General features: G+C 43.6%; 4 protein-coding genes across 28 annotated transcripts; 2 read left to right on the forward strand and 2 right to left on the reverse strand.

Annotated features, from left to right (window-relative positions):
- Positions 1–6,035: 6,035 nt before the first annotated feature.
- SNAP47 (synaptosome associated protein 47) lies at positions 6,036–32,688 on the reverse strand. 15 transcript variants are annotated; one of them, XM_072033927.1, is made up of 7 exons: positions 32,546–32,652; positions 29,677–29,745; positions 28,928–29,121; positions 25,568–26,123; positions 21,015–21,499; positions 17,897–18,027; positions 6,036–8,634 (listed from the first exon to the last, which is right to left on the reverse strand). In XM_072033927.1, exons 3-7 carry the CDS (start codon positions 28,992–28,994, stop codon positions 8,488–8,490), a joined length of 1,386 nt encoding a protein of 461 aa, XP_071890028.1. In that variant the 5' UTR covers positions 28,995–29,121; positions 29,677–29,745; positions 32,546–32,652; the 3' UTR covers positions 6,036–8,487. The 15 variants fall into 15 exon arrangements, with proteins under 15 accessions (XP_071890028.1, XP_071890026.1, XP_071890027.1 ...); XM_072033925.1 differs by lacking the exon at positions 32,546–32,652 and adding an exon at positions 31,121–31,652 and having other exon boundaries at positions 29,677–31,040; XM_072033926.1 differs by lacking the exon at positions 32,546–32,652 and adding an exon at positions 31,109–31,652.
- On the forward strand, positions 32,130–41,996 carry JMJD4 (jumonji domain containing 4). Of its 2 annotated transcripts, none has more exons than XM_021275246.4 (7): positions 32,130–32,266; positions 32,847–33,400; positions 34,045–34,210; positions 35,319–35,444; positions 36,145–36,412; positions 36,606–36,752; positions 37,583–41,996. In XM_021275246.4, the coding sequence occupies exons 2-7, from the start codon at positions 33,136–33,138 to the stop codon at positions 37,892–37,894; spliced, it is 1,284 nt and encodes a 427-aa protein (XP_021130921.2). In that variant the 5' UTR covers positions 32,130–32,266; positions 32,847–33,135; the 3' UTR covers positions 37,895–41,996. The 2 variants fall into 2 exon arrangements, with proteins under 2 accessions (XP_021130921.2, XP_038029611.2); XM_038173683.2 differs by lacking the exon at positions 32,130–32,266 and adding an exon at positions 32,384–32,514.
- On the reverse strand, positions 39,885–99,426 carry ALS2CL (ALS2 C-terminal like). 8 transcript variants are annotated; one of them, XM_072033918.1, is made up of 26 exons: positions 99,164–99,426; positions 65,285–65,393; positions 64,318–64,510; positions 62,456–62,521; positions 61,575–61,740; positions 61,013–61,141; positions 60,558–60,677; positions 58,695–58,771; positions 58,207–58,273; positions 57,474–57,670; positions 55,024–55,089; positions 54,276–54,374; positions 53,208–53,366; positions 52,801–52,912; positions 51,218–51,295; positions 49,618–49,745; positions 48,748–48,921; positions 48,043–48,136; positions 47,323–47,480; positions 45,869–45,937; positions 45,198–45,371; positions 44,333–44,375; positions 43,887–43,948; positions 42,681–42,830; positions 41,514–41,610; positions 39,885–41,219 (listed from the first exon to the last, which is right to left on the reverse strand). In XM_072033918.1, the coding sequence occupies exons 2-26, from the start codon at positions 65,388–65,390 to the stop codon at positions 41,148–41,150; spliced, it is 2,856 nt and encodes a 951-aa protein (XP_071890019.1). In that variant the 5' UTR covers positions 65,391–65,393; positions 99,164–99,426; the 3' UTR covers positions 39,885–41,147. The 8 variants fall into 8 exon arrangements, with proteins under 8 accessions (XP_071890019.1, XP_071890016.1, XP_071890022.1 ...); XM_072033915.1 differs by lacking the exon at positions 99,164–99,426 and adding an exon at positions 82,772–82,998; XM_072033921.1 differs by lacking the exon at positions 99,164–99,426 and adding an exon at positions 76,087–76,199.
- On the forward strand, positions 87,040–118,184 carry TMIE (transmembrane inner ear). 3 transcript variants are annotated; one of them, XM_072033938.1, is made up of 4 exons: positions 87,040–87,294; positions 96,186–96,303; positions 111,996–112,145; positions 116,743–118,184. In XM_072033938.1, exons 1-4 carry the CDS (start codon positions 87,196–87,198, stop codon positions 117,081–117,083), a joined length of 708 nt encoding a protein of 235 aa, XP_071890039.1. In that variant the 5' UTR covers positions 87,040–87,195; the 3' UTR covers positions 117,084–118,184. The 3 variants fall into 3 exon arrangements, with proteins under 3 accessions (XP_071890039.1, XP_071890041.1, XP_071890040.1); XM_072033940.1 differs by lacking the exon at positions 116,743–118,184 and adding an exon at positions 112,607–113,421; XM_072033939.1 differs by having other exon boundaries at positions 87,244–87,294; positions 96,186–96,266.
- Positions 118,185–142,642: the final 24,458 nt, after the last annotated feature.

Consider the following 142,642-nt stretch of genomic DNA (forward strand, 5'->3'; position numbering starts at 1 on the left):
CAGAAGTGTTTCAGTGCAAATTCACCTTTACACCAAAAAAGCAAGAACCACTTGGATAGCTGAAGAAATTAAAGAAAATGGGGAATTTTTACACAGAAAATTGACCTGCTTTTATAAACGTGTGTGTCCCTCCAAAGATCCTTGCTGATGTCTGAGGGTGTTGCCAGCGGTGCTCCGCAGGGCTCAGTGCTGGGCCTGGTTTATTTAATATTTCTGTCAGTGACCTGCATGAAGCGATTGAGTGCATCCTCAGAAAGTTTGCAGGTGACACCAAGCTGGGTGGGATCTGGTAGGATCCAGGGGATGAAGGCCCTGCAGAGGGCTCTGGGCAGGGGCCCATTGTATGGCACTCAGCAAGGCCAAGGGCCGGGCCTTGCTCTTGGGACACAACAACCCCATGCAGTACAGGCTTGGGGAAGGCCCTGGGGTGCTGTCTGTGAGCCAGCAGTGTGCCCAGGTGGCCAAAAAGGCCAGTGGCGTCCTGGCCTGCATCAGGAATAATGTGGCCAGCAGGACCAGGGAGGTGATCGTCCCCCTGTACGTGGCACTGGTGAGGCTGCACCCCACATTGTGCGTTCAGTTTTGGGCCCTTCACTACCAGGAGGGTACTGAGTTACTCGAGCATGTGCAGGGAAGGGCAACAAAGCTGGCAAAGGGGCTGGAAAATGAGAGTTGTGAGGAGCAGCTGAGGGAACTGGGGTCATTTAGTCTGGAGAAAAGGAGCCTGAGGGGAGACCTCATCACTCCTTACAACCACCAGCTGGGAGAGCATTGGTCTCTTTTCTCAGGTGACAGTTGATAGGATATGAAGAAATAGACTCAAGTTTCACCCAGAGAGGTTTAGATAGGATATTAGGAAGAATTTTTTCATGGAGGGCATGATCAAGCATTGGAATGGCCTGCCCAGGGAAATGGTGGTGCCCCCATCCCTGGAGGCATTTAAGAGATGTGTGGATGTGACACGGAGGGACGTGGTTTGGTGATGGGACTTGGTAGGTCAGGTTGACGATCCGACTTCATGACCTTGAAGGTCTTTTCCAACCTAAATGATTCTGTGACTCTTTTATTTTCCCATTCTGTTTGGAGAAGGCTGAATGGAAATCAGAGAGATGAGAACAAGGAAGGCAAGGAGACTGTTGAGCATCACTGCTCCCCACCCTGAGGTGGGATGGGAATGGGAGTGGGATACCACACAGGATTTTTAGGGGGCATATGTGGAAGTGGTGGGCAGCAGTCCTGGCAGGCATCTGAGTGAGCCAGGGCAGCCTTTTAGTGCCAGTCTCCATGACACTTTCCCCAGCAATTACAGCGAGGACACACGATGACCATCCACACACCTTGGTTACATTGCTAAGACCAAACAGGAGAAATCCTGGCTACCTACCAGCCTTGAAGGACAGATGAGCTGTACCATAAAGTGATCCTTTCCTGCCGGAATCCCAGTGCAATGGGAACATCTAGTGTCCAAGGGGAAATTCTGCCTCTATGAAATACTTCTTGAGAGTCCAGTGAAATAAAATCTCAGCTTTTCCATAGCTGCATCTGCACAAAACCCAACAGGATCACTGGACCTCTGAACAGTCAAAGCTAGCTCACACAGGAGCAGTGAGTAGTTTGAATATCACTATTCCTTGGTCACATAAGTATTGTGTTGTTCTTCAATACTCATTTCACAAGACATCTTTTAATATAAGATCTTTTCTTCAATACCAAATACTACATGGAGCAGAGCAATGCCCAGAAAAATTGCTGCATCATGAGTTGGGGAGTCCTAAGCAAAGAGAATGGGCAATTTTTAAGGACTTCATTTCGATTTTCCCCGCCTTATTCAAGGAAATACTTCACATGTACGTAGAGCTTAAAAAAAAAAAAAAAGTCACAATGAAAAATAATGCCTCCTGATTTTTGGTGCAAGACGGTCAAGGATAAAAGGAGGAACTTGTGGACAAGGTGTTGCACTGAGACTTGGGCAACTACTTCCACCAACAACTTCTTAATAGCTCACCTGAGATTAATGCTGTTCATAGGACAGTGACAACCAAAGACCTGCTGTGCTGGGTGTTTACAAATGAGCAGGTGATTTTATGTCCCAAAGGTTTACCATTAAGTAACTTACAGACAGGCAAAGGATGAACTGTAACACCCAGTTGACTGCATGAGAACCAAGGCACAGAACATTTCAATACACATGAAAGATCACACAACGAGTTCCTGATCGTACTGTGACTGAATATAAATTTCTGTTAATTATCAAATTTGCACACAGAAGTTCCTCCCTCTCATGGGAGCAAACAGTTTTCCTCTTCATCACACTGTTTATGAAGATTAGCTCAACAAAGTAAAAGTACTGGATGGGAGATGCTCTCTATAAAATGCCCATTGCATGAAGCCACTGCCTGAATGATAAGGGAGAGGAAAGAAGATTAAAATAATAAGAACAGTTAAGACTGTATTTGCTGTAAACTGTCTATAGGTATGAAAAAGACCAGCTACTTCTCAACAAAATCAGGTGTGGGATAGTGCAATATGCCACTGTCTGGGAAACGGAGCTTGAATATTAAACAAAAGAGGGAAAAAAATCCAGATCCACAATGACTCCTGTACTCCAGAAAAGATTTGAATAAAATTGTGCCCCTGTCATGTTTAAACTGGTAAGGACATAGATGGCACTGGAGGTTTGAGTGTACAAACATGTAGCATGTGACTATGGCAGGATCATGAACTACCCTACCCTACCCTACCCTACCCTATCCTACCCTACCCTACCCTACCCTACCCTACCCTACCCTACCCTACCCTACCCTACCCTAAACTTCCATAGAAAACAAGCCAGGGCAGGTCTGCAGCTCCAAGGTAGTTGCCTGTAATTGTTCATCCCATCAAAAGCAAAAGTCAAGAACCATAAATGTCTTCATTTATCACAGGATAACAATAGTAATAATAAAATAAGACAATAGGAGCATCTGACCTGTTGAAAGGTCATGGGGTAACACCAAGGGGATAGGTCCTTGGCTTGCTTTACCACCAGGAGGAAAGGGAAGCTGAGGACAGCAAAATGTGGCATCAAACCTGGGGTCTTATTGTCATTTATTTCCACCCCCAGTGCAGCAGTTCACCGGAAAAGATTGGAATTTATAAAATAGCTAAAAGCTGAACTGGATTCAGTTGTCGAGCTGAATATTTGATCTGTATGGAGAAGAAGGAAAAAAAAAAAAAAAAAAAAAGCCTTCTCATCACAATGCCACTTCTAGCAGCCATGAAAGTTTTGAGGTACAAGGACTATAAATACAAACTCTTTGTTTTGCATTCTGACAGAGCACTCATTGCCAAGTAGCCAGAGATCAATTCCACTTCATGTCAGTCTAGCACAACCAAGGAACAGAATGAAACCAGCCCTCTTTGTGGTCTACTGGATGGGATATTACTTAAGATGAAGATGAAGCTTCCTGGTGGCATCTGGTTGGCATTGATTTGCTGTAGTCCTGTGAAGATGACAGCTGAAAATATTGGTTTGGCCATGAGTGTCCAGACCGTGGCAGTTTCACATGAACCCTGGCTGCAAAGTCTCTGAAACCACAGTCAGGAGCTGCCTGGTGTTTAACAGAACCTCCTCTGCTCCAGGTTGTGCCCACTGCTTCTTGCCCTGGCACAGGCATGACTGAAAAGAGCCTGGTTATGTGCTGAAGCTCACAGAAAAAAAACATGCTCATTGTCTGAACTAGAAGCAAAATGTTAAGCAGTAAGTGTTTTACAAGCCTATGATAAACATTACATGATGAGAAGCTTCAAGAGCCTCACCATGTATTACAAGATGGTTTTAATCCTCCCTGTGCTTCAGTCTTCAGTAAAATTTGTGTCTTAGTCTTCCTTGCAGGCTGATCCTTAACAAACCTGTTGATGGCTTAAGATTCTTAGCTTTTTTAGGATGGTAAAGAGATGAGAAACCGTGATATTGGCATGTTATAGGTAAGCAACTCGAACACCAAGGGGAAGGACCCTCTTTTTTCAGCTGATACAAAGGGTGCGTGCCCAAAGCAGCGAGCATGAACTCTGAAAGAGAAGATCTGAATTAAGACTACTGCCAGCCAACTGCACTGCCAGAAACAAAACCTCGTCAGACAGAGGGCAGATCTCCCACCTCAGTTTTCCTCCTTCCCAAAGCAGCCTCATCCCACCCAGCACAGATTTCCTTCTCCAGAAATCTCAAGTGCCATTTCCCTTCTCCAGGCTGACATAACCCAGTCCTCCGACGCTCAGCCTTCGCTGCCAGCTCCTGATGAATTCTCAGCCACTGAGAGCAAAGTCTACACCCAAACCTACACCGTCCTTCCCAGAGGCAAGAGCCCAACTGCCCTCCCTGCTCCTTACTGTCTCACCCCCACGAGCATCCTTGTGGTTCGATGCTCAGACTGTCACCAGAAAAGTCAGGGCAGCTCTTGCTCTGTGGGATTTTCTTGAGAAGCTAGCATGCTGCCTGCTGTAAGGCGATAGTTTACGATACCATCATCCAGTTGGCTGTTTTCAGCCCTTTTTCCCCTCAGCCTGAATGATCCAGGATGTAATTAAAGTCTTAGGAAGCGATCAAAAAAAATCACAATCACGCCTGAACTCCGGCTTCTTAATTTTGGTGTTGAATACTTTAACCCCTCTGCTGCCAAAACATAAAAGGGTTAAAATCCGCGGGTTTAACATTAAACCACTTGACAGAAGCCAGGCTGAACTTTTAAACCATTAAGCAAACACGGTTCCACTTCAAACAGGAGGCAGCTTGAAGCCAGGGCGCTTGTTTTGCCATCGGTGCACGCTGGCTCCCACGCAGCTGGCCCCAGGCGCTGGATTTACCTTGACGAGGCAAAATGCTCACCCGGCGACTGCTCGGGCTCACTGGGCTGGGATGAGCGAGAGGATGCCGTGCTGCTGCCACAGGCAGGTGGGCAAAGCAGAGATACCACTGCCCACCACCCTAATAGCTAAATGCAGCCCCTTTCTCTCCCAAACGCTGCCTTCAAGCCCTTTTGCTCCATTTCCTTGTATGAGGGGCAAACCAGTTGTTTCAAAGCACAGGCTTTGGAAACACAGACAGCTACTACAAGGCTTTAGTTCAATTAGCTGCCTGAAAAAGCTGCTTACAGCACCCGTCTGAGGACTGCAGGGCACCATGCAGAGCTCCCATGCAGAAATACATTTAAGCTCTGGTTATTTCAGGCCCAATCATCACTGACACAAACAGACACCAGATTAAAACCTGACCCTATGGTACAGCCTGATCTAGTTCTGTTCTGTGTGAGCTGAAAAGCCTTCACAAGTAAAAACTTTAAGATTAGAATCTCCCCTTATATTGGTCTTATATTATGTCCCTTAATGACAGAGCCCCCACTTTTCACTTTATAGTAAAAGACATGCAAAGACCTTATAAATTGTTAAATTTATATAAAATTGTTAAATATAAAAGGCATAAATTATCTGAAAAGTATGTTTTTAAGCCTCATGTAGGTAACAGTTGCCTCAAAGAGGAATCGAGGACAACAATCTTGTTTCGCATGCTACCTGCTGCATCTTCCCCACATAGTGCTGGTCCAGATCTGTGATGCTTTTTGGAAAACATCACTTGGGTTTGGAACTCAGGATTTTCTAAGCACTTTTGGCTATAACAGAAACAAAATCCCTGTAGTAAGAGAAGTTTTGACTGGAGTAAATCCTCTATTCGGGAATCCTCACATTGGGATGTATCCAGGCAGTTCCCAGCCCACTAAGACACTAAGAGCTGGAGCAGCTCCTAGGCACCAGTCCCCATGACAGAGCACCAACCACCACGTGCACTGTGCTCACGTCCACCCAATTCATTGTCCAGCTGCTGATGGCTGATAAGTACAGTGATAATATTTTGCTTTTTATTTTTTTAATAAAAAGAAAGCATCCTGTCCTAAAATACAATCCTGTGCGAAGTTTTACAGAGTTCTGTTTCACGGTATGACAAAGGAAAGGACAGAGCATTTGTCATCACTTCCCAGCCAAATGAATTCAAGAGAGGAGACCACTATTACAAGGTATTTAATAAGAAACTACAGAATGGAAGTCCTCCAGGCATGTGAAATTCGGCTAGGCAGTACAGCTCTAAAACGGGGCGCTTCTTACAAACCACATTACAACTTTGTTTTAGCACGGACACAGACTAACACAGAGTACTGAATCAGATGCAGGAGTTAGAGATAGAAACAACAACAATAAAAATATGGCACAAAGAATGCTACACTCAACGATGTGTAATTAGCATTTACTTTTGGCAGTCCTGATCCGGACTAATTCAGTGTAGAGACCCACTCCCAGTCAGCACCAGGTTCAGTTAACACATTTTGTGAAAAGTACGTTTGTAACTTCATGATATAGTTGTGTAAACATACGATCCTTTCACAGTAAAACAACAGTGATTTGGGTATCAGAAACAAACAAGAATGAGAACAGTGTTTTATTTCACAGTACATAGTGTGTATGTATATATTCACCATATTCAGCAAATAAGTAAAGTGCATGCCAGTAACAACTTGGACTGAAAATGAAGGACTTGCAGTGCAGAAGTACAATTTCCTCGAGTTCTAACAAACTAATCTGAAGTAATACAAAGCAAGGTAGAGTAAGGTCTTGAAAACAACACTGTAATCTACCATGTATTTCTTTAAAAGGCTGTGTTACTCTTAAACAGCAAAATTTCACATCAGCTATCAGTGAATAGACAGTTCAAAGCTTTACGAGTTAAAAATATTGCACCAACAGGGTTATGGGTTGTATTTGAAAGCAATACAAGATATTTTTTTTTTAATACAAAACCATAAAAAAAATAAATTACAACAGCTACTTTGAACAAAGCAGCTGGTCAACAGTAAGACTTGATGAAATGTGCAGTGAACAGCAAGTCTGTCTTTTGGTCTAGATGATCCTAGAGGTTTTTTCCAATCTAAATGATTCTATGATTCTATGGTCTGGATTACCTAGAATCCCTCCTACCTTGTATATGCCAAGATAGGAAGGGAAAAGGTCTCCACTGTCCTGTAGTCTCAATGGAGCTAACTGTAAACAAAACCTGTTAGAGAACAATTGGCAATATTCCCTTTTTATTTTAAATTGACAGGGCTACGAGAAGTCTTGAAATGTTTCATTACCAGTTAGTGCAAAGAAATAATAACCACAAGACAGGCAGATGTCCTACACCTGCAGATGTCACAGATGTCTACGGCTCCAGCCATAGGTCCCTCAACCTATGAACCTGGAGTAGATGCACAAAAAACAGATGACGCTCCCCACAACACATGAAGTTCCCATTTGGAGAGTCAAACATCTGGGAGATCCCTGGAAAATGAATGTACAGAGAAGCAGGGGTGCAAGAGACCTTCCACCACCCTCCATCAGAGATGTGGCAGCCCAGCTCCCACCAGGTAGTTTGGCACCACGCTAAACAAACACCGTGTTCATGACGCTCTGAGGACAATGCTATTGCCAAAAATATAAAACCACTGTGTGCAAGTGAGAGGTGCACACAGTGCACTCCAAGAGATGTACTGAATAAATTCATCCATGAAGAAAATCGCTTCCTTCACTCCAGAATCAATTCTTTCCCTAATTGTGTGAGGAAGGGAACAGGGGAAGAATAAAAACAAATAAAAAGGTGCAGATGATCATCAAAGATCAGGAATCCCTTTCTGGGGACACTTATTTTTTATAAGTGACTTAAATTAGGAAAACATTTCTCCAACGGGGGGGAAAAATGAGAACTGTTCCTTAAGTTGGTGTCTTTACCAATACATGGACATTACCTAAACTTTGCTGACTTCCCAGGACATGGCACAACAGACAGCTGTGGCCACTAAGCCTTCACTATTCTTATAAAATTTCTGGGTACACTAAAAACGTGATCGAAACCTATTAAAACTACTTGCTCAGTGAACACAAGGTTTTATCACCATCATTTACTCACCTCAGCATTAGCTTGCAAAAAAAAAAAAGCCTCAGTGACTTGCAGTTGGACATCTGGCCCTTAGTTCAGCTATTAACTATTTTCAAGAAAGACCTTGAGAGAGAATTAATAGGCTGTAATCACCTAAAGTAGTCTCACATGCAGCTCATTTCACTTCTTTGTTACAATAAAAAAAAAACTTTCAAAAGCAACAACATAAAAAAAAAAAACGCGTAAAAGTTCATTTTGATGAAATCGCGTCCCCTCGTATTTACAGATATTCTGTAGTAAAGAAGCCACTATCATTGTTTCACCACAATTAAGAGGCTTGACCTTTTTAATCCTAAAGCAGCCGTCAAAACATCATCCGGGTCTGGAAACATTTTCAGAACTGTCTGAAACTCGACATCACCAGGACTGTATTCCAGACCGTATTGCAAACAGCTCCCACACAAAGTCTGTAAAGAAACAGTCTTTAAAAACACAATTCCCTGCTCCTCTCTTCCTCGTGGTACCGTCCCCACCAGCTCCTGGGGGTGCTACGTTAGTTTCTTCATCCTGCGGTTCTGCTTGTCGATGTTCAGCGTCGCTCGGTCCACGGAGGTAGTGATGGAATCGAGAGCTTCGTCCTGCCTCTCCAGCTCTGCTTCTGTCTCCAAGGCGAGGCTCTTCAGCTTCTGCAGTATCTGTTGGGAGAAAAGGCCGAGAGCTTTGAGCGAACGACCAGCCAGTTATTTAAGAAGTGTAATAGACAAAAGGCAACTGGTTATTTCTTTGCTCTGAAGGACTAAATAATTTGAAGTCATGCCCTGAAGCATGCTGGAGGCATCCCGGATTAAAAGATAGAGTTTTTGCTCTGCTAAGCTGAAGTGAGATGTGTAACAATGCACTGAAGACCAGAAGAACCAAACCTGAAAAGTTAGGGTTTTATGGGAAAATCAGAAACAAAAATCAGTGTAAAGATCAGCTTCCTGGCTGTTCTTTTATTATCTCCTTGGCAGGTCTGCTTCTAAAGCAGGAGCTTGTCCTAAGATGCTGCACACCCCGCGAGCATGATGTGGACACAGAGCACAGCTGTTACAATGCCAGAAATGAATCACACGGCGAAAGATGTAGCAAGATTAGGCAGAAATCAGGTAAAAGAACATAAAAATTTGTTTAACTACAGGGACCTTTGAAGTCCAACCTCCCACCCAGGCTGCCCCAGCCCCATCCAGCCTGGCCTTGGGCACTGCCAGGGATGGGGCAGCCACAGCTCCTGGGGACAGCCAGGGCCTCACCACCCTTATAATAACCACCCCCAGCCTCCCAGCTGCACTTCTTTTGGTGCAGCCCAGGATACAGTTGGCTTTCTGGGCTATGAACATGCCCTGACAGCTCATACCCAATCTTCCATCCACCAATCTTTTCATCCACCAGCACTTCCAAGTCCTCCTCCACAGAGCTGCTCCCAATCCATCCATCCCCCTATGTACTGATGTTTGGGATCGCCCTGACCCAGGTGTGTCCATCCAGCCAAATCCTTATCCACTGAATGGTCAAACAAAGACCATGGTCAAGATAAAGATGTTTTGGACCGTGTCAAAGGTCTAACACAAGCCCAGGAAGATGGTATCTGTTGCTTTTCCCTTGTCTGCTGATGCAGTCGCTCCACCACAGAATTGGTCAGGCAGGATTTGCCCTTGGTAAAGCTTTGCAGGCTGTCTAAAGTCACCTCCTTGTCTTCCATATGCTTTAACATTGCTTCCAGGAGGAGCTGTTCCATGATCTTCCCAGGCACAGAGGCGAGGCTCACTGGTCTGTGGTTCCCCAGGTCCTCCTTTCTACGTCTTTTAAAACTGGGAATGATGTTTCCCTTTTCCCAGTCACCAGGGACTTTCCCTGACTACCAGGACTTTTCAAATAGGATGGAGAAAGGGTGTTCTTTTTTTTTGTATTGCAGCAATCTAAGGCACGAGTTATATCGCTGCCTTTTCTTCCCTCTTGTGGCTACTCCCTTAACAATCCTGGTAGCAGGAACTGAGAGCACCTGCTAAGCAGGCAAGTCTCCGCTGCCTTCCTTCAAATGCATCAGGGGGAGATCTGGAAAGCAGAGCTACATCACGTTATAACAGCTGGAAACACAGCCTCGCAGTTCCTTCAGATCATAAAGGGGCTGTCTCTGCTGGCCTACACGATCTGCTTCCTTTAGCATCCACACAGGGGTCCATGAGGATATCTTCACACTGCCTGGTCAACGTGAGCAGTTCATCCCATCAACTGCAGTGATAATCTCAATTATCACTCAAGGATCAACAAATTCTCCCAGCACTAGCAGTCTACACCATCAGCTGCTGTGATGCATAAGGATCTATGTAACGACACTGAAGATACCAGAACTAGAGTCTGTGGAGTTCACAGAAATACGTGTTTTTTGCTAAAATAGGGAAAAGAAATTGTAAATTGTAAATTGTAAATTGTAAAAAGAAATTTTACTTTTTTTTTGCATAACAGGCAAACGGTTTTCTTGGTTTTCATAGAATCACAGAACAGTTTTTCTTCTACAATACACATCACAGCAACAGTTTATTCTCCTACAATACGTATCAGTCCACAGAAAGCTGCTATGAAACATCACCAGCCCCATTTCCACGTGTGGGGCTGAACTCCACTGCAATCCCACCGTTTGCAGCTGGGTCAGAGAAAAGCAGCGAGGAGCACCGTATCTAACGGGAACGGCAGGGGAATTTTATGCAGACAGACTTCTTTGACTGGAGCTGGACGTCAGCCACCGTAGTGAGATTTATCTTGTAAAATATCTCTCGGCTCCTTCCATAAATCACAAGTGGCCAGAAATACGGCTGTGTGAATAACTGCTTTTGCAATTTGGCTGCCAAAGCAGAAATACAAAGCAAACCATGGATCAAGCCTAATCTACCTATTTCTGTTCTTACCAAAACTACAAGTGAAGAAAACACTGTTTCTGTCCCAAATGAAACACTTCGGGTTCTTTTCGCTGTAACGGGTGAAACTTGTTGCTGAAGTGTTACTTGTCACTGAATTCCCCCAACTGGAGGTAACAGATGCGTGTGGGATACGCACCAGAAAGAAAAATGATGTGATCAGATCCATCCTGTGCGTGAGCCAGGAAACAGGGCTGAGATAAGGTCCTGTCTCTCCTGAGGAAGTACGTTTACTGCTTGGAATTGGGAAGAGCTCTAAGTCCTCCCTTCAAGCTGCTTCTGCAAGCATATGTATAAATACATAAAAGAAAGTGCTACAAGGAATGAATCCTACCAAGCAACACGGACAGCAGCCTTGCTTTCACAGTGTCACAGCATAACAAAGACTGGAAGAGAGCTCTGGGGTCCTCCTGGTCCACTTCCCTGCCTCAGAGCAGAGCCAGCTCCGATGCTCAGCTGACAGAAAGAATTACAGGTTGCAATCTCCACTCGAAAAAATACTTTAAATCTCTGTGCTGCTTTAAGAAAGGAGAGATTTTGCTCCTCCAGCATACCCTGCACCATTTGCAGAGTGGCAGGTTCTGCTGTCCAAAGCAACGTCCTCACGCACACCACCTTATTTTGTGAAATCTGTTGAGTGCAGAAGATAAGTGCAGAAGATAAGTGCACGTAGCTTCCTCCAAGACACCTACACAGCAAGGGGGGGCTGCCACAACAGGGTGCAGGAAGGGATGCTGCCCCTTCCCACCTCTCCAAGAGGCACTCCATTCATTTCCGAGTCAATGTTGTGCCACAAATGGCTCAGGTTTGCCATGAAAAAGTTTATTTTTAGTTGCAAACCAGATGGCTTTTGATAAACTTTGCATTCGTTCGAGCTGACTTCACGTTGAAAATACAGAAAAAGACACAATTGTTGAGAAGAGAAAAGGAAACAGGTAAGGTGCTTTTTCCAGCAGAGCCCACAGAGCTTGCTGGGAAGAGTTAATAGAATCTGAAACATGGCCAAAGCTGGTCACTGTTTTTGCAAGGCTAAATGTTGGTGAGATGTCCAGTTATCACTGCTCCAGTCCTGCCAGCTGCTCAGAGCTGCAGCACCTTCCACGCCAGCCCACACTTTGGACCATGAACCAAGACACAAAATCGCCAAGTGAAACCCTTTATCTGTTACACAGAGCCAAAGAGCAGGTACAGTCCCATCAAAGATGCATTTTAAAGGCACATTTTGCCAGGCACTAGCCAACCTCACCTTGAGACAGCCTGGGATTTATGCCACCAGATTATAATTTGGAAAGTCTGATTTAGTGCCCTGGCTCTGCCCAAGATTTTCTGAGCAACTTCAGGCAAGTTCCTGAATATTCCCCAGGTTTTCCCCCTTTAAAGCTCTGCACTTGTGTTCCTTGTCTCTTCAGGATGTTAGCAAATAAGGCTGTAAAACAGAAACGTGTCCAATGTTCGACCACAGCAGATTTAGGCCTTGCTGGGCCTAAAACTGAGATGGGCCATTACAACTGAGATTGTGACTCCTCTGCTGTGTTTCATTAATCTATCTGCTTAAGGAGAGGTTAGGGTAATGCCCAGTTCTCCCTCCTTTGGCTGAAGTAGGATCTGAGATGCCCAGCTCAGCTGGAAACAAGTGCAGTGCAGACACAGCTGGAACGACAGCAGAGGACCCCAAGCCCCATGAACCTCTTCAGTACTTAACCCTATTATTTACCCCTTTGCCAGATCACCTGAAGACCTAGACCCAAGGCACCAAGCACAGTAAAGCAGAAATTGTACCCTAGAGGTCTTACAATGGAGACCTGACTTTGGTTTGGGTCCTGAGATGCCATTGTTAATAATGCAATTTTTAATCTAAAGCTTGTGAAATATCGCCTAGCACCTCCATATACCGAGTATCCAGTGGTAAAAATAAAATAAGGAAAGTGTGAAAATGCAGAAAATATTGCCAATTGCAGTTTGAACTCCCTGAAATCCTCCATTAAATTGCTTCAGTTGGCCTGTGCAAAGGAGATGAGGTTTGAATGCTAGAGCAGAGCACATGTAACCAGAAAAGGCTCGTGGATGCAGCCTCCCAGGCCAAATTCACCTGTTATTAGGAAACAACGAACTGTCCTTTGCAGTATTCTGAACTGTGGTGCAAACAGGCTCTGAGATGGATGATTTAAGGCGTTGTTCCATCTGGGTGCTGAACATATTTCAGGAGAGTGAGAAAGGGGATAGTACCAAGGAAATCCCGACTCATTGTCCCCTGATAAGCTCAAACTCACATTAGGGACTGAGTGATCAGCACTGAAACGATAAAAGGGTCGTCCACCTGTAGACAGGCTGTGGGCCAGCAGGGAGCAGCACCACCTTACACCACCACAGCATAAGCCTCTGGAGGAGATTTGGTGAAGTTAATGCCACAAGTGTAACTTACCCTAATAAAAATGTAAGGATTTGCACTGCTTTAGCACTCCTCCTCTTTGGGTAGCTTCTGTTTGCTGCCATCAGTGCTTGTTTACACATTTTTTTCTGCCTGGTTCAGAGTTGCATTTGTGTGAATAACCAAGCTCTACACCAGCCACAGCAAAAGTGCTTCTGGCTGCTCTAGGGAAAGGGGGTCTCTTGTAGCACAAAACTAGGAGCTGCAAATGCTGGAATGGGTAAGTCTGCCAGCACAAGGGGGTCTCCTCTGAAAGGCACAATGGTACAGAGATTTTATAGCATCAGCTCCTAGGGAAGCATAGAATGGTCACTACTTCCTCGTTTATTGTTACCTGCTTTTCCTGTTATTTCTTCTTGGGCTGACACCTATTTTTAAACAAAATGGTTTTCTTCCAAATCTGAATTTTATCTACTTTCTCTACTAGCACCAAGGACTGATGGGGCACTAGCGCACCACCAGACTTGCCTGGAAAAAAAAATGCTCAAGCAGCTGTGACAAAAACAGTTTCCCAGGCTTTATTACCACCATTTATTTTGCTATCACAAAATATTTAAGTTACACACAAGCAAATACAGAGCGTGAGCTGTGAGGACCTCAGTTCTCTCCCCAGATTGCGCCTTCAAAAAAACAAAATCCAGGGCACGATCATTACACATGTCTGTTAAGATCAGCCGCCCGGTGCTTGCTATTGGCCGTGGAACAAGGCCATGCTATGAGCAAATTTGGTATTTAGCACTTGGAGCGAACGGTTCCTCAACAAAACGCTTTTTCTCTAACCTAACGGTTGTGATTTCCTGAGATGATGGCACGATAAAAGGGTAAATAAACACTGAATGTAGCAAGAGATGGAAATGGAACCTTCTAGACCTGAGGAGACATCGGGGAAGCACCGGGATGTGTTTTTTTTCCCCCCCCAGATGTTGTGGAATTAACGACTTTAACGCTATCTCTGTCTTCATGGCATGTGTGATGTGCAGACACAGTAAATATCAGGGCAACGGCTCCTTGGCAGGAACCCGTGAGGAAATTAGAAAGCACTGGTTTGGCAAAACAATTTCAAATCCAGCGAGCAGAACTACTCCCCCTCCTCGACCACAGCCCTTAAGCTAATATTATCCCACCCCCTCCCACACCCAGTGCCATTATGTCAGCCACAGCGAGGCGGTAGGCAGAGGCTCAGCCAGAGACCACAGGAACTCCATAGGCTTCTTCCTCCACCTCTTATAGCACAGTTAGGGATGGAGTTTGTGGCAGCGCGAGCTCTGCTTTTAACAGAAACAGCCCTTCACCGTGTCCCGGAGACGTCTTTTATTCAGGCACGAAGTCACAACTGCAGGCTGTTCAGGGCATCCAGCTTTAACAGAAGGAATTTGGTGTAATTCAACAATTCCTGTTGCAAAACAGCTATTATCATCACAGCAAGTGCTTTTCTTTTAAAGGAGAAGAGAGAGAAGTCAACACTCAATCTGCTCATCACAAACTCCTCACTTCCAACTTACAGTTCTACTCATCTTATAAGAAGTAATGAGGGGAACAGAGCCAAGCTTTGGGGGTTTTGTGCTTTTGTTTTGGTTGTTGGGTGGGTTTTGTTTTTCTCTTTTTTAAACAAATGTTCACGCTACTGACAATCGGAGAATAAAAGGTCATAAACAGTCCTCGAGAGATGAAACTGCTCAGAAAAACACTGTTTGCAGTCAAACACAAGGACTTCCAACAGCCTTAGTTCATTCACAAGGAGTGATGCCACAAGTGGCATGGTTTTCAGTGCACGTTAATGCTTTGCATTTATAATATTTCCCCCCTTTGATCTCTAAACGATTTCCATAAGTAATTAATCATCATCCTGCTCATACTCAGCACAGGAACTGAGCTGGAAGCAACTGCAGAAAAGACAAGCCCCTGCTGCAGGCTGAGATGATGATACATCTTATTTATTGATAAGCCACGTTTTTGGGGAGAAAAAAAAGGGTTTAAGCAGCAGGCTACACCTCAGCAAGGAGCACCCTATAACCTAAATCACAACTGACTTTGTAAGGCCACACAGTTGGAAACCAAAGCTCCCATTTCTGTGCCCTGCTTTACTGATGGACTTCACCTGCTTCCAGCTACAGCTAGACTTGGCGTGGCAAATTTAACTTAAGATAAAGCCTTGATATGGACTTAGATAACCATTAAATGTCTTGCTCAGATGTAGTTTCAAGACCTCTGCTTCTCTGAGTGCAGGTGGTACAACACCTGAAGGCCTTTGTGGTATTTATTTATCACGATGCTGCCTCTGAACCTCACTAGGACACATCCCCAGGATCCACGTTTACCAGCAGGCACCCACCCCTTTGATCCCACATCCTTCCACTTTCTTCTCCTCTAAACCTCCCCACAGAGTTACTTGAGCTCCAGAGCATCGAGAAAAAGCAGTGTTTGGAGAACTCCTGGGAACAGCTGGAGAAAAACACCAGCCTGTACGGGATGAGAGGCTTCGCTCCCCGTTCACATCACTTGTTGGAGGATGCTGAGCTCCCCTCTGTCCTACGTTTCCTCTGATTCTCTTGTCGCAGCCAACTGCTTTGATATTATCAAGAACTGACCATGGCTGTTTGCTGTTCAACTGTTCCCAACTGGCTCCGGGGAAGCAATTCCTAGAAAGCCTTTTTTTTGTTGTTGTTGTTATTATAAGATATAACAAACTGTGGCTCTTCAAAAGTATTACGCGACCAATAACCCTTAATGCAGCATTCAGCTTTTTTGGGTCTGGCTGCAAATCAAGATTTATAGCGGTGAAAAGCTGACATTTAAGAGAGGAACAACTAGCCCTTCTGAATACTTAATAGCTGTACACGGCAACGTATGCATGAATGACAGATTGATGATATTTGTACAACTACAATTAAAAAAATACCCTTCCCTAAGATACTCCAAAAGGTCAACGCTGCTTCAGAAAGTGCTGATTTTTTTTTGATAAAATGACAGATCGTGGTGATAAGCTCTTTAACTGCTCTCCCTTCTCGTCTTTTAAAGTGTTAAAAGCCCATTCTGATTTTGAAAAGGTGCAAATTAGATGTTTCACTCAAAAGACCTTGCTTTCTTAACCAAAATACAACCAAGTATCGGTCTAAAAGGGTACATTTACATGGTTATTTCTAGTAAGGAAAAGAAACAGCAGTTTAATACATATTAGTGCATGTACTCTAAAATTATTAATGACTGCAATGACGATTAAAAAGGTCTGATTCTCAGGGAACAGGTGCTCAGTAATTACTGGAAAAAAATCAGGCCAACTCATAGGCTGTTAATTTGGCATTCAGAATCTCTCCCCACCCTTCCCAACCCACAAGTTTACCCCAAATCATTAACTGGTTTAAAAAATTCTTGGCTTGGTGAGGTATAAATAAATACCAGAATTGTCTCTTGGGCTCTAGTCAATCCTGAAGTGTTTTGTTTTAAGTAACACTGGCCATCTAACACTGCTTCTAGTCCACCATCCAGCACGGAATTTCTGCAGAAATCCCATTTTTCTGACGTTAAACCCTCACTTACCCAAATATATTTTTGGTTACTGTTCATAAATATACTTTTCGTGCAAGGAGTTTTATTTTCGAGTCACTTAATTCACTGCTATGTGCTTGTGACTCTCAAATGCACTCAGCTGACAACGTGCTGTGGTCTAATTCCCAACTACAACATAAAAGAAGGGGTCTGGAAAGCTGCAGGCTTGGCTAAGAGGCAACAGACTTCACAGAGACTTCACGTGATGCTATGATCAAACTACAGATGGAATATCAACGAGAATTAGATGTTAAGGAAAAAAATAATTAAGAATAAAGTTTAACCTTCAACCACTTGTGATGTGTCTGTGATCACAAGTAAACCTGCTGTAACCAAAAACCTAACACCACGTTCCTTTGCTTTTTCAGTTAGTTCATGTTTCAGATCAAGCACATCCTACAAAGAGGAATTCCACACAGAACAGGCTCTGAACATCAGTTACAAAAGAAATTCCTTAAAGAGACATTTAGAGGCATAATATCACATTAGATTACTTTAAAGCAGATTCTAGCAGAAGCTCCAACTTATTTCCCCTTCTCTGCTGGACTGCACACTTTTTTTTTTTTTTTTTTTTTTTTTAACTACAGGTTCTCTCCAGGCATTTATAAAACACTGCTCAGGCTTGTGGGTGAAATAGAAACAGAACCACTGCTTCTTACTAAAAGGAGGATAATAGAATAGGGGAAACACAGAAAAATACATTTAAAAAAAATGATCTAATTATTAAGCTTCTTACTCTCCAGGTAAAGCAGGTGAAATGTTAGGATATCCCCGGATTATAGCCCTATTATTTAATATATGGTGCTAATAATCCCCAATTTGTCCAAAATAGTTAAAAACAAATGGAAAGTTATCAGTGTATTTTAAGCAAAGGCTTGACGGGCTTTTTTCTTTTAAGTTTAGCCAGAGGTGTTTGGTTTTGTTTGTGTGTTTTTAAGGACAGTGACTACATTTCTGATGAAGTAAGAACACGCATGTCAGCGAGGACAAGGAGGGAGAGAAACAACTCTTGTGGAAATTCTCAGCTTATACCTGTTTAAGCTCTTTCGCCTCTTCCTGGGAAACCTTCTCGTGTTTCTGCAGCTGAACCTGGTCGTTGTCCGTCCCTTCTCTGCCTCCCGCCGGCGAGCTGGGCTGCACCACTCCTCCCAGGAGTCCCGTGGCTGCAAGAGAAATTCCCATGGTCAAAGACTGCCATCTCCTGTAGCAGCAAGGAGGAGCGCTGGGATCGAAGAGGTTGACCTGCACTTTGCTATACAGCAGTTTGTAAGAGAAAAAGAGCGCTCGGAAAAGCCAGGTTGAGCCTTGAAATTCTGCTAGAAAGGGTTTGAGCCGTTTTGTGCAGTGCCAAACTGGAGGTGACCACACTGCTGAGAAAATTTTAAAGGCAGCACCTGGGGAATGGGCTCACGTGGGGTGTGAAAGCACATCAGAGGCCAGAATTCATTGCCACATTGAAGGGCTGGTGCCCAGCTGGCTGGCAGCAAACTCCCATCTGCTTGGGGCAGCGTTGCCTCTCCGTAAAAACGGAGACAAAGCTGAACCCAGAGCAGCAAACCTGAAATCCCTCTTAAGTAGTTACTGCAAACTGGTAATCCCTGGAATTATTCGGTTATCAGGCTGAGAGTCGCTGGATTCAGACACCATTGGGGTTTAAGACAAGCAAGGCATTCACTGCACTAGTGGTACAGCGAAGGGCTGAGATCCAGGCACTGCAAAACACCGCTTATGGTGAATTCCTGCTGTGGTACCCCTCAAATGGGAAAATGGGGAGTGGGAGCCATGAAGGCAAACAGCCAGACAAGATTCTTCATGTTTCTTATCAGCCAAGTGTCACTGTACACTAATTATTTAATTAAAGCCACAGAATCTGTCCGTTTCATCCCCATTCATGTCCCTGAGGATGAGAACAGGAGGGGGACACAACAAAAGTACACGGAAAGAACTGGACAGGGGCAGGGGATCTGGCATTTCTCAGCAATTTTCTAGGAAAAAAGAATTAAATGAGAGGCAGAAACATTTAAAGTGCAATTCTGTTTAGCTTTGTTATGCCCAGTTGGACTGCAGGACCTCCACGGGAGGATGAGAAGCTACAAAACCTCTGAACAAAGTGCAGGGCAAAACCTGCAGCCTTGGAAGGGATAAAAAGCTGCAAATACCAATCTCCAGCTATAGGATTAAGACAGCACTGCTCGAGGTTGTTATGCTGCTAACACACTGTAGGATTTCTTGCACCTTTTAATCTCGGGGAGCTGTTATCAGCCGTTATTGGCTAGGAAAGCGCTGGACTTAATCCAGCACAGAAGAGCCTCTGTTAAAAAACAAACCTTGCTGCCCTGTCTTCGGCATTTAAACACTCCACGCAGCTTGGTCCAAAAATAAAGAAAGTCAGAAAACACATGCAAAGCAGCTAAAAATAGTTTGAGATAATCTCGTGTGTATAAAACGCCTTGCAAATTCCCCTTCTATGTGAAATCAAGCCTGAACTCTTGGGAACAAGAATTTTGTTGCACTTTTTATATAAATGTGCAATACACACAACTTGAAGGCAGGACTCGTATAAACAGCCAGGATTCAGATGAGACTGTGACAGTCGTGGAAATGTCCACGTCTCTGTGCTGCCCAGAGCAGAGAAGGCTTTGAGCCAGTTTGGTGAGCCAGAGGTAGCTCTGCTGTGAGGACACATCTCCTGCAAGGCTCTGAATCAACAGGAGCTATCTGAAAACACGTATTTTATGTGTGCACAGAGGCAGGCATGCATAAGACAGAGCCTTTTCTCCCCCTAAGCTTCTAGCAAAAAGAAAAGTTAAAAAAAAAAAAAAACAACAGTATTTTCACCCTGTAAGCAGCCACAGAAAAAAAGAAAAAAAAAGCAGAGGGTAAAAGCCAGTCCTTGACTGCCATCTTGCGACAGCACACAGGCAGCAGCAGTCTCCAGGGGAGGAACAAACAAGGGTTTTGGTGGAGCTGCAGAAGTCAGGATTTCCATAGCCTCCAGTTTTCTTTCCTGACGTTTCCAAATTAAACAGTCCACATGCAGGTGGGGGTAGGAGAGCAATATCCTTGAGTCACTGACTCAGATGCAAACAGAGCAGAGCAGCGGGGAAATTAAGCACAGTAAGGGCTGTATAACCAATTATTTTATGTAACCAGCCTTAAAGACCATCAGGAACTGAACACCAATTTGCTGGAATAACTCCGTGCTGAAGAAACCAGCAGGTTGTTTTTCCTCTAAAGTTGTTGTGCTGACATTTTAGTGCCAGATGCCCAGAGACTGACTTCCTTCAAAATTAACAAGCTTTTCCAAGCTATGGCCCTTGAAACTTGACGAGAAGAAAACATTATCCTCCCTCCTGAAATCCAGTTTCAGCTTTGTGCATAGAATGAGCTTCATCTATTGTTTTACTGTATCATTTTTCTACTCTTTAACATACTGGGAATAAATCCATCCACTGATTTCCTCTTTGGTCACTGACAATTAGGGAAAAAAAAAAAAAAAGGATTCAGGCATGTTAATAGAAATAAATTCCTAATAGACAGCTCTCCAAGTGAATCCAGGTTTGGATTACAAAAATGAACAAAAACCACAGCCCTGCCCAGAATTTTAGGAGCATTAGTAGCTGTAAGGACTTTCATTCCTATTGTTGTGAAGGGCTTTCAGTCCCTGTGGTGTTTTTCAAAACCACTAAACTATGCGTTCGCCTCATCTGAAATCTAAAAATCTCCTAAATCCAAGCACCTGAAAGTCTCGAATAAAAACTCGATTTTTCATGAAGTGAAAATTAACCTGATGGTTACCTCAATGAGTTATTTAAAAGCTTGCTGAACTGCAGGTCTGTTTTAAGCTTTCTACGCTTAACTGAACACTGGGTTTTACATGAGATGCTTCCAGCTAAAAGCTGCCAAAGGAAAAAGAGCAGTGAGGGAGGACTGGGAAGCGTGCAGTCAGATGAGAGTGAATCCCTGATGGCCCTTCCCACAGAGTGGTACAGTTCTGTACTGGTGACCACTGGAAAAAAGGGCACAGGCTAAAACACAGGAGAAAACTCTCCTTACAAACACCGTATCCTATTGTGAAGTCAAAACCCACTTGGAAACTTTGGGGAAAGACATTCCTGCTTCTGGATAGCTCGTTTTCAGTGTCACATACCTGCTTGCCAAATGGAGGTGCCCAAATCTACCTGAGGAGACTTCCTGGCACCGACAAATCCTAGGGCATCCTCCAAAAACTGTATCTTCTTGCTGAACTGCATCTCCAAGACGGGGATCGCTTCTGGCATCTTGGCTGAGAGGAGCCTGTACGAGGTGTCAGGCTTCCCAATAAACCTCTGACGGACGCTGATTTCGTACGGCGTGTGAACTTTGATATCGTCCACGTCCTTTGACTCAAACCGGTGAATGACCTGAGCGTTGCAGTCACTGATTTCCAGGCCAGAAGTGAAGAGCGTGAGTTTTCCTGGCTTGACATTCGAGTCTGTTCTGTGGGTGATAATAACTGGAATTCTAATTATGATTCCTTCCTGGTTCTTCGAATCGGAAACTGTGGCAGTTTCCTTTGGCTTGGCTTCCAACGGTGCTTTCCAGAGCTTGCTGCTAAATGGCCACCAAGAAGGAGACTCGAGCTCCGTCAACAACCTAGTGGAGAGAAGAGAGAGTTAGAAGGCAGAGAACCCATCAGAAGGTCGTGCTGCCCCACCAGCTCAAAGCAAGTTACAGCAGATTAAAGATTGTTTGTGTACAGCTAGAAGCAAGAGTCAAGGAGATGTTGGATACGATCCTCCTGTTGGATTTTCAGAGCCTCTCGCCTTTTTTGGGGTCCTCTCCCCAGGACCAACATCACAGATCTCACCGGGTGTAAGCCTCACACGTAGTCTTTCCACTGAAAATGATTGGGAATGAGCGGAAAGGTGGTGAATTCGCTTTGATTTCCCACGTGCTGTGCTGCCTACTTGTCAGCATCCCTCTCCACATCTCAGCAAAGGTTAGAGCCAGCATCTACAACACTCAGCTCCTGCCCCTCACCTTCTAATGAGGCCAACTGTGTGTAATAAGGCACTGAATGAAACCCTCTCACCTTACTGATGTTAGAGAAGACTATTTACAAAGCCTAAAAAAAACAGCCTTATCAAACCTAAATACAAAGTATTTTTGCTTCCCTATTATTCTGGAGAGCCAGCTGTATTTAATTTGCTCCAAGTTCCCTCTAGAAAGGTACTGCCTGATAAAATATGCGTCGCAGCAGGGCTGCTCTCAAGATACTTTTTGTAATGATTTATTTTCCAGGAGAGACTCAGAGCCGTTCTGCAGAAGACCTTGCGATTTTAAAATCCTGTTTAATTTGGCTGTAAACACAGTCTAATCTGAAAAAGGAAGCTCTAACCGAACACTTTGTTTACGAGCCATCAAAGCCACGCACCGGCTTCAGAACAGACCTTCTTAAAGAAAGCCAGCTGCTGGGAAAAGCAGAAAAAAGTCACCCTGGGAGTAAACCACCGAATTCACAGACAACGGAGGCAGGATGAATTGTTCCAAGAGCACACTCCCCAGCTACAGCCGGACCTCAGATATTCAGGAGATAGCAAGCGAGATGAGTAATGAGTCTGGGAGCCTCTGCTGCCCTCTGACACCGCTGTGACACTCCTTTAAAAAAAGGAAAGAAGACAAACCAAACGAGACATAACCAAGCTCTACAATAACAGATTCTGAATGGACAACGGTATCACAGATTTAGGGCTGAATCCTGAAATTTTAAGGTTCAACTGAAGTTCACATAGAGACTAAGGGAAAAAAATGTAAGCTCTGCTAGCACATAGCATCTTCTAATTAAGAGCCATGCTTCAACTCACCTGCTGTACCAAAAGAGCAACAATTGACCTGGTATCACTCCCACAAAGTGGGTTTTCTGCCCTCTTGGAGTACAAAAGAGTTACAACAACGTACTTCAGGGCAACGACAGCTTATGCCTGTGTCTTAACGTGTGAAAAGTCATTAAATCCCTAACACAGTACGTGCTCACTTCATCATGAAAAGCACGTGCCTTCACTTACTGAAAAGCAGCTGCGATGTGACAAACCTAAAGCTCTGTTTACACTGTGGTAGCTTATTCCTGACAGGTTTCTAGCCCTAATTTTTAAACACTTTTCTCCCTTCACCCTCCCCTCTTTCCCAAGGGGCTGACATCCTGGCTGTGCAACGTCTGATTTACAGTCAAGATTTTTCGGTTGTGCAGCCCTAACAAAAGCTCCAGCCAAGTTCTCTGCCCTTCCACGGAGGAGTCACCCCTCTGGATCAACAAACTATACCATCAGTCCTCATACACAAATGCAAGTTTGCAACCAGAGCACCTTGTCCTCTGATAGCAATATATTTAAAAGGAGCCAGTAAATCTGATTTTTTGTTTATTTTGGGGTTTTGAACATCTGCTAGCATGTCAGACTCAGCCCTGCTTATCTGCACATGGTTCCACTGAAAGCAGCTGTATATACCCAGGCATATACAAGAACAGAATCCATAATCTAAAAAAGCCCACATGTACAGGCAAGATAAAGTTAATCAAAAACCTTTAAACACATGAAAATAGATAGAGGAGCCTGGTTCTTTTTAGAAGAGACACCACCACCACGCTGCTGTCGCTCGCAACCCTGAATTAACACACCAAAGTTTGGTCCCTCTGCTCACCAGTCTGCCTGTCCAAGATCTGCTGCACATGCCAAACGGTCCTGAATTACATTATCCATGTAATTATTTCTCAGCAAGTTTCTAAAGTAAGCAAGAATTGGAGACAAGAGACATCAGCCTATTTAACTATGTTAATAGGCTGGATTAACCAACATGCAACAATTAAATGGGCTTTGTCAGTGCTCCTCTCCATCTTCTACATCATTAGGAAAAAAAACTCTGTGCACAAACTGTGTTAGAAACAGGAGCTAGAATCCCCTGAAAAGCAGACAGCAAGCAAAACAGCTTGCCTAGCGGCTCCTGGGACGTGTTTCAGTCTGTGAGCAGACTGGCTAAGCTCTGCATACTACAAATAAAATAAAATCTCAGCTAACATTTGGTCAAAGTCTATATTTTTCATTTTAAAATCAAAGCATCTGGCTCTTCAGATCCACCAGGACAAATAATACCTCCCAGTGCATCCTAACCCCAAATAAAACCCTCTTCCAAGAACAATGAGCAGGTATTTATTTTCCTGCTCATTGTTTATTGCTGCAGAACTTTAAAAGCTACTGCTGAAGCTTTCTGTTATCTTGGCTTTTCATTAAAGGGCATGTAGAACATCACCACAATCACTGTGAAATCCACGCTCTTTTTTAGACATGATAGCCTTCTAAAAACAGATGCTTCTTCCAACAACAACTGGTTTGAGGTTTATTGTGTTTGTTTCTTTCTGCAGGTGTCAGGAGCTTCCACAAAGACACTTGTGGCTACCTATCTTCAAACGTAACACTGCTGCTCTTAACCTGGCTCTTTTGGACTGCTATTGACTCCAATTTGCAACATAAAAAATAAAAAAGGAGAGCAATTCACTGTGAATAGGAATCATTAAAGTCAAAATAACACCTTGATTGTGATGACAACCACTTACCATCCACAATGAGTTCTGAGACAGCTAAAGATACACATCTCAAATGCTTTCCAGATCAACTTCTGCTGCCTAAATGAATCATTTAAGCCAGTGCTCTCAAAAATCAGCCCCTATGTGTCTAATTGAGATGGCCACAAACAGCCTACTGTTGTCCTACCCATCCTGACTCTCCAGGTCTCTCACCAGCACACTCTGCAATTTATTCGGTGTTACAAAGCACAGTCCCTTTGGCCCCTCAAAAACCTATTTTTGACCACATAGACCTAAAGAAATAAAGTATTCTCTGCAATGTTAAAAGCAGTACACTTTTACAATGCACAGAAGAAGGCACTGCTTCTCCAGCTGTTTCCCTGGATATATCTGCAGCACAGACCCAATCCTCACTGCTGGGCAGCAAATTCTTGTGAAAGGGGCAAATAACAAAGCCCTGAACCACACACAGTTTTGCATGTTAAAAGCAGCCTCAGAAGCTGACTTGTATGAATAGAAGTAGTTGTAAAAAAGCTACCTAAAATAAAGAATATTTTGGGGTTGTCTCCTGATAACTCTAAGAAACTGTTTCTGAGTCAGCAGCTCACCTGCTGCATTCAGTATTTCCTTTGAAAAGAGACAGAAAAGCAGAGCTGTGGCTGTGTTTGCTGTGAAGCAGCGAAGCAGGCTGGCAAAATGAACCAAACTTTGAATATTTTTCATTTATGCACATTTTAGGGCATTAATAAAAATGTGAATTCCATAACACGTCTTTTAGCAGGGCATTCATTTGCACCCTTCCCCTAACTAGTTGTTTATTTTCTCAAAACTTCCAGGTTGTTCATCTTCTGGGCATCTCTACCATTTCTGCCAATTGTGGGTGAAATTCAGAAGGGCTTGAAAAGTTATCTAAGGACAGAGGACAGGTACATATACAAAAAAAAAAAATCCCCAGTGAGAAAAAAATGTTTCTGTATCCATCTCTCCTGTACAACAATAACTAGATTCATGGAGACCATCATGGCCTTGAACTTCCACTGCAATTTAACAGTAAAGTTTCCTGAAGACTTTTCTGTGGATCTCTCCTGAGTTCTAGGCACACAATCCCACAACTACTGCTTAGCTCAGATGTCACAGCACCGTACCTGTCTGCCACATCCATATCCCCTTCGATCTTGTTGAGCCCCCTCATGATGTTATCGAACTGCTCGCCCTGGTAATGCAGCACTTTGGCGGTGTCCTCCAGCCGTTTCTGCGACCCCGTCAATAACCCCGTCAGCTCCTTCCCCTTCGTTGTCTGCAAAGCTGCTGCTTCTGCCCCCGCAGCACCTTGGCTGGACAGCAACTGCTCCCTCCAGAAGTGCTCGAGGATGTTGAACACCACATTCCTGCTGGGCTGCAGGGAACTGAACCAGTGCTTGGTGTTCTTCTCCAGGATGGTCAGAGAGCTGAAGATTAAATTTGAAGACTCCTTCTTGATCTCGCTGATGCTGGAAAGGTGGAAGTTGACCAAGAGCTCCCCGGTCTTGTCAGCTGTAAATTTGATCGCGACAGGAGTCAGCGAGAGCCTGCCAGAGACCCATTGTTTGTTGGTGTCCAAGTAGTAGGAACAAGGCCAGCTGTGGATATTTATGTCTTCGTTCATCAGCTCGCCGTTCAGAGCCTCCTCCACGAGAGCAACGCTTTCAAAGCCAGGAGAAACTAGAGTGAGAGAGAAAAAAAGTAAATATAAGCAAGAATCCTTAACAACAGGCAGAATTTTCACTGTATCCTTCTAGATACGCACACAAGAAGGATTTGAAAAGACCTGCAGGTACTTTACAAGATTTGGTTACCATTTGAGTGTTTCCCTCAGAAAAACTCATCCTGCCTGAACGGGGCTGTCCCCTCCACCACAGTGCTGCCTCCAAACCATACACATCCATGAAACCACTGCTCCTTCCCCTTCAAGATAGCAACATCCAGGTATGTGAAAAAACACTAATGTCCATCCTGCAGATTCAACAGCACAAATGAAACCACAAATCACCACTGATCAGAAGTCACGATCATTAAGGAGCAGAAATACCCAGTGATGCTGCTGGGAAAGCCCTGACAGACCCACAGGGAAGCTGGGATGAAAAAGATGCCACACAGGTATTGGAATATAAGGTATACAAGCACACAGTTTGCTCACCAGCATCTGGGATTCCAGCAGAAACACACGGAGCCATCACATGCCCAAGGCCTGACTTGCTTATCCCAGAACAATCTCAAGTTTGGGAAGGCAAATCCAACAAGCAAGGCAAATCCAAAAGGTAAATCCCACTCCCAAAGCCATTTCTTACACCCAAAGGGCCAGCCTGTGTCCCACAGTACCTCCTCTGTAGTGTGAGCGTTCAGCAGGAGCATTACAGACCAATTCCCTTCCATAACTTAACTCCCTGTGAGCAGCCGCTACGTAATTAGTGATTTAATTACTCGTTTACTCATCATCTCCAAGACCTCTGATGTAATACAGCATAACTTACAGATGAGTGCCGGAGCATTATCAGGTGCTCAGCTACCTGTATGGCATAATGAATGAAATTTAGATCTCTACCACAAAAGCCCCAGCCAGATTGATGCTGAGACTCATTACACCTTCTGATTTTATTACGATCTATTCCCCTTAAAAAGGGGGAAGGAATCCTAATGCAACCAAAAACTAACAGACTTTTTTCCTCAGGTAGTACTGCTATGAGCTCCCACAGCACACACTTGAAATCTGCTCACATTTTCAGATTGTTGCCTCCTTAATAACCCTTAAATAGAGCTTCCTCACTCCAAGCCCAGTTCCAGTTTAAGATTTTGCTATTACTGAGGTAGGGTTTACTCACTGCACACCATAATCCACAAAATCTTTCCTTTTCAAACCTTATTTCCATTGCAATGAGTTTCACCAAGGCATATGGAAAGAAAAAAAAAAAACACAAAACTATGCAGAATTCAGACAAACTTAAAATGAAAAAGCTCAATCTGTTCAGGACGGCTTTATTAGCTACAATCCTAGCAAGTGACAAGACTTCTCGGTGTGATGTGAGCCAAACAGTGAGGTAAAGTCCACAGAAAATTGATTTAGAAAAGTAGCTACAGCCAGAAAGCAGTGACAAGTTTCAGGAAATTCAGTTTTATATCGATCATTTACTGAATAACGCTGTAATTTGGAGGAAAAACTAAAAGCTCTGCCCTTAAATCCTTCCATCTAGGAAAGGAAAGTAACTCCTCTAATGCAGCGAGGTTTGATCGAACAGATCTCGTGAAGAGCTTTTCTTTCCCTCCAAGACTGGGTTTTGTGAGCAGCCAACGATCATCATTTTTATTTAAAGATCATTCTTTCTGCAACATAGAACGACAACATTAAAGTCATTCACAAAGAAACAGAACAGAAAAATACCTGAATGATCAGCCAAACGTGACTACAAAGAACCACGCATCAGGAGCAGGGCTCCAGAACAGCCATAAACTGAACTGGAAAAAACTTAAGCTACGTTAGTATTGAAATCAGCACCAGGTAAAACTAAATCATGGAGTTAGAGCTTTGTTAATTAGGAACTACAAATCCAGAGATTTAGGAACTACAAACCTAGAGCGTTTAACTGCTTGAAGCTGCCTAGGTTTCGACACTGATGTTTTCCTTCTATAAAAACACTTTCAGAGGTATTATCATTTCCCTTCCTCACATTAAACACTCAAAGGTTTTAGATTGCCATCCATTTAGCATGTTTTAAGATGTGAATACAGAGTATTTGAGATGCATATACAGTCACACAGATTATCGGAGTGCTCTCTCTCAGAACTTCCAGGAACAGCGACACGATAGCAAACAAAAAATAAATCAAAACAAACATCTCGTATTACAGCTCCTCATACCCTACGCATACTGCGAAGGTACTGGAGGAGCTCCTATCAGACCCAGGGGAAAACAAACAAAAAATCAGCAGCAATCAAGAGTGCATCATGTTCAGGATCAACCCTGACACCACCCCTACCTACCCCAGCAGCATGCAACTGTTTGCTACTTACACCTTTTTTCAGGAAAATCTCCTAAATAGCAGCATGCTGCTCCCAAGCTGTTTCCCCAAAGTGATATTTTATAAATAATGCTGAAACGGTGACACTGAAAGATTACAAATCCTGCAGAGGATCACAAGGGAAACCTGGAAGCGAAGGCAGGTTGCTCAATGCTTACTGCTGGGACAAGCACGGAGGAACAAAATGTCATCTGAAAAACAACTCTCAGACCTTGCTACCAGTACCAGCCACCTAAAATAAGGCACAAACATACTATAGAGGCAAGGAGAAGTGGTAAACAAGCAAGCAACCCTTAAACTTCTGTAAAATCTCAGCCTAGAGCCAATTTTCACAGGCTAAGGGTTCACAAACCGCCCTGTACATGCAGCATTTTCTCTCGAGCCTGGTCATTACCAGAAATAGACGTAGAAATATCAAGTCCCACAACTGTGCCATACTAACAGGCTCCTTACCTCTATCTGTAGACACAGAACTCTCGGGCAGCGTCACGGGAGCTGCTATCTGTACAGAACCGTCCATCTCTACATAGATTTTTTTTCCCCTGTGTATTTCTCTTCAACGTCCAGGAGAGCAGGTGAAAATAAAAACGGAGCTGAAGCAAAAATCCCGCTATGCCCGTTACCAGATAACACCAAAAACCAGCAACCTATAATCAACAGAGGAGGTATGATTATTCCTGGATCTGAGAGTAAAAAAGCTGTCTCAGCCCAGGGGAAGAAACGAAGCAGTCACTTGACCCGTGGAGTTATACGTGTGCATGCCCTGGGTCATATGGCTTTCGACTCACCTGAGAGCTCACAGGCTTGGCCTGACAGTCAGCTTCTTTCTGTGCCTGAGGGCAAAATGCCCAAGCAAGAACCCATTTGGTAATCAAGCCCCTTCACTGTTCCAGCATGTTTTTCCTCGTTATAATGGTTTAACTAGCACTGGATCTGCACAACCTCCCCCCGAGACAAAAACATTTAAACATGCACTTCACTTACGCACTGTAAGAATGATTTTATTCAGTAACAAGAACACAGACATCAATGGTACAGAACGCAGCTACTGTTTAAGAGCTTTCAACAGCGCACTATAATTTAACACAAAGCTTCAAGGAGCCTGCTCTTAACACCAGTAAAATTCCTCAAGTGTTGAACACAAGGAAATGGTCACGGGCACCTGAATTTAGCTGGAAAAAGGCATCAAATCTGTGCTTTACCTGTGACATCCACACTGTGTCTTCTGTCTGTCTGATGGGTAGTAGCCTGTGATCATGTTTTCTGAATGACTAAAAGAAAATATATTGTTATCCTATTGTTTTTGTAACTCCACTCTCTTGAACCTCTATTAGGGAAATTTGTCTTTAGCCTCTACTAGCAACATCCTCCCTTTTATGAAGAACACTTGGCCTCTGCTTCCCTCTGATTAGCTTGTACAGCACCTACACGGAGGACACCTCATTATACTTGAGCTGTGCACTGAAAAGCACTGTTAAATACACCAGCTTCATCTCCAATGTGAACTGTGAATTCACTGCTGAATGCTAAATAGCTGTCCTTCAAAATCAAGATTTTTTTTTCCCCCCGTTTTCTAAATGTGAAATTCAGCATTACGCTGCTCCCCATTTCTATTCCTTCTAAAATAGGTCTAGAAACTCCTTAGCGACAAGACGTGGCATTCATGGTTCTGGAAACACACTGAAAAAAAGCCTCAGGTGGAATAAAATACACGTTCCAGTGTTCCCACCCAGAAAAGTAACAATGAACAGAGGTAAGCAAGTCACTTATATTACCATGAAAATGACTCAGATGGCAGAAAACAAACAAATGGCTTTAAATTACTCATAAATACATTCAGGAACAGGTTCATGAGGGTTACGGTGCTTGAACTGCTTGCTGTGCGTGCAGTGGAATAGGAGGAGCCACCTAAAGTGATTTCTCAATGAATTCCTTCATTTTGCCCACATTTTTGTCCACACCACAGGTAACACAGGCAGTCTCGCCCAGCCTGGGCTCCTCAACATCACACGATTCACCTTCTGCTCTACTCTGCCAACCAGCTTTTTTGGGAGGAGAAGAGACAACACAACATTTGTCTCCCTCACACAGCAGCACAACAGCCAGCGAGAACCAGGCTTAGCAGCAAAGAAACGTGGATTATATTTCTGACAGTGTCACCACAACATCATGCACATTCTTTAGCCAACACGTCTCAGTGGCTGGTTCCATAAAAAGAAGGTGACTCACCCTCTCTTGTGAGGTACTTTGAGAACACCTAACGAAACGTAAGCATTACTAATTACCCCAGCATTACTAATTGCCCAGCTGCGAGGGGATGCTATATATGTTGTGAGAAGGCACTGCCAGCTCACCCCTCCACAAGGTGCCTGCTTCAGAGCCTCCAAAACTCAAGGATTCCCCTCACCTGCACTTGCAGATTACCTGCAGGACATTACTGCACTTGTTTCTAACACACATCACTTCTTCTCTGTCTTCCTTCCTGGAGGAGGCTTCCATAGGGTCGGTATCTTTGATGGTTTATTCCCACACGGCACCATCCGGCAAACCATGAGTTCTAACAGCCCTGTGAGCCCAACAACCCTCATAAGAAAAACATTTATAAGATGCATCCAGCAGCAGCTCCTGACCCACCAGGCTCCTAACTGATTCTCCAAGTGATGCCACAAGACGCAGTACTTCCAAGTGACCCTCCGAGAAATGCGACAGGCAAAGATTGGTGGCAGCTCTGTGCTATCCGAGATTCACCTCCTCCTGCCTCAAGAGACCAACAGACCCCTACTGAGAAGGGGAATCCGCACCAAGGGGCTCCTCCACATCAATGCTTCCATCCAGAAAGACATTCTGATTGCACACCAAAGGGGATCTCTGAAGAAGCCTCAAACCCCCCCAAACCCTCCCACACCTATTTAACTCCAGGACGGCCTCAGTTCACTCCCTTTAACGCACACCAGCCCCTGCACCCCCCAGATTAACACCCACCAGCTTTCCCTTCAATCCCAACCCTGTCTTGCCCTCTCCAACCCAAAACACAACCGCACCTCCACTTCCCAAGCCTGGCACCCCCAGGGGTCCCTGCCCCACATGTGGCAAACCCTCCTCTGCCCCCCATCCCCCACCCCAAATTCATCCCTTCTCCTTCCCCATTGCCACCCCAAAGGCTCGCCCCATGCAGGCATCCCCCCCTTTCCAAATAACCCCCAGCATAAATCCCCCTTTCCCCCTCCTCACCCCAAACCCAATACCATGACCTCCTATCCCTATCCCCTCCCAAGCACCCCCTGCTGTCCCTAACCCCCCTGCAGCCCACCCCCGACCCCACAGCACCCCATCTCCTCCCAGGCCGTTACCTCAGCCATGCTCAGCCCCCCCCCCATAGCGCCAGGACCACCTCTGCCCCCCCCAAGCACCCCAAAACACCTCCCAAGAACAGCTCCCATCCCTCACCACCAACCCCCCGCAACCTTTACCCTCTCCCCAGCCTGCATCTCCCTTCCCAGCCGCCTCCTTCCCCAAATTTCCGCGAAATATCCCCAAATCTCCCCCAACCGCCCGGGAGACCCCCCGCAGTACCCCCTCCCCTCCCCGCACCCACCTCCCTCCCTCCCGGCCCCGCAGCGCCGCTCCGCGCCTGCGCCCTCCGCCCGCTCCCATTGGCTGAGCGCAGCGCCCCCTCCTCACGCTCCCCCCCCGGCCCCGCTGCCCGAACGCGGGCGTTCCGGGAGGCGGCGCGGGGAGGTTCCGCCTCCCGCCGCCGTGAAGCCCCTCCGTGAAGCCCCGAGGGAGGCGGCGGTGAGTAGCGGCGGCCTCCCGGTGTCCCGTCGGCTCCATCGGGACCCATCCGCCTCACGGACGGGCCGCGAACCTTACAGGGGGGCGATGTGTGCGTCGCCCTATGGCGTCCGGGTGCTCCCCGTGGAGTTGAGGGGGGGGGCGCAAAATGGCGGCCCCAAGATGGCGGCTGCGCCTCTCCCTCATCCCTCAGCTCTCCCCCGGCTCCCTGCTCCCCTTTAGCGCCCTGCTGTCCCTCAATCCCCTCGGTAACCTCTCTCCTGAAGCTTTTTTCCGTACCGTGCCGGTTCTCCCCGCCCTGAGCGCGGCCACCCCGCTTTTATTCCCCGCTCCCCGCCGTCTCTTCGCTTCCTTTCGCCTCTGGGAGCTCCCCGGCCCGCTGAGGAGGGGCTGAGGAGGGTGGGGAAGGGGTGTGGGGGGGGTTGCCGCATTTCGGATCCTCCCTTTTCACAAAGGAGCCCCCCCTCCAACAGTCTGCAGCTGTCTGCTGTGGTCCCGAGTGTTTGGGGGTGGTTTGCTGCCCCCCACGCAACAAATTGTGTACAAGGGACCCCCGCTGAAATTAATTCTGCTCTTTTAGGACGGAGCCAGCCCTCGCCGACTGCCCCCTGACAGCGGGGTTGCCCAGGCAAGAACGTGACAGGAAAACAGCATCTTTGCCACATAACATCAGGAACCCCTCACCGTTACACGTTACAAAGCATGGAAGATCCTAATTAGCCTGGTGTGCCCTTGCACAACACCCTGATTTACCTCTCAGCGTTCATATTTTCCTGTGAGTTTTCACAGACTTCGAGGATCAAGGCATGTAACGGGGGAGCATCTGGTCCGTGCTGCCTTGGCCAAGCCAGGAAGAGCCTCCAGCCTGCATGGACAGGGCGACATTTGCCTGCTCCACCGCCTTTTTCCGTGACTACAGCAGCTCGTCTCAGAGCTCATTCTGCCTCCCCGCGGGACACGTTGACTTTATTGATAAAGTAGAATCCTTCACGTACTCAGACTTCTTCCGCGATTACCTGATTCCCAACCATCCCTGTGTTTTCTCAGCAAAATTCACCGATGGCTGGGGCAGCAGGAGAAACTGGGTTACGTGGGATGGAAAGCCTGATTTTGATTACCTGCTGCAGAAGTTTGGTAAGTCATGGTGTTTTTAATACCTAATTGAAACTTCTGCTAAATGGCAACATACTTTATTTGTCTAGAAGTTGAACCACTAGCCAAACTGAAGCAATTCTCCAGACTTTTTACTAAGTTAATGCATCTGTTTTCTATACGTATTCATACTTTTTGTTGCAGTCAGATTTCCAATCTTGAATTTGTGTCCTTAATGAAGCAAAATAAAAAGTGATATATAATTTAACCGTACCATTTTATATACCTCCTTGACTATAACCACAAGAGCAGCCTGACACTTAATGAGTAGGGATAGGCAAGGAGAAAATATTTGCAGTGAAAAATCTCAGAGCTAAACTTTAGACTGTAAATTAATAGTGTATTTAATAAGTATCAATTCCCAATGTAGCTTGTTAAAAAGGAACTGCAGGCCATATTAAGTAAATAATTTCTGGTCTGAAGCATGTTTGCCTAGAACAGCGGTGTCGGGACTGAGAGCTGGGCAAGTGATTGTTGCTTTATGGATTGGATTTGATGGGTTTGGACTGTTCTTAGCATGGTAGTGCCCAGACATAAGAGGGGGCCGCAGTGGATAAGGTTAAAGGAGTTCAATTTCCGCACCAGTTACTCTGTTCCCACGTGAGCTCAAAGAGTTTATATTTCAGGAGACGCTATAGTACCTGTTGCCAACTGTGATGTCAAGGAGTACAATTCGAACCCAAAGGAGCAGCTTCCCTTCAAGGAGTACATAAATTACTGGAAAGAGTACATTAAAAATGACTACCGCTCATCCCGAGGGTGCCTTTACCTGAAGGACTGGCACCTGAGCAGGTAAGAGAGCACCGTACAACCCCATGCATGCCACGCGCAGCAGGGAGCTGCTGTGAAGCCTTAATGCTTGTCCTTTTCATGCTTGAGACTTTAAATGTTGCCAGTGCTGTTTGTTAGCACCTGCCCACTGAAATATCAGTCCTGTTCATGGTGTACAACATGCAGTGAGATTCTTAAACAGCTCACTGAAGAGGCTTCCAGTCTCGAGCACTTGCTTTTTCATCTGTGTTTTACATGACTATGGGAACCAGGTGACTGTAACGTTTGGCTTTCATTTGACTGTTATTTCTAAAAAGAAGGGAGACATTTCTAAGGGTGCTTAATTCAGTGAGCATTCTCTCATTCTCTTTTTCATATGAACTATGATACTTTAGTATCCATTTTCTTTACTAACTTTCCCAGTTATTAAAGTAGACTTCAACCTGTGCAGGGTTTCTTTCTTAAGCCTGCTACTTGGGAGGTGCTTGAATTCTCTATTCAACCACATCTGTCTGGGACTTTTATGTCTTTTCACCCAAAACTCTTCTTCCTTAAATGTATCCAGCTTCTAACCCAGCTTTCTTGTTTTCAGTTCTTGTTTTCACTTTTGAATGTGCCAGTGACTTATAACAGAGGAAATTAGTCAGTCTCTACCTCCGCCTTTGTTTGCTTTCACAGACAGCAGTCCTGTGATTTGCTGCAGAAAGTCTACACGTGTGGCCTCGATAGGAAAGGGGCAGTATATACTGTGGGAAGAGGCCACACATTTGTCAAATCCCACAGCCTGGCTTCCTTCCTAACCCTTACACCTCCAATCTGTCATTCAATTGGATAACTGGCTTTGATGGCATCTCAGCTAAAATGAAAGTGTTTATTAGGAACTGTCTTTGCCATGATGAGGAGGAGTCTCCAAAATAATAGTCAAGCTTCACAGCTTTCCTGTAAGACAGAAAAACACAGTTGCACGCATTTTGAATGCAACTTGGAGTTGTAAATGGTACAAAGGAGATGGAAGCAAGGTATTAATGGCCTGCTAGATTGGTCTTTGCTTCTAGGCTTGGGGAACTGAGGTAGAAGGAATAACACTGTATTTTTCTGAGACCCATGTCCCACGCTTTATCTTTTTAAGAGCTTTCCCAGAGCAAGATGTTTATACAACACCCGTGTATTTCTCATCCGACTGGCTGAATGAGTACTGGGATGCTATAGCTGTGGATGACTACCGGTTTGTCTACATGGGACCTAAAGGTTCATGGTAAGACAGCTTGGCTTCTGTCATTTTTACATATTTTTTTTAAGATTGATGGGGGATTTTTAAGACTTACAGGGTTTATCACATCGTATTTCAGGATATCGTGCACTTTCAGGCAGTGCAGCAGTGAATCCAGCAATCTTGTTTCTCAAGCAGCAGATTTTTTTCTGGATGTGAGGTGCCCTTATGCAGTCAGCTGAGGTCCTTTTGCCCTGTAAAAAGTCCTGAGTAGTTTACGCAGAATCGGTAAGGAGTGTCAGCAGGTTTATGAAAGGTTTTAGAGAAGAAAAGACATAGGGGACCATCAACCTCTTGTGATTTGCAGAGCCAACAGAAGCCTCAGAGGGGCGCTGATGGGTTGGTCAGATATTTTGCAGGTGGCAAATTAGGCTGAGCCTTGGTGATAAATTTGCATTTAGAGTATTCTCAGCAGTTCACGTCACACAATCTCCTGCTGTTGAAGAACTTATAGGACAGATTAACAATTAACTGATAAAGAAACACAGAGGATATAAAATGCTGCAATACTGTGCAGCTACAATGGTCTCTGAATACTAAAACAGAAGTAAATGAAGAGGCTGACAGGTTGGGATCAGGTTTGCACAGTAAAGGTTACCTTCTGTGTGCTTAATTTGTGCAGACATGAATTCATTGTACATATTTTAGGTACTGTCTTTACTCAAGGCTCTGATTTGCCCCACAGGACTCCGTTCCACGCTGATGTCTTCCGTTCCTATAGCTGGTCAGCCAATATATGCGGGAGGAAGAAATGGCTGCTCTACCCACCAGGTCAGGAGGACTACCTGAAAGATCGCCATGGCAACTTGCCCTTTGATGTCACTGCGCCTGGTCTTCAGGACAAGAGTGTTTACCCTCGCTACAACCAAAGCCAACCCCCTGTAGAAATCGTGCAGGAAGCAGGGGAGATAGTCTTCATCCCCAGTGGATGGCACCATCAAGTTTACAACCTGGTAAGATAACTGATGCCAACCTTTTAATGACACAGAGAGATAAACAGTAGGCTTGAATTGGATCAAACTTTTATTGCCACAGCATTTTGTGGATGCTAAAAGTCTAACTGGACTACAAAAAAGTTTAGAGAGTGAAACTTTTTTTAGAAAAAGTTTAGGTAGGGATTAATAGCTATTTAACTTCTTCCTTCAGGAGGATACCATCTCCATTAACCACAACTGGGTGAACGGCTGCAACGTAGCTATAATGTGGTGCTTCCTGCAGGATGAATTAGCAGCTGTCCAGCGGGAAATCAATGAGTGGAAGGACCCTATGGATGATTGGCACTTACAATGTCAGGTATAACAACACATTTCTGGCTGGCTGACTCAAGGGTCATGTATTTGGGGGTTTTATTGTGCTACCTTATTAGAGCTCTAAGACACACAGGTCCTTAAGCTCCTACCTGGAATTCCTGCATGATTCCTAAGGAAGTAGGAACTTGTGATGACTTCATTTTTCAGGAAGTTAAGTATTACTTTAGGAAGATAAGGAAAGGCTTGTGTCAGTGCATACTTGCTGTGTTAAGGAGGTTAGGATGTTGTCTGAAAAACTAATGCTTCAACTGTTCTTCAGCTACGGGGTTAGCATTGGGATCAATCCTTTATGTAGTATTTACTTTCTCTTTTGTAACATGTAAGTGCTTTTTCATTTAAACAGCAGAACTTAGAGAGTGTCACACAGGAAAACTGGTTTGAATATCATTCGTGATCGAACAGTGAATCCAAAACAAGTAAAATTAAGGTGAAGGTGGCAAGAGGCTTGTGTGTTTGCAAATATGATGCTTTCAGAAGGCAAAATTAATGAACAGTGTTGTTTCCTGTATGTTCCCAAAATCTTAAGTGTGAAGCAGGTGTAAAGTTTATTTCTGGAGGTTGATAATACTGCTCGATTGATACCCTCCAATAATAGTTTCAAAAATCACAGCCATTTAGTAGCTAGAACAAACTGTGTGTTGTTTTTTGGGGGGGGTAATGAAGTTTCAAATCAGTTAAGAAATTTTAGTGCCATCAGGAAACCACAAAAAAAAAGTTACTCATGATTCTGGGTAGATAAGCCTTTAATTCTTACTGTAAACGAAAGAGTTCCTTCCATTTAAGTGCTGGTTTTTGTTTTGTTTTTCCCCGTAGCTGATCATGAAATCTTGTACGGGTATAGACTACAAGGAGTTCTACAACTTCCTCAAAGTTATTGCAGAGAACAGGATTTCTATCTTGGAAAATGGCCTGGATGATGAAGCTTCAGCAAAAAACACTCCAAAAGCTGCCATTTCCACCTTGGGCATGCTCCATGCAGTGTTTGATTTAAAGAGGACTGTGAAGGTGTTAACATCATTGAGTGCTAATGAAGATTTCAAGAAACTAGACCTGACATCACTTTCTCCACCTCCGGAGGCACTGCTCCACCACTTGAAAGCAGCAATAGATACAGCGCTACTCTAACTTCCTATTTATTCAGTTCTTTGTAAAATGAACCTTTTGCGAAATGGGTGTTTGTAGAAGAATGACTCCTCCCTGTGTAACAGCTGTTGCAGTTTTAGTACAAAGAGCCTTAATATAGAGTGGGGAGAGAGTACATTCATGAGCTGACTGAGTACTTTTTAAGCTGACAGCAGTTAAGTATCTAGAATAACTAGGAAAAAAAAAAGATAATGGGAAAAAAATGATGTTATTAGTGTAGAGTCTGATAAATTGAGCCCTGCTGGTAGAGGAACGGAAATTGTGGAGCAAGCTTCAGTCTGGCAGGGCTAAACACTGGAGCTGCAGCGGTCTGCACCATATTCCCTCTGCTTCTGAAAGCACAGCATACTGAGAACTAACCTGTGCTGCAGACTCCAGCAGTTAAGCTCTGCTTTGAATGGTCACAGTGAAATTGTTTTAAGACCTGTCCTGCCTCCAGGTGTGACTTGGGCTTTTTAATGTTAGAGGATCCTAGTTAGCTCCCCTTGAAGCCAGAGCTGGCTTCCCTGCTGCAGCCTGGCTGTGGAAGAGTTGACTGTACTAGTTTCTTATACAGAGGTGTCTCTCTGAAGCTGAAAGCCTCAGGTAGAACAAGCCTTCGTTCTGCTGCAGGGCCTGCAGGACTGATTTTAACATACCGGGAAGATGTCCTGCTAGCAAATCTACCACTAATAATTTAACCATGTGATCTACCCAAGCTCAAAAGAAGCTTGAATGTACTCTCTCATTTCTACACACTATTTCAAGGCACAGTATTTCATCAAGTAGAGACTTGATTAATCAGGGAAGCTAGCAAGTAGCCTCGTATTATCTCCTTTAAAAAAAAAAAAAAAAAAGCCATGCTTTTAACACTCAGATAGCACTACTGCATGGTTACAGAGCACAATTTGCAACCTGAATGCTACCCTCAGGCTAAAGTACATTTCCAGTGAAGCATCCCTCTTGCTTTTACTGGTTGGCAAGAAAGCCTAGAAGCACAAATGGCTGCACACTGTTACCTTAGCTGCCTCTTTAGGGCTCACTTGAATTCCTGGTCAAGAACTTCCTGAATTTTTAAACAGAGTTGACCAGTAAGAGCAACTAATACGCTTATGTTTAGACAGTGCAATAGTAGGAGTCATCAATAGGCTGAAAAATCTCAACGTTTTCTAGATAATCCTGTGAAGTTTGTACATGCATGCATTCTGCATGTGCTATTTTGTAGTAGAAGTCAAGCATTTGGAGTAGGAAATGGTACCTGAGAAGAAAATCAATACCTAGAGCATGGAAGAACACAGTATGGAGAAAATACTTTTTTGTTGTTTTTAAACAGCTGTGACTACATCTCTGTGATTCATCCTTCTGGCAGGGTATTTCTTTGGACTGAAAAAGTGCCAGTTCTAAGCAAGTCTGAAATTAAAAGTTCACAGCTGCCACTTATGCTTGTTTACATTCTCAAATGTAGGCAGCTGGAGGTTTTCTTTCTTACAAGAATAAGGTGAGGTTTCAGAGAGACAAGAAACAATGCTTTCAAGGTGATAATCAGGGTGCTGGTAGGAAAGCACGTTTGGTTTTGTATTCCCCAGTCTCACTGCATGCTGTGTAACTGGTATTGGCACCAATCACTTTATAAAATTGCAGTGAATTCCATGGGTGCTTAAAGGGCTTGCTTAGGTGAACAATACTCTTCATTTCATGTCAATGCAAGTCTAGCTTTTACACTGAGAACCCAATATATCAGCCTACCCAGGATCAGTTTGGGCACTGCTGTCCCGCAGACTTCATCCACATTTCTGCAGGGAAAAGTAGTACAAAAGTTGGCTTTATTGGTTCAGTCTCTTACAATTATATTAGAAATTTTGTATTTCAAATTATTCCATTCCCATAGAAGTCAGCAAGCAAGCCACGTCTTTTCTAAAGTTAAAGGAAAGGAAATTCTCACAAGAGTCTGAAAACAGCAACAGGGTTGAAATAAGTATACAAACCTAGAATCTCTCTTAAAAATTAAACAGCTTTATTTATTTAAATACAGTTACTGTAAAACATACATTAGGATACTCTCATACCAATATATTAACTATTGTAACCAGTGTACTATTTATTAAAGCATAATACTTATGACAAACAGGAAGAAACAGTCTGCTGAGTTTTGTTTTCCTGAAGTCACAGACTTGAACAATTTAAAAGTCAAACTATAAAAAAACAAAACAGCAGGTTAAAATCTAGTTCAAAAGAGCTTTTGCTCTAATATACACACATTAGTATTTTCATCTGATAGCAACAGCATACCAAATATCCATTTGCCTTTTTTAAAGGCAGAATAAAAACCAGCCCCATTTTAATCTGATTTGTACCCCTCACTGGTGTCAGTGGGTGGTCCGTCAGCACAAGGCTGTGCACCTCGGAAAAAAATCAGTGTTTTTGCAGCTCTGTCAGCGCAGAAGGCCGTGTGTTTTTGTGTATTTTCGCCCCAGAATTTGAGACCTGTCACCTTTTTATTGGGCACACACAAACCCCTGCAGAATTACAAAGCGGCACCAGCATGTTCAAGGTGCAAGTGTCACATCCCTGAGATTTGATAGGAGTCTGCAGAGTATAAATACAAATTATACAAGTATCTTAAGGAAGTTAGTCAATAGCAGCTTTACAGTGCAACGAAGAGGTACTCAGTTTGGCATAGGGAGGAAGAGGAACAGAAATATCTTAGGGATACAGGGAAAGCCACCTCACTCCAGGTACAAGTTGTTTAGGAGTGCAGAGACGTCTCTCTTGCCTGTGCCACATTTCTACCCCCCAGAAATAGTCCCACCAAAATGTCTCTCCAGGCTTCATTTGACCACTTTCTACAAAACGACCTCTTCTCCCTTATGGCAGTTCACCAGTGCAAAACAAACACAGCAACTGAGAGAACAGTTAAAAAAAAAAAAGGGTTTTGAGGGAAAGAGGCAGATTGCCATTTTTAGGAAAGCGAAATAAATCTATAGGGCAAAAAGAAACCTTGACCGCTTTCCACAGAGATTCCCCAACGCAAAGCTGAGGTTGTGTATCGAAGGCTTCCAGCCCACAGCCATCTGCGTGTCTGTGCTTTGCTGTCATAGCTACTCTAAGAGAAAAGCCAACAAGAAAGCCTCTGAAAAATAACCATCCTTCCCTTCCTGCAGGCAGCTGGAGCAGCAGTGACTCGATGGCTTCTTTGTCCAACAGTGCTTGGTCAACAAAACGTGGCAGGGAGGAGGCTCCCTTCTGGTCCTGGGGCTCAGGAGCTGTGGCTCAGGTGGCAGTTCTCTCTCTGGTGGAGTCTCATCCTCTGTATGTGCTCGTAGCAAGACTGGGCAAAGAACAAAGCAACCCATTAGGGAAAAGTTTAGGAGCTTTGGAGCCACATTTTGGTCTCCAGCACACAGAGTGAGGCTGGATTACCACCCTAAACTAGATAAAAGATTAAATCTGCATGTTGTAAGTTAATGATAAAAGTATTTTGACTAGAAGGAAGAGAACCTGTGCTAGGCATATGAGCAGCCCTCTAAAATTGTACAAAGGTTGCAAGCATCAGTGTCTCCACAGAAGAAAAAGGATTTCCTATAGCTTCTTGAAACAGTCACTGGTAATAAAATTTCCTCACCTCCAGTGCTGTTAGCAGGAAGTCATACAGTCCTCCTTGATTAGTGGGGTCCATCAAGTCTCTGATGAGATGGATCTCAGCTCCCAGGTGCTGGATTCTAGGAAAAAAGGAAAGCTACAATTGGAACAAATCCCTGGGTACCAGCATTTCTGGGCACATGTTTGAAATCAGATTATGTAGAGAGGGAGGCACAGGTCTGGAAATCCATTGGTGATTCCCTGTGCATCACCCTAATCTTCAGGAGGCTGAGTCCTTGAAGCATCCTGCGTGACAGGATGTCAGTGAGGATGCCCAGCCTCTCTGATTACACTCCTCTATCACCTACAGACAAGAAAGATGCCTGGCAATACAAATCTGTATCACACAACGGTAGCAAATAAATAACAGTAACAGTAAAAAAAAAAATAAAAAAAATCTTCTGGATTTCAAGACTCAGCCCCAAGTTTAAACATTTCACTTTTTTTTTTTTTTTTTTTTTTTTTTTTTACATTTATAATCATTCCTTTACAGGAGAAGTCCAATTACCAGGTGGTCAGTATTCAAGACCTTCCTAGTCTCCAAACTGAACCACAGTGCCTCATCAAGAATTGAAGAGATTTCTCAACAGGTTATGAGGGCAGAGTAAGCGAGACACCAACTAGAAGTCAACCCTAAGCTTTTCACCCTCAAAACAGAGCACAAAGCAGCTCTTGCAAACCTCTTGAAAAAGATCCAGATAGGACTAGTGTCTGCTGGAAGGGCAGCAAGGTGAACACAACACCTTTCTTGCACATCTGCACTGCACTGGAGTTGATTTAAAGCCTGTTGTCTTCTGATTTTTCTTTCCCATCGCTCTCAATCCATGAACGCATCAACAATTGGCCTTCAAAGACCACATATTCCTGTTTTCTATGATAATCTGGGATGCCAGTCAGACTGCATTTCTCATGACAACCCTGAACCACCCTCTTGGATAAGAGACAGCCAGTCCCCAACCACGTTAGGTCATGGCCAACACCATCAGGCCACAGCTGGCAGACCATAGCGTGCAAGAACCCAAATACAGCTTAGGAAAAACACACATTAATACACAACTCGTTTTTCTAATTAAAACTATTGGACCTGGAAACATGCCTGACTGAGGTAGCACAAGACCATGGGACTGGGAAGTGAAAAGGTGCCACTTACTTAGCTCGCGACACAACGTACATCAGCAGGGGCAAGAGGTCGTCCATGGGGAGCTTGTAGTCTGTCTCCACCACCCGGGACACGGTGCTCTCGATCTCCTCGTACGTCTTCTGGAGGATCAGAAGCTTTTCACGGGGATCCACTGTGGTGCTGTCAGTGTGAAAACAGCTGGGTCAAAGATGCTACCTCTACACGGGTCAAGGGATAAAGCAGTGGCACTTAAAAAAATAAAAGACTCAGAGCAGACCTTCACACTACAAAAAAAGTCTGTCAATTGTCTTAAATGGCAACACCAAAAGGGAGTCAACAAGGCAGTGCCAGGAGGTATCACCACAGTGTAATGAGCTTCAAGTGGACCTTGAGCCTCCCAAGGTCCTGAGCACCATAATGCCAACCTCTCATTTTAGGTAGGACTAACCTGAGTCACAGTCCCTCAAATAAAATTTAAGCACCATGGAACAAATCACTTTGGGCAGCTCTACCAAGGAAGTGTTCTCGTAGGGGAATAATACAGTTGTCACATCTATAAAGTTGGTTTTCCTGCCCATCGCATCCTACAAAGGCACTCACCTGCACTGCCTTCCCCAGACAGGGGTCACAGTGGCTTCCCAAGGGGTCTCTCACCAGGACTAGCACACACAAGTACCCAAGGACTCCGCCTGATACAGCTCTCAACACTTCTCTGCACTGTTTTATCTCCCTTCCCACATCCTCTAAGCCAAAAAAATCAAGCAGAGCTTCTAAAATTGAACTTTACTTTGCTAACATTAACATCTTGGGACACCACACTGCCTGGATATCCCTCATCTAGCTCCATCTGTGCTGCCAGAGCAATGGGTTATATCATGACCTGGCAGTCACAGACAGGCCCAATTTGTGAGGCATATTCACATGAGCAAACTCAATTTCAAAGCCAGATTTTATAGAGGATTTTTTTCTCAGCAAAATTATATGGAGATATTTTCCAGGTGAGGATTGCTTTTAAACACTTTAGATATTGTCTTGACACTTCTGGAGGGAAAGAAAATTTCTACAAAAGATACATTATAGATTCAGCTGAACAAATGCCAAATAGTTTTTCTTTAAACAACCTTGCAGGCTGAACCACATATGCTTTTGTAAGCAGGTGTGTTGTTATGGCACCTCCCAGAATAAGGAAAATCTCCATCAGCTCTGACTGTCAGTAGGTTAAGGCTGGTGACTTACATCAGCTTCTGCAAGCACTCCGTGGCAGACAGAAAACACTTGTCTTTGATGAGGGACCGCCTCTGAAAAGGAGACAAAGAGTTGTGCCTCTGGAAGAGCATCTCCCCAAGAGCCACCCCATGGCTCCTCAGTGCTGGGCACAAAACTAGTGTATTTGCTGCCCACTGAGGGCAAAATAAAGCTCTTGTAGACAGTGCTGCACTATTGAGATTGGAACTGTAGACATCCAAGTGCGTTCAAACGTAGATGTCTTTGAAAAAACTGAGCAGAGCAAATATTCCCACACAGAGATACTGATATGCAGTAGTTACAGGCCATAACTAATCATCACATGTCATTTAGGATTTCTGAGTGCAGTGCAGGGTCTCTGGGCTCACTCAGGTGAAGCTCAATCGTTGGCCAACACGTTGGAACCCCAATGATATGACAGAGGTGCTAACTCTTACCTGGTTGGTGGTCAAGGTGAGATCTTTCAGAGGCCAAAGGTGTCTGAAAGGAGATGACAGAAAAAAAGGTTTAGAAGGCAGATGTCCATGTCTTAACTCCACCCTAAGTCAGTCTTGACTGTTCATATCTCTTCGCTCAAGGTGATGCCGAAGTCACGGTGGTATGCGAGGCTGAGTTCTCTACCCTTATTACATGGCTACAGGAGAAAAAATAGGTCGGTCATTGACCTGAAATTAGGGTTTGTTTCACCAACAGATGCTCCTGTAATAATCCATGGAGAGCTTTGGCACTTTCAGGTGAAAATCTTCTCCCTGGGTCTAGACTGAATCACATTGGGACTCTGGGTGTCTTGCTATGCCACTTAAACCATTGAGCAGCAGATGACACAGTTTTAGAAAACCTCACATGTCTCTTGAGTCTGAGTCACTGAGTCATTAGTCTTCACATAACACTTCCAAAGATGGATTTCACTGAAGGAATGGGTGAAGATATGTCTGTCTCCAAAGCCTTTCCCCTGTCTCGAGACTGTGTGCCCATGCGGCAGGGACCATTTGGTGGTCTACACTCCTTTCTGAGACACATCTATAAATTATATACTATTGTTTCCAAGTTGGAGGAAACCATTTATTTGGTGAGTTAGAAATGAAGAGTTTTGCTAAAGTAAAATTAGCACAGCTAATAGCAGCTTTCCACTAGTCAACGTTGTCCTTCCAGACAGCAGTGCAGGCACTCCATGACGGGACTTCCTCCAGCAGCCTAGGGAAGACTTCAATTCCTTCCCCCCCAATGCCATCAAACCTTCCCTGGCTGCCAGCTTCCCAGCTGATATCAGAGTGTATCCTGAGATGAAAAAAAGCCACTTACTTCTGTACATCCAGAAACTCCAGCAGCTTGATGTCAGGAAACAGGCTTAGGTCCACAATCCCTTGACAGTAGAGGTCATCTTCTCTTTCATGGTAGAGCATGTAGAGCATGAAAAGCTCAGGGTAGAAGCAGGGCAAGATCAATGGAAGGACCACACTGCAAGCCTTCTGGTCACTACAGCAGAGACAAGCACAGCTGAGTCCTGTTGGGACTTAGGTCCCCCCAAAATATTCCTAACATCCTATTCTAGGAACATTATGTCTTCTGCCTTCTCTGCCATGTTTCCTGCAGCACACTCCCTGTTTCCAAGCCTGCCTTTTTCCCCAGTGATGGTATGGAAGGCTCCTGCAGCTAATGTGAAGCATGTGGTGGTGCTGGGACTGCTGTCCTGCACACAACCAGCCCAACAGCTGGTGTGGGTTATCTCACAGGGCTGCATCCCACCTGCCTCCAACTCCCCACACCTTTATTCTGCTACAGAACATGATTAGAAGCTGCTGCTGCTCTGCTACAAGCAAAAATACCGAAAACTCTGAACTCTTAAAAAAAAACGTGTGAGATGTAAACCTGTGTCAAATGGACAAATGCAATCACTTTAGCATTTAATGCATTTTAGAAAACACCTCTAGGCTTAAGCAGCCTGAAGTTAAACAGCCAGCAGTGACACCTACCTTGTCTCTCCATCCACACACTTAGCAGGCATTTGGCCTTTCTGTTCCAGTGCCAGATGGAGCAAACCCCTGGAAGAGAAGCAGAGCTAAGTTTTATTTCTCTGAAGGCATGTTTTGTAGTGTAGGCATCCTGGTTTGTTCTACATTGAAATCCCTGATTAATAGAGCTTCATAGAATGATCTCTGGCTCCAGGAGCTATTCTCTATCAACAAACCAAGCCTCACAGTTTGAGGGCATTCTCCATTACTAGCAGCAGATGCCAGAAATGAGCGAGTGCTTCACAATATCTGTATGCCTTCTGAAAATTAGGGCAATCAATCCAAAGATTCTAACTGTGGTCTTCATTGAGCTCCTTGTATTCTCAGTTAAGAAACATGAGGTTTCAGGATCTGTCACACCAGCCAATTCTTTAATCTATCTATGAACGTTCAAGGATGCTCTACTCTGAAAAAGTAGCTTGGGTTTGTCTTGATATTTCCAAACCAGACTGCTTAATACTGAAAAGGGCTAAGGAGAGGTTGCTTGTTTTTGGCATAGAAGCATCAGTCTAGGAGACATAGCCAGAGGGACCCTGGCTAAGCTCCCCACACTACACCAGAAAGGTCTTGAGATACAAAGCAAGCTTTCCAAGCACCAAGCTCAGAAGCTCATGTGAAGGTTCACATGAACCAATGCTTAGGTTGGCAGCCCTGTTGTGCTGCTCACAAACACAGCCCAAATCCCTCCACTTCGCCCTCTTTCACAACACAGACACACAGCAGATGAAGTGAATCAAGTCTGACTCATTCCCATCAGCTGTGCTGGTGTTTTCAGACTGCCCCAGGAGGGAGAACTCTTCGTGGCAGGGCTGGCAGCCTTCCTCAAGTGCACAAGGCTGATAACAACAAAGCTTTTATCCAGCCTCCTCATTTTAAGGCAATATCTTCCCCAAGTGCAGTTAGAGGCAGAGCTCCCCACCTTTGCCTACTGTGGCATTTCTTATATCTCCTGCTAAACAGATATTCAAGCAGCAACAGAACCTCAATCATGCCTTTGATCCCATCCTTATGTACCCATGGGCACAACCACCTGGCTGAACAACCTCAGTTTGGAGTTTTTACCCACTACAGCCCAGCCTCAGCAATGCACTCAGGCTGCACATTGCCTCCAGTTGAGTTGAGGCATGCTAAGCTTAAATTCTTTTTCATTCAGTTATCGATATTGATCACCATTGTTGCATGCTTTAATATACTTTCCTGAACAATGGATATGACATACTTCCTAGGTCCATAAGAGCTTAGTTACTACAAATACCTCTATCCAACACAGTTTTGAATCAAGTCTCCCCCCCCCAGAAAAAACAAACAAACAAACAAAAAAAACAGTGTGAAATAAAGCAACAATGACATGAAAGAGTTATCCCAACAGTCTTCTTAACATACCCATTGGAAAGGCCTCAGATTTCTTTACTTACTGGTAAAACTCCCATATTTTTTTCGCATAGTGCTTGACTTCCTCTTGTGCCATAGTCAGCAAGTGTCTGTTGGCCCCAATCCCAGAATATGTTGCCTGAAAAGCTATTGTCAAGGCCTTCAGCAGCTTTCCCAGTGGATGCAGAGAAGACTTCAACGCCTGCATGATAAAGGAAAATTAAGTTTTACAAGTCCGCCTTTGCCATGAGCAGAGGAGAACACTTAAAGGCAATCCAACCTTCTCTTGTCAGCAGAGGAGAACAAGCCTAGAGGTAATCACCTATAATTTTGGTCTATTTGAACTGCCAAGAGCCCATTCTCCTCCCATTGTCAGAAAGAAATGTGCTTAGTAGAACTTGCTGCTCTGATGATCTTTGCTGTGATAAGCAAGAGAGAGCAAAGGATGCTCCAGGGTAAGGCTGAGTGCAAAACAACTTTGAGTGCATGGAAGTTGATTAATCATTTCCAGCAGCTGGTTATTCCCTGACACAGCTTGAGAACCGAGAGTAAAGCATTATCAGCACTTTCCTGGCCTGTATAGCTGTACACAATATATCCAAAAGGCATGCAAGAAAGCCCTCCTCTTCACAAAGGTATTCACACATTTTAGACAAGACCCTGAAGTCATTGGCTGTATTGTACATGCTAACAGAAAGCAAGTTTCTCTGACCTTTGTTCACATCTGATGGACAGACATAGCTCACTGGGATTTTAAACCTTACCTTCTCTAAATAACGCTGTAGTGACTCCAGTTCCTTGAGGTGGACAAGCTCTTCAAGAATATCTTCTATTTTCCAGGAGACATCCTCAGTCCCCCTGGAAAATTAAGAGGTGAGAATGAAAAGCTGTGTAGGAAAGATTTAGGATAAATCCCAGCTGGTCTTGCAGGTGGATACCAAGGGGGCAGCAAGACTATTAGAACAAAAGAATTCTGCTCTACCCTTTTATATGGAAATGCACCACCTTATAGCAGCTGCAGTCACCTAAAACTCATCACCCTCAGGTCCCCTCACAGCCAGCCTGAGTTGCATCCTGCACACGCTCATCTGATCTTTTTGAGACATTTTCTTCAGGGAAAATGAGTTCAGCCTGAATCTGCTGACAATGTCAGGTAGGTCTGCTTTAACTAGCAGAGGAGCCAGCGATGACTGGCCCACATGCAGATATCTACATTTAATCACATGAATCCCACCCACATTTTCATACAGGGGAATCAGCCTCAAGAGCACAATAATATATACAGACTTAAAAGTCATCCTCCTCCAAGATATAGTGTCATGGACAGGAAAAATGGGATAATTCTTGGGTTTATAGCTTCAATGCAAGGCAGACTCAATGTAAGTTGAACGGTTTACTCAAACATAAACCACTCTCCTCTCTACACAGATGGGCTCCTCAGTTGCCACAAGGGCACATAATATTCCTACCTGTGGCAGAAGAGGTACTCCTGAGACTTCCTTAGTTCTTTGCTTGTTTGTATGTGGAACCCTGTAAAAGACTCTTCTGTTTCTTCTTTGCAGCCGGAATGGATGAACTCCAGGAACTGGTCGTAGATTCCCTTCCACCTCTTCTCTACTGGGAATTCCTTGAGGCCCAGCTGACTGCAGAACAAGAATGGCATTAGGCTTCTATACACCCCTCCGTATATATATTTCAGACTTCACTTTCAAACACGGAAGGTTCTCCATAATCAGATATCAACATAAGAACTATGGAAGCGGAGAAGTCAGTAGTGCCTAGCTGGTGAGTCAGAAAAAGCAACTCAAGTCTATTTGCATGGCAATGAGATACTTTGGGTCAAGAAAAGAGCATCCCTCTGTGGGGCTCAGACCCAAGTATAAGAGTCTGTACTGAAGGATGTGGCCCAACAGCTTCAACTCAATTGCTCCTGTCCTGCACTGGCACCACTGCCTGCATGCTCTGATCCTGGCTCCACACCTTCCTCCCCATAGAGCACAACCCAACCCGAGCCCTTCAGAGCTTCACGTGCACACACACATGAACAAATTACTCAAAACATTCAGCTTCCAAAACTCTCTCCAGCTTGAGGATGGGAGCACCTCTGGGTGGCCAGTGGCAGCACAGGAGAAGAACACCTGGTTTCTGCTTCCCTTTAATTAAGATTAAAGGACAAGCTGGGCTCTCCTTTCTTCCTTCTCCCCTTGTATAAACACTAGTTTTCAGACCAGCTTTTTTAGGCAAGGATTGCCTTCATCCCTGAAGGGACTGGTCCAGTACTCTTCCACGTATTGTCGAAACACAAATCACAACCCAAGAAGTAGGCTGGTTTTGCTCACGTTTTGGTTATCCTCTCATCCGGCTGTTCGTTCGATGTATTCAGGATGCCTTGTGTCTGCAGGCCTTGCCCTGATTTGTTTGTAAAGGTTCCCTCCAGGATGAAACCATTGGCAAATGACAGCTTTCCCTGCAACAGAGAAATACAGGGTTATTCTGCCAAGATCTCATTAGCGAGAGGAAACAAGCTGGACGGAGATCTCGAATTCTCTTTTCAGCAGAGCCAGCTCCTGAAATGGTGACTAAGAACAACTTTCAGCACTGAAGTGCACATTTGCAGCATCCAAAACAATAGCATCATTAAGGTAGTTATCATTGGAGACAATACATCTCTGCTGTCGAGTGACATGTAGAATTTTGGAGGGTGAAGACATCACTGAGTAAGACTCTTGCATTATATTTTACAACAAGTAGCCAATATCTTTTTTTACATTACAAAATTAAAACACATGAACCTGTAATTTCTCCTCTATTTTTCCTCTACTTGTTAAAACCACAAACAAGTTTGGCCTCATGGGTAGAGGGAAACATATGATATTCACCACAAAAGCTTTCAAAACGTTCTCTGCTACCAAGAAAAACCTTAAATTCTCTGGGGCAAATACGGGAGAAGACAGGCAGTAGCTTTATTCAAACTTAAAAGGTTTTAATTAAACCAAATCCAAAGTTAAACAATATCGTAATTAATCTGGCTTCCAATGCAAGACTGAAATCCTTACTGCTCATAGCAGGAAGCATTCTGTCTTGAGATAATGAGCACATTTTTCTAAACTAACCACCAAACTAAACATTAATTTTGGAGGGAGCTGCGTCTAAAAACTAGGAGCTGCTTCTGCAAATTCACCCCAACACCTCTGGCTGAAGAAGATTATGACACAAGCACTTCCTCCCATGACAAGTCAGTAAATGACGGGGCTAATTTGCAATTGCTACCCTCACCGAGTATCTATTTTGACATCAACTCAGTCTGATTTGACCACACACATCCCGTCAAACTTGCCACGTGTTTCTGTAACAAGCCAGAGGACTAGTTTTCCCTGCAACAGGGCACTTGATGAGCACTTTAACCAGATATTTCAGTTAAAGATTAACTGAAAAATGCCGAACATGTCAGTGCACCAGCCAGATTGTAAAATTAAGCTCCCAAGATCCTTCAGCTATGTTAACATGTGGGTTATGCTAGCAGAGCACTGGTACTGCAGCTCTGTTTTCTTCATGCATCATTTCCTGTGCTCCCAAGCCACTACAAAGGCAAAAACATTTGTTCTAAGAATACAGGAACATCCTAGCTGCAGCTGTGAAGTGCAGCCAAATATCTCCCACAAACAACAGCAACAACAACAAAAAAATAAAAATAAAAAAACACAACAAAGCCTTGCGCAAAAAGAAAAAACAAAACAACTAAAGCCTTCATCCTCCTGCCTCTTGAAATCTCTTAGCTGCAGCCTTCCTTCTGTGAATGAAAAAGATAACAAGAGGAGGCAGGGAATAACAGGAAAATGTTATTTTTTGGAGGGATGGGGTATGGGACTTTGAAAAATCTATTGGCCTTTTAGAAAGCAAGCAACCATATGGATAGGGAGAGATGAAGTACATGCTCACCTTTCCAACAAAGGTTAGGTCTTCTGTGAAGTTTCCTTCGTAGACCGAGTCATCTTCCAAGAGCAGAATCCCAGAACCCTTCATTTGAAAAGCACAAGCAATGAATTCATGACACTAACTCCCCTCCCTACTCCAGTTCATCTAGAAACAGCCACTGGCTCAGACTATTTATGGGCTGCAGGTTCTGAATACCTTTATGAAAGCCCAACGTATCATCTGAAATACTCAAGAGGAAAGCAAGGAGGTGTTTTAGAGACAGCCCATTAGGCATCCCAGCGTGGAAGAGATGTACACAGTAGTCAGGTGGTTTTAACCAATATTACATTTATTTCCTTAGAACAAGGCAGAAATAGCAGTTTCTTACTCTGAGTGGTCACCTAGAGCTGTGATATGGATCAAATTCATGACCCTCCTGATCCTATGACCTCCTGGTGACTGTAGACAATTGTGTCATTCTTTGTAAGAGAAAAGAGGAAGACAGCTGCCGTGGAGAATTAGATTTGTCCCTTGCTTTGCAGTCAACGGGGCTTTAATGAGCTGTTCCTAAGCACTTATGAAATGATTCTTTCCACTACTTCCCAACTCCCAAGGCTGCTTACAGTAGCACACATTTCAGAGGAAGAGCACCAAAATGCAGAACAGACACAGAATAATTTCTGCCAGTGGGGTAAGATTCTTCTCACTGGGGCTTGGCCCAAGGTTTGAGCCCAAAGGTTTATACATACCCACACCAGCCAGAAAATGTGGTCACTTTTAGAGTTGTAACACATTTTCCACTGGAACGGTTTTCTTGATGGAAAGTGCCCTTTTTTGGCAAAAATAAAAGGTTTCCACGGGAAGCTTCTTGGCCATACCAATTTTCCACTAGGAAAACTGAAGCGATTGCTCCCACCCGGAAGCCTTCTGAAGTTAAAGGAGCCTTTGGCAGCTGGCAGACCAAAAGACAGCTTTATTTTGGTTCCCTGCAGATGGAACTGTTATGGAAAGCCCTTCCAACAGAGTTTCCATGCTAAACATTTTGTCCTAATTCAGTGTGAGGGGAGGGGATTGTTTGTTTTTTTTTTTTAAGTGCGTATTTTTCATGAGAAGAAATGTTTTTATTTCCAAGCCAGCTCTCCTATGCCAGTCCCTTTTGCTTTCTACAGCAACATCTAAATTTTCAATGAACTGGAAAGACAGCTGAGCATAGGTAAGCTCACATTGGCAAGGTAAAGACTTGATGATATCCAAGACAGGCATAGCATTGCATATACTAGCACAGCACTTCACATGAGTTTTGTTCTATACTCATGACCTGATGGTCAATTGAACAGCAAAGCTTACAAAGTGTCTTAGCATTAGCAAGGAGAAAAGAGTCTCCCACATAGTTCCTACCTGTACCTTGTGAAGGTGGTAAGAAGTGGAAGATTTCATCTAGGCTTTGTTCTTCAAAAATGTTATTGTGGTAAAATATTAAGGCTTAAGTTTTCTTGCCTTCTATTTTCCCTCAGAGATTAATTATGAAGGGAAATCTTAATCTTGTCCTCAATGGGGGAATTCCATGTCCCACCAACACCTAGAGTCCACTGAAAACGGATACTTACCACCATTTTGTCAGCATGAAATGTCCTTTGATAGCAGACACCCGACTGGGTGACTACAATGCCTTGTCCGTGTTTGTGATCATCGAGCCATGTCCCTATGTATCTCTCCCCTCTAGAATGCAATAGAAAACATTTTTTTTCCTTCTATTTCATGTCATTTTAGTCAATCTGATATATCACCTACTGAGGCTACGTTTACCTGATATAATGCTCCACATAGCATAAAAGCCAGACTTACTGCACAACCCAACTCTGCAATTCTCCAGGAGTTCAGGCCTTATAGCAGAGGCTGAACATATTACTCCTTCCCAATTCCCCCTGTCAGAACATGAGGCTTTCCCCGTGCCAATAGAGGGGGAAAACTCCCAGGCACCTACAGGCATTGCTGATCTATACACCACCTTTACCTGTCTTTGTCTTCCCAGACTCCGTATCCATTCTTCTTGTCATTTTCCCACTGTCCCGTGTATTTAAATGGATGCTCAGCTGAGTGGTTCTCCAGTATCCCAAACCCTTGACGCACGTTGTCTTTGAAGTAGCCTTTGTAGACCATATCATTCCCATATCTGCAGGGAAAGATACAGAGAGAATCTGTAGATTCTGTGCCTATTTAATAGCTCCTATTGGAGCAGCAAGACAGAAAAGCGAGTATATTGGGCACTTCTGCCTGCTAAATATTGCACATGTTTGACAGATGACTCTGGAACCCCTAGTTGTTCACTATTAGGAACATGCATGATGCAAGCTAATCACTTAGCAGATAGCTTTCAACATAACCTGAGCATACAACACTTAGGGTTTGTAGTTGTCCTCTGAGAGGCTACTCAGCGCTTGACCTCTTGCCAACCAGATCCCAGTGACAACAGGTTAATCCAGGGTGGGAGTAGATCCGATCAAGCTGGAAGACAGATCTGCCTTCACCTTTCTTTGCCCACCCCTTCTGCTGCTGTTTGTGGCCTTCTAAATTGAAGGAGGATGGAAGGTAAGGCTGGGACACTGCCATATGCCCACAATAGGGTGCTTTTCAGGCCAGAGTCTATCTAGCTAAATCCCCAGAGCACCACTTTGAGACACAATTGTGCAAATGATTCTTCCCAGAAGCATCTGGCACTCCACTTCCTAAATTAAGCTCTGGATTTAAGCTCAGAATTTGAGTGAGCAGGAGAAACAAACTGGAGGAAGCAGTCCACTTCAGGATAATGGTTATGATTGCCAGACCAACGATCCAATCCACCATTAAGGAAACTGCTTTACATAAGGTTTAGGTCAGACAGCATGGCCAGCTAAGAGAGTGCTGTGTGCTTCTCCAAGCCTGTCCAGGGCTGATGGCACACCATGCACTTTCTACTCTCAACCACAAGCACAAATATCCAACAACATCCTTACAAAAAGGACACAGAGTAGTTACAATGGTTATAGCTTGTTGGGAAGCTATAACCATCTTTAACCAGAGTCCATCTTTGGGTTTTACTTACTCACAGATTCCATAGCCTCTCATCTTGCCCTCATACCAGTGGCATTTGTAGCAGTCATACCGGTCTTCAGATCGCCGAGGGACAAGGCATATTCCAAAACTACAGGGTGCATATGGTGGAGGTCAGCACGACAACGAGACTCAGTTGTATTGGATAAGATTTAAAAACTAAGGGCCTGTTGAAGTGATTAAAATGTCTGGGGCCAGTTTTACTTCTGGCATTAACGAAATGTTTTCTTAACCCCAACACTAAGTATTTGAGACATTTTAAAATATAGCCTATTCTGAAAATCGTTTAGAAATATGAAATCTAAAAGTCTTATTTTTCTCATTTGTTGAAAATAATGTTTGAATTTCATACTGTTTTCTTTCCCTCTGAAAAAAAAATAATCTGATTTAAGAGAGATTTTTAAAAGATATCCAAAATAGATTTTCCAAGGTATTTTATATGAAAAAATTCACCTAGATTTGGAGATCAAAGGTGAGATTCATCCAATCAAATGGACATGTCTGCATCTGAACAGGTCATCTGCACACTCTCCCTTCTTTGTAGTCACTGGCAATCCACTCACTAAGTTACAACTCACTGAGCCTAATACAGGGGACCAGAATAGTTCAAATAAATTGGGCTCTAACAGTGAATAGAGCCCCTAGGCAAGATAACCAGCATCTCTATACCTCTAAGAGGAACTATTCCTTAGCTTACTTTGAAAGCAAAAAATGTCTTAGGATTTTTATTTAAGGCTTACCCATGCTCCAAGCCTTCTTTGAAATCTCCAACGTGGTTGCGTCCATCACGCCACTTCACTGTCCCCCTGCAATTTGAAGGGAGTGTTACACAAGTACAATGACCAGCGATGTACACAGCTGCAACAGAAGTTATCAATATCCTAGAGACTGCTAACATCAGAATGTTTCCTCAGAGGACAACGAGAGGGAGAGTTCTCTGTGCACCTCTGGGATCTTGGATTGCATCGAAGGGTTTGATATCGTAAGGTTTTCATGTCCTGGAATGAGCTGGAAGAATCTTTTTTCCAAATTCTTTTATCTCAAAATCATTTTGTAGAGTTGCTGGGTCATTCATTTATGACAGTGCACATGATTCTTTTTTAATTGAAGCAGAGCACATGATTAAGTCAGTTGAAGTTCCAGCAGGGCACATCCCTGTAGATAAGTTAATGACACCACAGCCCAGAAATTCATTCATTCTACCAGGCACAATGAAAACAAAAGAGATGAGTACTGGCCTAAAGGGATTGTATCTTTCCATCTGTTTTGTGCTGGGGTTGTAGAAATGATTACACAAGGTAACAATGCAACGATGAGACTGGAACTGTCACAGCGATGCAATGGTCAAATTATTGCACAACCTTGCCCAGCTGTGAATGAATTTCCTCCCTCTTCCTCTCCCAGTCCACCCACACCCACTCACTGTTTTAACTCTTGCAACAGCCCAGACACAGCCAGTTCGCTACACGTCCCCAGCCAAAGACAGTGCAAATTGGTGCAGTACCAAAACCCTGACGTGTTGTCTTGACTTTCACCAAGGTTGTTTTCAACACTTACACGTGACAGACTCTTTTTTGGGTTTTAAGATACAGGGAAGTGGTCAGAGCCAATTAAGTGGATTTAAAATACATCTCCTTTTGCTTTGCTAATTTGAATGAAAGCAAAATAGAGCAAAACAAACAGAATGCCAGCTCCAGTCATGGGAATGGTTCAAGCAGGACTGTTTCTTTCCTCCACTTCAAGGCATCAGGAGTACTGGGACAAAAAGGCAAAGAGCTGGACAAGCCATCATGGCCAGATTTGCTCTTCTGTAACCCTGTATTAGTATCAAGTAATATAGGAGACCAGTTTTAGAGGTGGGAATGACAGCAAGCAACTGAAAGCCCAAGTATTATAAGTGCCAGAAGTCACTTAGTTCTGCCATGAGTTTTTTGGGATGCTTCAGTCAAGTCACTTAATCTGAAGCAACGGAGGTAACTTCTTCATCACATTTCTTGCAACCTGAAGATAGGAGAAGGCAAAGAGTAACAAGCAGTGCTTGTCCCTCTGTGTCTGCACAGAGTGGTTTTCTAATCTCATTTTCTAATTTCATTGGGATAACTGCTGGGGAAGGTGGCGATGATGTGAGGGACTGCCTCAAACACAGCCCTACTCCAAACACCTATTTAATGATGTTCTGAAGCAAGGCATAAGCTCTTCCACAGAAAATTCAGGGTCAAGCTTTTGATTCCAGATATTCTGATTATTTTAAGATTCTTTCAAACCAAGTCTTGGCACCTTTTTTGCTTCAATAGAAACAAACCACGTATAAAAGTTGTATAAAACTCAGGAAGTATAAAAATCCCGTAGCAACTTTTTTGTGTCTGACAAGGTTGGTCGTGTTTGAATTTTCTTCACAAAAACATAGTCTGTGCTCTATCCTTTATCAAATAGATTTTGATTGGGGCTGTTTAACTTTTCTTTTATAAATTGTTCCCTTTTGGCATAGCTAATTTTTAAATTTGGGTTGGGTTTAGTGAACAGTTCTCACGTACTCAAGAAATGCATTTAAGCATCTTTTGTATTTAATGAATTAAAAAAAAAAAAAACCTCTCTGATAATTGTTCAGTTGTTAAAATGCATTTTGATAGCATGGGAGAAAATGCCTCACTTCTCGCATGCAAAGTTTTTTGTTTTATTTTATTTTCCTTATCACAACGGTGAGATTTTATGCCTCAGGCAGAGATCCTGATAATAAGCACTGGCTTAACTCTGAGCCCTAATTACTGGCATAATTCAGTGCAGTGCCTCCAACGTGATCACTGCCACATTAAGGACAGCCTCTAAAATTTACTGCATAAACCAGTATCGTTAGCAAGATATCTGCAATATGTAGATCATGTGGCAGGACTCATACTTTGACCAAGCCCTGAAAGCAAGCAGCTATATCACAACTGCCCCCAAATCTGTCCTCAACACCAGGTTTCCCTGTGGAAACAAGCAAGGCAGGAGCCAGAGAAGCCAGCACATCCCAGGAGATCACCAGCCCCCAGTCTGTGGTCCAGACCTTTGGCATAGGATGCACCACCCCACATCCACAGCCATCTGTACATCCTCCAGTGCCTCCACTGGATCCAAGCAGCACTACGTCAAGACATCAGGCCATCCTTGCATATTCCTGCTCAGGAAGAGGGCAGAAAAGGCTCCTTACTTGCCATGAGGCTTTCCCCAGTGCCACTCGCCCTCGTAGGATGCACTTTTGAACTTGCTCTCCAGCCTGAAGACGTAGGTGAAGAAGCGGCAGGAGGGGGGCTCGGTGCCTTCTCCAGTCTTACCCCACAAGGGGAAATCTCGCTTCCCGTTCAAAGCCTGGCGGATGGCTTGGTTCAGCTTCCACTGCCAAACAGCCTGGGAAGAGAGGAAGAGGAGAGCTGAAGGTACAAGCGGAGAAAGCCAGATGGTCCACAAGAGATCCTCCAGGATAAGCAGGAAAAAGTCATGGGGCTCCCAAAAATTCTGTGATGTTCTGAGCTGGTGGGTTATAGCCCACCTGTTCTGTTTCCAGCACCCTGACCTCTAATATCTGCTGCTGAGTATCTGAGCCACCTCAGGAAGATATTGGTTCCATGAAGAGAAAGTTGTGCTACTTATTATTATGTTGAAACTATTCAAAAAAAAAAAAAAAAAAGAAAGAAAAAAAAAGAGAGAGAGAGGAGAAATCACACAAAGGGTTTTGTCTGCATTTAAGCAGCTGCAGAGCCCACTAATCTGTCTTCTGATCAGGAAGCATAAATCCTGATGCTTACTGATATGTCAGCTTCCACTCAGTAGCAAACATTTTGCTCCCACTACAGAGCTGTCATCCCTTCTATACCATTTCCCTATTTCAAGGCTGTTCACACAATACTTTCAGGTGAAACAGAAAGGCCCTGACCGCTGCTAACCTTCATCTGTGGGTCTTTGGCAGAGAGAAAGAATGTTTCTTCTGGGGTTATAATGCGGAGTCCATACCTGCAAAACAAAAGACATTTCAGAGACTCTGGAAAAAATGTTTCTCAGTCAAACAGAAGCTCTTTTTTTTCTTTTTTTCTTTTTTTTTTCTTTTTTTTCTCCAGAAGCTAATGTCTCTTTGACAGCCAATTTTTTCCTTCTAGAGAAGTACTCAACTGTCAAGTCATCTTTGTTCTCTAGGTCTGCTACCCCAAATCATTTTATTACTGATTTCAAGATGTCATTAAACACAAGCGATGCAAGCCCAAGCTGCTGTGATCCCACCTGAGAAGTGCTGCAATCATTTGCCCGTAGCCCAGAACCAACCCCACTAGGGAGAAAGGAACTGAGACAGAGTTTTGAACCATTATCTCAGTTCCACAATCAAGTAATTAAGTTGAAAACTTCCCCCCACACCTCCAAGAGGAGATTTTTTACTTACAGTCCTGGAGTTGATTTCTCCCTGCAGTTTTCATCTACCCACACAAGCTTCAGATCAAAGCTCTGAAAGCTGTTTCCCTGGAATAAAAGGGAGAAGATGTTATGTTGATGTAAACTTTGCCCTTGCTGTGTTAATCCATCGAACAGCAGAGCAAGATAGGCAGCACAGTAAATTCCCTCTTTCATAGTTCATGTATCTATCTCATACTATGATGACGGATCTCAGAGACCGAAAAAATGTAGGAGAAGGAAAAACATTCTCAGTTTATCACTTTAAAGTAGTGGTCCATAAATCCACAGCTCTACCACTGACAGAAACAGACCTTCTGATCAAAGACACCTTTTAGAATGCATTCATCTCTAGTAGAGTTTCTTTCCTATCATATGGAAATGCTCCCAAATCATCCCTGACACAAGGCACGCTCTAATTCTGCTTATCTAGGATCTGGACTCAATGACACAGCCACAGAGTGGCCTATGAGGACATTTAAAGAGTTACCACTTTAATCAAGAAGGCAACAAAAATAAGAAATAGTTGAAAAAATAGCTAAAGACTGTGTTTAAATATTACATGCCCCTTCACTGCCTAAATTCTGGGTACCTACATTACAGCCTTGGTCTGTAAGGATGTAGTTGAACCAGGTTGGGTACTGGCACCATGGGGTTCACCAGGAGTTAATCACTGATGTATCGACCAGATTTGGGGAAAATATGAAGGTTGGGATTCCCAACACCAGAGCTCTCATCAGCAGTTCCCTGCTAGCATCCCAAGATAACCAGTTCAATCCCAGTTATGTCTCCACTTGCCCCAGTAACAGTCACAGCAGCAGATGAGACGCAGTGGGTGGAAACCGTTGGCTGAACAGAGATGTCTACAATGTAGATATCTCCCCGTCAGACGGTTACCCTGGGCTCTCAACCCAGCGGCCAATGGAGTTGAGGGCATGATTCAACTCATCCCAGTTTTGGCACCTAAAACAGGCCAGAAGAACCGCGCCCAGGCAGCGCGTGCTCCTCTCCCCTGACTGCAAAGGGAGCCTGGGGGGGATTTGCTCACAGCAAGATCACTGCAGAGCTAAGAAACCTGCTACGTAGAGCTGAACAAGATAATCACTACTCCATTTCCTGAGGCCTAGGCCCTGGCAGCCGAGCTGCCCGGCGTTATCACAAGGGCCCGTGTTTGAAGGAGGCTGTGGGATGTATCAGCTCACACGGCAGTCATGTGTTTAGGCACCTGGGGCACTGGCACATCACTAAAGGGAAAGCGAGGTGCGTGTGAGGAGAGCCAGACTAGATTACAGGTGCCGTCAGTCAGATCAAGCCAAGCTGGACTTCGTTAACATACCACAGAACAACTTTGAACAAGTGCTGTGTGCTCATCCGTGGCTGTAGACACTCCCTGACTGCTCCACACCCTGGCCCCAAATCCCTGAAAAAGCCCCAAGGATACCTACAGCTTCTGCACACATGCCACTAGCAGAGTCAGCCACGGAACTTGGTATTTAGTCCTGTGCTCAAGTATTTGAAGTGTTAGAGTTTTGACCCATTAGGACTCCTTTGAATGAGCAAGGACAAAAATGAACAGATCTACACACAGGCATGGGCTTGGGTTATTAAAAAGGTGTCTGTGGTGGTTAGATAGTACACAATTACTGTAAAAAAAGATCTGTGGATATTCATCTATTCCTACACACCCTAAGCTTTCTTCTCTTATTCTCCACTGCAAACCACAGGTGCATGGATCCAAGATAAGGTTTTGCACATATCCAAGCTCTGCTGCAGTTTCAGCATTACAAGAACATTAATTTTAGTGTCATTTATCTCTGCTGCCCTTCCAATCCCCCCGAAAGGCTGGAAAATTCACCTGAATTAAGACAAGGACATCATCAAAGAGCAAGATCCTGTCTGATCGATTTGTGCTGGCAGAGATGGGAAGATTTCTGCTATCCTCCAGCAGCCTCCTTTCAGGAACACACAGCATATCCTGCAAAAAGCACCACAAAGGTCAAGGTTGTGGAACAAGAGCATCAGGAAACACCAAAGTTAGAAGAGGACATCCAACTCAAGCCAACAGTTCCTGCAGAGGCCAGATACCTCTTGGCACAAGCTGGCAGTGACAGCAGAACTGGACACAGTGTTCAACTTTTAAAGCAGCGAGCAGTCATAATGTTTCTTCAAGGTTTCCACACTGCCCTGCTGGTTTCCAAATGAAGCCCCAGATGCCTGATCCATATGAAATTTTCTCCATGGATAAGCAGACCTCCCAAGGAGGTCCTTGGGAGGACCCTTGCCAATATACACAATATATCTGTGACTTACTGTGAATTTGTAGCCCAAGGATTTCCATAAGGTCTTGGTAAAACAAGCTTCATCCAGGACTTGGCTGATGAAGGACTCCAGCTTCACATATTCCTTGACAGTGCTGGTAACCACGTCCTTTTCAGAGCCCTGATAAAGGAAGTGGTTCATCACTTGATCAATGCTTCAGGCATGGGTATGCAGGGCATCTACTCTTGGGGCTACAGCTACCCAAAACCCTCAGCAGCTCCAAATTCGAAGGACTAATCAAGGTTAATCCTCCAAACCCTTCCAGCTCTAACATTATCCCTGCAGCCAGCAGAAGCGTGCAGCCTTAGGTCAGTTACTTGACCCTTGCAGGTCCTCTCCATGACGAGTAGCTCGGACTATGCTAGAGGATCCTCTCTTCATTGCTTCGGGACCTTCAGGTGGACTGTGCTCCACCAGTGCTGGTTAGCACTACTTTGGCTGTCCACTGGAAAGCATTTTCCTTCCAGCCTGCTTTGAATTCCCTCCCACCACCACAAAGCCCCTCAAGTTCTCCATAAGATGTTAACATGAGCCATCACACAAAGGCCCCTACCTCTTTGAGAACCTCGTTCAGCTTGGTGAGGAGCAGTATATATTGCTCGATGTGGTCCCGGATCGGTTTGTGAAGGACAGTGTATAAGGCCAGTGACATGGAGGTCTCAGAGGTGAAGTCCGTGAGGAATTGTTTCAGCACTGTCTTGTGGTGCTTCCAGGCTTCGCTGCAAGGTGACAAATTAAGACAAAGGCTCAGCAACCAGTCCTTCTACAAACTGCTGCTGCTCTGCTTTCCAAGCACTACAAGCTACCTCACTCCCAGAAAAGATATTAAAAGACTTCAAAGAGCAGGAGATCTTTCCTCATTGTCCTATTTTGGTGTGTTTGGTGTGCAAATGTTTGCACACCAAACACACCAAAATAGGACAATGAGGAAAAAAGCTTCATTTGTTCTGTCTCTGGCCCAGCTGCTCTTGCAAATACAAATCACACCCACAGATGCATGGAATATGGCATAACTTCCATGATGGTTTGTGCACTGAATGACTCAGATATAGTGATTATAAATCCTCTCATGCCCTGCTCTCATGCTTTCATTTGCTGTTTTCCATAAGGCTCTGACAATATCCAGAACCAGCAGTGGAAATTCCCTGCCAGGTTCCCACAAAATCCTTTCTCAGGTTCCACTCCTTCCCTGAACTCCCAAATTTATTGGATTCCTCTTTCCCAAATGTCTGAGTTGTGCCTACTATGAAGGAGATGGAGGGAGATCAGGGGAAACCTTTCAGCAGCTGCTCTGGTCAGTTCAGAGGAGAGTCAGCTACACCACAACACGGAGATCATCACAAGGTACAGTGCTGCTCGTGCTCGTTTAGTGTCTTATCTTGTACAGTATCACTGTGTTCCTATCAGCCTTTTAAATATGCATTTTTCACTGACCTTTTGCTCTTTGTGGCGTGTTCAAAGCCATGGACTACAACATAGTTGGCAAAAGTGACGAAATATCTGTTGGCAAGAAAAAACACACACACACGAACATGAGTTGAGTTAAAGATGCATGTTAGCTATGAGGTTTAAATGACAGAAGGAAGAAGATCATTTGAAAACGTGTCAGGTCCGCATTTTCAAGAGAGGCAAAGGCACAGCTACTGGACCTCCCACCTTGGCTTGCACCCTTTTTGTCCTCAGTGGCTTAAATTTCTCATTGACTTTGCACGAGCAGTGTCTTAGGAGCTTTAAGTCTTCCCAGCTTTTAGCACAAGCATAAGTTGTGCAAAAAACCTTGGAAAGGATATCTACAAAGGCTGACCGTAAGAGATCAACTTCAGATGTATAAATTTCTACTGCTCGAAGTAAATCTACCAGGCCTACATTACTGGTGGCAAATTCAAGTCAAAGCGTCCATGTCAATGTATCTGAACTCACACTAGAGGGAGATCGAGCTGTATTTTGTCAGCAAATACCATGTTTTCTTCCAGTAGTGGTTTCAGATAAATCAGATATTCTGTTCAGTCTAATTATCATTGATTACATTTTCAGTATTTACTACTGATTTTCAGAACCCTAAGCAGGGGCTTTGTTTACTCCTACATCACTGCAGGAAGGATGAGACATTAAGTTTGCACAGAGTGAGTCAGCAGTGGTGGGTAGGAACCAGCATTTTTTTATTTTTTTTTTTTTTTAGGACATCCAACAAAAACAGACTTAATTTCAAAATGAGGGGAAAAGAGATCATCAGATAAGCTCCTCCTTTTCACCAGCTGAAACCTCAACACAAGTTTTCATCTCTTTTGTGCCTTTTTAAGACAAACCAATTCTAATTCACTGAATCAGGCTCCAAACGAACATACTCAGCTCCAAAGCCTGTTCACATAAGGGCAAAGTTTGTAGTGCATCACTTCCCAAAACGATGCTGTCAAAGTGAAAACAAAACAAAACATAGTCCTTCCTCCTCCCTCTATCTGTGTAGCCATATACAAAACCAAGACTACTAGATGAACAACTATCTCCAAGAGCCAGAATGGCCATCTCCCAGTCCTGTGTGGGTGCCAAACCACCCAGATGGTACCAGCCCATCTAAGCAGAGCTTGGCAGTATTTGAGATGAACGAAGGACCAAACATCATCTGATCTTTACGTCACCTCAGGTGCCCATAGCCTGTTTGTCATGGTAGGACATCAACACACAGGTTACACACACTCCAGTGGCTTTGGCAAACATTTACTTTGCATTGCAGACAGATGGGGAGCAGACATGTAATTAATTGTAGGAACAGCTATGGGGCAGTATGTTTTTCATATCATGCTACATCCATCACTTGCTATCATATCCCTTGCCAAAACCAAATAAACACGTCACAAACAGGTAATATGAACTGTGTCTGGTGACATCTCTTTCCTCATCCCCCCATCAGTCCTTTAAACCTTCTCATGTAAACCTTCCCATCCCTGTGACAGCTCAGCCTTTGCTCTCAGAAGTCCCCCAGGCACAGGTTTTCCTATTGGTCTTCTTCCCATTTGTAACATGAATTAAAAAAAAAAAATAATACAATATATGTACTCACAAGACAAATCCTACCTCTTAAAAGCCAAATCAAATATAAACCAATATAAAAAAAGACTACTTATTAGATGGTCTGCAAAGATACTGAATACAGCCCCTTCTCTGACCTGATGACTGAACACTAATGAACACGACCGAGCATATTAAATGCATCCCTTTTGCACTAACTTACCATGGCTGGCAGAGGTAGTTGATAAATTCAGTACCTTATTCTTGCTCCAGAATACTTCTGTACTTACTGGATGTAGAGGCTTAGAAACAGGTCTCCTTTCCAGACAATGTAAATATCCTGGATGCAGAATGACTCCGAAGTGCTGCATTTTTGCTTCACTATCCGGTAATTCTCCTCTGTGAGGTTCCAGAGAGCTTGAAACCGATCATTCAGGAGCAGGAAGAGCTTAAAGTTCTCCTTTCCTTTCTGGTCACTAGGCTCTTCAGGGCAGGAAGAGGGGAAAAAAAAAAGGCCATCAAAAAGCCTTAAATCCAGGGAATCTTGTGCAAGACATTGCCCACACCAAGTAATCAGCCCAATTTGTCAGTGTGAAGTACATATATTCGTATAGGAAAATAATTCCAATGAGGAAGGAGATGATGATTATTTAGGGTTGGGCTCTTGTCAGTAATTGCATAGGTTATCCATTCTAAGGCCTTCTCCTCTCCGTTCTTGTGGGGCATGTGGTCACGACAGCCTGCAGGGCTCAGACACGAGCATCAGAGGAAAACTGGGGGAGTTTCTGCCCCTGGCCCAAAGGTCTGCTCCCAGTCTCCTCGGAGGACAGACCAAAAAGGAAAGATGGCATAGGAGGGAAACAGCCTAGGGGCCTAATCCAGTCTCACCACTTTTGGCCAGACAAGCTTGTGAATATTTATGGATTTGTTATTTCAGTGGAGCTGCTCTGATTTACTGCCAGCTTAGAACCTGCACCCACAAGTTTCACCTTCAAAGATGGGCATGAGCAGAGAGGCAGAACGGGCACAGTTCAGGGGTCATACATATGCAAGAAACATTTTGGATTTCCATGTGTCATGCTGGAAAAAAGCCTTGGAAATTACACTGCTCAGAAATTGGATTAACCTCTAAAACCAACAGGAATCATAGTCCTCGCCTTGCATGAAAGGTTGCCCCCAGCAAGCCCTCAGCCATCAGGTTTCAGGTATAACTCAAGGGAAGATCTAGAGGCAAAGAACTAATCTTCTCCAACCTACCTGCCTGGAGCAGAGGCTTGAAGATGAGGGCATCTATCCGTGCCAGGCACGCCGAAAAGTTTTCTTCCGCATGGAGCAACGATGCAGTAGCTTCAGCTGCACACATGTCCTGGACACAACACAAAAGGCACACGTGAAGTCCCTGCAAGGCTATCCATCTACTGATGGCTTCGGTGCTCATTGCAAACATTCAGCCTTCCTTGCTCTCAGCAGCATTCACACGCAGATGTAATTGCTGTCCTCAAAAAGCATTTACAAATATTAGAAGAGGAAACAGAAACCCGACAGCTCAAGAGAGATAAGGTGGTGTCACGGAAGACCACTGAGACTACAGCCCATTTCCCTGATGCCCCAGCTGAAGAACTTCTCATATCAACCACAATACTTCTCCACATGGCCGAGATGGCCCTAAACTTCTCGGTGTGTGTTAATCTTGCTTAGTGCCAGATTCAGTCTCCCAAAGGGAAATCCCTGAGGTCGCACGAAAAATGAAGCAGAGCATCTCTTCCCGTCTCTCACCAGTTTTCTGCCTGCATGCCTCAGCTTGCACCTTTTGGCATCGTAAGCTATCATACGGAGCTGCAAAGCCCTGCCAGCCATTGCAAAGCATCCAGCCCTCTGGAGGAACAGAAGTCTGGTGTTACTCCTTCCCGAGCAGGACACTGCACTGCTGGTCGTATGTCACAACTCCAGTGTCAACAGGGACAGCTTGCCTAAAGTGGAAGTGGGCAGCACTTCAACTGAAGTGCTGAGAAAAAAAGAAAGAAAGAAAAAAAAAAAAAAAAAAATCAACAAACCCATGTGAGCACACTCCAGTAGCTTCGGCAGCTTCCTCCTTCCTAGCCTCACCTCCCAAAAGAAATGTATCAGAGGAAGTGCGTACCAGCCAGCTAATAGCACGTCATGAGAGACTAATCTGGAAAAAGCCCAGGTGGTGAAAATACTACGGGCGGAGCCAGCTGATACTAACCGAGAGAAATAACACACAACTCAGACTCATTCAGCTTTGCGAAGCAAAACAGCAAAATGAAGGGACTGCGTATGGCCTGTCCACTTTTATCCTTGGCCTGGCTGGAGTGCAGGCTCAAAGGCTACACCCAAAACAGCAAGCGAGTGAGTGTTGGCATCATGCTGCGAAGATTGCTAAATTGGTGGCAGACTTTGGCACAGTTCTGAGGTGTGCCAACTAGCGCAGTCCCAGACAATGCTCAGACATGGCCAAGGGACCATTTGAAACAGGCAGCTTGCACGTAGCCACGCAGGTCGGGGAGGTGAGGAGAGCTCAGCTACTCATAGGTTATGCCGTAACCACTTGGCTATGGAGCCAGCCCTAATTTATTTACTAATAGAGATGTAACTAGCATATTTGCACTGTCCCCAGCAAGAGCTAAACTCAGGCTGTCTGCTGGCAGGATACTCTAAGGCATCCTAAACTTCTACCCTGATTTCTGTAGATAGCAGACGAGACTCATTCTCCTCATGTTGAGATGTCCAGAAGCCAGACGTCTAAGCCTAAGCCTACTATTTACACTTCATGGGAAGAAATGCCTGAAATATCTCATCACAGGCTATAAAAATTTCCCCGGGTGACTAAGTTAGGTGGGAGTGTCTCGTTTTCTAAGCTTCTTGGAGGCTGGGTTCATTGCTACACAAGCATTCGAGCTCTCTAAACTCACCAAACCCTGTTCAGGAGCTCTCTTTCCTTGTCATCCCAGAGCTGGGGGTGATACAGCACCATGGAATAAGGGACATTTTGCAATTTGGATGGTTAAGTGGCCTGGTTTTAAGTGGTTGCTTGGGTCTAAACTCAACTACATACTACATAGATGAACAACAGTATTTTCTTCTTCATAACCACTGCCTCTTAAAATTCATTTATCTGAAAAATTGGAAGTATTAAAAAATTCCATAATCTTATTAGTGTGCAAGATTTCATATATCAAGCTCCGCGTGACCGTAAGGCTATTTTTTGCAGCAACATTGCTGAATCGTCCCAGAGGAAAGCTCTGTGCATGCAACCAGGTCAAAATGCTGGAATCCAGGCTCCTCCTCGCCCCTCCCAGAGAGAGCAACTGAACCAGGAAAAAAAGCAAAACAAAGCAGCAGCCAGACAGCCCTCACCCCACAGCACCAGGAGGACAGGGCAGATAGTAAAGTTTATTTTCCACCACCGCTAATCAGCCTGTCTTGTAGACACAAAGATAAAGTTGTTTCTCAAAGGTACTCGAGAGCGTTCAAGCTTGTTGCGAATTTCTGAGTAGCTTGCTTAATCAGGGAAAAAGAATCAGGTTGGATAAGTGACAGCATTGCGCTTTCAAATGCTTCAGCAGAACAGTAGGCAGGCAGTGGGGGTGGTAGGATCACTTATTAGGATCACTGAGTAACTGTCTGGTGGGTTTTCATATTTTTTATGCCTGACTGCTTTCTCTCTCTCTTTTTTTTTTTTTTTTTTTTGGTGTGGGGAAGAGGGGGAGAGGGAGGGAAGATAACTGGTGTAGGAGGGGCTTGTTCTCTATCTGATCCTTTAGTTCTGCAAGAAAAGATTTTAATCTGGGCTGAACAAAAAGAATGGGTGGTAGACGCCAGCCTCAGAAAGACTTTCCCAAACCCTTCTCGTATCAAAACGGGCAAAGAAAAAACCCAACCACCAGACACAGGTGGTTTAATGCAAGCTACATGTCTCAAAGCAAGGGTGCAGATACCCACGGCTTTACTCCACCAGCCAGGATAGCCCATGGCCAGGGGGCTGAGGAGCACAGATGCAACACCCAAGGAGCATCACTGCCCCAACCTAAGGCTAATCTGGTTATTTCTGTACTGAAAGGACCGGGGAAGTCCTAGCAGGAGTCTGGGACTCCTACTGGTCTGGATGCAGCATTGCTCCTTCCAACCATGAGCTGCTCCTCCCAGCCTACCTGCAAATCCCATGGCAGATCACCCATGAAGTCCTGAGCTCAGACTTTATTGGGACATCCCCAAAGCATCCCTGTGGTGCAGTACATGGGCTGAGAAACCCCTGCAACAGCAGCACTGTACAGACACCCAGTGTACCTGATTGTACTGGCACCAGTCAGGTTTCAAAACAGCCCTTCTAGCACCACAAAAAGACCTAAGTTGCCACATCCCCTCACCCAATAAGGTAAGCACGAGTCTCAGACATCACTTCCAGGCTTTCCCCATCAGCTCTGTAAAACAGCACTTGCACACGTATTCCAGCTCAGTCAGACAGAGGGGATTTTAAGCTCGTCACCTTGTGAACAAAACCAACGTTGACTCAGCCACAGGGTGCAAAGGAAACAATCAGGACGGTCTGGGGTATTCAGAGGTCACACGGCATGTCTGCACGCCTGAAAACTGAACAAGTGCAGTGGTGCTGGGTGTTGAGACCCGGCTGTCACACTGTCTTCCTTCCCCCTGCCTGGGTTTTTGTAATTCTGTGTTCGAGGAGGGGCAGGGCAAGCTTGAGCAGAGCTCCCATGAAGCTCATTCAGGAGGTTTTATTCTGATCTTCATGCATGGCTCTGCTGTTGGTGGGGTCTCCAGGTCTACAAAGTCGGTGCACCCCTCAGCCAGAACTGCAGGATATGTGTCCCCAAGGAAGGGTCTGCCTGCTGTGCACAGCATGAGAGCCGCTGGTTTTACATGAAGAAGTCAGAAAGTCTCCAGTTAGGATGGAGATCCCCAAAAGTCTCTGTAGGGCCTGCTGGGCAAAACTCAGCCACCCGCCTGCTTCAGGCTCCCACGAGGAATGGTGAGATCTCTAGGAGAGTATTTTCCAAAATAGAAGAGGTTTCTGTTCCCTTTGCCTAAATGAAGGTACAGGAAAGTCATGTCTGCAGTCAGAGAAGGAACACAAGCAGCAGCATTCACTCAGAAACAAGAAAGGCCTTGAGAAACATCATCTGTGGGAGTCGCTGGATGTCTGAGGCTTGTCGTGTTCTTGGCCTGTTTGCCATGCATGATGACGGGGGCAGAACAAAGGGCGATGGAGAAGCTAACGGGAGCATAAGCAGTTCCCAAGCATCCAACAAACTGAACAGCCTGGATCATCTGGAAGAGCATTTGTCCTCAACAGTGTCTGTCCAAAACTGTACATCAGCAAAGCACATCTCTTGAGGAGCCACAACAGGAAGTTACACCCAGTTGGAGGAAATTGGTGGAACAGTTAGGAAACCAAGCAAAAAGACAATTTGGTGAACTGCTGAGCTTCGTTTTCGGCTTTGTGGGGTCTGTTGCTCTGAAGCAGCTATTCCACCATGAAAAAGCCTGGAAAGCCCCTTGATGTGAGACACGGCACAAAGTTTGTCCTGGAAAAACATCCAGCCAGACAATCCAATCATCTCCTCAGCAAGGAAAAAACTGGGTCTTCATACAGGGACTGTTCATTTTCCATCTTCCTCTTGTGAATCCCCTTCTACATTAAAGTGAATATTATCAGTCTATAAAAACAGTCCATAAAAACAAAGACTTCTCAGGAGAAACATGGCAAGAGCAATGCCAGATTTAGGGAGCACTCAGGGCACTGTAATACTGAGCTGCGTGGGATGTAAAAGCCATGACCACATTTGCTGTAGTCCCTCCCGGTGAACTCTTCTCTTTCCCTGCATCAGCCTTCCTAAGGGACATTGCACCACTGAAGCCCTTTCAATCTCCTCCGTCTTTGCAGTTCCCGATCTTTCTACTACCAACAGCCTCAGAAATAAGGCCTGTTTCATGCTTTGTCACATCCACTCCTCAAACAGGACAAGTTTTCCCTTTCTTGTCCTTTGAGAGGCAGTCAAGTTATGGCCATGTAGCTCAAGATGTACCATCATGCTACATAGCATGTCCAGGGATAAAGCTGCAATAATTCAAGCTGTAGTCTAGAAGCATATAAAGGCAGCCTAAAGTGAAGACAAGAGGTATTAAAGATATTTCTCCATCAGAGTAAACCCTATACTCTTCTCCAGATATCACCTTTCAGTCTGTACTTTCTCTCATGCTGGTAATGGTGTTACTTGTCACTAAAGCTACTAAATCCCTCTGAGGATGCAATTAGCACTTAAACTTAGACTGGTAAATGCCCTTCCACTTAGCAGCAGATTGCAGCCTGAAGCATCTGAAAGCAAAAAGCTTGCTGGGACTTTCAACCCACCCTGTCTTCTAGGAGCTCAGGACACACAATTCCTTTCCCATTGTTAACAACTCACTTTTCCTTTGCATGATCATTATACTTTTCCAGAGTACTTTTTTTTTTTTTTTTTCAGTGTATAGCTCTACAGGATGCACATCACAGAGTAGAATACCATACAGTTCTGCACAAAACCTGCCAGTGAGTTTGTCACATTGAGTTATTACAGATCAACGCTTTCTGTCACATCACAGTGATGCTTTGCGATAAGTACAAGGACCTTAAACTGAAATGAACGTAGACCTATGTATGTTTCCTCCTTTCATTCAGCTCAATGCCTGTGTCACCATGAGCAGAAAAAAAATATATATATTTTTGAAGGGGAAAAAATGGATCATCATAAGGGTTCATCTTAATGTGAGGAGAATGAAGGAAAACTTCGTTTGAACTTGGACCTATCTATTTGCCAGATTAGTTTTTAGCCTAAATCAGTTTCCCAGCTTTATTTAATGTAACAGCATATAAACATGCCCACAAGCAGAATGGGATATCCTCTTTCATTAGCAGCGCCAGCTCAGAGTCCATAAATTCAGGAGCTCCTTGGGCCGTGGGAGGAAACTCTGGTGTCCCATGCTGAGACATTGCTCCTCTTTCAATCCTAACCTTTTCTACTTTTCTCTAAGGACCAAGTTCCTCATGCAGCTAATTATATTTCCAAACGACATCTCCCCTCACGTGTCACGCTCCAGCTGAGTCTGCATTCAGGCCAGCACAAAGACCATTTTGTCGTGCGGAAAAACAGTTCCAAGCTTTGTTTAACCAACACCAACACTCTGGAGTGAATGCTCCCGTTCAGACCGTCTTGTCAAGCCCCAGGATGAATTAGCAACCAACTTACTGGAGCCACCTCATAGCCACCAAAAACAGACAATGTACAAGAAATAATTGGGAATAAATAGGGCAGAAAGACAATACAGCCCCAAATCCCAGGACAGCCCTTAGCATTGAAAGGAGGGGGAGAACAAAAGAGGTAGTAGTTATTTAGATTAGACTTTAGCTCAGAATACAGGGAATGTGCAGATGCCAGCAGAAGCTTGAGTGCGAAGGAACTAGAGGGTCTGGTTCAAACTTTTCTTAACCAGGCAAAACTGTTGAGCAGAATAACAATAAGAAAAGGTAGGCACGATTCATGATATCATTTGAAAACACAAGGAAAGGAACAGACCCATCAAGACTCTCCCCAAGGACAAGACCCTCAAGTTAGTGGTCCAGGTTGCCACAGAGCTGGGCCACACAAGATACGTTAGGACCACAGCACAACCTCCTCTGCCCTTGAGCGATGGGGCCAGCTCAGGATAACCAGCAGGATGTCCAACCTCACTCACCACCTCTAATTAAACTGTGGAACTCACTGCCACAAGAGTCTGTTGTTGCTATGAGTGTCTTATACGTGCATTCAAAAGCAGCTGGACAAGTCCATGGAGGAAAAATCAATTAAAAGCTAATAAAAACAAAGACATCAGCTCCAGCCCAGGAAGTCCCTGAGGAGGTAAGCACATACGGAGGAAGTATTACCACAGCCCTTTCCAGTTTTTTGTGTTGTTCTTCTCCAGACACGATGTTCTGCTCAATCAGGGGTGAGGTAGCCTGACTTGATACTGCTGATTTTATGCACCAGCCGTAAAACCATTTGTTGGTCCACTACATGGTAGGACCTCAGGGAATAAGAGATGAAACAATGCAAGGTAGTAAAAACACGGACCAAGTTAAAGTTTCAGCAGATTTAGGATAACAGTGTGCAGCCAGGAGCCTAAGTCAAACAATGTATCAGTACTCTCCGCAGAAATGTTAGTAATTCATTTTTCAGCCCAAGCAGAAGGGTTTTCTGTTTGTTTTGTTTTTTCTTCCCCTCTCCGGATTTTTGTCTTTGACCATCTTCAAAACAGGAAAAAGAGGAAGCCATGAGTGAGCGTGCTTTTTTTTTTTTCTTTCCCCAAAAACAGGGAACGCAAAATCCCCTTAAAAAAAAAAAAAAAAAAAAAAAAAAAAAAACACATACACAACTTTATTTTTTCCCTTTCTTCCCCAAACCCGAACTGGGAGTTCATGTCTCTCCCTTAGAGAGCTCACTCCCCATACCAATAAAAACAAACAGAAAACTATAGTTGACCTCAAAAAGACAAAACCCCTCTGCCCTTGCTGGCTATCCAAGGGCTGAGCTACCCACTTCAGACCCCCTTTGTAACCAACATAGATAGGAGTCACACAAGAAGTTCAATTTTATTCAGCCTAAGTGAGATGAAGGGACCTTTGGGCATGCCTGGTCTGTTCACTAGCTACAGAATTAAACATTTAGTTCCAATAGGACATTTTACTTGTTGGCAGCTAAGGCTAGATCACTCTCACCACAATTAGAGGATATCACTTAACCGCTGTAAATAGTGAGGCAAGTATGATAAGGCATGCAGGTGAGATGTTTATTTAGTGGTTTAATCCCTTATGATCCTGTACCTCCCGTTATCATTATCGTTTGCAAGCAGCATTCGCAAGTGGAAGCAGAGCTATTCTGACCCTGCAACTGATATGCAACACAAAATGACTTGGAGGTGCTAAATGAAACTCCAAGCCAGATGTGACGTAGCTGCAGGTTGTCTAGGGCCATCTAAGGAAAGGAGATCATGAAAAGAGTGAACTCAATAATTCACCATTGGAACAAGAACGTTATAGGAAATTTTGTGCAATTGTGTCACAGCTTTGGGAACAGGAGCTCCTTTTTACTTGGCCCTATACTCCCCACATGCCAACTCTGCTTTTCCAAAGCAAATGGGCCTCAAAAAGCAAGAGAAATGACACAAGTGCTACACATCTGACTTTCAGAATATGTTAGCACCTATATCAAAGCAGTTCTGAGTCAGACTCAGAGCATGAGCTGGAATTACAGCCCTTAAAACAACCCAGAGGCACAAAGGGTATCACAGCAGTGTCCCTTGGGACAATGGGAGAGCTGATGGTACAATTGCTTCATGGACAAGATGGAGCTCAATATATAGTAACACCACCACCCTGCTCCATCCCCTCCACTCAGGACCTCCAGAAATTAAGTAGGACAAGAGAAGCTTTCATTTCCTCTGTGCTAAAAGATGGGACCATCATAAAATTGTTACGGCAGTCACCTGTGAGATGGCTGACTTCACCAGATATTCACAAGGGAGGCTCCAGATTCATCCTAGGGCTGCCCTCTCCTCCCATCTCAGACACATTTCATAGAATATCCTGAGCTGGAAGGGACCCATAAGGATCATTGAGTCCATTTGCTTATGCTCGAGGCATAATACTCAAAAGGTATCGAGGTGTCACAATGAAATGCCCCTTTCAGGGCCTCCCAGATCTGCCCTACCAAGTAGCCCAAGGAAAGCCTGAAGACACAAAACCTTTAGCACAGCATCCCCGATACATGCCAGAAACAGGGCAGGGCTGAAGCCCATACAAAGGAAGAGGAAAAAAATAAAGACTTGCCTGGATTAGTGTCATCCCTGCACTCAGTCGTTCTCTGTTCGGATTCCTTAAGCTGTCTCCTGGCCAGGAACATTTACACCAAGCCCGACTGAGCCGCTGCCAAATTTTTCCTCCTCCTGTCTCTAGAGCTCAAGGCCTTTACCAAAGAGTCACTGCAGTAGGAAGTTCCCAGTGTTTAATCAAAGCCTTCAGGTGCTCTTGGAGGACAAATTACAAGCCAGTGAAGGCAGGACAGACCTGCACAGAGTCACCAGCGCTCCCTAACCTCTGATCATCATTCCAAGACGCCACAGCTCACTGAGGCGCTTTGAGTGCCAAAGCCCAGGTCTTTTGATGACCTGAAGAGCTGGTCAGAAGTCCTGGCAAAACTGTTTCACAATAAAATTCCTGTTTGTTGAGCCCCGAGTGCTTTGCATGAGCCTCTTCCAATTCAACAAGAATGTAAACAATGCCCAGCCAGGTCAGGACAGGGGCCCAGCTCGTCTGCCAGTAAGAGCAACAAATGTGAGCTTGGCCTTTTTCTGAGGTCCATTCCCCTTGTATTCCCCAAAAAAACAGCTGTTGAATTAAGGATCTCAAAGGGTGCAAACCCTATTGGTCCCTAGTATCTGCTTATGGACCCAAATTGGTCTTATCCCTCTTGAATGTGCTTATATATTTTGCCTCCAAAAGGCCCTAATAAATTGAAAGCAAGGTCTTGACAGACAATTCTGCCTATTTTCCTCGAAAATCCTCAAAAATCTTGTCTTGCAGCTCGCTGGGAGTTGAAGTCATTGCAGTAATGACAAAGATGAAGTCGAGGAAGCAGCTGCAAAGTCGAGGAAGCTTCCAGGCCATAGGAAATTTCCACGGACAAAGAGACACAGCTTTGGTTCAGGTCCAAATTAAACCAAGTTAAAGCTTAAAAACAACAATCCCTCCCATGAACTGCAGCTCCTCCTCTTCTGGCTCTAAACACCTAGTTGTTTGGTCCTTTTAAGAAACCTGAAGTGTGTTACCATTCCCCTATAATTGGGCCTTTGACCCAGACTTTTCACTTAACACCTAAACCACCTGCAGGCTTTCGACTGCTTCCCTCCCTTGCAGAAACCCAGGCGAGCTTATCAGCCTCTCTTGCCGTGACTAATTAGCTGGGTATTGGTTTCTTTACTCTGCCAGGCAAGCTGTGCAAACCCAGCGTGAACGCTCTATTTCCAGCCTTGCTTCATCAGGCTCACATTGCCAGCGGAGGCTGCCTGCTCACCTGACACAGGTGGAAAATCCCTCCCTAAAATCAGGAGGGAGCCCCAACACAGGGGACAGGACAGCTGCCTGCAGGACAGGGACCCCACACGCATGTGCTACTCCAGCATCTCTTTCCTGAGGACGCAAGCTGAGAGCAATAAGAGGATTTTATGGCGCGGGATCATCCTAGGAATTAAATACTTAAAGATGTTGCACCTCCTTTAAGCCAACGTGGACAGATGAAGCACGGCGTGCATGCACGTGCATTTTGCACTCCAGGAAAATGCACTCCACACCTGCATTGACCTGCACAGGTGTGATTTCTGCTTTCAGAAAACACTCCCAAAGCTTTACGCTGCTTCAGGAGTTTTATCCACAAGACATCACTGTCAGCGGTCCCCTTCAGCCTGCTACAGCCGATCTCACACCCTATGCTACATGCGAAACTGAGCCTCAGGATTAATGGGAACACAACCGACCAACGAACACGGGTCGCGAAACCCAAAAATAACCAGCGCGTAGAGCAACGTACCTCACATAAGGCGGCCAATTACAACTTCCCTGTGCTAAGTGCTACGGCAGCAGCTCCTCCAAGCTCTCGAGTCCTGAAATACCCACAGCTCCCGGAGCTGCCGCTCTCCCCTCCCACCGCTCCCTCCCACGTCCAGCTGCCTCCTCTGCCGAAACACAAATCTGGGCCTGTTCATTAACTGAGACACCCACAGGGCCCGGAGAGACAGTTACGAAACCCGCGTAAATGGGGTTTCTGCAGCAATTACTTGTTATTCACTCTTTTTCTTAAAGAAAAAAAAAAAAAAGATTGAGAGATACGCTCTTGCGGCACGTGTTGAAAGAAAAGTTAAAACACAGGAAATTGCTACTGAAAACAACAGGATATATATTATTTTCTGTGTGGAGTGGCAGTGCTCGGCTTTGATCCCTTTTCACCTACAATGCATTTCCATAGCTGTTTGCCGAGTGAAGCTTCTCTGCGTTTCTCCTCGTTCTGCCGGTCTCTCTCCTCTCACAACTTCTGCACTTGCTGGAGCCCACAGAAGGCAGGCGGAAGCCCTGGGAAACGGGACGTTTCCTGCCATTCAGAGCCTGCTGCTGAGAGCGTGTGACAGGCTGCATGTGATGCATGTGGTGCATGCAGCCTGTCCTCTGCTACCCCTCAGCCAGCAGCAATAATTTCCCCCTTCCTTTTATTAAGCAAAAAATGAATATACAAACAAACAAAAAAAAGCACAAAAAAAAGCCCACCTATAGAAGCTCTCCTACAGCACATACCCCCTGTTTTTTTTTTTCCAATCGATCCACAATTAGCAAATCCCCACAAATGTTTTGTCAAAGATGTTTTGCCAAAGCTGCAGCCCCTGCCACACACTCACTCTGTGCACCAGGAAAAATTAAGTCCGCAGCCCTGCGCCCTCCCCTTTTGCTTCAGAGCACGAACAAAGCCCCATTCTTCCCCAGGCCCTCGGACATCTTCCGACTCTGCGGCTCGCCTCCTCCCTGGCTACATGACCTCAAGGACTTCTCCAGGCTTGTGGCACTCACTGCGGGCAGAGGGATGAGGACAAGTCGGCTTCGTAGAGTGAGAATGCGCAGGGTGGAGCAAGGGACAAGAGGTGCCTCGATCACCTTTTGTTCGGAGAGATTCTTTTATTGTGTTGGTTTCCTTCCTGCTTTCCCAGACTCCCGGGTCTTTTTTGGATGGGATGTGCCCATAACTCACCGTCTAAATTAGACTGCACAACAGGGGCAGGCAGAGCAATAAGCCCCATGTGAAGGAGGGAATGATGCATACCCGGGAAGGATGCGGCTAAGGGAATGGAAAGGATGAGAGAGCAATGAGCTCAGCGCCAGGCTCCTACCTGCTCTACGAGCTGAGACAGCAGAGAGCTGGTGACCAAGGCTCCAGCACTATGACAGACCTTTCCCTGCCAGTCCAAGGTTGGGAATGAAATCAGATTTCCCACGTCTGAAGTGCTCACCCACCAGGTGGGCACCTCGCCATTCAAGACCACATGAGCCTCAAGTCTTTCCAAGGTCTTTCCACAGGTGCTTGAGCTCAGGAGGATTTTCCAGCCTCCAGATCCTGTATAAATGAAGATTTCTCCCTGATAGTGCTTATGATCATGCCTGCCCTCCAAAGAGGGTTTCAGAGATGGCATTGCTGAGCACTTTCTCACCAAGCACGCAGCCTAGAGACCCCCAGAACCCCAGCAGCACTGCGTGAAAAGCCCAGGAGCTGTGCTCCATGCCAGGACAATGGAGAGCCCACCGCATGGCTAAGACCTTCAGGTTCAACCCATTGAGTGCATTTAGACCTGGACTCAAGCTGAGATTCACAGCTTGGTCAGGTGTGTCTTGGATTCATGTTTTTCTCGGTGCTTTTGACTCTAGCTTGGTAACGCTAGAAACTGCTGACAGAGGGGTATGACAATTTGCTTTTGGACATTCTCTTTCTTTTGCTCACATTTCCTATCAGGATCCTGTTTCTAGCCATTCAACTAGTTTCCCTGAAATGCACAGAGCTGGCAAAAATGTCACATTCAGTCTGAGACCTGCAGGCTGGTTCTCAGCCGTAACCCCATAGGACTGCAGCAGAGGCCCCAAGCTCTGACATTTGGTTCTCTTCACTTCAGCTCTGAGACATCCTTCCTGGGTGTGGACAAGGCAAGTTGTCATCTGTGCAGTCTACGGATCTGTTTTTATATTTTTAAAAAATAAAAGGTAGACTTAAGAGACTTTCCCTTGGGGAAAAATAAAAATCAGGGACATGCAGAAAGCCGGAGCTTTCTCATTTTGACAAAAGGAGTCCACATCTGGAGTTCTGTGCAGCCTCTTCTACCAACAATTTTTATTAAATAAAACCAGTGGCTTTCCACAGAAGCCTTTAAAAATCTTCCCCGTCAGGTCTAGTTCCATTATCTGACCAGATTGTTATTAATGAAATTGTCTCTGGCTATCAGCAGCCGCAGATCTCAAGTACAAAGCGCGTGCTATCATTTCCAGCGGGAGCGTTGGGGATGCCACCAGCATTCCTTTGTCTCCAGCCAGCAGCGACAGCTGCTTCAGGCTTTATATTTTGCTCTTCTGCTTGACCACAGTTATAAGTCTTTGTTTCCTGCACTCACAGGCATCACTCTGGGGAGCGCTGATTAAAGCCAGGCTTAAAACCATCTCTAGGAATGAGACCAAACATCACTCAAGGGATCAGGGGAGAGAGTTGCAGTACAGTAGCACCAAGCGTGCCATCTCCGAGAGATCCAGGTCTACCCTTAAATAGATCATAGGGTTACAGAATCATTTAGGTTGGAAAAGACCTCTAAGATTATCTAAGCTAGCATTCAGCTATCTGTGGCAATTAAAAGCACTTGCCCCTTCAGAAATACAGAACTGGCTTTGATCAATAAAACTAAGAGAAGTTCACCTTGCGCCTTGTGTTTGGGTTTTTAACCGTGGAAATGGGCTCTTTCAACAAATCTCCCCCCAGCTCACAACTGGTGAGAAAAACCTCTCCTGTCCTTCAAATACTGCCTCCCTGAAACGAGTGGCATTTTCCATCGAGGAGGGGTTTTGTTGTCACTGTCGTTTTGGTTTGGTTTTAAGCAAAGCCTATTTATAGCCCCTGTTCTTCTACGGAAACTGGGCACATTCCCGAGTTCTGGGGCTGAGATGCTGAGTCAGCGCTGCTGGCCAGCACATCTTTCTATCACCACGGCAATACCAGCCCATGTTACAAGAACCAACCATGCTGGAAATAGCTGCCTTATGACTCACCCTGTTAACAAGAATATCCTTGACTCTGCCAGCTCCGATACAGGGTTACTGAAGCATGCCCCAGAGCAGCAGCAAGGAGTCTGCAGCCTCCAGTTCTCACAGTGGCACTCGGTTCCTGCTTACCCTTGAGCAAAGGCTGTTTTAAGATGTGAAAAAACATTTTTCCCCCCAAATGAAAGATAGATTCCCCTAGTAAAAGTCTCAGTATCAAGCAGTTTACCTCTCCTTCCAAAAAGCTATTTTAGAAAAAAATCAGCAGTTTTGACCACTTCCCAATGCATCCTAAGAGTTGCAGATGAACATCAACATCAAAGCAAGAAGAGATGAGAGATTAAAGATGTAATACAAGCCTCAGATGGCACCAGGCCTGTATTCCCAGCCAGCACCAACTCGATGCGTCTGTCACCTTGCTGCAGGCATGCCCTGGGACCGTCTGAGGCTTTGGCAGGGATGAGGACAGTCGTAGCTGCTGGGACTGCATTGGATCTGCTCTACCTTAGTCAGATCTGACACAACACCCACCCCAACAAGGAGCAACGAGCTGCATTTTGCTAATTCACTCACCCAGGAGACTGATATAGAGGTGGATTTCAGACACATGCATGTACTCTCACTCCTGTGCCTTGCAAGCCCAGAAACATGGTATTTGTGCACGCTGTTGAGAAACTACACGTGGAAACAGTAGCTAGATGTGTGTAATTATTTATATCTCATGCAAAAGGACTTTCACAACCTTCTTGATTATCAAACTTGTCCTGGTTCTTTTCACTGAGTCAACACAAGTTTTTTTTTCCCCTAAAGGGTGAGAGAGGTATGCAAGGCAGGAGTGGTTAGAAAACAAGGTACAGAACTGGGATCGACAATGAGTACAGACATGTTTTCTACATCTGAGCAACGATTCACTAGCAACCCAGTACAACAATCAAACACTTTTAGAAGTTTTCTGGCTTGCACAAGGAGTGCTTTGCTTGCACATGGGAATTCAGGTAACACACAGTCATGTGTGGGCATCTGTACTCATATTTACTCGAGATGGAGCCGACCATCAGAGAAGACCAGGGATGTACTCGAAGACAAGACTGGCCAGGAGCACGACCAGCACAAGAAGAAAAGACACAAACATTAAAAAAAATAATAATAATCATATATTCCACACTGAGATCTTTCCTCGGGTAGAAAAGCCCCATGAAGAGTTATGGGGCTAACTCTTTCTACAACCTCCAGTCTCACTGTTTGCTAGATGGGGCTCAGGTTCAGACTAAATGTGACGGTGTTGGTCTCACACAGGCTCTCAGCTTGGAGAGTCAAGAGAATTGATCCCTGGAAGTATACCTGATCCTACACATTTCAGTTTAAGTTGAACTGCCTTAACCAACTTGGTTCTTTTGAGGGTAAGAAAGAGCTGGAAGGGGGAAAAAAAATAAAAATAAAAGGAGCATAATCAGCATAATGGAATAAACATTGATCTTGATTGAAGGACCAAAAAGTGTCCAAGAATAACATGCATTAGCCTCCTTGTGCCTGTTAGTCAAGCTGTACCAGTTCCTTACCCCATTGAACAAACTCCACCTGCAGCAAGGTGGTGCTGGAACTGTTCAGCAGCTGGTCCCAAGCCACACCAACTGATCCCATTTCCCTCCATCCCACATGGGGTAGAAGATGAGCCTGCGAAGGCAGGACAACCAGATGGCCTTGGTGGTGATGGTTACCTCGTCAAGGTGCACCTCCCTCCATGAGACCTGTGGTACCTGCCTCATTGGGGCCCATCAGGATGCCCGTATCTGGCCAAAAAGTCAGGGTGCTGCATTGCTCTCAGGACCTTGGGATGCCCAGATGGTTTGCAGACACTTTGGGAAGACCAGGGGCACCTCCGCAGTTGCACCAAGCCCCTCATCATATCCAAGACAAACTCAAGTGCACTTGAGACACCATACCACATCATACCACATGAAGTTATGTGACTGATGTGCTTACTGGTCATTAAAGCAATTCTAATTCTCACTCCACAGAACAAAAGAGATCAGAAATTCCTGTCCATAGAGCAGCTACCTTCTACAGTGCCAGCTGGCCAGGCTGAGAGGCATGAGAACTCTATTTGATGATTACTTTTCTATAACAACAAACACAGAAACAATGAAGACTTATTTAAACAAACCCATGATGCCCACTTACTTACAGGAATAAAATGTGACTTGTGATTCAAAACTATTTGTTGCTCTGTAGTAGCTTGTCCAGCCAAAGGCCTTGCTAAAGAGGAAAACAAACACCGGCCTCTGGCAGTCAGCCTGTTACATAGGAGCTGATATACATGCAGGAAGCCAGAAAACAGGAAAACTGGCCAAAAGAGGCCTACATTCCTATGGCATCACCACCAAGCTGTCATCTTTCAGCTCAGAACTGCTACTTTTGGGCAAAGGTAGCTGCAACTGGGAGCCTTTCAGTGGCTGGATGGTGAGCTTACAGAAAACTGTACAGCACTAAAAAAGCATTGCATTGTTCTTTCATGGTAGCAGAATGACTATAACCCTTCAGGCTTTTAAAATAAGGTGGAATTTGTCTGAATTGGAGCAGCGAAGTGGTGTCAGTGAGGTAAGCAAGCACATTTCATGAGTCCTTTGGGGCTGCAGCCCTTTTGGGGTCTCCATTGCTTGGCCATAGAGGAGGATGGTGACTTTTACCAGGGCTCCTCCAAATGCTCTCAGCTCAGTGTCACAAGCCCAGTTGCAATGCTGGGACCTTCCTCCCACTCCTGGGCAAGCTCTGTCACATGCAGGCCGTCGGTGGATCAGAGGAACCCAATATCCAGAGGCAGCTGGCACGTGGGGACACGAAAGAGGAGCAAGGGTGCACGGGTACACGAGAGCCTCACTGAAGGAGGGCGTAGAGCAAAAATCAATTACATTTTCTTTCCCAATGCACGAGATGTTTTTGACTCGTGGCCAAGACCCACGCTTATCACCCTGCTGGGTTTTATCTGTACCACCTGACAAAGCCACCCTCTCATTTGGGAGGGTTGGAAAGGGCTTATCCTGCCCGAAGACACAGGCAGCATGGGAGCAGATGACAAGGGGTAGCCAGCACAAGAGCAAATCAGAAGAGCAAAGCAAGACTTGGCCCAGTCATTCCCCCACTCCTATCCCTCCTGGTTCCCCAAACCCTCGTGGGACAGCAGCACAGACCAGACCCATCAGCAACCCACCTTTGCAGTAAAAGCAATGACTCACTACAAAACCACCCCAAGAGGTAGAGCAGATGACCTTTCTTCTGTGGCCTTCTCCTTGCCTTGGAGCAACCTTCCCATACCACTAAGATGGCCACATTTGTCTTCTCCCTTCAGGGCCTCAATGTGGATAGCACAGTCCTGTCTCACTGGGCTGGAAACCATCTACAACTTCATGGCACATCACCCACAGAAGTCCAACAGGCAGATTCACAGTGCTGAGGAAACAAAGGCACCTTGTCTAACAGCATGGTGGTGAATCGCACCATTAAGCCCTGATCCTGCCGTACACGCCCGGATGACTTTGTGAATATTTGTCTCTGTGCAGCAACAAAATTGGTAATGTTCCTGTTTTACAGAGGCAGAAGTGGCAGGATTTTCTGAATTCAGCTTCCTTAAACTGTCCTGTCTTAAACGTGGATGCATCTTCTCCCAACCCTATGAAATTAACACCAAACTCTGAAGAGAAACACTTAACATCAACCTGCTTCCAAAGCTGTAATCACCTGACCTTCATCACAGCACAGAGTCAAATATTTAACAACAGGACCACAGCATCCCACAAGACCACCTCGGCAGCATCTCCCACCTCCAAGAGTCACCTGAGCAAAAAGCCCCCCCGGCTTACCATGGGTCGAGACATCAGCCAGGACACGCAGCCATGTGGGTGGAAAGCCGAGTTGGGTGATGAAAACTGCCTGCTCTAACTTTTCAGCTGCTTTATTTACTCATTTTAAGAGGAAAGGAAAAAAAAAAAAAAATCAAGGAAGTAATGTTCCTCTCCCAAGGTGCACCGCAAAACATTCTTGGTAGACATGGAAACCCCTGGAGGGCTGCCAGCCCTTGGCAAGCCTCCACATTAACATTTCAGCAAGCAACTCAACACTGGGATGGCTTTTTAGGGCATTTAAAGGAAAACGGCAGCCAGGGGCGGGCAACACGATTGCTGCTCCCTGTTGGCATGCGCTGGGGCTGCTCCTCTGTTTGCTTTTGGCTCCGTGGGGAAGTTTGTCACGTTTCTGCCGTACGCAGGGCAGGCAAGTTATGGCAGAGCTGGGTGAAAATGAATACAGCCTCCTCGTTTCTCCTACAAGAGAGGTTCCCTAGATGCAGCCTGCAGGGACACAGGATGATCCTCATATACCTAAAGGGAGGCTGCAAGGATGAAAACATCTTCCTGTGCTCTGGGGATTAAGTGGCAGTAAAAAGTATTTAAGAAGATCTATTCCTCCCCTGCCCCAGGGCTGCCTCTTCTTTGTTTAGGGTTGGGTTGGACAGTGATGGGGAGCTGGGAGCCTGGTGTGTTCTCCCTGGAAGTCTCTGGACACAGAGCAGGGAGAACAAGAAACCTCATTGCAAGGAGAGCAGAGAAAGCCTGGGAGTGATTGCTTGGAGGCACAGGGGCTCTGGGGGTGGTTGGACAGGAAAGGAGACCCTCCACCTTCCCCCAAATCCCTTCCTCCCACTTATTCATGGATATTCTGTGCGCATGCTCAGAAGTTTCCCACTGGACAATCCATCAGATTTCCATCAGCAGAGCCTGTGAACAACATCACGGCGTCTACGTGAGCGTGAGCACTCTGCCAGACCTTCTCACAAAGCACGCTCGTGTTAGAAAACTCTTTTAAGAAATCCCAGGTATGTGGCCAAGATCTCTACTGATAAAGCCAAAGAGAAGGAAGGAGATTTACTGCCCTGCTCCCTGCTGTCAGGTTTGGAGCATTTCCAGACCTCAAGTCTTCTGTGGCTCTTCGTCCACTTGTCCATCAGCCCAAACGTGGGCAGCCAGTGGGATAAGCCCCAGGCGATAAAGGAGAAGATGAGGCAGGCAGGAACCACATCTCCATCCCCTTTCAGTGCTTTGACCCTTGGGGTTTTGGCTACAAAAGCTGAGCAAACGCATACAATTCAGGGCTGAGATGTTCTCCAAAACACCTTTGTGTACCACCACCAGCGTCCCAGCGACTGGCAAGCTGGCACGTCTAACGAGATCCATATCTCATGTATTTCCCAGGAAGATACAGAAGACAGGCTATAAATAGGAAGCTGATGAGTTTAACAGCACCTGCGGTTTTGCGAGGAGACTGGTGGTCATCCAGTCATCGGTGAGCACAAAAGAGCACGTGCAATCTGGACTCTGATTAACCTTATGCAGTGCGGGGTCACTGCTGGTAAAGATGCACATGGGAAAAGACAGCTATTTGCCATCTCTGCAAAGCCCACTTCCTCAGTGTTGCTAAATTCAGAAGTTTTGCAACACTTTTTCTCTCTACAAAACATCATTGAGGGGTTAGGTCACCAAACTGAAAGCAAATGCTTGCATAGGAGTTTCCTTGCCTTCCCTATCATGAACGAAGATAAAAATAAAAAAATAAAGTAAAAAAAAAAAACTCAAAGAGATAGATCAATGTGAAATCTTATCATTTAAAATCCCAGTGGAAGATTCTGCTCTGACCTGTTCAAGGTGTTTTCAAATTATCCCAAGGAAAAAAGTTGAAACAAAGTTATAAAGTGCTGACAGGTTTGGAGTCTGCAAAAATCTGCCTTTTTTTTTTTTCCTTCCTGAAACCTAAAGGAGGCATTCAAATTCAGTGATCCATATATAGAATAGGAAATATGAAGTCTGGAAAAACACGATCTTTTTTTGTTCTATTTTTACATAGCTCTTGGTATTTTTTTATAACAAAAATAAAATAATAATAATAATTAAAAAAAAAAAAAAAAGCCCTACACCTCTTGACAGCCTACGAATAAAAGGGTAGGTGCAGCGTTGAATTCCCAGCCCATGGGCAAGGCACTGATAACAATCTAGAGCCTGGAAACAGCACCCCAGAGGCTTCAGAGGATCGTACTGTGTTTGACCCAGGGCCCAGCAGCTGCATTCCCAGACTCCTCTTCATTTTTTATTTTTTTAGACCATTTTTTTCTAAAGGGAAGCAGTCCCACATGCAGCAGAGCTGGCAGCACCGTGTAACATGGATTTGTGCCCCTGGTTGCATTTCCTGGTGTCTGGAAAGATGTGGGTACAAACCAAAGGTCCCTGGGGCTTGGACAGGGGTAACAGCTCTGCCCCCATACCTTCCTTCCTCCCTGCATGGGGACTATAACCAACATAACATTTTACCCAATAGCACACTTGAAAATGCAATACACTAAAATTCAGCATCTCCTTGAACCTTGGCCACTTTCAGCTGCATTAAAACAGCAACAACAAGCTGTAAAAGCCCAGAGGAGGGAAGACAGGGCAGAGGAAGGGAGAGAAGGGAGGAAAACTGTCTTGTCCAGAAACCCCATTTCCGCATGAACTCAAGCTGAAAAAATAAAAATAAAAATAAAAATAAAAATAAAAATAAAAATAAAAATAAAAATAAAAATAAAAATAAAAATAAAAATAAAACCAGCTCAGGAACCACTGCTGGGGATCCCAGACCCCCAAGCAGGATTTTCAGGGGGTAAGGGTGGACCAAGCTGTCCAACTTCTGAGACAGATGCACAATTTTCCGCCTCGATGCTGCCACCATCTGTTGTCTGCTGACCAGACCTCACAGGACAGCATTCTGCTTCACCTTTCCACCAGACCCTATCCTTACACCGATTTTCCAAGCATGAAATATCATCTCATGAACCAGAAGCCATCACCATGTGAACCTGCACAAAGGCAGCAGAGGACCTAATGCTGCTTTTCCTCCAGGGCAGTGGATGCGTTGGCTTAATTCCATATTCCTCGAATCTTCACCATCTGATCAGCAGGCAGGCCTTAAATTTGGTCTGCCTATTTGAGCTTATAAAATATTAAATTGCCACATAGCTATTTCTCCTGGAATTGCACTTAGTTCTCTAAAAGTGCTAGAGGGCAGTAGTAGAAGTGACTAGATCCTCACAAACCTCATTGCTTACTTTCTGACCTAAAATCTCAGGCTTCTCCCAGCACAGAATACGACAAATAATATGAATACTTTGAGTATGGGAGGATACAGTTAACTCAGCCATCCCAAAATACAAGAAGACAGGATGGATGTGTCCTCATGTGGTTGGATCATGACATTTCAAAAGCAAACAAGCCCAGATCTTTATTTCTTTAAGAGCTCTTGGCAATGAGACACCAAAACTTTATGTTTCCTATATCAATGGAGAATGGAGGGAGATTTCTAAACAATTTTGTGATTCCTTTTGGTTCTCTGGTAACTGGACTCAGAACTGGACCTTTGAAAACAACTCTCCTAATACTTTGAAATGAAAAAGCATCCTAGCCCCAACACTGAATGTTTCCTCTGAAATAAGATAGCCATAGCTGAAAAGTTCATCAGCATGCACTCAGCGCCTTCACTGGGACTTGATCTGTAAGATTTCTGTATTTTTAATCCAGCAAAGCAGGTATTTTAACCCATTTTGTCCAAACATTCTCCTCCTCGCCCTCTTTTTCAGTTGGTGGCCCAAGGTTTGGCTCTGCTGCTCTTCCCATTTGCCTTCCACTCCCTCAAGACCTGAAGGCCAGATGAAGTTGCAAACAGCAGCAACACATCCCCGAGACCCTTCAGGGATGAACGATGCTTTTAAATCCTGAGACACCAAGAGCTCATCTCCAGTAACACCGGGCTCTGCTAGCACAGGGCAGCTGCGGTGCTGCTGATGCATCAGCTTGGCTTACAGCCCTTTTTCATTAGGGGAAGAGACTGCTCTCAACAGGCAGGGAGGGAGAACAAGAGCAGGAGAGCTGGAATCAGTCAGACAGGAAAAAAAAAAAAAAGCCAGGGTCTTAATGAATAAATAGCTTCCCTCTTGTTGGAGCAGCTCTGAGCGCTGCTTGGCTCCCTGCATCCCCCCTGCACAAAGCCCCGGCAGAGAAGCAGCAGAGCACCCTGTAAGCGACACCAGCCTAATTAATTAATTAATGACTCCCGGCTCTGTGACTGCTGGGCTGGGAAGGAAGGCAGCAAAGAAGGGTCGGGACAGCACGTGACGGCTTCTGGTAAATGCTGAACGCTGCTGAGAGCTGGCTCGGTTATTCATCACCTCTCCTGCTTTGGGCTACAACAGCACCAGGGAGAGAAGATGGCGTGGGATCCACCCCTGAAGCATCCTTTCTGCTGGATGAAGCCTTCTTCCCTCTTCTTGTCATGCTCCAGAGCTGCCGTGGCACAGTTAATCGAGGTAAGGAGCAGCCTGCTTTATGGATCAGGGGGCTTAGGGGTGGCCAGAAATCCTGTTTTTTCCATGCAGGTTACCCAGGGAGGGCAGGAGGGACAGAAAGCAGGGAATTTAAGGCGGCTCCAAGGACCTAGAGGCTCCTTCGGGTGATATTTGTTGCTACCTGCAGGCCCAGCCTATAAAGAAAGTGCTTTTAAAATGCCAGCAGCTGAAGATGATCACAGCTGGCACTTAACTGCTCCTTTAATCCCCAAAGAGAACTTGAGAGAGCACAAAAAGTCCCAGCACAGCATCTTCTAGCCCAATACTGCCTGTCCAACAAGTGGCCCACATCAGGGGCCCAGGGACAGAGGAGGACCAGGCATGATCCTATCCATGGATGTACCTGTACAGAGTAAGTGGCTGGGCTGCATTTTTCTTCCTCCGTCTTCCCTCATTTCCCCTAGCTCAGAGAAAATGTTCCTTTCGGAGGCGATGCTCCCCACCCACTGCTGCCCTGGCAGCCGTAACAACTTCATTGCTGGCATTTTCAGAAGTCTTGTCCACAAGGTGGTCCCCTGTAATTACAGCTGCAAAAAATTGAGCAGCCTCAACTTCTTTATCACTTTACTGAACTAAGGAAGCCTGAACCATTTTGGAAGCAGCCACTGCGTTGTTCTGGGGTCAGAACCCCAGCGCTACGGTGTTGATGAGCAGCGTGTTCATACAGCAGGGCTTGCTTTGCTCACGTTTCTGATTGCTTCAACTAAAACTTGCAGCTGTGCTGTGTCTGTGCTAAGGGCTCTAATAGGCTAGCAAAAGAACATCTTGTTTCAAGCAGTTTAAGAGTTGCATCCTTGGCAGCCCTGCCCCTCACCTGGCCTTACTGATCTCTGTAGCCCTTGGTCTGTAGATTTTAGCAGTTTGTCTCCAAAACAGAGGCAACAGGAGCAGTGCCATGTTCATATCCCCACCCTACAGCCCAGGTTCTGCCTTATCTTTCCAGATGCCTCAACTTAAATTTACTTAATACAGTATTTTAGTATTGGTGGGTCTATCAACCCACCTGACTATGTTGTAACATCCCAACAAGCCAAACAGGAGCCCATAAGCTCCTTTGCAAATGCACACACACCCTGATGTAGACATTTTCCCGAGCTGCTCAGCCTACAGCAGCTCTCAAGGTGACTGCCCAGGCAGAACTTTCTCTTACAGAGCACATTTAACAAGGCATGCTTTGCTGAAGCCAGGTCAGTGTGCAGACTCAGCTTCTACCTCACCAGGAAGACTTAAAAAATAAAAAATAAAATAACATTCTCTTGTCATTTCCAACACCAAGACAGCCACGTGAATAAGCACCCTGACACTTTCAGTTAGAGGACAGATGTTTCAGAGACACACATTTTCCAGGATTTGTCCTGATGCCAAAGCAGAACAAAGATAAATGTCAAAACTAGGAAAATCGTTATAAAACAGGTGTGATTTTTCTTGTCTGTTTTACATATACCAGCCTCTCTGAAAAAAACATGACTGCTTCTTATACTGTGCTGGAGGGAGTAAATCCTGTCTGGAAACTCAAGCTGTACAACAGGTTAATTACCAGGTATCCAAAAAATGAGATTAGATGAACAGCCAGTTGCTGTATTTAAAGCAGATGAATTACAGGCTGCTCCAAAGCTCTGCAAGGACTTTTTTTTCCTTCAAATAATTATACAATGCAGTTATCCCCAGTAATTCAATTTATGCTAAGCCAGTGCATCAGAGCAAACAGAGGGAAGGTCAAAGGGACTGGACATCAAGGCATTTCAGTGAGGAAAAAAACACCCCACAACAAGGAGTAAGGAACCAAGACCATGACCTTGTTTAGCGATGCCCAAGCATTTTCAGATGTGCAGACCTGTGCATATTTTCCACTTGGGAGAGTGAAGGTATTTAAAGCCTCTGAACATGACTTTTATTTTATTTTTTTCTTCTTCTCTGCATCAGCTCACCTCTAAGAGGCTTGGAATACGTATGCATTTGGACCCTGAGGTGGGAATAAGTAGCAGGTGTTTGGCGTTCAGCACATGGTTTAGTCAATTTTCCCCTTACTGAGTCAAATTCTGCATCTGCTGTATCTTTAATACATTCTTAGTCTCTCAGTTGGTGTTTGGAGCTCTGTAGTTAGAAGGTAAAACTAGATCCTAGGCAGTTATGTAAAAGAAACTCTTCAGAAACTCCATCAGACTAGAAGTTGTTGACTGTTTTTTCCACCAATACAGCAAGAAAAATAAAGATGTTTCTGATCCCCCCACTTTCCAGCTTAGACTCCACAAAAAAGCTGCAATACAGATTAGATAGCAGGGAAAAATAAACTACTTTTTTTACTAGTTATGAATATCTTTAGTTTATATTATATTTAGTGGTATACTGTTGGGCTCGAGGGACAGTAGACCTCATTTGTAGCCTACAAGTGAATGTGATGGATGTGACTCTATGCAATAATCTAAAAATACCTGTGTGTGATTGTAGCTCAAAAGGAGGTAGGTGAAATTACCAGGTGGATTCCTGAGGTTGATTTCCCATGTGAATGCATAGATTTAACCCAACAGCTGACAATAAAATAATAGCACAGAAAGGAAAATAATAGTGCACAAAGACACACACGAGCAACACACACGATGATTTAAGAGATAAGCCTTCGCTTTAAGAAGGGCATCTTTAAGGAAGATACAAGCATTTCAGGCCAGGGTTCAAAAAGAAACACCAGGGTTCAATCTTAAACTGGTGCTCACAGGGCTGTGAACTGGTCCAGGTATGAAAAAAAAGGGTTCCAGTGGGTAACGTGGAAGGTCTGAGACCACGAGAGGGGTCCTTCAGCCAGCCCAGGAGCTGTTCCTGTGCAAGCAAGCCTCACGACCAGGGCAACAGCTACATCTACACTGTAATCTAGCAGTAAACACCAGATTTAACAGCTATTACACTTAAATTAAATCATTATGGTTGCTCTTCCCCCTTCCCACCATAATACACCATCATATTATATTGTCCCTTGACCTGTGAAGCCACAGACTTATTATCATCACTGTATTTTGGATGCAGTATCTGGACCATGCCAGGGCTCCCCACCACCAGGAAGATTTTGTTGGCCTCTCTGGGTGGGTTTTGCCTACAAGGACGCCCATCCTCAGGTAGTCCACATCTTTCCTGTTACTTAGAAGGGAGTTAGGATGGAGTGTATCTGTCTGAAGCACAGTACCTCATAAACATCTGTGCCCTTTAGATAGGTGCAATCAAACAAGATTAGGACTAAACATTATTAGTTTTCCCAAGCCCAGCCATGCTGCAGGCAAAGCAGCAACACCAGTCAAGCCTAATTAGAGGAGGCTTTAAAAAAATAAATAAAATAAAAAATTGAAAAGTAGCACCTTTTACCATTTTTCCATTTTTCTTTGGTGCTTAGTGAAGCAAATAAAGCTGTCTCCTTTTCCACTGGGGTGGGTACCTTTGCTTGCCCACCCCGCCCCAGTCACCACTGACAGTTTCTCTCTCATTTCTGAAATGAATCAGAAAAAGTGAATGTGAATGTTTTCTAGCTAGGAGAAACAGTGTCAAACCGTTCTGACCTGAAAAGGCAACCTGCCTGCAAATGATTTAGTGTTTTGGGGTTTAGTAGATGTTTTACAGACCTGAGAGCCCAACGTCAGCTTGGATCCAGCTCCTTATGGTGTGGTTTCTGCCTGCTCCCAGCCTGGGAGCTTCCACAATACCTGGGGACAGCAGGCTTGGGGATGGTGTGGTTTTCACCACAAGCAGAATTTGTGCCTTCAGAGGTAGGGGAGCCTGCTACGGTGGGTGGAAAAGCAGGAAAGGGGCCAGGGTATTGTCAGCATGGCCCAGCCTTAGCTTAGCCTCAGTCAGATCTGAGCTAATCACTATAGGCTCCACTATTAATTGCTAAAGAGAAATAAATACTAATTTATTCATCACTTCTCAGTAGGATGCCTCAATGAGGTGGATGGCTTTATGTGAGTGCTGCTTTCTCATAGCCATACCAAAACCCTGGAAAAATTAGCTGAGACCTAACTATTGTACTGCACATTTTTAAGCTCCTAAGTAAGGGCAGATGCATTTACTTCAGAGGGAGAGATTTAGCCTGAAATGCAAGACACAAATATACGTGTATTTATGTCTACTGGCATCAACAAGTGACGCCAGCTGTTGTGGGATATGCAGCTGACACAGTCAGAGGCTAAGGAGCTATTCCACCGTCCTGCAAGAGACACCCAAACCAATGGTCTGGCTTTGGGCTAATATTCATAATTGGTGTTGGCTAGGAGCTGGATTCACCAGCAGTCTAATCTTATTTTGTGCTGCCTGTTTTTTTATCTGCTGCTCCAGATAGTGCAGGTCTTCCATCAAAGTAACATGGAATATTTACCAAGGTCTCCATCATCTCCTTTACGTTTAAATTCAGGCTGGAAGTTTCTTTTTGCTGTAATGTCTTTATACACTCTTTCAGCACAGAACATCCTTGGAGCTTAGTTTACTTGTAACCCTTCATTTACTTGTTTCTGCTCATTTCTTTTTCTTTCTGGAGCCTCAGCTTTTTCATATTCCCATAAATAGTGCCGAGATACCTATGTGGTACCAACATCATGGTGAGGTGTTTGCATAATTTTCTTTTATATTTTCTCATCTACTTGCCCCAAAGCCTCTCCCTGATCATAATAATTACCTGAGCATTTCCTAACACCCTCCTGCACCTAAAGACAAAGCCTGATAGCTCTTGCAGGAGTTTTCTTTACTGCCTCCAGTCTTCTGGAATCTTTAATTCATTGCAGCTGCCTTGTGTAGAAAAAGCCATGCTGTTATCCTTCATACCAAGTATAACCTCTTCATCCATCCATACATCTTCCAGTTCTGGAATGCACTGGCACAAATTCACCCTCAACAGAGCTGCAAGGACCAGCTTCAGGTTTTTGGTATTTTTTTCTCCTTAGGGGTGTGTAAGAATTGCCCTGCCCCACAGTTTCATTTCTGTGCTGTTTCAGCCTCCTTATATCTTTTCCTTTTGTCCCTGATCCAATCACTGTTACCTTGACATTTATTGCCAAGCACAAATCAGTAACTCCAAATCCTGACATTTATTCCCATGCACAAATCAGCACCTCCAAATCTTGACATATATTGCTAGGCACAAACCCACAGCTCCAATTTCCTGCAGCTACTAAGAATTGCTTTCATTAATATATTATTCTTCTTGATGTACATTTCTCTTAGCTTTTGGAGATGACTCGTGGGCCAGCATTGCACCTTACGACCAACTGAAACATTTGGACCCCTTCCTTGGTTAGGACGTGTAGCAATGCAGACTCAGCCCTCAGCTACAAGTCCCTGTGCATGCCCACAGGCAGTTGCTCATCAGATGAGCTTCTATCTGATGATTAATTAAGCTGTGGTAGCTTGACCACTATGCTACAGTAACTTCACTCCATGTTTCTGTCCTGGCATTCTCAACCCTCACTCTATGAACATGAAGAAGAGATGAAGAGCTGCAGTGATTAAACCAAAGCATCTGCATGAATGGCCAGGACCCAGCAGCAGCCTTGCTTCCTGCCTTTTCCCCTTGCACTCCTGTCTTAAAATATTTAAGATATTTTCTGCTTTATGTATTGGTTCACATCAAAAGCTTTTGTGAAAGCAAGGAAAGTGGCAGAGATCTTCAACCCTGCTTTTTCTTCTCCCCTCCAACACAAATTGTCTCACTGAAAGATGCTGTCCCATAGCCACAGCTCCTTCCAGAAATGGCCATAAGTTGATGGCAAGTGCTTCAGAGCTCCTGATCCACACTGTGATCTTGAGAACATCTTTTAATTGCCCCTGTCTCAGCTAATTTACTTTGAATTGGAAATATTGCTTTGGCTCTGTAAACGTGATGCATTAAGTGCTTTGAGGTCCCCAGAGCAAAAAGACCAATACTGCAAGGCTTGGCAGGCAAAAGCAGCAAGGACCTCTGGTCCCACAGCTCCGTGCTTAATGCTGTCAGTGCAGACTAGCTTCAGTTTGCTGATTCCGATTACAATTACTCTGCTGCATGAGTCTGTCCCATGCAGAAGTCACACAGGGAGGCGAACACATCCTATTCTTGATGCTCTTGCTGGAGATGAGCACAGAAGGCAGTAATTAGGACTCAAAGCCTGTGTGCACTGCAGAAAACTGGTGCCACCACTTCCAATCTGTGGTGCTGAGCATGGGTTCTTGTTCCCTCAGAGGGCAAAGTCACACTGAGTAGTGCACAGGAAAAAGAGAAAAAATCTATGATTTGAGATTCAGATTGAGGCTACCCTAGAGGTTAACCCCAGGATCAGTAGCAAGGAAAGCCAGAGACAGCAGGAAATAAACTCAGATCGCTGGGGTCAGCAATCTAAATTTATTAGGTCATTGTTGGTCTAACTTCCAATTATTATTCTGAACCTAAATTGTTGCCCTGATTGCTCTCCCAGGATTGCTGTTTACTGTGGCTTCTTTGATTTATTTTCAGTGTTACTGAATGCTTTGTAAGCAGCATACAGAATCCTTATGGTTGAAAAAGGATTTACTTTTTTTTTTCCAGGGGTGACTGTCACAGATTCCTATTCGACTGTTCCAGACAGGACCACACCACCCCAGTCAGATATCCTTTCTCCCTTCGTTTAGCTGTAGCAGTTCTGGGTTTTGAGTGCTGGATGCTCCATGCCCAGCACTAGAAGAGAAGTTTGGCAGTCACAAACTGCAGCGAGGCAAGGCCACGTGGTGCTGAGTGGCTTGGAAGAGCCAAGCTCAGACAGCAACCCTATCCACCACGGATGGGTTCTGAATAGGATCCTCTGGGATACAAAGCACTCCGAAGCATCCTTCATTAGGAAAAGACTGAATTATGGTTTATGTTGCATAAATAGGCAAGTAATTGGAGAGCAGCCCCAGCTCTCTGGTATCCATTACAGCTGTGTTTTAACAGCACTTTCTTGGGCTGGAAAGGGGAGGGCACTGCAGGGAGTCAGATGTGTGTTTAGGAGGGTTTCTCTTTTTTTTTTTTTTCCTGTTTGGTTTTCAGAAACAAAGTGTTTTCAGCTTATATCAAAAGGCTGTTGCCAACTCAGATCAGATTCTACATTCAGACATAAGCCAATATAGGTGTTTTGCTAACACCTGCTTCTGAAAGGTCGCTAGCAGGTTTTAACTCTGACTTGCCGCAACACAGAACATCATAACAAAGTTCACTGGCAGTGAGGGCTTGTGAACCTCTGATCTTCTGAGCCATCAGATAAGAGAATAAATGCTTCTTGCTGATGTGTGTGAACCTAATACATCACCACTGCACTGAGACCTCCAGAGTTGGTCTTGACAACCCATCTGATGTAACATTTATCCTCTTAACACACCCATGAAATATACTTATCCCCATTTCAGAGGAGGGGAACCAAGGCACAGAAAAACTCAGGACTGTGTCTGCAATGAGACTTATCTATATCATTTGTCAACACCTAGCTTCTATGGAAGCCATCAGGTCCTTGTCCTGTTTCCATCTAAATGGGGAAGGGCATTCAAGAAAGATTTTCTCGTGGACTCACAGCACAATTTAATGGCATTTACACATTTAACATGTTCAAGTAACACAAAGACTCTTAACAAATACAGCTGAGCTAACTTCCTTGATGCAAACAGCTGATTGTTTACTCCTGATGTGTATAATTTATATACTATAAATGTATTTAATATGAAGATCCCTGCTCTTAGCTTTAGTCTCATCTCTTTGGTGCTGCCTGTTTTGTTTAATCTCCCTGTGGTATGTTCACCTACCTCCATCAAATCAATCTCTAATACTCCCGGAGCTGTGGGAATCTGAGCTCTACCAATCCGTAGCCTCTAGTCCAGACCAGCCCTGTTTGGAACACTTCATGCTTGTATTGCATGAAATCTAACATCTCTGCTTGATGAGGCTAACTTTAAATGGTTAAAGCAATGTGCTTGTATCCCCAGCACTTAAATGCAGCTCAAATAGCCATCTATTTCAGCTCTGCTGTTTGTACAATTAAAGCATATGCTGTAGGATTTTCTGCCTGTGCTGCCCTTCATGGGTCCATCAACCTCTCATTCCCCACTGATAATGCAGTTAGGGCCCTATAGCAGGGATTTAACTAAAGCGTCCTTCCTCAGCTTATAAAAGGGCCCTAGTACCTGCTCCTGTATCAAATTCACATGGCATCTGCCTTCAAAATATCTCAAGGCAAAAATCCTGTTATAAGAGGGGAAGCTGAAGCACCGAGTGATGTTATAACACAAATCAGAGAGTGCAAGGTGTGGACACAAGGGCTAAGGAGCAAGGCAGCATCCCACCCCTAGAGGTCCAGCTGCTTGGGACAGCCCAGCAAAGGCTGAGCTCCACCCTGTAGGAGCTGCTTTAACCCTAAGCTCAAGTGCTTGGTCCCTGCCTGAGCTACAGCCTTGCTTGTGCCTGGCCATGGCTCTGCTCCAGCGCTAGGGTCACACCTGGTGACCAGAGGTCTCTCCTCACCCTAGCCTGCCCCGTTACAAATAACTTTATGTTATTATTAATTTTATGTTGTTCTTCACAGCTAAGCCTCAAAAAAGCCTTTTAAGACTATAAAAGATCTCCTCCTGACCCAAGGAGCTGAACTTTTTAGGAAAAAAGCGGGACTTGACAAAGCAAGTCTTTTTGCTGTTATTTCCTAACCACAAAAACTGACAACACCTGAGATATTTCAAAACAACAAAAGCTTTAGACACAACCTCTAGAGAAGTCTCCATTCCCTGAAGATATCTGAATTATTGTAAGCCCGGAGGACAAGGGCTCACCAGCTCCTCTCGGTGGCATTTTTCCCCTTGCCAACCTTAAGCCATTTTTCTCTTTTTTTTCCCCTTCTCTTTCCCAGGCCACCACAGAACCCCCCAAAAAGAAGCCGGACCCTGTCACTTCGGAGACGGTGGTGATCTGGGGGCTGCGCCTCTGGCAGGTGATTGGTATCTTTGCCATCTTTGTCCTGGCAGTCAGTAAGTGGCAATTCTCTGCCTTGCACCCACCGCAGCAACACCCTACCTGGGACCAGGCTCTGAGCCAGCCCGAGGAGGGACACAGAAGGCACGGGCTGAGGCTCTGCGGTGCCTGGCAGCACCGAGGGTATTTTGTTGGCTTCCTCCTCCCCCAGGAAGGGAGAGGCAGATGAGGTGGTTGAGGGAACCACAAGCCAGCCGCAGCAGCTCCACCCTGTAATGCATTAGCTGGTGGCATCCCAGAACAAAAGAGAAACTGTAGGACCGTGCCACACGTGGGACTTTTGTCAGCTGCAGTACCGCATTCAGGCTCAAATACATCTTACAGATGTGGTCTTGCCCTGTCTTACCTAGATAAGCCATATATGACCTCTTGTGGTGCTGTCCCACATGCTAAGATAAGAAACCCCAAGGGGTCTGTGGTCACAGCCAGACCTAGCATTAGGGTACTTAAATGCTATCCCAGCTGTCCAGACTCCCCATCTGATTTCAGAAGGGTTTTCAAGACCTAAAGAAGTCCTTTTTGGATCCAGTCATCAGGAAGCCACCGACTCAGACCTGGTGGATGCAGTAGGATCAGGTGCCCTCCTAGCACACTTGGAGGGGCTGTTTGGGTGCAGCTGATTCCCCACCTGAAAGTCTTCATCCACCTTCATCCCCAGGCAGCTCATCCTTGGGGAACAATATTTAAACCATCCTCACTGTGCACTGCTGCCATAAGTCTGATTATGAGAATATCATTTAGGGCAGGCCCATAACCCTATTAAGTTCAAAGGAAATATCTTCTGCTCTCTCCCTGAGTCAACTTTAGAATCACACACACACACACAAAATAGATTAATTGGATATAAATAAAAATCGATAGACCCACTTTGATTTCCCCATCTTCTTATCACCCTCTAGTCATTTGCAAAGAGTTTAATTCATTTCCAGCCTCTTTCCAGGAAAGGACATGATCCTGGGCAACCTGCTCTCAGTGGCCCTGCTTGAACAAGGGTTTGGGACTAGGCGGCCTCCAGGGATCCCATCCAACCTCAGTCTATGAAATGAAGTTACACTGACTCATCTAGAAGTCCCTTGCACCTGCTCTTTGCCCTGTTAGGAACAGACATCCAGAGCCTGTCCCTAGCCCTCAAGGTAAACCCAGTCAGCTCAGAGGTTGCCTCAAATCCTTGTCTGCTCCAGGAAGGATGTCACCTAGCCACTCGGGCTTAGACACACCTAGATCTTCCAGGCATTTATGTATTTTTTACTGCCTTCTCCATGTTCTGGCTTATGGAGCTAATGGCTTGTTAAAATTAATTTCATAGGTCTAACATTGAAGCATTATGCAGGAGGACAACCTTGAGTGCCTCAGCTTTCTGCATAACTTCTGCTTTCACTCCTCATAAGCGATGAGCACACTCCAAAACAAGGCAGCCACGTGCAAGCTGCCAGCAGGGAATGGGCTTGCTGGGCAATCTCTAAAAGCACAGCAGTGCAGAAAACTAATAGCTAGTACTCCCTGCTAGGTTTTCATTTGCTGCTAGAACTGCTGCTGGTGCTACCTCTAGATGTGGTGCTGATTTAAATCTGATTGCTCTGCGGTGTGTGTGTTGTTTCTGCTGATACGGGGTAAAGTCACTTGCTGTCACAGCCTCCTCTCTGGCTGCTGCAGCAGTCCTTTCCCGAGAGCCTTCCTGTCATGTTCCCATGCAGTTTAAACCACAGCAACCATACAGCTTAAACCAGCCTTTTCCTCTCTTTCGTTTTCCCCTTATTGCCCCTTCTGGGCTAGCACCACACCCTGCACCTAGCCTCCAGGATAAGCACTCCCATATTTTACCTCTTAATCAATAAGCTTATGCTAATTCCTCGCATGCCACAACACCCTTGGCAAACAATCTCAAGAAACTCTACAGAGGAGAGTAAACATAGCCAGGTGACTCCATGCACCACCTGAAATAAGCACCAAATTCACAATGCAAGTATGCTTGCAATAGGGTTTATTTATGCGCTTTCCTTTTGTTTAGGTGTGTTACCTTGTCACAAATATTTCACCCAGTAGGTCTGATGACTTCGTTGTTTGTTAGAAATTGGTTTACATATCACAGGGTTATTTAGGGTTACTAAAAACAGAAGAGTGGTAAGCCATCAGAAGGTGCACCACTTACAGTAAAGAAACTCAGTTTTCTTTTGTTACCTAAAATTCTCTGTAGCAAGAAGCAAAGGCCCCTGTAAATTGAACTGATCTAGTGACAGCCCAGAAGCAAAACTTATTACAGAAAACACTGTACAAAGAACGTTACGGGATAGGTACTTCATGTGTTGATAGCAGTGGATAGTGAGAAGTTAAAATCCTTTTAAGGATCTACATCTAGACAAAAACAGGTTGTGTGTAATTCCGTAAAATACCATCTGCTTTAAGGGTTGAGATCAAGCTAATACACATAGGTAGTTCAGAGATAAAAAAGAAAAAAAAAGTCTGTTACATCAGCCTGCTACAGACATATTACTAAGAAGTGGAAAAGTATTTCCTAGGAAATTGGAGGGTTTTGGCTTGCTGAGCCTCAGAGTGACAAAAAGATTAAGTACATGACAACATAGATGGGAGACAGTCTATGGTACTACTCTTCTAGTACTACTATTCCTCTAGTACAACCTTTTTATTTGAAGAACCCTCTTCTTTCAATGAGCAGAGTGGATCTGAGAACAGCTGTACCAGCTTAAGCTATGTATTCAGCCAACTTTATGATAAAAAATAAGCATTATATGAAGAAAGCAACTATTAAAAAGCAACTATTAACCAAGTCCCTCATCCAAATCAAAACGTTCAAATTTAACACCACCAGATTGACTGAATCCCATAGCCAGTTCTCACCAGTTTCTTGGATCTTGCTCCAGCAACATCTTCCTGCTCCTGAGCCTTGCGATCCCCAAAGCAGTGGTGGTTCCCCAGCTTGACCAGCACAGCTCCAAATCTCAACAGCAGGCACAGGTTTTTCTAGAAGCAAGCTCTTGAAAGCCACCTTGGTATCAGTCCAGAAAGCTAAGTAATATTACTCTTTTCCCATGGGACAAGAGCTTGAAAGGGTTCTAGGTAAATTCCTTTTTTTTTTTCTTCTGGTTGTAGAGACCACAACCCTCTCTCTCATAGCACTAAAAAAAAGAGGCCAATTTCCAGGCCTTTTCAGGGCCTGGGCATGATCCCATTGGCTAACAACCTGACCTCGTTATCAAAGCTTTAAGGCCTTACAGGTGTGTCTACTTTATCATTTTAATTTAGATGAGGAGGTGACCTGAGATGTTTTTGATATTCCTACCTTCCTCACTCTGAGTGGTCATAGAGCACTCATGCTGGATTCCTTTTGGTTGAAATAGAAAGAGAAGACAGTTGATCCTGCAAGATACAGTCCCGGATGTACATCATAATTCCAAAGGACACCCAGAAAACCAGGCTACAACTTCTGCACAGCCACAATCCCAAAGTGCAACGAGTTTGGGTGCAGGTCCTCCGTGCTCTCCCACCCCCCCAAGCCTGCTTCTGCTGAGCAATAGGGCTTGCAAATACAGATATGATCCAGGTGTTGCTTCCAGCTCTTGCTCTTAGCAACTTCCACAAGATGGCGTCATCACACAATAAAAGGCAGGGAAAAAAAAAAAAAAGTAAAAAAAGCCAAATTCAAGACCTTTTTACATTTCCTTATTTAATGAAAAGAATAAGGCACCTTCTTATACTGTTAACACACACCACTGAAAAGAGCAGCAGGTCGCTAAGGAGGTCGTCTAACTCATAACAAGATTTTTAGGGAGTTACAAAGCAAATAGGATGCCTCCTAACTCTACTTATTTGAGACCAGGACAGCCAGAGCATTTGCACACCTGGTAGCAGGAGGCTTTTCTGCCTCTCCCGCAGCAGCTCATAGCCAGCTTTCTTAGATGCTTTAAGAAAGCATCCTCCAGGCTCCTCCTGAGACCCATTCCTCTCCATCTTTGCTTCTGTTCTGTGATAGGGTACAGGTCGTGGCACAAAAACAAACTAATCAACAAAATCTTTGGGAGTATAGAAGCCCATGGTAGAAAATATAACTTCATAGTATGTGCAGAACATCAGTCAGGTGTTGTTGGAAATATAACCCTCAAGAATATGTTTTTTGATCATTGTACAATTCTTTTTCATCTATTAAAATAATAGGAATGCTAAGGTTTTTTTTTTGCTGTAACTGAAGAATGCTCATGAACGCTTATTTTTAAATTAAGCAGCTCCTCTAAAGGAAAATCTGGAGAGGGCAGAAGAAAAAGAAAACCTCTGTTACCAGACAGAGCAAGTTAACTCACTGTTGCTCTTCTTTCCCCAGATTTTATCTCAGTCATTTTGTCCTTTGTTAAAGAAAACTATCCCCCTTAGATATTTTAATCAGGTAGACAAGGCAGACCATTAGGCTGGGAAATCTCCTGCCAGCGTCCCTTGAAATAAACCCTTATCAGGACTGTCTCTTCACACCTAGCAATGTTCAGCTGCTCTGGATGGCTTCTCTCAGTGCTGGTTGATAAGGAAGGAGGCCCTGGCGAGCAGGAGCACTTGGCAGAGACTGTGGTTGCATCTGGTTCTCTCTTTCTCAGAGAGGCCTTGATAAGACAACAGTGGACAACAGAGATGGGATTAGCTATTAGGACTTGATTCACTCAGGAGCTTTGTTATCTAGTTGCTCTATCTGGCGTTTCATTTTCTTTTTGTGAAGAGCTGTAAATGGGGAACTGAGGCCCAACACTGATAGGATGGAATTGACTCATAATCTCTGAATCTCGCACAGCCTGTTTCATCCACAGAGATCAAAGACTCTGCACCAAAAGTCCTATCCTGGACCTGGGCAGCACCTCTCGGGAAAGGGCATGAAGAGGGTGGTGGGAGCAGGCAGAGTACTATGAAGAGGGAGGAGGTCTCTGCTCCCACCCAGAGTCCAATTTCATCTGTGCCATGCCTGCCCAATGTAGAAAAATCAACCAGAGGAATTTCAGGTACCCCAGACAGGAAGACACCCCCATTCGTTATCATTTTGTAAACTAGATGATCTTCAGAGCTCCCTTCCAACCTCGTCCAGTCTGTGATTCTGTGACCATGCCAGGGAACTGCTGAGCTAAGCCGGTGGTGCACATTAGATCATTCTGCGTCCACGAGTAGGGGGGATCTTTAATTAACAGAAGATTATTCAGTGCTGGTGGTTTAGTGGCACTGGAACAGCTCTGGGGCCATGGAAATGGGTTTGCTCACTGCACATAGAATGGTTTGGGTTGGAAGAGAACTTATTTCCAATCCCCCTGCCACGGGAAGGGACATCCTACATATAGTCCACAGCAGGTCTAGCACTACTGGAAAATTAATCGTATATGGACTAGGAGGGACAAAGTAGTGGGCTAAAGCAGAAGCTGATTGCAAAAGTAGGAGGCTCAGTTCTGATCCCTTTTTCCCCTATCTCTGTCCTACCAGAAGCACTTTCCCATTCTCATTCATGCCAGTCAAATGGGGAAGTGTAGCCCCGGCCACAAACATCAGTAATTTCTCTCCTGACATATAAATTCAGACATGAAAGCTCAAAGAAGCTTGTTTGCTATCAGGGAGGCTCACATTGGACAAATGTGTTCCCAGTAATCAAGTATTATTTAACGCGTACCAACAAAGCTGTTGAACATCTTGAATGCAATTAACCAAGAGCAGTTTAATTTGAAGTGCTAGAGGTTTTATTTACCAACTTGCTGTGGGTGTTGAAGTATAAATGCCAGAAAAAAAGATTTACACAATTAAATAACCATTACTTTTTGGATAGCAAAACTGTCCAGATGTTTCCATTAATGTGCAGAATTTGCAGTGAGGCGCAGATAATTTAGGCTGGCTAAGGGATGCTTCACATGGTGCTTTTTGCAAGAGGCTTTAGCCATCTATCTACTAAATGCTGCCTCACTAACAGCCCAGTATATGAGAAAATCTCATCAGGGTGCATGGAATACTCTGTGCAGAGATGGATGCAAGGGCAAGAATAGCGTCCTCAACCACAGAACATGACTTAGGACGAGGGATGGCTCTTGCATGTGCCTATGCTGTAGCCCAAGTCCCCAGACATCATGACGCCAGCATATGTAGCTCAAGCCAAGTACAAAAAAGGAGCGATTAAGAGAAAGTCTTTTACAAAGAAAGGACCATTTTTATGCCCTCCAATGATCAACAAATATTATTTATTGTTGATTATTTTGATAATAAACTATACTGTTCTTGTTTGTACAGTACTGTTACCTTAAACTTCCATTACCATGCACACAGACACATGTATATATGCTCAAGTCTTCTACAAGATTTATTTGTGACCCAAATCAGCTAAAATATTGGAGATATCATTGCCTGAGGATGGTTTCCTTTAAATGTGAGAGCTGTCAGGTCACATGGAAAGGGCTGTGTATGCAATCTGCAAGGGGAAGGAGGGGTCCTTGGACAACATCAAGACTCCCAAACAGCTTCTCCCCACGGGTGTCCCCACCAGGTGGGATCCTGACCAGCTACCTCATCCTCTCTTCTGCTCTGCGACCTCAGTTGCAATGGGATTGGGAAGTGTAGATTTGTGTCTGAGGACTGTGGAGTCACGGATGTGGACTGCGAAGAGAGGCTGCACTGCTGTTCTGCACAGTGCACGAGGCTCAGGTGTGCTGTGCTTGAGATCTGCACCGGACGAGCGTCACTTGCGAATGGCTTTATGGAGCTGAAAATGAAAGGTTGATTTTCTGCCTTCCTGGGCAAAACTCATTTGCCACTCGATTATGCCTTCAAGTTCTGATTCATTATTACTATTGTTATTTCAACAGACAATCATAATTCTAACTGCCACTTGCTCTTCACGTGTAATTTCATGCCTAATCCCCCAGCCGGGTGCTTTCTCCACCCAGTGCAGAAAACAGGCATAAGCCACCTTCTCATGCAAAATCCAACTAATACATGTCTAAAGAACAATAAATACTTCACAGATTCCCTGAGCAAGGTAAACAACAGCCCACATCCTTGATCCTCAGTTGTTGTAAATGAATGGAGGTAACAGCGATGTTACATTTCAATTATGAATTGAAATCTCTGTATGTCCTGTGCACTGTGCATAATGTGTTTCACTGTGTGAAATCTGTGTATATCATTGGCACTACATGAGGTCTAGGGGTATACACGGGTCTGAGATGCAGAGATTAGATCTCAATCTGGTTTTTATCTGCCCAAATTACAAGATTAACTGTGGGTGTTGGGACCCTGGGTTTTATTGCTTGCTCTAGTTTGGCGGAAAAGTCAGACCCAGATGATTATGTTTTCAATAAATGCCCGAAAAGAGGCATTTTGCCTTATTAGACAAAGGAATCATCCTTAGATCTTGCCTCACACAGCTGCGGTGCTGGTTCCTTGTGACAGCTCCTCTCCTTGCATGGAGGCAATGGAGAGGGACCAGTCCCACATCTCCCACCCCCTGCAAGGGTAAATCCCATCCCTGATCTAGGTCTTGATGGTGGGAAAAGAAGGTTGGAGAGCGCTCCACCTTAGCCTCAGGAGCTATTGCACCAAGCATGCATGACCCCAAGAAATACAGAGAAAGCATAAGGAATCAGAAGATTTTTAAAATTAGGGCTTGTGTAATTAACAGCTCAGAGTGCTACCCAAAACATCTAATGCGGATTTTTTCTACTAGATCTCATCTCATGCACCCAGAGACACCTTCAGGGCAGGTGTCTAGACTGACCAGATGAGAGAACAAGCAGGAATTGATCTGTTTTTGATTTCTCCCTAAGGATGAGATGACCTGTGCCCTACAGTGCCCTGGGATCTACAGGGATGCTCCACAGAGCTCCTGGTGGTGACTAGCTTTTGTGGCCCACACAATGTTGTGAGGCCCCCACAAAATCTGAGAAATCTAACTAAGACCAAAATTTCCCAAGGAAACACTTGTTTCAATGAAAGGTCCAACCTTAACCCAAATTTTTCACCAGTGAGCTCAAAATAGATACAAAACAGTTGCTGTTAAATCCATCACCCTTGCAAGAAGACCAGAGAATCAAAAAGGATGTGGAAGGAGCTATGGAGGGAGTTTGATGATTTCATTCAGACAAAATCCCACGAATGCAGGTGGAAGTAAGGATCTACGGTTGGAAGCAAGGAATATAGACCATATCTACAGAATAAACAGACAGTGACTGAATGATGATCAGCAAAACTTAGTAGCTAATATAGCCAGAGGAAAGCAAAAAGCTAAAGCAGTTCAGGATAATACTTCATCAATGAGATATTTAAATGTATTTGCAGGGTCGATGACAAGTAAGAAGGTGATTTCACCTCTAACTGCTGTCCTGTCAGGGTGCTTCTGCCTATGCGTTAAAACTTTTTCTGAAAGAATAAATAAATAAATAAAAATGCAAAATAAATAAGTAAAATCCTCACCTCTGTTTGATGCTTGGAGAAAGGTCTTCAAACAAGAATCTCACCGAGCACGGTCTGTTTAGCTTGTTGGAAAGAAGATCAAAAGGCCACTTAATTGCAGCATTGAAGGACTTCAGAAGGAATAAAAGTATTAAAAGTACTTTTAGTCTAGTGGATAGAGCAAGAGCAGGGTCTGGAAATTAAAACCAGGTCAATTCAAATGAGAATTTGAGAAATAAATGTGTCAGGGAAGGCGATTAAGTATTGCCACACTCTCCACCCTTTAACAGCTCTCCCTGGAGTAGGGTGGGATTCAGTCCAACACGAGTTATTTCACTCAGGCATTAATTAAACCTCGCAGCTTGTGATGTACAGAGGGGTCAGCTGATGTGACCCCATGGTGTGGACAGACCCCTCATTTCCAGACACCAGGGAAAATATCCTGTGCAGAGGTGTAGTTAAGCTTGATGGCTGTGCAAATATTGAAGCAGCCCCTGTCCCTTTCAACAGTTCTGTCAGCATCTCCTTAGGGCCTTTTGCAGAGGTGGACATATTTAAAAATGCTTTGCATGAAGTCACATCGGCACAACTGAGTCTGCAGTCTAGCTCTCCTTCTTCATTCACCCCTATTTTTGCTTGCTAGGAAATCAGTACATTAATCCAAGTACTACATTTTCCTTGAAGGAACAGCCACAGAGTAGAATAAAATACAAGGTTAAGAAGGATCTTGAAGAGGCACTTAATCCATCCTTAATCCAGACTCCAAGTCTGGCATTTTTGCCATCCATATGTCTGTCTCCCCCCTCTGGAAGAGAACAGATCCCAAATCCCCATTGCCACAACCTGACTCCCAGGCTGAGCCGAGACAGGCTGCACGTACGTGCCCTGTAAGCAGCTGAACATCCCTTAGAAGGAAAGCCACTTTCTTCTGGAGCTGAGCCTGGGGAACCTCCTCTTGAGCACCAGAAGCTCAGCAGGAGCTCTGGTAGCAGCAGAGCTCCTTTAAATGAGGTAATTCAGGTACCAGAAGCACTCAGGGTGGGCCAGTCTACAAGCAGCCACCCAAGCATTAATTTTCTTTAAGAGTTCAGTAGCCCTCATGAATTCACATTATCACAATTACCCTGTTAGTAACACTTCTGTGAGTAGCTTGGACTGCCAAAATATGGTAGCTCTTTCCTTAAAGCACCATCTTAGTCATATAGTAAGCAACTCTTTAGCCTTCTCAAAGAGCATTTAAATAAGAGTGCTGCAGTTAAGTTGCCATTGAATACATCTGCATTAATTGCTTTCATTATTAACAATGGAATGGCTGCCTAATTAACTCACGGTAGCACAGGCTACTTTGCTAAATGTTAATTAAATGCTTCATTGGCAGGCTATATTTTTTCAGCTTCAAAGAGAACAAACCCACTGTGTATTACAGCCAATTTCCAACTAATTTATGAAATTGTTCACTTCTCAGTCATAGCTTTGCTAACATACTAGGCTAGACAGTCTCTGGAAAAGACATTTAATTTACATCTTTCTTAATTCCTGGGAGAATTGAGTTTTGTTGTTGTAGTTTTTGATTTTTGAATTTACTCTCTAGCTAAATTGGAAGGAACTTTGTTTCAGTTGATAGCTAAATTCACTTAAGGAAGAGAAAAGAGACAACAGAGTAACTTAGCCATGTGGATGTTTGTTTTAAGACATTAAAGCTTCTTTCAGTCTTTTGTATATACCGTTAGTCTGTTTAATTATGAAGCAAAATATTTTAGCTTAAGCTAGCAAGAGTGAACGTGCAGTCATCATTTAACGATGACAGGAATCTAATTATTCATGGCAGGAACTATACATTTAATACTTGCTTTGTGCCTGTACTTCAGATGACGTTTTAAAATTATAGCTTTTGAGGGCCGTTTTTCAGCTCTTCCAAACTGAATAGCAGTAGATATTACAAAGACATTGACCCTTGTCAAATTTAAAGAAAATATGGTAAAAGTCCAGAAAGGAACAAGTTTCAGTTTCTCATTATTTCTCCAGTCAGAGTTCTTTAATATTTGTTGAAGAAAGTAAAAAAATAAAATAAAAAAAAAAATAATAAAAAAACACTATATTTATTTTGTCATCATGGATGGAAAAAAGTTGATTCCTTTAAAACAACCATTTCATAAAGCACTACAAAGTGCTCGTTGCCTTCTTGAAAAATTACATTTCTTATGATCAGGGTGGTAGAAGCAATGAAAAATAGTTTGATATGTTGTCAGCTTGAACCTTCAGGGTGGAAAGAACATTGTGTGCAGAATCAGACCAGGCTTTTTAATTTAAAACATAATTGTTCCTTCAAAAATAAAAATAAGTGGCTGAATTCAGCCATGTGTGTCAGATAACTGAAAAGGAAGGGGAGGGTGGAGAGATGGGAAAATGATTTTTAGCAGATGAAAAGCAAAGCAATCCACAGCATGTTGCTGCAAAAGAAGAAGCTGATGTTTTAATTTTGCAGTTAATAGAAGATGCCTATCATCATGGTATCACAAGACCATATTGTTAATACAGAAAAGCTGAGAAAAAGGGAGAGAATTGAAAATGACTCCACTACATTTGGTGGCACAGGTTGTTTCTTTTGCCTTGTGTAGTCTGTCATCAAAGAGACCATGAATAATGTCAGCATTTCAAGCCTGGATATTCTTGTGGACCTTCCATAGCACTCATGTGGCCCTAATACATTACAGGGAGATTGTTTAAGATCACAGCAGCATCAGACTTTAAGGGAACAGTTGACTTAGGCTGCAGTTTAGAAGGCTTTGCAACAGCCAAAATGAAAGCTGAAATCCTGGAAAGGAAAAGAAGAGCCACGGCATGAAAGAATGAAACTTAATATCGTCTGATAGCAGAGCAATTAAAGCTTTTACCTGGGGTATAAGAGAATCAGTAATAAACATTCAAGTCTTGAAGTCAGTCATCTGCCTGCCAGAAGAAAAGCATGGCAACAAATCCTCAAATCTCATCCAACTAACTGGATCTTCCTATTGCTTGATCCTATGGACCCAGAATCAAAAGTGGTCAAGTAATCGCTATTCACGATCAGTTTATCACCATTCAGCTGAGTTGCAATTAATATTTCTACACAAATTCATATCTCAAACAAAATCTTCAAGCTACTCGCATTGCATATATAAACCGCGTGGAGGTTTTATGTGGTTTGTTTTATACGGTAATTCATCTGTCCCGAGAACACGGGCCCATCAGTTAACAGGCTCAGCTGATGCTGTGGTATGTACTAAGCTTTTGTAGGAGGATTGCTTTGATGTCTAACTCACATGGAAGGAAGCACAATCCAAATCGTGATCTGTTGTCTTGTGGGAATGGATATTTTTAAACGGCAGTCCTCGTTATCAACAATCCTCACATGGTGGCTAAGTCAGACACAGACAAAGCAGAAGTGATGGGGCAGGTCTGAGGTTGAGCTGGGACACCACATCCATGGGTCTGAGTCCAGGTCAATGGGACACATGGCTTGCCATGGCCATAGCTGCAGCACCACCGCTGTGTACCTCTGGCAAAAACCAGGAATGAGCTCATCAGCTTGAAAGTCACTCCCACGTGAAGCAGAGGGGAGCCTCTCCTGAGGCTTCTTCTAACTCCTCCTTTGAAGGCCATCAAGTGTTTTACTTCTCATGTGGTCCTGAACACAAGCAGCCAAATTCCGGAAAGGTTGTTGGCAGTGTGGTGCTCTCAGGCATGTTCTCAAGGCATGCCCTTAAGGCATGTTCAGCTTCCCAGGTTTCTGTCTACAGAGTTAAATAAATAAATAAATAAATAAATAAATAAATAAATAAATAAATAAATAAATAAATAAGCTTTGCTCTTCCAAGTGGAAATAAACTTGGCACCAGCAAAGGCCCAGGAAACATTATGGCTACATCACCTTCTGGCTCATTTAATGGATAAATTACCAGTGGAGCAAATAACATCTGACTGGTTGGAAGCCTGAAAAACATCCAAGATCTACCAGGCACAGCAGAAACGATGCTAACGTGGCTTCAAACTTCTTCTAATAGAGAATGAAAATTTCACTCTTACTTCCAAAGGATGAGATTTACCTTTTTTTTTTTTTTTTGAGGGAGTTTGTATGCCTAAATGTAGATCTCTGGTGACATTTGAGAAGCTTAGGGAACATTGTCTGGCCTCTGGCTCTTGCTTCAGGGGGTCGCTGCTCTCCGTGGCCCTTTGTCAGACTGGTCGCTGCAGGCTCTCTTTGTACTTAATGGGAGAAATGCAGGTGCAGAGGATCATTCATCTGACCTACCTGAAATATATGTCTTAATATAAGATTAATCACTCCGTAGAGATATTTCTTTCTTTCTATCAGTGCAGAAGGCAGCTTGGGGTAACTGTCTGAGAGCCTAATCTCCATTCTTAGCTTTGGGACATGCAAACCAGAGCAGACGAATTCCACAGCCTGCTCTGTCTGACCTGGATGGAAAAGCAAAGAAATCCAACAGCCCATAACTTCCCACTAGCAATGACATGTTCATTCCTGGCCTCAGTTTCAGTGTCCTAAAGCTCCTGTACCAAAATCTTATTCACTTACCTATTCTGTTAAAATACAACATCATTCATTGCAATATCTAGCCCCCTGTGTGGCTTTAGCCTCACACTAAGCATAGGAGGATGGAGATATAAAACTACTCTGTTATTTTCATGTAATCTTCTTGCTGCAATGGCTGATTGTGAATCATTTCATGCCCCAAGATAGCACACATCCCTGATATCTCAATACAGCACTTCATCATCTCCATTAGAAAATTAAACAGAGAGGCCGGCTCATTACTGTCATGTGGCAACAATGCTTTTTGCCTTTGTAATTGAAAAGAAGTAAATCTGTGAGAGATACAACAATTCCAAGCCCTTCTCTCAGGGCTAAGCGAACAACTGTGATATTAGCAGGCATCTTCTCTTTGGCTTTCAAGGGCGTTGATTTATCTCTTTGTGCTTTACTTGAAAGTTGATATGCTCAAAGTTTAACACTCCCCAAGAAATGTGGTGCTAATTTTCCTAGTAATTATTTTTCTTGAGTGTGAGTAGAGGACTTAACAGCTCAGCTGAATTCCAGAATGCTTTCAGGAAAACCATGGATCTTGATTTAAAAGTGGGCAGAGAAAAAAAGCACATACCCCATTCCCCCCAAGTAAATTTTTCCCCAGCTTTCTGTCACTGTTTCAACGCATGTCTAGCCTGACCTTGCCCTGAGTCCTTGCCCAGGGGATGTCTGTTTTTTTTTTTTGGTTTTTTTTTTTGTCTGCCAACATGAAGAAACCCTCATCATCCCCTGCTTGCAATATCGCTGTGGCCCTTTGGGCAGGTGCACGGTGAAAAATCCTGCTGCCCCAAAAAGCCAGGCAGACCCAGCCATGTGCTTTCCAGACACAGTTGTTACCCACCTGTGAGCAGCCAGTGTTGTGCTGCCAACAACACCATATGGGTACCTTGCTTTGCTTGTGTCAGACAAGTACAAGCTCAATTACCCTCAGCTTGTGGCTGACCCTCGTGGAAGAATAAGGATAAAAGCATCTGGATTGCTTCCCCAATTACAGATTATTACTATTTCACGTTGTTTTAGGCAATTTCCTACAGCTTCAGGTGTCTCATGCTGCTGTGACATTTAGGTGGCCCAGAGCCCCTGCAGCAGGCTGTTTAAGGGGAGTGATATTTTTGGCAGAAAAGGATAGGGAACGTGCTGCACTTTGCTTGGTGACTTCACACAAGTCTCAACTAAAACCCTAAGAAAGGTGTTTTCCTACTGTTCTTTTCTCTTTTGTGATATGATGACATCATGCAAGTCTTGTTCCTGGCTGACATAGTCCTGCTTAGGAGAGGCTGGACAGGCTCAAGAAAAACTTTTAAGGAGAAATATTTACACCAGCAAATGTTCTATGTGCTGACATTGTGCAGGCTCTCTGCAAAAAGGTTTTACTCCTCGTGGATGAGAAATGCTCGCACTTGGAACCAAACATGGAGATTATTTCTCTCTTTTCCTTGAATTAACCTCAAGGGTCTAATCCATTGCTCATGGTGATAGAAAAACAGAGGAAATAGCTGTTGAAATATCCAGAAAGTTGGATGTATGTTCCTTTCTCAGAGCATGGGGGATCTCCAGTTAAGATAAGAGAGAACATGTAAAACTAATCATACAACCTCTTTCTATGAACAAGTCTCTGCCTGCCTGCAGAACCTGTCTCTTTCTACAGGATAGATAAATGAGATTAAGCATTTAGATAGACTGAAAAGATGAGTTTTATTACACATCCCTTTAAAAGAATGCCCAGGAAAAAGTGATTCAAAAGTTCATTCAGACTATGAGATCGTATGTTTTTTCAGTTGCGTTAGGAACCTACGGGTCACCTAATTTTGTGATTACTAGTTTCAAAGCCTCATTGCCTTTTTTTCGTGAACTTGCTGTTTTATTGTTGTCAGAGGTGACACACAGATGAACCAATGATCTAATCAAGCCTGTGAATTCCTAGTCTAGGCAATCAACCAATAGCTATTTCTTTATAATTAATTATCTGAATCATGATTAGATTTACACATGTAAACTCTGAAATAATGTACATATTTAGCCACATAGGAAAGATATATCTTATTAGGAGTTAAATCATCAGCTGCATCCTTAAGTCATGTAAAGAAGAGAAGCTCATGGAAAGAAGCATAGTGATATAGTAAGAGCATGATGATTTAGGAGATCTGGATTCAGTTCTTGACTTACCCTAAATGGATTTGGATGAAAGTCGTTAAAGGCATAGACTGAGCTCTTGTTCTGGATCTATTTTGAAGGGTTTACAGCATTCCTATCCTCATTACTTTCATCAGCTGGTGGTCCATATCCCCAGGACCTACCTACCACAAAACTGGATGACTAAGATATGGTGTCAGGAGCTGTTGATGTTCTTATATCCTACCACACCTTGAAAAGTCAGATGATACTTCACAAATCTACAGGGTGGTGATGAAAATAAAAGTAATGACTGTGTTGTGCTCAGAAACAGCAGTGGTATATATGATTTAAGGCAATGTTTCACATTATTTTTGGAGAGAGGGACTTTCTTCGTTTTTTTCCACAACTCAGTTTAAGAGTAATAATTCTTCATTTTCAGGTAACTTAATTGGTAACTGATGGGCCCTTCCACAGATGCAAATAGCTCCAGGTTCCCACTTGAAGAAACCAACCCGTGCTAGACAGAGATCTGCTCATCTAAGCTCAATGCTCTTGCTTCTCTCTTTTCTTTCCCAGTTATTACCTTGTGCTGTATCTTCAAGTGCCGGATTCCCCGGACAAAGAAAGAGATTGAGGCACGATATGCTCAACGGCAAGCAGCCAAGACGTATGCAGACAAACTGGAGACTGTGCCACCACTCAATGAGCTGACAGAGATCCCTGGAGGTACTTCTCGTGCCCTCACCTGCACATAAGACCTATCTCTTCTTTTGGGGTTGTTTTCTGTATGCTTAAGTGGTAAGGGTTAGGCCCTCCCAATGTGTAAATCAGTGTAGCTCCTTGGGCATAACAATGAAGATACCACTGTGACATGGTAAACCTCTCCCATTCACATGCACAATTCTAAACCAACAACATGTGGCAGCAGACATGGTCATTCAGATACAGGGGACAGTTTCTCCGATAGTACAAGGGTTATTCCTTTGCATCTCATGTTTAAAATTTTCCAGATAGTCTCATCCATTTTAAAGGACAGATTCTGGGGTGGGTTTTTTTTTTTCAGTAGGAAGAAAAAGTTTTAGAATTTCACAGTGCCCATGATTGGTCTGCCCCATTTGGATGGCCAAGAGTATTTCTGTCATTGGTCTCCTCTCCTCTCACTCACCTTTCCTGATTCTGTGCCCTAGGCTCTACTGAAACTCTCCCAACTCTCTCTGGTCATGTCCAGTCCAGACCTCTCAACTCCCTGCCTGTGGTGAAAGAAGAAGATGAAATGGCCCTACAAGGAAATTAGGGGACTGCCTTCCTGTCTGTCTGTCTGTCTGTGGCTTCTCTTTTCCGTGGCTTCCTCTGAGATCCATCATGCCTTGGACTCTCTGCTTCTCAGTTCCCTTTCTGCATTTCACTCGTTTTCTCACGAACTTTTAATGAAAGTATTTATTTATTTATTTGTTTGTTTGTTTGTTCCCTGTTTCTGTGTCTCTATAAGCGATGGGGCCTGTAGCTTCATAAAAACCTGGAGTTTCTTTAACTCACAACATGATGCTTCAGTCTATAAAACTGGTGAAAGAGGCAGACAAAATAACTGTGGAAATTTACTCCTACACCAGCAAATTATAGATATATGTTATTAATAGTAAGCTGTTGCACATACCTCAGTATTTCTGATGTGTTCAACCACTTGACCGTGCCTATACTGTAAGCTAAAGATGGCCAGGCCACTCTCTGGACCGGAACCCAATTGGTGTGAATAAACCCTTGACCATACTGTTAAATTCTCTTAAAGTATTTCAAAGTCAAAAGTCATCCAAAGGTTTAGTTAATGCTCTCCTACATGTATAAGCAATCGTGTATAGGAGCACTTACTATTACATCTTTTGACTTCTTGGTCAAAAGACCAAATTCTGATTCTGTAAGGACCAGTGCTCAGTAGATCCCAGAGAGTCTGAAGGCTCATTCCTGTAGATAGCAGAAAGCCAAGTTCAGCCATCTGCTACATCTTCTTTTAGGAGGATTTGTAGCATTTAACAGCCTGGCTGTTAAAAATAAATAAAATAAAATAAAATAAAATAAAATAAAATAAAATAAAATAAAATAAAATAAAATAAAATAAAATAAAATAAAATAAAATAAAATAAAATAAAACAAAGATGAGAATATCTCAAAGAGACAGAAAGGAGTTTGGGGCAGTAGAATGACAGTTTCACCCCAGAATGTTAATAAATTTTGATCTCCTGTAAGCAGCCTTCACAACACATAAACATGTACATAAACTCTATCCAAAGGCTTGCTAGTTTAGTGTGGGTTTAATTGGACCACAGTAAAATGCTGCATCATGAGCTCGTGAATAAATAGCCACAAGAAAGCAATATATGAGAAGTCATCTGCACCATATAGCTTTTATCCCGTGAAATATATGAGTACCTCACCACCCTTCAACCTCATGAGAGTCCCAAATCTATGGTCGAGGCATGGTGCAGGGTAGGAATCTAGTGGATAACGTCACTGAGTGGCTGCTGATGTTTGGTAACGGCTTCTGAAGATATGTGTTTTGAGTCTCCTGGTCCTCTGTGGGCAGACATAAATCTGACCAGGTTGCCCTGAAGGAACTGGTACTGGGGTGCAATTCAACTGTCCACAAACACATTACCCACATCTATGGAGAAATCTGCATCAGCATTAGTCATGTAGTTTTTATTCTTTTAACCACAGTGATAAATAAAAAGGATGTGATTCCTTTCAGAGTAAGGGAGGTAAATTGTGCCTTAGAAATGCCTGCATGTCTCCAGTCTTGAGGACCAAAAGGCTCTGACTCAACCGTCAGTGCCTAAATGGTAGATGCAAAAGCTGTGTGTGATCAAACCTCCTGCTGAGATTAATGTGAATCCTGTCTTCAGATGAGTTTCACTTCATGATTTAGTCATTAAGATGGAAAGTATGCAAACCTTCGGGCTTCGTCTCTGTGCTATTATTCTTGTCTGTACAGGGTGTGATGGTCTGCCATGCTGCTCCACTGACAATTGGCAGTCCACCCTGATTTATGTGGTCATGAAATATGATGTATGCACTCACTGACTATTTCTCTACTTACACTGTGACAACCCTCAGTGGATCTGGTCAAGGCCAAACAGACAACCTGAATGATTTTAATTACCGAGTGGCCATTAAATGGTTTAAAGATTTCTGTAAGTGTCGAATGCTATTAATCAAGAATATATTACAATAATACTCTCATTTCTTGGCATTATTTGACTCTATTTCACATTTAATGTGATGGAATATTCTAACTGCCAAATGACTCTCCATGCACTTTTCTGAGTGTTGTATATGGCAAGCCCTTTTTTGGGGGGACATAAAAGAAAATGAACTTTAGATAGAGTTCAGTGCATAAAATGTTACATAGAACTTAATTTATTTAAGCTCTGTCTCCCAGCATGTGGGAGGGGTACAAGCAGAAGTGGGCCCTTGCTGTGAGTGGAGATGTGCTGTCTGGGGTTGTGGCCTGGGAAATCTTCAAGTATTCTGGTCTGAGGCAAATCCAGCTGACTTTTTTGGGAATGCATCTGGATCCTACCACATTTCTCCAGGAAGCAGACAATGTTGGTTTTGTTTGTTTGTTTGTTTGTGTTTGTTTTATTCGTTTGTTGGTTGGTTTTCTCTCCTCTTTTTATATGAGATGTCAGGATTTCCCCTGTGGTTATAAGAAAAAATGTTCCATTCCCATCTGTGTGTATAAATGAATTAGCAGTTCCCAAGGTGAAAGGATAAAATTTCAAATTAGTGCTCAGCCTGAAAGAATATTTTAGGCAAAAATAATAAATGCAGGTTTGATTCACCCCTGCAATACATGGCTGCAAACCGAAAGCGACACTACAGATCTTCATAGCAGGGAGGTCTGAGGCCAATTAAACGGACAGGAGTCTAATGGCTCCACGTAAGGTTGAGATATCTCACCAAATGATCACCCCTTACCAAATTACCTCCTGAGCCAGCTCACTGTCATCTTTCCTTAGCTAAACAGTGACCAGTAATCCTCCATTTCCTCGGGTCACTCCCAGGTCATTCCTATATCTTGGCTGAGCTTAATTATTAAGTTATGCCAACGTGGTTATCTATTTACATATCTGAGTCCTACAATGGGGCTTTTCAGAAAAGGAAGCCGTGGAAAGTTAACACGTTTTCACCTCATTTTTTCAAAACTTTATACCTGGTTGGTCATGAGCAAAGAAAAAAAAAATCTGTAAGAAATATAGGAAATCTGATCTGTGTTTGAGTGTTGTGTAGCAACTTGAAATGAGAGCTCAGTGCATCAAGCTCTGAGCTTAGAAATACTTTAGAGAAAATTAACCAGTTTTATTAGAAGTAAAAAAAAAAAAGGGGGGGGGAAGGAAAATTATTTTTCATAGCATCCTTTTTCAGAATAATTTGTCTGCAAGACCTAGTGGGATACTTATGAGTCTTCTCACTTGAAATGTGGGCAGCGAATCCAAGATATTCCTAAGTAAATATATTGGAGAAATAAAGATATTATAAAATTCTTAAAACTGTTATGGATTGTGTGTTAAAACATAACAAAACAGAGTTAATTGCTATATGCCCTTGGAATGTCACTGCTATTAATTACATTGGTGCAGGTAGGAAGCCAGTCTCATGACCAGGTCTGGACAGGATATAAGCAAAGCCTACTTGGTAGTCCTGTGCTGGGCAGGTCATCTTCTGCCTGTCTGTCTCTGAGAGCAAAATCCCCCAGCAAAATCTCTGCTGTCCACTCTCAGCTTCAGGAGACATACCCCATACAGGAAATTAAACAAAGAAAACATGAAAAAAAAAATCAACAAAACAAAACAAAGAGCAGCAACAACAACAACAAAGACAAACAAACAAACAAAAAAGGAAGAAAAAAAAAAAAAGAAAAAAAAAAAAGCAAAGACAGACCAGGGCTGAACTGGATTACATCAGAGAGGTTTCTGTTCCTTTGCCTGGAAGGAGACCACTCCACACTGATGCCATTATTGGGAAATGCCTATGGATTCTCATTATAATGTTCAGGGACCAATTCTGACCAATGAGAGCTATTTCTTCCAACAGAGCTACGGCTCAGCTCTTCAAATCTTCAAATTCTGCTTTACCCCACTAGTCTGCCTTCTCAAAACAAAGATATGAAAGCTGCTAGCCGGTGAGAAAAACAGCTGTAGGGACAAAGCCAGGTGTTTTTCCTTTGTCTAGGATTTGCCATCAGGGAGCAGGAGTTTTACCCTCTTCTTGGATAGTGTCACCCTACATTAATTGCCTTTCTGTTTTCTTTTTATGTCCTCACATACAGCTCAGGTGGCAGAAGAAAAAAAAGAAGACGTTCCCACCGTATCTGGAAAAGTGGACAAGGCTCAGGGTAAGAAAGAAGGATCCAAAGGCTCCAAGAAGAAGGACGGTGAGAAGGACCAGAAAGAAGGATCCAAGAAAGAAGGGAAAGATGCCAAAAAGAAAGAAGGAGAAAAGGGAGAAAAAGGAGAAAAGGGTGAAAAGGGAGAAAAGGGCAGCAATGACAAGAAACAAGGTGGTGGAAAGAAAGGTGAAAAAGAAGGTGAAGCAGCAAAATCTGGAGGAAGCACCAAAACAAACGGCAAAGCTGGTGGGAATGCCAAAGCCCCAGCAAAGAAGAAGTGACCCTGCTAAAGGTGGTGGTAGCAGTCCTCTAGGGAGGGCACATTCAAATACTTGTGGGGAGCTGATGGTACCTGCCTCCATGCATTCAGGCTGTTGAGTGCCACTAGATGTACGGATTTATTCCATTTTGAAGACCAAGTCACTGACTTTTTTGTCCATTAGGGGAAATCTGGCCGTTTGGCTAGACAGGGGCTTGTAAAAATAAATAAATAAATAAATAAAATAAAGCACTGTGCAGTGCTACGTGAGAATAGCAGCTGGAACCAAATTGCAGCCTGGAGTAAGAAGCAGATATTTGGACAAGCATGGAACCTCACAGAGATTTGCATTCCTTAAACTAAAGGGAGGACATGATTCATTTAAAATATGTTCTTCTTGAAGGCCTAAAGGCTTTTGATAAACATTAACTAGCACTCATCTCCTCCTAAATAGAATTTGCACATGGGTAATTTTAGGCATTAAGTAAATTCTGCTTGTTAAAACCCAAAGAATGGGGGTTTTTAAGTTATAGCTCATTTGGTTTCTGAGAGTTGGCTTGGACACATGGGAGAAAGCTTTCCTTCCTTCTCTGATGCCTCTTTCTCTGAACTGCTGAAGGAAATACTTCCTTAGACACAGAACTGCATATTTCCCAGAAGATTTATCAACCTTTTTCTCTTCTCTGATGAAAGACACATAAATCAAGCTGTAGGAGGATGTGCACAGAATAAAGAGAGAGACTGCATCTGTGCTGCTGCGGGCAGTGGCTGCCCTCCGTCCATCATCATCCATTCCACGAAGGCTGCAGACGACGAGAGCCCGCCGGGATAAAGGGGATGTGAAGTTATTCGGCGTGTTGCAGGAGAAACTCAGGGTCTCCAGGGAGCAGGGCTGAATGCATTTATGTCTTCTCTCTCTTCCTGAGCAGTTTTGAAACCAGGCCTTTGGCTACGCTTCCACGTGGCTGCTATTTCTCTCACCTCCCGGAGAATTTTCAAGAGTACCTTTAACAGAAGCAGCTTTTCTCCTAGCGTGTCCTGTAAATATCACAGCAATGTATGCCTTAAGATTAATAGCCACGGAATATTTACATGCACAAATACAACACATTCATGCTAATGAGAGAGAGTTTTCAAGCTATCTGGATGACTAAATCTCTCCCTGTTGTCTCTGTTGCCTACACTGTCTCTGAGTATTTATAGTGGTATACGATGCTACACTGGCGGGTGAGGAGGGAGTTATCTCCAGTTGCTTATAAGGCTCAGGACCTAGGATTTACATTTGTATTAATCCAACTATTTTTTATCCACCCTGTGATTTCAATGTACACAGAGAGCTGATCTATCACTGCAAAGACATTCGTCCTGCCTGTTGCTCCCCTTCTCTCCTTTCCTACTCACCCCATATTGGTACAAAGGCACCAGAGCTAGTGAAGAGATGGTGTGGGACTTGAGGAGCAAAGATGTTTACAACCACAAAAATATTTACTAGGAGAGTGAATTGTGGCACTTCACTGGTCCCAGGTATGATCTCCATGGAGTATGAAAAATACTTCTGACTCTAGATGCAGACAGGTGGTTGGAAACCTAAATGTCCATCCACTGCAATTAAACCCCTGATGAGTGTGAATATGTACATTATTATGTTTAAGTTGCTGAATCTCAGTCCCATCCCTAGTTTTTCAATGGCTGAAGGTAGGCAAGAAGTGTGGGGATTACAGCTCCCAAGCAGGAGTGGAGAAAATGTTTTTAATTCCCTCTTCAACTTGAGAGGCCTCAGATGCCCAGCTTTACGGCTCAGGACTACTGCTGGGTTGTAACACAAGGAAAAGGACTTTTATCCACTACTTCAGCTGGAGCAAATGGGAACACAAGAGTCGTGAGGACAGCTGAGGAGGAAGCAATTCTGCAAGAGCCCAGATCTGTAACCCAGTCTGTGTGTACGTGTGTGTGTAATAGCAGATGAGGGAGGTATCAGTTTATATTCCTTAGGTCTTCCCCCCCTTTGCTTGGGGAGCTGCAGAGACTCCTAGTGCCAGAGTTGATGAAATCACATTGATTCCAACACAGAGAAACATGACGGGTATCAATCATTACATACCAGTCACCTGCTTTCTTCTGGTCTCCCCCTGTTTAATGATTTCTTTAATAGAGTCTGAAAGAGAAAATAAATGGAAAAAGATTTTAAAAACCTGCATGCACACCCTGCACGCACAGGTGGCAGTACCTGGGAACTGCACAAGGTTACATGAGCTCACTGTCTGGCTCACTGTGTATTTTAGGGTCCGACTTGATGCCTCTACCTTATAAACCCCAATTCACATGTCTGAGCATCCAGCTGTGAGCTGGGCAGGAAAGACTACTTCCCTGCTCCACAGCTGGTAACATGGTGTGGGGCTGTTAATCCTGCTGTTAGTGTTCCTTATGATGTGCAGAATGCGGGTGCTGACCCAATCTGTACCTATTTGGTAAGAGGGAAGAAGGACAGATATGCACCTGATCCCAAAGCCTCAGTGAAGAAAATCTGCCCCTTCAATTTGTCTTTAAATTCACCATTGCAGAGTAAAACAGACCTTTCCTTAATCCTCTCCTCCCCAGTCTTACTGCTTTCCCCCTACATTAAATGATAATAATAATCATAATAATAATACACCTGGGACTATTGGAGTCTTTGCAATAAATTTTAATTAATTTCTGACAAGAGCAGAGAGAATATACATTCATATTATTATATATCAACTTGTACTAATTTATGGTCATGCCTTATGAAACAAATAAGATGTTCTGTTAATTTTAAAAAATAAATAAATAAAATAAAATAAAATAAAATAAAATAAAATAAAATAAAATAAAATAAAATAAAATAAAATAAAATAAAATAAAATAAAATAAAATAAAATAAAATAAAATAAAATGAATTGCTTTTCCTTTGAGAAGGACTGGCTCTGGATCACCTGGGGGGGATACACCACCTTGTCTCTTAATTTGTCAGAGTTACAGAGTGTGGGTACAATTAAGGGAATGCACTACTGGGGGTTGCAGACTTTCAAGAAAACATCCCAACTAACAACACTTGTTGTAAGGACTGGAGTGGGACTAAACTAAATTTACAGGCATGGCCCAAAACTGATGTACACTTCCTCCAAGCTTTACCCTCCTTGGGTGCAAATTAACATTGCTGGAGTAGAGCACACTGACCAACAGCAGCTCCAGAGCTGCTTTTTACACCACCAGATGGAGAAGTTGCATTGGAAAAAATGACATCCACAGCTGTTGAAGCTTTGCAAAATGCATTAATAATGACAAAATTGGAGATACACAGATTTCTCTGAAAACATAAGTGCAACAACAAATCCCCGAGGCCAAAAGCAGGATTTAAGACTGGAGATCCAGATACGCAGGTATTAATGACAATATCTCTGCTTTTGTTAGTTGAGCCTGATGTGTTCATGACATGGGTGATAAAGAGGAAACAACCTGAGATACTACTCAACCTGGATGAGGAAGGACTTGTAGCAGCTCCTGATCGACAGATTCCGTAACTTTCCACTAGAGGGGACCTTGTTCTTCTATAGTTATGTTCTGTATCTGGAGATAGTTTTAGAGGTAGTTTGTGCTGGATGTATTTTCTCATTTTTGTGGTTTTAAATTGTGCCTAACTTTTGTTACATCCCTGCTTCAGTCTAAAGAAGTCTTTCATGGCATCTGTTCTATCAAATCAATCCACCTGAGCAATCATCTTTTTATAGTATTAGTGTTCCACAGGTTAATAGATGTAACAGCTGAAAGTCATTTAAAACCCCAAGGACATCACTGATAGAAGAGCCATCAGAAAAATATGCATTGCCTTTGGTGGATGAAGCTTGAGTTGCACTAGTTGGGTGTCCTCAAGGGGTTGCAGTAAGGATCATGAGTCCAGATGAGCAGGTCAATAGGAGGGGAAATAGGAGGAGATGAAATTTTGAATTTCATCTCTGGTTCATTTGTGAAAGAAACCCATCGACAAACTGCAGGCATTTCTTTCTTCCTTCCTTTCTTTCTTCCTTCCTTTCTTCATTTTTTTCTCTCTCTCTCTCTTTTGCTCATTGGTTTTGCTTTTAATGTTATCAATAAAAAGCATTTGTCAACAAAAAAACAGTGAAAAACAGAGCGTAGTTTCTGTTCTGTTTTGCCCAGAGATAATACACATATGGCTAGGAAGTTCCATGACACCTTTTCACTACAATTGCAGCTTTCTCTGAAGGATGAAACCCTCTGGAGTAACTACAGCAGCCCCAGAGACTCTCAAGGAAAAATAATGGTCTTTCCATTCTCTCTTTGTGTACTTTCTTGCACAACGAGACTCTGAACAGGATCTGCTTGATTATTACTAGTTTCATAATACAGATTTAAGTATTAGCAGGGTTTTGGCTCTGCCCTCAGAAGGAGAACTCTCTGTGCCCATCTCACTTTTGGGAGATATCAAGGAAGAAATCTGGATCACCAACGCTGTCCTGATCACCTGGTTAGACCCACTGAGAATGAATGAAACCTTCCCTGGGACTGAGAGTCTCCTTCCACCGGCTGACTTGTGAAGTCCCAAACTGGAGGGAGAGCTGTTCAAACCATGGGTTTCTCCTTCTAGTAGCCAAAATAAATGAATAAATAAAGAAATAAACGGGTAAATATTTCTAGGACTGGAAACAGAGCTTTTCACCTGTTGGCCAGGTTGATCTTTATGTTATGGGCAAGGTCGACCATTTTCAAAGAGGTTGTGTGTCTGATAGGCTTAAAGAAAAATGCCATTTTCAGAAATTACATTCTCTTTTCCCATTTTGTTTCCTTCTATTTGGGGCGTGGGGGAGGTCATGTATTGAGGTGCTTTGAGCAAACTAACCAACTAACCATCCATATGCAACTAACCAACTAACCACCCTCTTAAAGTAAAACTCCCAAACCCCTAAGGTGTCTAAGAGGTGCATCAGGCAATAACGATGAGAATGCAGGCTCTCTACTGTTCCTAATTTCATATGGTATTTCGCTTGGCACACCCCTCATTTCTACACAGAGCCAAATATCTTTTATGGCCCTAATCTCTTCTGGCTAAAGAAAATACATCTTCTTCAAGGGCCAAGTCCTTGATGTACTAAGTCCTTTAGCATGGACTCAGGCAGCCTGAGGAGTGTCATGCAGGGTAACTGGGGCACAAAAAAGCAATCTGCTTAATGTCACAAGTGAAATCTGGGACAATGGATGGGACCTGACCACTGATCTTGTGAAACAGGCCTTTGTGCATATTTCGTTCTTAAGATGCTCCGGGGACTTGCTCTGTAATAATAGTGGTGAAGCCTCCCTGAACTTCACTATCTTCCCTTACCATAAAACTGCCGGTCACAACAGTTATTTTGCAGGGAGATCATAGGATACAATAGAATTTCTCCTATTTAAGATACAATTGAAATGCATGGTCACTTTCAAAATCCGCTGTCGGAAATCTGAAGAGGTGATACAGTGCTCCAGAGAAAGTCATTTTGCTTTGAGGAGAGTGAAGGGAAAATGAAAAAAAAAAAAAAAAAGAAGAAGACAAAGTTTTGTAATTTGCCTTTCTTTGGGCTGTTACTCACAGCTGTCTTGAGTCTGTGAGTTTGGGGAATAGGCTCCTTTTACCTGGAGACTGGGAGAATCCTCCAGAGGAGCATCATTGCATGCTTGGCTTGTTCTTTTTGCCTTTCCTGCTTAGTTCTGTGCTGTCATCAGGACAAGAATCTATGCTTCAGGCACCTTTGGCACCTAAAACGGGAAGGATGATGGATTTTGGTGGCCTGTGGGCAGACAGCCTATGCTTATATTCCTCTGTAACATGTCCTGCTTGCTGCCTGTCTGCAGCTATTCGGGGCTGTCATTTCCAAGCATTTTGGTGTCTGTTGCTGCTTTGCTGTCCCTCAAGTACTGAGATCTGTTGGAGCGGTTTCTGCCTGATGCTAGTTCTACCACTCAAAGACCTCTCGCCGTCCCCTTGCATGCGGAAAGCCTGTCTGTGGCTGACCAAGCAATTTTTTGGTTTGTCCTTCAGCATTAGGAGGGATGGCTTTGAAACAAGCAAGCAAATGAAATGCCATTTGTCTCTCCTCCAGAACGAAGTGCCACTCTCCCCCCATCCCAGCCTCAAGCTGCTGGGTTCCAAAACCCAGGCACATCTTTTTCTTCGCTCAAGAGATAGGAAGTAGCTGACGGGGGGCTTTCTCCATAGGCAGCGCATTCAGAATACTGCTTTAACGAGTTTATTTTACAGGCCTTCAAATATTCCCTGGCTCCATGCTATCACACAGTGGTATATCTTACTGATGCCAATGCTTCCATATGGGGATTATGATTTTTTAAAATTCATTTTAAACTTCCCTGGAGACTTTATTAAGACTTCCTGTAAGACGACGGGGAGTCTAATACACAGGGAAAGAAACAGGAACTTCAATTTTCTCTAGAACAGGGCTTGATTTTATAAATGAAATATGCTCCTGCTCTCCCCCACCCTGTCCCCATCCCGTTGCCCCCCTCCCCAGCCCATAAAACAGACCCTAGGATCAATGCCCCATGTGTATAGGAATAGAGAGTAATCATTTCATTTCTGTGGCTTTCTGTCCTACAAGGGACTGAGCTGGGAGAGGGACAGAACTGCTGTGTAGGGCACGAGCCCCATCCTGGCTGGAATGCACCGTCAGGGGCAAGTGGCTGGGGGCAGCAGATACGTGGACAAGGAACGGGAGGGGGACGTTCACTGAGGGTCACTTGTGTTGGGCTTTTCTGGTTGTTAGTGAAAGGGCTTAACACACTTTCCCCCTTTTCATTTTCTGCCTTAGAGGCACGGAAAGCTGAGCCGAGCTGACCCACTGGGTTGGAAGGACAGAGCCCAGAGAGATGTTGTCTGTAGCATCGCCACTGGGAAACCTCTCTCCTAGGTAGCACAGACCATCAGCCAACAGCGAACACTTCCTGAGGAGTACCAGGTCCTTCTGAAATCCCATCTTCCCCAAGCAGGAGCAGTTGTGAGTCGGATAAGCAAGCTCCAGGCTCTGCAGCCTCTGAACTCCAAGGGAGAGGAGAGGAAGGAATGGGTGCAAGGCAGCACAAACACTGCAGGGATAGAGGCAAGTTGACCTCTTTGCTGGAATGGTGTTTTTCAGCCCATGCTGGTTTTTTATTAAGAACTGTCTGCGAGGAAATGAGCTGGATGGGGAAGCTGTGAATACAGATTCCCAAAGGAAGATGTGGAATATAGCCTGGAAACAAGCTCCCTTCCTAAAAGGCTTCCCTGGACCATCAGGACCTGGGCCACAACTTGTTTTAGGTATAAGCAATTTTCTAGGGCCCTGTCGTTTGGGAGCCCTGAGATGTGATCCATCCAAGCCCCCCTCCCCAAGAGCAAATTAGCAGCTTGTGGTGGCTGTGCTGGACTGAGCACCTGAAAGCACTGGGATGGGGATGCCCAAGGTGGATATGGCATGGGGAGGGAGGCAGGACTTGGGTTTCACTGGACTGGGGAGCTGGTGAATGGGGGAAGAGCATGAAACTGAGCCTGGTTTGCTGAGAGAGGGTATGATGGGATCAAGGAGGGAAAATAAACAGGTTTGGGGATTTTCTAAAGAGTTGTAGTTGTCCTTCATTTATACAAATGAGGGTATCCACTTCAAAATCTTGTTTGGGATCCCAGTTATCTTAACCTGTCTCCTTCCTGAGGTGGGTACAACGGAGAAGGGACACCTGGTGAGACAGAGCTGTGTAGGGTCAGGGTAGAGGGGAACCTCCCACACAGCTGAACAGTAATAGGAAAATAACTGAAAATTCAGAGCTAGAGAGGGCAGAGCTGCAGTTTCATCTTCTAAAGCAACAGTGTGCAGTAGGCCAGACAGCTGGAAAAGGGCAAAGAAGTCGAGTGATTCAGGGAAGGAGATAGCAGCCTGACACATCCGTGGAAAAATTTCCAGAAAAAAAAAAAAAAAAGAAGAAAAAAAAAAAAAAGAAAAACCCAGACATATGGTAATAGTAGAAGCACGGATGTACACATCCAGCAGAATGATTCTCGCAGACCATAACATAACTAAGCACAGTCCAAGTTGGGATGGACATTTGTCAAGTCTGTGCACAAACCCTGTTCTTGATGCACTCAGAGGAGACACCTAAAGAAGAGAGCCAGCACCCGTTCCTTGACCCAGCAGCCACCTGCCCACCAGGGCGTACATCCACACAGCTGAAATCTGAAGCAGTCTGGCTTTATCCAAATTGCACAGTTGGAAAGATTTCTGGCTTGTGATAATGCCTGAACAATACCCAGGAATTGTTTTGGAAGATATTAGCTGGGCCAAAACCATGCTAGAGACTGAGATAAAACAAAAAAAATAAAACAAATTAAAAAAAAATGAGAAATATAGGTGGTATTAGAACAATGTTTGGCCAATCTCCTGGTGTTGTTGAGTTATAAGCACAGCAAATGCTAACAGTTCCAGCAACTTCTGATGGAAGTTGTAGATGATGACAGGCCCCATATGTGTGGCGTTGTCTCCTTTTGTGAGTTCGTTAGATACAGTGTTCCCTGACTCTTTGGGGAAAAATAATAAAAAAATAATAATAAAAAAAATGTTTTTGGTGCAGTGCCCTGTAAAACTATGCCATTTCCAGTAAAGCAAAGTAACAACAGTCCTGAAGTTATCTCATATCTATCCAGGTTCCCCATCACCTATCAGGGAGAAGTTTGTCCATGCTACAAATATTTGCCAAGCATAAATCAACATCCCTGCTCTTTCTTCCTCCTATTTCTTTCTTCAGAAAACTATCCTGGGTTTAATTTTTAAATTTCACTCTGTTGCGTGTTCAAGAGCTGCCCTATACCCAAAGTCCTGTGAGTTCCACAGTGGGTGACTTCTGATGCCCATGAAATTGATTCTCGTAGGCCAATGATGGCATCCTGAGACAACCAACTGTGGCAAAGCATCACCAAATAAAACAGATCCTTGAGATAAAGCAAGGTACTTATGTTTGTTTAAAATTTCATATTTTTTTTTCTAAATAGTTAGGAAAAAAACACAACACACACACAAGTATATATTTTGTCTACAGCAGTATGTGATGCTTTTTGAGATTAGATAGGAAGCTATTACAATGGAATGATTTTTTCAGGCCAGATTGGAAAGAAATTTATTAGGGGATCCTGAGACCTCATGTCCTCTAGTGGGAAATAGGAACTCGTGAATTTCCTCGATTGTTACAGAACAGTCAGGTAGCAGCCTTGTCTATTAGAAAAATTGCTTTTGTAGGACATTTCTGTAGTTGTTCCTGTACTGAAAGGCATTGCTTGCACTTTCAGAGTATTATTTGCTTTGTTATAAAGAAGAAGAAGAAAACTGCTGAGACTCTTTTTATGATGTGAAGGACACATGAAAGATGGTGGGGACAATGGAACTTGAATAAACTGTTGTGTTCCCCCTCTTGCACACAGATTTCAGCAGAGGTTTTGGGCACCAGTCACAGACACAATCCCCAGGCAGCAAAGATAGGTAACTGTAGGGCATTCAGAGAAGATGTGGAAAGGTGCCCAATATTTTGGCTTACCAGCACTCATGGCATGGTTCAACACACAAGGATGACCTGCAGAAAGAGGATACTTGGGACCTGTTCTGCTGGGATATTTACCAGGTCAATGAGACTAACAAGCACTATTTTATTTTTAATTATTTTTAATCATTGTTATTTAATCATCATATAATTAATTATTATTTAATTATTTTAATTGTTAACATTATTATTTAACATTATTACATATTATTATTTAACATTATTAAGATTTCGTTTTATACCCAGCATTTGGGAGGTAGTTAAAAGAGTGTAGAAGGTGGGCAACATTTCACTCTTCTCATTTCTAGAGATATGAAATAGTGAGGCAGTCTATAAGGAAGCTAAATACGGGCTGCATAATTCAAAAGGAGAAAAAAAAAAAAAAAAGAGGTAAATTTGCCAAAAGACAAACAAGGTGGCTAGTGAATGGAAGACTGGATTGGTGACACATCTGAGTTAATACCAACCTACTCAAGGTGGTCTTTATATACATTTCCAGGTAAATCTAATTAAGCAGGCTAGCCAGTGAAAAAGACATATAATAACACTGCGTTTTCCATGAATATATGTTCTTACATAATTCTGGCACATATGATAGCTAGATGTTAATTAAAGATGAAGCATTAGCTCAAGGACTGAATAGAAGCCAAGGCTGAATATGGTGGAGACATGCTAGAATAAAAGGTGGCTTTTTCTCTCCTTGGCTGGTTCAGACCTGACTTAATAGAAGACGAATATTGTCTGAGACAGCTGACCTGACCATTTAGCTGGTACATGAGAACTCATGCATTTACCAAAGACAACAGGATAAACCTCAAGTAACTAGACTAAGTTTTCAGAAGGTGAACTTCAGATTTTCTTCAAGAAGTCACTGTCCCTCTGCTCCCTGAAAAAGTCTCAAAAGTGGGACCTCATTGTCCAATAGTGAGCCATTACAGATACTTTATATTTGCCACAGTAAGCTTTTTTATTATTTTATTTTACATTTATTTTATTTTATTTTATTTTGTTTTGTTTTATTTTATTTTATTTTTATGTTATTTTATTTTTATTTTGTTTATTTGTATGTTTCTGTTTTTTCTTTATTTCCAGTTAGGACCCTTGCAAGACTGAATGTGATTTGAGGGACACATTCCTCATGGAAATCCTCAATGTCTATTAATTACTTGTCCACAGCAAAGGAATAAGTAATGTATCTGATATGAGCCTTTCAGACCTCAATCGTCTCTTGCAGACTTGAAAAACTTGACCAAGTACAAGACCTGGCAAGCATAAAGAACATGCAACTTATGTAAGCACTGACCTACTGTTTGGATTTTAACCATAAAATAAACTGTAAATTTGCAATAGGATTTAGGCTTTGTGATTTACACATCTAATAATTTATGCATTGAATGAAAAAGTCAGAGAAAAAAAAAAAAAAAAAAAAGATGAATGCTTGAAAATTATGCTATGTTTATTTCAGAGTAACATGTTCTTTGCTGGGGGGGATCTGAGGACCTTTTAATTTTACACGTATAATAAAACCACCTAGCCTGTATAATTTGAAAAATACCCCAGTGGAAATGAGACCTCCAAAACAAAGTTCTAGCAAAACAGTCATATCACATCTGATCCAATAATATGGTTTAATTCTTTCAGCAACTTCTTAGCTAGTTTGCCAAATCAGATTGTCCCACTGGCCAAAAAAATCTCAGAAGGCTGCCAAATCTTTTCAGACAAATTCCACAAACTGAATATTTTATCCTGTTATGTACTGGAAAGAGACAAATAGAAAGAAGAGTCCATTTCATTCTCCTTACTGAGCACATAAGCAACAGTTCAATCCGAGGACTTAAGAGAAGCACTTAAGAGGCACAGTAAGCTAATAGCTAAGAGGGACTAAAGAGGATTTGGAGAATTTAACCCCCCTTTTTCATTTGTTTCTCTTGCTTCTGTTCAACTTAAACACGGCTTTCCAAATGGTGTTTCAACAGTCAAAAATTTCTGAATAGCAAAGGCGTGGCTGAATGCAAGTCCTTTGTTGTACAGGAGAGGAAAATACGAAAAAATGATGGGCAGAAGTTTAAAGAATACTGATACACAGAAAACATTACTGTGAGTATCTGGGAAGATTGATATGTCCTACACCATGTTTGGAGTCAGTAGAGAAGGTCAAATTAGTCCAGACAGAGATGAGGAGAAGCATCAGAAATGTGGAAATAACGACCTACAAAGGAAAATAAAACAAAGGTTTTATTGTAGAGAAGGCCAAGGAAAAGCCTGGAAATATTTTTCAGAAGTCTTAAAGATCACTAAATGCATCAAAGAAATGCTGTGCTTTCCTGGTCCTCTGTGGTCAAAACAATTAAGTGAACTTAGTTATAGATAGAGACCTTTAAGGCAGAGAATAGAACTGACTCCAAACAAGAGTAATGAGAAATTGAAACCTCCTTCACTTTAGGATTTTATAAACATGCTAAATGCAAATCATGGTTGGTTTAGATGGAGTTGATTAATACTGGAGTGAGGACATGGAACTAGATGACCTCTTGAGTAGAAAAGTGGCCGTTCTGGACACACGTGATGTGTCAGGTTGCCAGTTCAGACTAGAATTCATGAGATCAGTTTGGATAATTAACATATATGTACATAAGGAGACATCCTTATTTCCTAGGACTTTCTGTTTGCAGAGCTCATTACTCCATATTTCAAGGCCTTGTTCTTCCAAAATAAGCATTAATTTAAATGAAAAAAAAAAAAAAAAAAAAAAAGACTTAAAAATTGACTTGAAATCTACCCAGTCTTCTTCTGTGTGGAGACAAATAACAATGCCTTCTTTATACAGGTGATCTGCCCTCCCAACATTTAAGTGCATATTGAAAGACCTGAAGCACAGTTAGAAAAAAGCGGTGCAATGGTTAGAGGTTTAGCTCAAATATTGGGATGAAAACTCTTTTCTGCCACATGCTTCACGCTGGGCCTTAGATAATTCATTTTTTCTTGCTGTGCTCTGATTGTTTGCTCTATAGAGGAGGAAGAAAGAGCTCTGCCTTGTTTTGTGAAGCCGTGAGGAACAATGCATCACAACTCAGGGATGTAGACCTGTTGGTAAACAGAGCAGAGAAACCCTCCAAAATCTGGTTAAAGCTAAAAGGGTGGTAACATTGATTCTGGCAGCCAGGAATTTGTTTACACAGTGATTTCAGACATCTTCCAGGCCAGCTTGAGAGCTGGGGAAAATTCACAGTGTAGACAAGACCTCATTGTCCTTTCTTTTCTAAAAATAACTCACATTCTCCTGCTTCCCAGAAGTCAGTTTGCCTTTATAGCCATAAATATTGTGTTCTTGCTGAATCATTTCCCAACCCTCATCATCACTACCTGTTAAAGGCTGGTTTAGGGTGCCTTGTGTTGCCAAAGTTAAGAGGTCAAAACCCATGAGTCAGAACTGAACACCCCACTAGCCAGACCTGTAACCAAAAAGGTGTATTCAGAAACATAAATACGTGGGTACATATAAATCTACATCCTGTGTACCTGCACTTTGTACATTTTCTGTGTTTTGGGCTCCCCTGACAAAGGTAAAAGTCTTCCCCACCTGGGTCAGCTTTTCCAGGGTGTTCTCTGAGGAGACTGAAAGTGTCGCCAGTTCTTCGAAAGCTCCTGGGCAGGTTCTTTCATGATCACTGTTCTCTACATGCCCACCCTTCACCTAACCCAGCTCCAGGCCCTCAGCTGTGGTCACTCTTCAGCATGGTGTCACCCTGCAGGTAAGTGCATAACCATATAATCATAGAGCATATTAGGGCTTAGGATGGATAAGACCATTAAGGATCAGCTGGTCCAACTCCCTGCCACAGGCAGGAAAATCTTTCACTAAATCAGGTTGCTCAGAGCTCTCTCCAAGCTGACCTTGAACACTTTCAATGACTGTGCATACAGAACTTCTTTCAGCAACCCATTGTTGTGTCTCACCAACCTGATTGTAAAAAATTTCTTCCATATATCCAAACTAAATCTACCCTCTTTTAGTTTAAACCTGCTAGCCCTTGTTCTGTCACTACCTGCTCTGATATAAAGTCTTTCTCTATCTTTCTTTTAAGCCCTCTTTAGACATTGTAAGGCTACAACAGGGTCTCCCCTCAGCCTTCTTTTCTTCAGGCTAAATGAGGACATGAGAAGCTTCAAAGCAGGATTTTGGCATGGTCATATAGGCAGCAATTGAGCTCTAAAAGTTGCTCATGTAGAGTCCTAAAGAGCTGTGTTTGTTCTGAGTGACATACTTCATTAAACAAGCTAGCCAAGAAACTAACCCTTACCGTACAGAAACACTTGAGACTTCTAAAAAAATAAACAAAGAAATTTCCCTTCCTTCCAAACTGGTAACACCAAAGTTTTGTTTACATCTCTACTACTAAGTTGAAGAGTATCAAGAATCATCCCCGAGAGCATGAATTCTGTCATCCATACAGTTAATTTCTTTTGTCCTTGGCCAATGCCAATTAGCATCTTTCCAGAAAATGCTTGGCCCTGTTTTGAGGTCTGCACAAGCCAAGGACTGTTCCTAATATGCGGTACATGAGGATATCCTGTTTCAGGTGAGTAGAACTCAGCTGAGGGGTTGTAGGCTGCTCTGTGCCAGTGGCCTCAGGACCACCGGACAGACCCTGACCTGTTTTAATTATGTCTCCTGGTTTGGCTCACTCTCCAACTTCCTTTTAGTTTTACAACTGTAGATATGACCCAGGAGAACATTGGAGCATTTCTGAGGGACAGGCCAGATCCAGTATTTATAGGTTTAGTATAATTTAGTGGTTCTCATTCTCCCTCTCCTAATATATATAGAAGGCTTTATTTTATAGCTGTCAAATTTTTACTCCTCCAAATGAATCATTGATATTAGACACACGTACAACACTGTGGTAAGAATTTCACAAATGTCAGAGACATTATAGATGTCAGACACTAAATTTGCTGTCTTGGAAGCAGTCAACTACAAAGCAGAGTGAAAGAGAAAGAGAAATTTTGCATAACCTTGAAGCTCAAAGGCAAATACAAAGTGGCAATACTCTAACAGAGTTCAATAGACACTGAATAAATCTTTCAAGATGGTTTAGGGAGACAGTGCTTATTAATACAGCGCTGAAGGAAGTCACCAACAGAATTGGGAAACCTAAGAAGATGCCCTTTTCACGCACGCTTGGTGAAATTGTCTGACTCAAGGATAAAATGCTGACAAAATAAAAGTGATGAAATACAATGTTCACTTGTTAGAGAATTTAACTTTGAGTAGAGGGTTACATCAAAATGATTTAAACCTGTGTAAACCTTCAGTAGTGCCTATTTGCTACTCCTGTCTGTGTTTTATCCTTCATTCTCCTGTCTTTTCAGAAGTAGAGTTGTGGGTTGGATTTTTTGTTTGTTTGTTTCTATGTTTGTTTGTTTTGTTGTTGTTGTTGCTGTCCTTCTTTATTATTATTATTATTTTAAATAAGTTTCTTACCCCTACTTTTTCTTTTCAGCAAAGTTTTCACAAAAAAAAGACATTTGACATTTCTTGTCTTGTAGAAGGCATTGATTTCTTGTTGAAGGCACACACAGGTTTCTTAGATGAGGGATTTCAGATCAAGGCACTATGGAGAGAGGCAAATGGGGAAAAAAAAAAAAAAAAAGGAGCAAGAGAGATCAGAAAAGAGGATCAGAAAATAGCAACTGTGACATGAGGTCCCTCTGAGTCTCCCATTTGATGATAGATATCTGCCTGCCTCCTGGGGATGCCTTGGACAGCTTCTGAGGTGCACTGCAAAAGGCACTAAGTGCCCAAGTATAGTCAGATGAAAAGAGACCTTGGAGTCAATTCTTACTGGTACCCCAGCTCATACTGAAGCACCCACCAAACAGATATTTGAAAGACCATTCCTGATTAGGTGTATAGTTAAGTTCTGGAGACTTAAATACTGAAGTATTTGTTTTATAATGCTGGATACTGGTCTTTTTCCAATAAATGGAAAACATTTTCTGAATGTGTTTGAGCAAGCCTTTTTGCAAGTCAACTTCTTGCAAATAAGAAGCAACCAACCAAACAAGCAAAAAAAATAATTCTCTCTGAAATCAGCACAATTCTCACAGAAGAGCTCAGAGGCAAACTAGAATCATAAGCGTGGAAAAGTATGCAGAATTGGAGCAGGAAGAAGAAAAATCTACATCTTTGCTTGCAAAAGGCAAGAACAAAACCAAGTAAAATCTATGCAACATTTTCCTTTTACATATCCCTGATCTCCAAATATTTTCAGCTCTGTGACTTTCTGAATATGTAATTTCCCTATTTGCTTTTTCCATTGTTCCCTCTAACTGATTCTCATGTGAGCTTTCAGCATCCACAGCACCCCTGGATAGACACCCTTATTACAAAGGCTTAATTATGTAAAGAACCACTTTCTTTTGCCTATTTCAAAACCTATTCCTGTGGGTTTTATTTCTTGTCCCCTAATTTATGTAATGGAAGAGGCAATGAAAACAGGCCCCTCTGCGGGCTTGCTGGTTTTTTTTAGGTGCTTCTCAGTTATTTCCTTCTTGGACCAAAGAGCTCCCCACTCAGATTAATCTTTCCACACAAGGAAATAGGAAACTCCCATTCCTTCTGCAAGCAGCTGTGTCCATCGTGCTCATTATTCTCCCATGTCTGCTGCCACGTCCTCTGCCAGAAATTACTGGCAATTCTTTCACTGCTTTAACAACTGATTGCTGTAGCCAATTCTTTAGCCACTGGGACATTACCTATCCATGATGCTTACTAGTTTAGACACCAGGGAAGTCACCTGTCACTGAGGCCGATAAAGTCTTTGTCAAGAAAATGCTGCGTATGCCTTTGTTGTGAGAATGCTAAAGGTCACTTCCCTGCAGTGCTCTTCAATAAAAGTCAGCAAATGTCTGTATGAAGAATGGTTTGAGGGTTGGCCTATCCATTTACTAAAAGGGATGAACTTCATCAGTATAGGTAAAAATGCATTCCATTAGAGGAACGAGATGGCAACAACACATAAGTAATACAAAGCCTGGGAGCAGGAGGGGGGTGAAATTGGTAAGTAAATAATCTAACTACGTAAGGAGAAGCATGCTCTGTGAAGTATGAGGCAAGGCCTCCAAAAGATGAAAGTTATGCTTTTTAAGGAGAATGTCAGCTTGTTTGAGGATAATCTCAAATTGTGTTTGCATTTAAATCAATATGATGGACATCTTGGAAAAGTTGTTGGTAAAGATGAAACTGTGGAAACCAATGGCCAAATATCTCAGAGATTTCAAACAAGCCAGCCTGTGTGAAGCTATTAACCTTCATAACTCTTTTTACCATGAATGTCAGCTATACAAATGCTTTGTTTTCAGTGAATCTGGCTGTTGTAATCTCCTCTCCTCTCCTCTCCTCTCCTCTCCTCTCCTCTCCTCTCCTCTCCTCTCCTCTCCTCTCCTCTCCTCTCCTCTCCTCTCCTCTCCTCTCCTCTCCTCTCCTCTCCTCTCCTCTCCTCTCCTCTCCTCTCCTCTCCTCTCCTCTCCTCTCCTCTCCTCTCCTCTCCTCTCCTCTCCTCTCCTCTCCTCTCCTCTCCTCTCCTCTCCTCTCCTCTCCTCTCCTCTCCTCTCCTCTCCTCTCCTCTCCTCTCCTCTCCTCTCTCTGTCTTCTATAGGAGACACTAGAACAAATTAATTGCTCATTTAAAAGGCTTTATTTCTCCCTACAGATTGTAAAGGGAGTCCAGGTTCAGTAGACCAAAGGTGCATGGCTGTATTGTGGACATTTAAAGGCTGTGAGGACTTGTCTCCCCTGAAAATCCTGACCACCTGTTTAGAGAAAACATGAACTTTCCTGCTCTACAAAGGCTTCAACAAGGGAATCAATGGACATACAGACCTTCCCGTACTCTTCTCTGACTCTACTTTGCCATAAGAAGGATGCAACCTAGAAGAACCAAGAATTTGTGAATACTTCATAAACTTTAAACGCCACAAAAAGGATCACAATATTTGCTGGGGGGATGACTCTTAATTTAGGTCTTTGAAGAATGTTATAGACTGTATTTTTCTGGAAAAACAAAACAAAACAAACAAACAAACAAAAACAACAAAGGAAAACAAAACAAAACAAAAACCACAAGCATTGCCTTTTAATTTCAGTGAAACGCCAGGCTTTTATATCCAACTTTTACACAGTAAGTAGCCCAGCTGTGTTCTTTAATGCCACCATTCTCCTGCAACCTTAAAATGAAAATAGCCACTAATATCATCAGTCTCTGGGCATAGATGCATTTCTACAACCTTCAACCTTCATTCCACAAAGAGCAGCCTTTCACAGGCCAGAAAAACAAAACAAAACAAAACAAAACAAAAAAACACCTTTTACATGAAAGTCCAGCCATTCATCAGCAGATCAGCTTGATAAAAATGGTGAAGTCTGAAGTTCTCTCCCCCTCTCTGGTTTCTCTCAATAGCTTCCAGATTGCATCCATTCCATGTATAAAATGAAAGATGTGCTCCCCCCTCCCCTAATTACCAGGGACACAAATTTAGTTTGGGATGAAAAAATTTTGTTTGTGCTTCTTAAGTCCTCCCCAAAAGTTCTGCCACTGGAATTTGGCCAACAATTTTGTTGATGATGCATGAGCTGGAACCAAGTTGAGATGATTTTTCCATTAACAGCTTTGGCTCCACAGAACCAACAGGAGTAAAATATTAGCTTTGCTTGCTAAAGAATCCACTATGACTCAAAGTCACAATGAAACAGATCTTTGGGGAAAGGGGTTCATGTTCTTAGAGAATCGCTTTCCTAACTATAACCATACCAGTCCACAAAGCTGTGTACAAAAGTCTTATGTATCTTATTACAGACAGCCAGGAGTCCAAAGGTTCAAACCTCCAAAAGGCCTTGAAAGACTTGGAGCAAGCAACTGAGTATTCTGTCAACAAGATTCCTTTTTTTTTTTTTTTTTTTTTTTAATATACATAAAATGTTGATCTTGACTGAAATACAGATTTAAAAAAAAATAAAAACTGTTTGGGTTGGGACAGTGTTGGAGTTTTGCTTTACTTTATTAAGAGAGTGAAGGGACAAAAGGCTTTATCTCTGCTTAAAAATATATCCTTTAAATATATTTTAAGTGCATGTTAGCTGGTGTGTTTAGAGGTATATCCCAAAGAGGACCTGAATGAGGCCAGAGGTTCAGGTATCTGCAGAAGATTCAGAAAGGGGGAATATTTTAGTTACTACCTGTCACCTTATACAAAATGGCATCACTATATTCAGTGATGCTTAATACAAAGGCTACTGCCACCTTCTTATTCATTATTCAGTGTATTTCTGCATGGGTCCCCTGTACCTTCACAGCCAGGGGAGGGAAAAGAGTTATTTCAGTGATTGCAGCATTGTACAGAAAGCCTGGGGGAGGAGTTGCAGGTGGGCTTTAAGAGACCTACTGAAATATCAGGCTGCTTATTATCTCATTTGCATAGACAACAAAGTGCTGATGTTGAGGACTGTAGGACATGGAGATCTGCAGTTGGGCAGGTGGTGATGTATAAAATCCTTTCCAGATCTGCTCTCCTAGAGGCTAACCTAGAGGCTAACCTAGAGGCTGACCTAGAAGCTTGTCCCTTGCTGTTCCTCCAATGCTCATGAAAGCTCAAGCCATCACAGACCCATGCATAGTTAGCAAAAGGTGGGCCAGATGTTTCTACATAATTAATCTCTTTCCAGATCCTTTGTGGCAAGCTCGGCTGAGCCACAACTTCTTCTCCCACAGGTGTCATCGGCAGTGGTGTCATCCTACGCTCAAAACCTGTATGGTGATCACTGCATCTCTGGTTGCATCCCGATCGCTGGCAAGTGAGTCTTGCTATTTCTTGCTATTCCAGAGGGATCAGAGCTCAGCAAAACTCAGAATGGTTTTGAGCAATTTAGTGCTTCTAAGTACAATAGTAGGGTGTATAAAGGCACATTTTGCTATTAGAAATTGCAGTGCCAAATGTCTGACGAGAAATTATATCACTTTAATATGTGTCTTCAGTGACAGAGAAATGTCCCCTTCATTGTAATCATACCTCCTTATTTTTCATTTAAAAAAGGCAAATTGCAGCTGATGAAAATTATGTCTTCAAAACCATTGAAAAAACGTTAAGCATCCAGCAATGTTTGGCTGAAGAGCTGCAATGACACTTATTCAATTAATTTAGCAGAGCTCATCCAAACAACTTGCTTTTATCTGTGTGCATGTGTGTGCATGCATGCTTTAGCCTTTGGGTCTACTCCAGGCTCATTCATCAGGCAATAATTTAACACGGCAAATAATAATAAGAATTTGTAGTGTAGCAACATATAGGGGCCTCCAACAGGATCCTGGCCCCAGTATGCTGTGCTACATAAACATTTCCTAACAGCTGACATCTGCCATGAATAGCTACAAATCTAAATAGGATGGCATAAATAATAAATAAAAAGACAGACAAGAAATATCTTCACTTTCAAGTGCTTATTACAGGGATTGGGTCTGTGTTCCAAGATGAGCAGTGGACAAGGCAGAGAAATCTGCTCCACCCTGATGGCCTCTGGGCTATGCTGGAAGTGCCAAGCACAGGGAATGTTAGCTTCGTGTTGGGTTGCATTAACATCCAACATGTCCAGCCCCAGGAAAAATCAATCTTTTCCCATTGGTGAATGTTGCCCATCAGAAAAGCTGTGGCTATGGACCCGAGGTAGTCATGAGGGTTTTGCAAAGGGTGTGACAAGGGTGGTCTTGAGATTGGACTCTCATTGTACTGACAATATAAACACACCCAGCTCAACATTTTGGTACAGTCTACCAGCTGGCTTGGGTACAGGAATGTCTGCAGTATTATACTTTTATCAGCAAGTGACATTTTCCAAACTACTTCACTCTGGGCTTTCTGTAAATCCTGTCACTTGAAAAGCTGAAGAAGCACAAGGGTAAAAGTGCTTGCAGTAGCAACATGTGCAGCAATGCAACACCGAATCTGGTAGCTGGAAACATACCTGAGCTTTATCCACAATTTTTCCTTGAGTTGTCTGTGCAGTAAAAAGAGACGAAGGAAAGCGTTTGCAATGGGATGGGAAAGAAAGCTTTATCAGTGCAGCTTATGTAAAATTGTTGGATGTGATATTTAGGGCAGGTCATGTCCCTGTAAAAGATTTGTGAATTTGCCTTGACTGCCAGTAACATTAAAATAAATAAATAAATAAATAAAAAAAAATCAGCAATATGATCCTCTTTGTTGATTGTAGAGAAAATTTAGGCATCCTGATTTAGACAAAATGCCTAGATCTTACATAGCTGCACTAATGTGAAATAACACCACTCCATCACCCAGCAGTTAAAGAGATTTTTCATGGCTTCTGTATTTATGACATTGAAGACAAGCACAAGAAGATTTTTAGTCTTAGAGCTTAGATTGACTAAAAAGATGGTCACATTTGCTCCTAACCTGAATTTCTAAGGTTGTTCTAGTTGAATTAGAAGATCTGGTCAGGGATCTTGAGGGTCATGCCTTGAATTTCTCCTCGTCATTAGTCTGTGCCTATATTGGTGCGTTAGGCTGAGGAACAAGCTTAAGTGTCCCATGGTCTTTAGTGGCTCTTGCTTGGAGCAAGTCAACGTGTTGGTTAAACACAGATGTAGAGGGTGATGGGGATCACTTCATAGCTAAACCTACAAACCATGTGGGCCAAACTGGCTCAGTGGCTTTAAACACTGAGAATTTAAGGCTGAACTGTTACCAGTAGTCATACTGAAGTAACAAGAGACCGGGACAAGACATGCCTAGGGTGCATGATGCCATAACTAACTTATACAGAGTTCTCTCACTCTCTTGTGAAACAGTTCCTGAGGTCTACTGTGAGAGATGGAACACCAGAACCACTTAGACTGTAAGCCTAAAGCAGCCTGCTGTGTCCTGTACCCATACCCTGTTCCTGTTGTTCATGGGGAATGTGAGCTAGCAGCCCTTGCACCAGAAGCTGTGGGGTTCCAGAGGAAATAAGAAAAAATAAATAAATAAAAATAAAGTGTGTGCATTTATTTTCGGTAGGAATGAAGAAATGCAGGTGGGCAGTTGGGAAATCCTCTCTCTCTTCGTTCAGTCTCAAGCTCCAAGTCTCTTTTCGCAGCCACAGCTGAACTTGAAAGCTGTGAATGAAACCTCTTTGGTTCCAGCTCACAGACCTGTCTACACCTTCATCATTCCCAGGCCTTAGCTTTATTATTCACACGCTGCATGCTAAGTAGTAAATTCCTTAGTCTTTAATGTATTTGCTCCAGTGCCAGCAGATCCCACGGCCACTTGCCCCTCAGCAGCTTCAGAGTCTCATAGCAGGCTGTTCACTTTACTTACTTTAATCACCGTTTTTTCTGAATTAATAAGTCTTTTGGAGATATGAACCCTGACAGCACTGTTAATATAAGATCGTGAGTTGATTTATGCTTTGTGTAAGCCCACTTACTTCAGTGAAATTGCTCTTGAGTTTCTTTTCTCTCAGAACATTCTGCAGAGAAATAGAATTTTATTTATTTTATATTTTTTAAGAGACTGAGGCACGGAGGTTAAGTGATCTTGGAATTTGTCTTGAGTTCTCTGTAAATTTGCTCAGGGCTCAAGGATATAATAAATATTAGGAATGACTATAAAAATGTTGAGTCAAAGGGAAAAAGACAAAAAAAAGTCACTGTGCAACTACAGCAAAATGGTGCGCCCACATCTTGAATGCTTCTGGCAGTTCTGGTTTTCCTCCTCTCCATCCAGGAGCCATCGGGATCAGAAAAGGTTCAGAGAAGGGTGACAGGGACAATCAAATGCTCCCTGCTCTTTAGCTTGTTAAATCGTGAAATATCTGTGAATTCATGAAAGGTGATGAAGTGAAAGAAAGGGAACAGGAACCTCTACAGATTAAACACAGCACCCAGTAAAATTGTAGAGTAACACACATCAAAAACAAATGAGAGGATGACTTCTTCTGCCAAGCTCGTATCCTGTAGCACGTTGTCACAGGAAGCTGTGGAGTCCAAATACATAGATAAGCTTGTAAAATGAAGACAAAACCATAAAGGATCCATCTCACGGGAATATTAAATTCAATGGTCTGGATTCAACTTCCATCTCAGGAAGCTGCTGAGTGTCAGATCCTGAGAGGTTATTCCTGATTCGGGATCACACCCCTACATTCCCTGTTTCTTCTACTCTTCCCTTATGCCTGTCCTTTTAGGATGGAGTTTTGGCTTGGCAGGGCATAGCTACCAATAGGAGATACGGAAAAAGACTTGCTTTCATGAGCATTAGTTTTTTTTCTTGCTGTCTTCAGGGCAGAAGCAGTAAAATAGCTGTTGTCTGCCAGCCAAGAGATGATAGACACAATAACTTGGGTCTGAATATGGGATGTCCAAGTCTTGCTACTGTAGTGCCTCCTGTTTTTCCTCCAGCTGCCACTGCTATAAGAAGGATTTGCTGATGGTACTATTTCAGTTCCTTTTCCAGCTGGAGCATAGGAAACGTTTTTGTAATGAGATATCTAAGGCAAAATAACAGGAGTATCTGTTTGTGCAGACGTCTCCACGAGGCTGCTGACGTTTCATTGGGATCTTAACTCACATTTCCATATCTATTCTGTGATATATTAAGGTTGAAAGGATAAATCGCTGTTAAAAATAAATAAATAAAATAAGTCCCTTTTAACTTTCTTAAATTTACTCAATGTGTTGCTATACTTTAAATTAAAACTACGATGAAAAAAGACCATTTATACCTTTTAGTTTGATTTAGATTGTTTGTGCTACTCTATGCAACATGTCATCATGTATCCTAATGTCTTGCACAACTCTATGTACAACAGTAGCTCTTCAGTCATGTCCCTGGAAGACTGTTCACTGTTCAGGAATCTGTGCTACTAGACCCATCACAAGAGGTTTAGAAAAATGGAGCGGTTGGGTCACTCACTTTGAAGGTTTATCCCCTATTCTACAGCCTTCCATCTTCTATTATAACCTACCAGATAACAAATACTCTGGTAAGTGTTTCTGAGTGGAAACTCCTGTGAGGAAACACAGACCCCTTTTCTCTTGGAATAGGGCACCTTGAACTTCTCCATGGAAAATACCCATGGAAAATTATCCAGGATAACTCATTTCTCTGAGGCTGAAGGTTCAGTTTTGGGAGAAATATGCACTTGGAGTTGACATGGAATAGGACAGTCCAGTATTGGGAGCAGACATTTTTAAATTTTATTTTTATTATTATTATTAATTTCACTTAGAAGCCTGCATTTATATGCTGTCTGAGGTTATGTGCTCTTTAAATCCAGGCCTGGGTCTTAGGGCTTTACTGAAGCTTTTTCTGTGCTAGGATCTTAAAACTTTGAAAACCTGGGGGTTTATTCCAGAATTGGAAGGAATAGAGAGTCTGGGATTTGATACAAGATGTTAAGCAAATTGATCTGACTGAGTTCGAGTGAAATGCTCTGTTTTGCTTTCTGTCTTTAAAATAAAATAAAAATAATTAAAAAAATGAATGAAAGAGTACCCCATTTCCATTCCACTTACAGATAGCAGTCTTCCTCTCACTCTCTTCTCACTCTCTCACTTGGCAGCTGTTTAAACAGTTCAAATGCCTTTATGAGCCAAGTCAATATTTGGCACGTCCGCTCTTATTTCAGGAGATTAACAAAATCACCTTTTTGCCTGTTCATTCTGTTTACTCCTTAAGCCCTATGCGCAATGAGAACATTAACACTTTCTGATTCCCTTTTGAACCAGATATTGCTACAGCTTGACAACTGACACATCTGACACCGTATACGGGGTTTATATTGGCTGCTGGTAGCCTCCTCAAAGCCAGAAATCTAACAATTGTTGAACTGGTGGCAACAAGCGAGCCAAGCCCCTGGCCACAGCTCAGGGTCTGCTCTGAGTGCGAGCTTAAGCTCTTCAGGAGCTCTGCGTTCATTTGGAGGCTGGGAACCTCTCTGCCCACCTGCTGCTTTCCTGCTCTCGTTCCTTCTATTCTCTGGATTGCGTCAAGGCTGCTATGTCAATGCCAAATCCCAGTCCTTGTTTTACTCTCAGAGCACGTTCAGAAAGGAATTGCCTTCGCAGAGGTGTTTGCAGCCCCCAGTTCCCACTGACTTCAGTGAGTCTTGGGCATTTCCCAAGACATATAAAAAATCAGTCTGTTTGGCCTACAGAACACATATTTTGTAGTTAGGACTGATATCTTTTATTAGACCAGTTGACACAGCTGGAGATAACAAGGGAGCTTCCAGGGACTTAATATTCAGGCTTGAAATAGAAGCACACAACTTCACGCTAAGCCAAAAATTGTCTCCTTTATATTTTTAAACCACCATGGCTACAAGGGGGAAAAACTAAAGTCGCCTTAGTAGCTTTTAAGTCAACCCAAGAATGTTCAGTGCTGGGATAGTGAAAGATGGTTGTTGTTGAATGGCATTTATTCATTTTTTCTAAGGAAGGCAGTAAGTTGTACTGACACCCATTTAACACACGTTCAGGGTGTTCTTTGAGGTCCACATACGAAAAATGATATAAAAGCTTAAAGCTGTTTCAATGCTGAACAGCTTTATCTCACTTCTGATACTCACTTGTTGCTTGTTCAATAAAATAGAACACGGGTATCTAAAGATTTTCAAAAAGCACTGTAAGTGACTGCAGTTTTATTCTTCTGGAGGCATTGAATGAATGGGTTCTGACAGCTGTTAAGCCCTGGGGAGATCATTCTTCCAGTCAAGGATTATAGTTTAAGCTTTTATGCTTGCTTTTAAATGGGAAACTTTTCAGATGCCTTAACTGTCTGCTTTTCTTTTCCCCCCGTTTTCCTGTTTTGTTTTTTTTTTTTTTTCTTTTTTTTTTTTTCTTTTTTTCCTGAATGCATCTCTTTGCTTCCCAGAATAATCCTCTGCTATGAAAACTGGGTAGAGAGCCAGAATACCTATGGAAAAATAGCCACACAACA

Source organism: Anas platyrhynchos, chromosome 2, assembly GCF_047663525.1.
Source record: "Anas platyrhynchos isolate ZD024472 breed Pekin duck chromosome 2, IASCAAS_PekinDuck_T2T, whole genome shotgun sequence".
In the NCBI taxonomy this organism is placed as follows: Eukaryota; Metazoa; Chordata; class Aves; order Anseriformes; family Anatidae; genus Anas; species Anas platyrhynchos.

What these genes read in the sequence shown, in the direction of transcription:
- ALS2CL (XM_072033914.1), bottom strand. Translation starts at nt 65,884, where the DNA reads ATGGCTGGCAGGGCTTTGCAGCTCCGTATGATAGCTTACGATGCCAAA. An exon ending in AGAGGCTATGGAATCTGTGA is followed by an intron (nt 53,367 to 54,275) that starts GTAAGTAAAACC and finishes CTTTCCCTGCAG; the next exon opens with ATATGGGAATGATATGGTCT. An exon ending in TCCTGCTAACAGCACTGGAG is followed by an intron (nt 41,220 to 41,513) that starts GTGAGGAAATTT and finishes TTCTTTGCCCAG; the next exon opens with TCTTGCTACGAGCACATACA.
- TMIE (XM_072033938.1), top strand. Translation starts at nt 87,196, where the DNA reads ATGGCGTGGGATCCACCCCTGAAGCATCCTTTCTGCTGGATGAAGCCT. An exon ending in CATCTTTGTCCTGGCAGTCA is followed by an intron (nt 96,304 to 111,995) that starts GTAAGTGGCAAT and finishes TTTCTTTCCCAG; the next exon opens with TTATTACCTTGTGCTGTATC. An exon ending in GCTGACAGAGATCCCTGGAG is followed by an intron (nt 112,146 to 116,742) that starts GTACTTCTCGTG and finishes CCTCACATACAG; the next exon opens with CTCAGGTGGCAGAAGAAAAA.
- SNAP47 (XM_072033927.1), bottom strand. Translation starts at nt 28,994, where the DNA reads ATGGACGGTTCTGTACAGATAGCAGCTCCCGTGACGCTGCCCGAGAGT. An exon ending in TTCTGTGTCTACAGATAGAG is followed by an intron (nt 26,124 to 28,927) that starts GTAAGGAGCCTG and finishes CTCTCACTCTAG; the next exon opens with TTTCTCCTGGCTTTGAAAGC. An exon ending in AGGCGAAAGAGCTTAAACAG is followed by an intron (nt 8,635 to 17,896) that starts GTATAAGCTGAG and finishes TTCTCCCAACAG; the next exon opens with ATACTGCAGAAGCTGAAGAG.
- JMJD4 (XM_021275246.4), top strand. Translation starts at nt 33,136, where the DNA reads ATGGACAGGGCGACATTTGCCTGCTCCACCGCCTTTTTCCGTGACTAC. An exon ending in ACCATCAAGTTTACAACCTG is followed by an intron (nt 36,413 to 36,605) that starts GTAAGATAACTG and finishes TTCTTCCTTCAG; the next exon opens with GAGGATACCATCTCCATTAA. An exon ending in ATTGGCACTTACAATGTCAG is followed by an intron (nt 36,753 to 37,582) that starts GTATAACAACAC and finishes TTTTCCCCGTAG; the next exon opens with CTGATCATGAAATCTTGTAC.